The 138,312-nt window shown below is 39.4% G+C and overlaps 1 protein-coding gene across 2 annotated transcripts; it reads left to right on the forward strand.

Annotated features, from left to right (window-relative positions):
* The first annotated feature begins 53,862 nt into the window (after window positions 1-53,862).
* LOC106541401 (sodium channel protein type 2 subunit alpha) lies at window positions 53,863-120,312 on the forward strand. Of its 2 annotated transcripts, none has more exons than XM_087709530.1 (26): window positions 53,863-54,183; window positions 55,335-55,453; window positions 56,346-56,435; window positions 58,062-58,190; window positions 60,450-60,541; window positions 63,074-63,307; window positions 65,287-65,350; window positions 67,174-67,315; window positions 69,588-69,794; window positions 74,104-74,385; window positions 76,398-76,727; window positions 79,308-79,440; window positions 82,951-83,189; window positions 83,801-83,974; window positions 86,957-87,313; window positions 90,195-90,644; window positions 101,898-102,015; window positions 105,636-105,790; window positions 108,369-108,542; window positions 109,715-109,837; window positions 110,989-111,258; window positions 111,949-112,002; window positions 113,459-113,596; window positions 114,429-114,533; window positions 114,708-114,978; window positions 115,315-120,312. In XM_087709530.1, exons 1-26 carry the CDS (start codon window positions 53,911-53,913, stop codon window positions 116,484-116,486), a joined length of 5,895 nt encoding a protein of 1,964 aa, XP_087565656.1. In that variant the 5' UTR covers window positions 53,863-53,910; the 3' UTR covers window positions 116,487-120,312. The 2 variants fall into 2 exon arrangements, with proteins under 2 accessions (XP_087565656.1, XP_087565665.1); XM_087709539.1 differs by having other exon boundaries at window positions 76,398-76,694; window positions 113,459-113,600; window positions 114,433-114,533.
* Window positions 120,313-138,312: the final 18,000 nt, after the last annotated feature.

Below are 138,312 nucleotides of genomic sequence, written 5' to 3' on the forward strand. Positions count from 1 at the left end.
TTAACAAATGTTATATAAAAGGATTATAAAAACATCATGGTCATATGGTAACTCACTTAATGGCCACCATGACTTGCCATCATAACTCCAAGCTCAATTAAGTTGATGCTATAGCAGTGGAAGAATTGTATGTAACTCAATTGCAGAGTTTAGTTGGCTTTTCAGGACTTAGGCTTCATTGCATAATTTTCTGTAATAGACCAGAGATCTTTTCAAAATGACTAAATCTCATGGTATTTGAATGGTCTCCTCCAGAAATCCCATGCATTAAAGCTACATTGGTAAAATCTTGTGTGATATTTGGTAATCCTGCAAGATTACATCCTTTTTTACGACTTTACTTTGTGAATTAGGATTGTACCGGGGTGGTATTTACTTAACTTCCCTACCGGTTCGCAAATGTGAGCACTTATACGCCACCTCCGTGCATGCGCTAAGCCTTCCGCACATGCACTTTTCGCTTTAAAAAGGGCCTAAATGGGATGCCGTAGAGCTGAGGTAGGTGGGTCAGGCCACCTGCGATTTCCGCTCCTGGTTCAGACGAACAGGTCCGAACCAATAGAATACCACCTCTGGATAGTACCTACCTAAATAAACAGGTGTGACATTAGCGATGATTGATACAGGGATAGACCATCTGAGAATTCCTAGAGATGCTGGCTAGAATGGGAAGCCAAAACATTTCTGGAAAAATGCAATGGCAAATGACTTCCATTACTGAGAAAACTGCATACATGCAAGAATCAAGAGTCAAGCTGAATTCAAGCACATTGTTAAATTTTGAGGGTATGTTGCTGAAATTCTCTCATCTGTGCACCTCCTGAACAAAGTTCTCACTTGAGTGCAGACAATAACAAGGTAAGATTATTCACGTAGTATCATCAAACAATTTTCCAACTATTTGAGAGAGATATTTGTTATCAGTCAGAAATTGTAGAGTGGTTTTTGAAAGAAAAAAAAAGAATTCTCAGCACTTACTCCATTGCTTTATTACTGTACAAGAAAGAGCTTGGCATCCACAATTTAATTTTTGGTTGTCGCATAATAAAAGCACCGGAGCGGGGCCAAGCAAAAGTGGCAATGGGAATGTTCTTATCTCATTTAGTATCTCTCAACCTTCTATCCAGATATGGATCTCAAAATATGCATCTCTCCCAGTGGTGGGATTCAAAGAATTTAACAACCAGTTCTCTGTCCTAATGATTGGCTGGGTAGGCGTGGGCAGGGCCAGAGGGTGTGTGTCACGCCCCACTCCACTCCATAATTAGGAAAGAAGACTAAGAGACTCCATGAGTTGGAAATCCAAAGTACTTTTACTAATTACAAATGGTAAGCGAGCAGTAGTGAAGCAAAATCTGAATAATATGGCGCGAAAGCAATTGATATATAGCAAAGCCCGTTCCCCCCCCTTAGGATCAAAGCTCCAGTCCAATCATAAGTCCTTCAAATGTCAGGTGTGAGATAACTTCAAAAAGACAGGCCAAGATGGAATGTGAAGGCCGTTGATGCAGGCGGGAAACACGTACGCATGCGCAATCCCAACGACTGGTACATCCTAGAACATTCCTCCAGCAGTCCTCCAGCACATCAATTAAAACCCTCCCACATACACGCCCCCCCCTTCCCGTTTCATGGCAGCTGAAGCAGCAGCAAAGCAGAAGCTGACAGTGTGACAGGCTGCACTTAGCCTCCTGCATCCCCCTGGGAGCAAAAACATGCCCCAGGGGGAGCACCACCACCACCGAGCTCCATTTTGGGCCTAGTAGGCCTCCCTGCACTTATCTGTGAGCCTAAATGGGGTGTGTGGGGATCCTGGAAGGGGCGGGGACGACCAGCAGTCTATCAACCACTTCGCCCAAACCACCCCAAACTGGCTGAATCCCACCACTGATCTCTCCCCCCTCACCATTACAATCTAAGAAACTAGGGAGGGTCCCTTCTGAGATGCTTGCCCTGCCTTCATTGTTTCTGCAGACACAATTGTCCCAAATACCATTCCCACATTACAGTACCATCCAATTTGCAATTTCTCAATGCAGTGTTTTTTATTTCCTAATATCTATGAATCTTGAAATAAAACAAACCTTAATTCTGCACATTCATAATTTGTGTGAAAGAGAATGTCCTTGTTTCCCCCCTCCCTCGTGAACTGCAATGTAGTGTCTTTATCAACTTTTTGCATCAAAAGATATATGTAGAATAAAAGCATAGATTGGAAAATGTTTATGCATTTTACAATCTCACCAGACATTTACTTCAACTGCATTTCTAGGTTAAAAAGAATCCAAGACCATGCTTGACCTCATAACCATATCCTCTTGTTATATAGGTTTACATAAGATACTTATAAAATCGCTATCAAATATCTAGTTGATAGATTATATCTGTTAGCCCACAGCCCACCTTAACAATCATGGATCTAACAACTTTTTAGTTCGGCTGTGGTACAAAAGCATGTATGTGAGGTAAGGATCATCTCGATATCATATGTTTACATAAGATCCACATGAAACCTATTAAATCACAAATTGAATGTGTCTGCATACAATAAGCCATCACAGTCATAATTGTTCAAAATATGGCTCTGAGGTTTGATCCTCTTAATTTCACAGGTTTTTTTTCTATAGGGTTCCTATCTAATCATATCACAGCAATTTTGTCTGCATTCCATTGTAACCTAATATTTTTGGTTCCAGCTTGGTGCAAAAATGGGGCTCCAAGTTTGATTTTACATGGTTTGTAGACAGCATGTACATTGTCACTGAATAAGTTTGTGTGTAATGAACCATTGCAAGTTTTTGATCCTATTGTGACACAAAAGCTTAGATCCAAAGCATTAATCTATATGATTTTTACTCAAGATCCAGGTGAAATCACTGTCAAAACATAGATTCCTTTTGCCTATAACCAGCCATCAAAATAATGAGATTTCTGGATCAAGTTCTAGAGATTTCTGACTTCACTATAGTGCAAATAACATGGGTAGACCATAGGGATCTGGGCCCTACATTCACCTATTTTTGAATCTCAAAAAACGATGGTAGTTTATCATGTGTTGATGAATAAAATTGGTGGTTTATGTTTTCCTCTGAATTTCATGCCAAGGGACTTCTATATCAGCACATTTTTGCTTCAAGGAATTGTGATGGCTTCTTCCAAGATGATAACTTCGAAATGTGAATTGTACAGAATTTACATTGTCAAAACCCTTTGGACCTATGATTATTATTGTTCATTGTTTACATATATGTATGATTTGACTGTGATTTCATATGCATCACATATAAAAAGTAAATGAAGAGGATCTAACCCCAGATCCACATTTTTTGCATCATAGTGGATCCAAAAACAGAACTATAATTGCTTTGTTGACAATTGTTACAACATAACTGTCAAATCGCTAAATGTCTACGGAGATTCCCAGATATCCAGGTCATGGTTGTCCCAAAGGTGCTTTTCTTTCAAGAGGCAACTGGACTTTCTGGATTTTTTTTGAAGACATTTTGCTTTTCATCCAAGTACTGAAGAAGCCTCTTGGATGAGAAGCAAAACGTCTTCATCGCAAAACCAGAAAGTCCAGTTGCTTTTTGAAAAAAGTACCTTTAGGATAACTGTGAAATGATCTACTTTGCTATCAGTTTTATATATTTATATATGTGTGTGTGTGTGTGTGTGTGTGTGTGTGTGTGTGTGTGTTACTATGTAACAACAGCAAATCAACAGGATCCATGTCTTGGAGCTATGGTTTTAAGGCATAGCTGGGAAAACTGCCGTTATTAAGATACACTCCATGCTGCCTGATACGATTTATTATTCCATGGTGATTTCGTGGTGATCCCACGAAATAACAACATAAAATCAAGAGGAGCCAAGTTTTGGGGGGAAATTATTTGTTTCCACTCTCCTTCTTGTACAGACTTACTTAATTACCAGTGATTTTCTCCCTTTCACAACGGAGGCTAATTTCTAACAGGCCATACCTTCAACTACCAAAGCCGCCTATTGATGTTAAGCCTAGCCCCTTGTCGCTTCTCATCCTCCCACGTTTAAACAAAACCCCACTTAGCAAAACAGAAGAGGTTAGACTGCCATTTGTCAGAAATGGTGTAGGTCAGGGGTCCCCCAACTTGGCAACTTTTAAGACTTGCCAAGACAGAATTCTGGAAGTTGAACTCCACAAGTCTTAAAGTTGCCATGTTTGAAGATCTCTGGTGTAGGTAGGGTCTCCTGTTTGAGGGGGTGGACTAGATGACCTATAAGGACCCTTCAGACTCTGTTAATCTGTTATGAGTTAAACCTGAGACCTCAAATCAGAACACCGCCCCCCCCCCCCAGGCTCTTCGGGAAAAACGAACATGGTGTCGTTTATTTTGCCTGGCTGGAAAGTTGGCGCTGCAGCCGCCTCCGTAGCAACCGAAAGCGGTGCTCTTTTTTTCTTTAAAGTAACGTTAGGAAGCCCGCTCAGGAACGATGCGGGATGCGCGCGCAGGGTTTGCATCGCCTCTCGCCTGGCGGCACACAGAACACCCTCCGGTTTGCATAGCACCTGCCGCCCGCGTGCCCCGCCCCTCTCCTGGGAGCAAAATGATCCGCCGCTCGGGCTTCGAGCTCAGAAGCTGATTGAGCGGCGGAACAGCGCCGCCCAACGGTCGGCGGCGCAATACAAGGCGCGGCCAACGCCCAACGAAGCGGCAAAGTGGGGAGGCTGCCTCCGGCGGGTTAGCTTTCCTCTGAGGGGACGGATTGTGGCTTCTGCTATCGGCGTTCTGGAGGAAGATCGAAAGGGAGGCGTGTCCAAGCGCGTCGTGTCATTTCCCTCCCCTCTTTCGGATCTTTCTCTTCTTTCTAGGGGGTGCCTTTGTCTCTGTATATAGATTCACCACACCAATGAGACCCTTCGATTTATGACTATGGAGATTCTCAGTCATCCAGGCCATGGCTGAGAGGTGCTCCCCCCCCCCAAAGAGGCAACTGGACGTTCTGGTTTTTCTTTGAAGACCTTTCACTTCTCTTCTGAGCAACTTTATCGGCTCCGAGTGGATGGTGGGGAATGGAAGGATTTATGTTCCTTGCACACAGCTGGTCATTTGCATTCTGTTTAGAGAGCCATAGGAGGTTTACCTGTCCCCTGGGGGGAGGGTGTCACCCGAGTAGTGCCTGCATCTCAAACTGAAGCTCAAATGGTCTGCAATTTTTCTAGAAACCCGTACATACTACAGCACCATTCGAAGGGGGTTCATCCCAAAGTGCATAGCTAAATGTCTATGGAGGTTCCCAGTCATCCAGGTCATGGTTGTCGTCCCAAAGATGCTCTATCCAGTCAGAGCTGAAGAAGCTTCTTGGATGAGAAGCGAAATGTCTTCAAAGAAAAACAAGAAAATTGCCTCTTGAAAAAGTATCTTTGGGTCTTTGGTTTACGGGTCTTGGTGTTGTTTTAACCCAAAGAAAAACAAGAAAATTGCCTCTTGAAAAAGTATCTTTGGGTCTTTGGTTTACGGGTCTTGGTGTTGTTTTAACCCATGTGTAGTGAGAAAGGAACTCTTCCTCAATTTATATTCACCAACCACTCAGTTGCTCCTTCCCCACCTCACCGCTTTGGCTTCCGCTTTAATCTGTTAGGATTAAAGTGACTTTGGTGTAGTGTTAAGGGACTAGACCCCCCCCCTCGTTTAAAGCACTAGAACAGTGGTCCCCAACCCCCGGTCCGCGGACCGGTGCCGGGCCGTGGAGTACCTGGCACCGGGCCGCGCAGCGGCCGGGGGCCATGATCGCTGCAGCGGCCGGGGGCCATGATCGCTGCAGCGGCCGGGGGCTTAAGGGAAAGTTGCTAGGCCTACGGGACAACATTGTCCAATCAGTAAGTAAAGTGGGATGAAGGAGAGGTGTCGGTTCAGTTCCTTTCCAGTTGCGCGAGGAAGCTTCGGTAGGCGGGCGGATGGGATGGATAAGCCAACCAAAGAAGGACAAGGGCAGGGGTAGCCAATGGACGTTAGCTTTTGGGGCGGGAGCTGTATTCTGGCTGGTCGGCGAGGGAGGGGAGGTAAGCTAAAGGGGCGTGAATTAAGGCCGGGCGTTCGGTTGCTGAGCAGTGCACGCAAATTGGTGGCTGGGGTGGCCGGGCGCGTGCCTGGGACGGTGTGCGGAGCGGGGCCACCGGACTGAGCCTCTCTCAGAGGCGGTTGGTGGGCGTGTGCCGTCGCGAGGTTTCGCCGCGAGGAATGTGAGAAGCCCAGGTGGTTGTTTCCTCCCCCCCTCTTCCCCGCGAGCTCTCGCTGGCGCCGGGCTTTCCCCTCACTCGTCTGCGGCCGCCGTTTTTGTCTCCCGCCGTGGGAAAGGAGCGCTGCCTAAGGGGGCCGTGTGGACGTGTGAAACATTTGAAATGCCCTTTTCTGTTTAGATTTCAAACTTTGAAATAGAGAAGTGTGCATGAAGGAAGAGAGACAGACAAGCACTCTTAATGCATATTGTATATTCTCTCTCTGCGTGTGTATTATATACTCTTAATATGCACTCTTAGTGTATATTGATTATGAAATATTTGCTGCTGCATGTGGTGAATGCATTTCATAACTGTTGCCATTTGGTTATTGTGTAAATTATTAGGGAGACCACTAGCTCAGAGACTTAAACTTCAATTTGTACAATTGTATTCTTTAAAAGTTTAGCTACACTTTGTTGGCATACTTTGTTGTATTCTTCGCTATGTACGGTAGTAAGTGATTATAAGCTTTAGCAGTCTGTAATCTATTCTGTATATAAGATGCTATACAATGATGAAGGATTTCAGGATCTTTTTATGTTAAACATAACTTTTTAAAATGTGGGCTAAAAAAGCCATGATTGATTGTCACACAGTAAATTACAGCCAATTAGGATGTGTGCTTGATAAACACATAATGAACATTATGGTTTCTACCCTGGCTCCAGGGAAGAGACGCCCCCCCACCCCTGCGCGCGCTCAGCGGGCCACGGTAAAATTATCAAAGGCTGACTGGTCCGCGGCGATAAAAAGGTTGGGGACCACTGCACTAGAAGAAAGAAAAGTCTACACTTTTTAAATAAACTTAACTATCATGAAGATCAGATGGGGAAAAGTCAATTGCTGCTCTGCTCCCTCTGACATTTCTGTGTGCTCTAGTGGGATCTTATTTGAAAGATACAGAAATCTAGGTGTGAGGTCTCAAATCCCGAGAGAGAGAGAGATCTCTAAGCATCTATTGATATCAATGGCAAAATGTTTTTCTTAATTATTATGTTTTCAAGAAGATTGCAGCATGGGAGAGAATCATAAAATCATAGAGCTGGAAGGTACCTTGGAGGTCTTCTTGTCCAACTCCCTGCCCATGCCGGGATAACTTCCTGGACAAATGGTTGTCCCGTCTTTTTTTGCTAATCATTACACATGTGGTACATTCCTCCCATAATCCTCACTCCCACCCATGGAAGTTAAAGGTGGATTGTCCACCAAGGTAAATTGTAACACATTTTTAAAACAAGGTGCCAGATGGAGAAGAATTGATGAATATAGGTAGTCCTCAACTTACTACTACAATTGAGCCCAACTTTTCAGTTGCTAAGTGAGACATTTGTTAAGGGAATTTTGTCCCACTTTACCACCTTTCTTGTCACGTTTGTTAAGTGAGTCACAGCACTTAAGTTAGTAAAGCAGTTGTTAAGTGAATCTGGATTCACCACTGACGGTCGCAATAGGTGATTTTGTGACATGACCCCTAGAACACTCTAATTGTCATGAGTCAGTTGTCAAATGTCCGAATTTTGCTCACATGACCACAGGGATGCTAATATGGTCATGTGAAAAATTTCATTAAGTTACTTTTCAGTGCCGTTGAACGTCACTAAAAGAACTGTTGTAAATCAAAGACCATCTGTATCATCCCTATCTTACCATAGCTTACCTACAATGTAAAGAGATGGTGTGGTGGGCTGGAGAATCTTCCATTGGTACTAATAGGTTGCCTACTAATACAAGAAACCTCACAGAGATCTTGTAGCCAAAGTCTAATACTTTGTCCCATTATGACAATCAATCTTTGTGCCTGACAGTCACCTGGCAAATTTGCTTGGAAAACACGCATCACATATTGTGCTGAACTGGTCTAACAAACAAACTGATTTCATGACCAAATCCATTCAGAGTTCTCACTTCAAGCACAAATGACCAGACTCAAAATGATCACATTTTAGAAATGTTCTGTATCCAGCTAATTTGAGAAGTCCATAGGAAAGGTGGAAGGAGAAGGGAAAAAATATTACCAGCAGCAAAGTGTATGGATTTGATTGCAACAGCAGTGAATCAGTGGTGGGATTCAATTTTTTTTTACCACAGGTATGGCTTGGTAGGCGAGGCATGTTTTAGTAGTCGTAGCAGGGAAAGGATACTGTAAAATATCCATTCCCTCCCCACTCCAGGGGAAGGTTATAGTATATTTATCTTTGTATTTTGTAAGCTATGAAGAGTAAGTTAGACTCAGGTGGCCTATAGTTCATATAAATAAACTATAACAAAATTTTTGAATTTCCAGGCCCCAGAAGTTAGAAATGATGGAGATTTTGGAAATGCAGTTCTATGGCACTTTCCACCAATGGCCAGCCTTAAACACTTTCATTAAACAGACTCTCTAGAAAGAGTGCAGAGAAGAGCAATGAAGATGATTAGGGGACTGGAGACTAAATATATATGATGAAGAGTGCAGGAACTGGGCATGTCTAGCCTAACAAAGAGAAAGACTAGAGGTGGTATCATAGCACCTGTGGCAATTTTTGAGGGGCTGCCACAGAAAAGAGGAGGTTGACTTAGTCTCCAAAGTAGCTGAGGGCAAAGAAGTTACGGATGGAAGCTTATCAAAGAGGGAACCAGCCTAGAATTGAGGAATTTCATCACAGTGAGATCAATCAGTGAAATGGCTTGCCCCAGAAGTTATGGGTGCTTCATCATTGGAGGTATTTAAGAGATTGGACAGCCATTTGTCCAGAATAATAGATTTTCTTGCATGAGCAAGGGGTTGGGTAGAAGACCTCCAATGTCCCTTGTTATTATGTATAGGTAGTTCTCGACTTACCACAGTTCAGTTAATGACCGATCAAAGTTACAATGGCACCATTGGTTAGTTTCCATTTATTTTACTACTGGTTTGCTCGTGCATGCGCATGCGCAGAAGCGTCTGGGTGGGTGGGCAGAGCCTCCCACCACTGCCATTACTGGTTGGCCTGATCTGGGGCGAACCAGCAGAAACCCACCTCTGAATGGGACTGAAAAATCATTCTGATTTTTCTGATCATTTTTCAGACTTACGACCGTTGCAGCATTCCCATGGTCACATGATTTACATTTGGATACTTGACAACTGATTCACATTTATGACTGTTGCAGTGTCCTGGGATCACGTGATAACCTTCTGCAAGTTTCTGACAAGCAAAGTCAATGGGGAAGCCAGATTCACTTAACAACGGTGTTACTAATTTAACAACTGCAGTAATTCCCTTAACAAATTTGGTAAGAAAAGTCGTAAAATGGAACAAGATGCACTTAACACATTTCTCACTTAACTTAAATTTTGGGCTCAATTGTGGTCTAAATTGAGGACTACCTGTATTCCGATCCATAACTGAAGAACTCTTGTTAGGGAATTTTACCTGATATCTAACCATAAAAGTTTAAAAGTAGATAAAAGTTTAGACCTTCTACTGTTTTGGCAGTAAAAAAGCTGCTAAAACACAAGATAATGTGAGAAGCATCAGGCCACAGGTCTCTCTCTCTCTCTCCCCCTTTGTGGCAGTGGAAGAGTGGATCATGTGATTTCATTGGGGGTGTTTTTGAAAGCCTCACAGATGTACTTTTCTGGAACTATGGTACAGCTTCTGGGAAGTCCAGATTGTGAAAACGTTTTTATGCAGTGGCTTAAAACGGATGTAACCTAAGCTGTTCTAACCAAATAATCAAAATGAACCACATGATCTATATTAACACAACGGGGGGGGGGGCGAAAAGGGTGGATTTAGGATTCCAGGTGTCGAAAGCCCTGCAACTGGATTACAGTTAATTCTGTACATCGTACTTTAAGTGAACATATTAGAGGAGCGCCGGCGCCACAGGTTTTGGAATGAAGTCCCGCTGAGGTCCGCATGTATAAAACGCTTCCTTCAGCCTCCAAGTGATTGCGATGGCCGGGATGTGTGTTGCCTTGCTAATAATCAGGTTCCAATCGTACAATCCGCCTTCCTTTACTCAGCGGCTACTACTTCCATTGTCAAGAGGTCTGGGGCCTTTTGCCTTAGCCGCATCCCAGCTCTTTTCTCAAGAGGAAAAAACTCCCATTTCCAATTTTCACAATTCTCCTGGATTACTTCAAGCGACAGACTCCCTCCGTTTCTCTCTCTCTCTCTCTCGGCGCCTCCTGTTCCCGGAGATGCCCACCGCCCGCCCCTCCCTTTGCCGAGGTCTCCCCTGCATACTTGCGTCCATCTCTCTCTGTCTCGGGCGCGCATTTAGTACCCGCCCCGTAGAGCGGAGTCTGGAACGGGCGGGCGCAGCAAGCGCTCGACGCCAGCTTTCTCTAAGCAGAGCAACGCCCTTTCGGCAGCCGCCCTTCCCTCCGGCACTCGCCCTCGTCTGCCCAAGGGTTGCTTTGGTCCCCAGAGCCCGGGCGGAGCCCGCTCTCCGTTCACGTGGGCAAGAAAGGAAAGGGCGCCGCCGCTCCTGCCACCGCCAGGGAGACCGGCGCTGTTGTTTTCAAACCTTGGAGAGCCCGGGGCTCTGGGTCTATCTCCCCCACCCCACCCCATCTCCCCAGCTGCAGCAGGTACTTGCTGGCAAGCTCACTTTTTCCAAGCTGGAGTTTCTCATCGCGCTGAGAAAAGTACCTGAGAGGGAGGAAAGGAAGGGAGGAAAGTAAGGTGGACCAAAAAAAAAGAAAGAAAGAGGGAGAAAGAAAGAAATAAAGAAAGACAAGCGGCGGGGAGGAGGCTTCCTTTGTAGCCGTGCTGAAAACTCCATCTTCGGGGCATGGGAGCAAGTAAGTGCCTTCCTCATCCTCTCCCTCTCCCTTCCCGGTTTCCCTTCCCTTACGCTTCCCCTCTCTTTTTGGCTGGGGGACAGAGAAAGCTGCTCCCGGGGCGATGCTGGAGGAAGAGAGAGAAGTCACCCTAGCGCCTTTCATCGGCTCCAGCGTTAGTAGAACATCCCCAGTGTAACAGTAACAGAATTGAAGGGGACCTTAGAAGTCATCTAGTCCAACCCTCTGCTCGCACAGGAGACCTATATTAGGGATTCGAACCGCCACGCCTGTCCCGGTTTTTTGTCTGCTTTAAAAAAACAACAACACCATGGCTCTTTTTCCAACAGGGGTTGAGGAGCTCCTCTTCCCCACTTTTCTTAAGATGTCCTTGTTTTCTCTATAGGAGAGAGGGGGGAGGGGGGAGGGAGGGAGGGAGGGAGGGAGGGGGTATAGGTGGAGCTACTCCCTTCTCATACCCTTCCTGGGTTGGTTGCTAAGCGCGGATGAACATGTTTTTTGAGAGACCCTTGGTAGGGCAGACAGAGGAATGCCCCACCCTACCCCACCCCTTTCACCTTTCCTTTTAAAAGTTCTTGTCTTCTATTTACATCTCTGAAATTATCCACTGAGGTGTTTACACTACTTCAATCCTGTATAAACAGCAACATTTTGTTCCCCTTTACTCTTCCCCCCTCTCTTTGCATCAACAACCAACTTGAAGGAGACCTGTGGAGAGGCAGAAAGTTTTCCCCGCTTTAATGATATCTTATTTCTTTTGGTTGATGATGTCTTGTTTCTTGTCGTTGATCCTGACAATGGTTGAGATTTTGGATCTGTCCTCTAAACAAATGGATAAAACTATTGGCCAGGATAAGGAAACTACTTCAGGCAACAAATGTTGGGAGGGGATGTTCGGCGGGTCTTAATGGCGCCTTTTATTTTCTTGGATGGTGGACCAGGATGTGGCAGACAGACAGAGAGTCTGCAAGAAGCTTCTTGCGTTGATAAGAAAAATAAGAGTAGCTGCCAGTTCTGAAGGCTTCTCTCCATAAAACTGGAGACAGGCACCATCTTGTCTTTTTTTGGCAGGAGAATTTCCTGGAGTGGCCCTATTGGTGGACCAATATGGCTGGACTGCATTGTATTGGACAGATAAAAGTCTCATTTTACATGGCTCATTGTGTGTTCTTTTGTGTTTCAAGTGCATTTTACTCCTGAATTTGCATGTTGTATGACGAAATGCAGGTTCTGAGGGTAAGGATTTTTGAATGCAGTACTCTGAGCGTAGCAACATATACAGATCATGGAACTGAAGTCTGCCTAAATAAGCTCCTGACTAGAAACCCTCTAGGTGCATGGAAAAAGCAAGACTGCTGTTATGTAGGAAGAATATCTAGAAAAAAGTGATTAGAATTCAGGTTTTACGGGAATTCTTTGTATTCTCAACTAGAATTTTGAAATCTATGAGACAAGAACCTGCTGCAGAATTCACATTTTTAATTTTGTTTTGAATAGCGTTTTAAGACAGCAGAAGCCCTTCCACATGCAGATTGTTTAGTAGTTATTTCCTATGTCATTTCCACAACATAATTTAGAACCAGAAAGATGACTCATAACACAAAATGGCCAGGATCAGTAGGAAGGTATCTTTGGGAAGTAGGAAGAAAAATATAGCTTTAGCTATAGTGTTCTGTTTGGAGGCTTTCCAGAGGTATCTGGTTAATAATCAGACTGCTTGAATAGCTTAGGTTAGAATCTAGTTGGAGCCACCTTTATCCAGGTTTTGCAACTTTTTTACATTAAGATGTATTAAAAACATAGCTTATTTGCCTGTATCTGTGTAAACCTCATGTTGTTGTTCAGTTGCTAAGTCGTGCCTGACTCTTTGCGACACCATGGAACACAGCACAGTAGCCCCCATCCCCATCCTCCATTGTCTCCTGAAGTCTGCCCAAACCCATGTCCCATTGTGTCAAGGATACTGTCTACTATCTCATCTTCTTCTCCTTTTGCCTTTAATCTTTCTCAACATCAGGGCCTTTTCCAGTGAGCCCTCTCTTCTCATTTAGTGGCCACAGTATTTGAGCTTTAGCTTCAGTCAGGGTTGATTTCCTTTAGGATTGACTTCTTGCAGTGTAAAGTTCATAGGTTGTATAAATTATACTTTATGAAACTTTATGTCCCAATGGAAGCCAGACTGAACAACTCTGTCCATGCTGACAGGTCCTGTTGAGTTCTGATTGGAGATTAGAGAAACTCACTGGTACAAATCTTAAGGACTATGAGTTCATAATTGCTCATAACGTTCCCCCCAATATAATTGTAACACAAATTGATAAGTCCCCAATGTGATTTTGTCTATTTTATTTTATTTATTTTATGTATTTTAGTTTCAGAACTTTTTAATGTTAGTAGTAAATAATAGTGATTTTTATAATACATATTTTAGGATAGTATTGGCCAACAACTCTATTTGCTGGCATTTCTTTTTGGGATACTACAGACAAGGAGTCTCCTTTTCAGGGGTGAAATCAACTTACTTTCGCTAATGGTTCGCAAATGTGAGCGCACAGGCCCTTACGTGCATGCGCAGAGCATCAAAAAGGGGTGTAATGATCTCCAGATGGGTGGGCGGAGCCTCCTACCACTACCGCTACTGGTTCTCTTGAACCAGATAGAATTGGCTGAATAGCGCCATTGCTCCTATTGTTTTCCTTTGGTATTCCTATGGGGGAAGGATTGTTACTTTGGATTTCTAGGATGAATGATGTTCTATCCATTATGATTTGTGGTAAACTGATTCTCAGAACAAAGTAAATCCATAATTTCTCCTGGCGCAAACTTGGAAGTTCTCCAGTTCTCTGATCCAACCTAACCCAAAGAAGTTCTTCATCAAGCCCACAAACTTTTAGGGAGGTTCTTCCAGTTTCTCTTTAGCCAGAGCCTAAAAAGGAAATTTTCTAATCAGCATTTGCTTAGGAACAAGAATTTTGCCCCATTCATGCAAGAGTTTAAAATAGACTTCTCTGGCCATCATTGTGATGTTAGCAAAAATAAATAAAAAACCCCGCTACTGATTTCATTGAAACATTTACTGGTTTATTGATTGATTGTGTTTGTAGGCCACCCCAGACTGCTACGACTCTGGGAAGTTTATATAATACAACAATAAAAATTGGTTTAAAAAATCAATGGGAAAATCCAGGAAACAAAAATAAATCCTCCTCTAAAAGACAAAACATTGCCCAAGGGTCCATCACCCACTTTGATCCAGGGTCTGAGGACAGAGTCAGCTTTCAGGGGATCATTTAAACAGGGCGAGGATGAGGATTGTATATATCTTGTGAGTGATGCTGTTCCAGAGGACAGGTGCCATGACAAAGAAAGGCCACTTCCTTGGTTCCATCAAAATAATTTTTTTAATGGAACCTAGACCACATTGTTTGGAGTGGATAAAACGATAGACTTTCAACATCATTGGAAATCATGGCTTTAACTGTGTTAAACCAAGATTCAATTAAAATAGGGGCTTTTAAGTAGAGTCACTATTTGTATTTGTATTTTATTAAATTTATATGCCGCCCTTTTCCCTGGGGGGACTCAGGGCGGCTCACAACTTAAGGGGGGAGGGGGGGAAAACAAGCTTTGGACATATAGAACAATACAAATTTTTTAAAAAACACAACATTCATACCATTCGGGCGGGTTACAGTCTTAGTCCCAGGCCTGATGGGATAGCCAGGTTTTGAGGGCTGTGCGGAAGGTCTGGAGGGTGGTGAGGGTACGAATCTCCATGGGGAGATCGTTCCATAGGGTCGGAGCTGCCACCGAGAAGGCTCTCCTCCGCGTGGTTGCCAGTCGGCATTGGCCGGCAGATGGAACTCAGAGGAGGCCTAAACGATGAGATCTAATGGGTCGCGTGGAGGTAATCGGCAGTAGGCGGTCTCTCAAGTACCCAGATCCACTACCATGAAGGGCTTTATGGGTGACAAGTAGCACCTTGAAGCGTACCCGGAGATCGACAGGTAGCCAGTGCAGCTCGCGGAGGATAGGTGTTATGTGGGTGAAGCGGGGTGCACCCACGATCGCTCGCGCGGCCGCATTCTGGACTAGCTGAAGTCGCCGAATACTCTTCAAGGGCAGCCCCATGTAGAGCACATTGCAGTACTCCAGCCTAGAGGTCACAAGGGCACGAGTGACTGTTGTGAGAGCCTCCCGGTTCAGGTAGGGGCGCAACTGGTGCACCAGGCGAACCTGGGCAAATGCCCCCCTGGTCACAGCTGACAAATGGTGTTCGAAGGTCAGCTGTGGATCCAGGAGGACTCCCAAGTTGCGGACCCTGTCTGAGGGGTGTAATATTTGACCCCCCAGCCTGAGAGATGGAATATTTGCCGAATTGGTGGGAGGGAAACACAACAGCCACTCGGTCTTATCTGGGTTGAGCACAAGTTTGTTAGCCCTCATCCAGTCCCACTACAGAGGAGACAACTCATTCTTCCTGTCTCAGTGCGGAGTTTGTTATCTTTAAAAAAAAAAAATCACCTTCTCAGTGCTTCTTACCTGATCTAAATAGACATGTTGAAAGTTTCATGATGTTGAAGTTGTTGTTCCTGTTAAGTTATAGTATTCTCCCACTGAGCATTAACAGCAGTTCTTCAATCTTTAGCACAGAATAACAGGTTTATGAACAAAAGAGATGAACAAAATACTTGATACCATCTTTGAGTCTTACTTGAGTTATCTGTGTTGTATTAACGCAGGAATACTAAATGCATATAAACCAGAAGAAAACATGCTTCTGCAATTCTGAGAGAAGATACTATATGTTATGGAACTTCTAAAATAATCCTTTTCAGGGAAGAGAAGAACTGAACTGTTATAGTCATGAGAGTTTAAAATCCTGTTTTTAACATACAGCTGGACTAACGTTTTATTGCCCATGATACATTCCAGGTCATAGCATTCCAGAAAAATATAATGATGAACCATGCATCAGTTGGAGGACTTTCGACCTACCTAATATCATTATCATTTTTTAACTGTTGTGAGAAAAAATAATATTTTTTAGAAGATGTTTTCTGGACTTTTGTTCCTTTGTTGCTCACCACTGAGTTTCGCAGACTAATTAATTACCACCATTTATTTCAACTGGCTCATTCTTCCTTTCCCACCATCCCTCCAGAAATAGGTGAAGGTATTGATCAGTGGTTGACCATTTCAGTTTGCAAATTTATATACCCATACAATAATCACGAGAACACTATTGCTTCAATCAGTTGTATCCACAGTGGCAAAATAGTTCACACGGATTTTAACAGTAATGCTGGGCAACAAAGAAACAAGGATCATTTTCTACAATAGCCCTTGCAGTTATAGAAACTTGGAGCAATCACAATAACAGATCTAAATCCAAAATCAACCAAAACATCTCATCCTATATCATCATAATAAAGAAGCATTTCACTAACAGCAGGTGGTTCCTCCTTTAGAACAAGGATACATTCAAACTATTTCTCTCCAATATGTTACAGATTTGTCATATTAATAATTAACAAGAAGGTAGACTCTATGCACAATACAAGCAATTGCTTTCAATTATTGTGAACATAAAAATGCTACTTTTGCTTTTCTCTTAATCATGAATAAATAAATTCAGAGGGGCACTTTGCAAAGCATGTTGGCATGAACAAGCATTTCTCTTCAAAATATTGTTGCATTTCCTAGAAGGCTCAGGGTAATCTGCTTTAAAGACTTTCCTAAGTTGTCTGGCTGCATTGAGAAGACTCTTACTTGGACTGTCAGCAAAACAGCTGTGCACACATATGCTTGTGAAACAACCTAGGAAAGTTGCCGTGCAGATGAACCTTCTAGAAACCATGGCTGCCTCAATATTTGGGATCAATGATGGGGGAAATGATGCTTAATATCAGTGACCTATGTCCTTTGCACAGTGCTCCTTTTAATGCTTGCACAACCTTGCTTAAAAATACTTGGTTTATACAGGACAGCCTACTTTATTACTTTAAAATTGAGTAATAAATTAGAGCATCCCTTATACTAAACAAAAGTATGTGGGGGAAAAATTGTTTCAGCTATTCCTATAACTATATGGTATATAGGGTGGTAGCAGAAGTAGGTTAATAGAAGAATATGCTACAATAGAATGGTCCCTACAAATCCCATTTTTCTCTTAGGTCAGCATTTCCAAAAGTTGGTTCTTTCTACATATCATGGGAATCCTAGAATTTCCAGCCAGTTTAGGCACTAATTGGAGGAAAATTGTTCCATGTTTGATGCCATTCAGAACTATGGGCATTGAGAGGAGTCAATGACTTGATCTCTTGCCAATGCAAGCAGAGAGTTTGGAATTGCATGTTTGTTTTCTCAGAGATTATCTTGCATAGGCAACCTGATTCCTTCCAGATGTAATCCAAAACACTTGTGGATCCTAGTTTAGATTGCATTCAAATAATAATACATATAAGATCCTGAAATTAGTAAGTACGTATTTGCATAAATATGAAAATAATGATTTACATTATTATATAATTTACATTATTATAATAAGCAAGTACTTATTTGAATAATACTTCCATCAGTAATGTCTTTTATTATCTATTCTTGATAATATAGCATTATGGATGGTCAAACAGTCAGCCAAGCTGTTCTATTTCTATTTTGCAGATCTTTATATTTCTGCTTTTGTGATTTACTCCAGCTCTTTCTCTTTTGTTCTCTCCAAGTATTGCAATATCCACTATCCAGACTTTTGTTTGTCTTTCTTATCAACAATTGTTAAGTCTGGGGACTTGTGTGGCAGATGTCTGTTTGAATTCTAAAGATACAAAGCACTTTGGCTTCTTCATTTTCTATTCTTTGTCTATTTTATTATTAATGGCTGTATACTATGTTTCCCTGAAAATAAGACAGGGTCTTATTTTCTTTTGACCCCAAAATAAGCACTTGGCCTTATTTTTGGGGAGGTCTTACTATTTTTGAGGTGCAGGAGGTGACTGCTCCTATGTTGCAATATTTTCGAGGAGGGCTTATTTTGGGGGGGGTATTTTAGTGTGTGTGCTCAAAAGCCTGATTGGGCTTATTATCCAGGGAGTTCTTATTTTCAGAGTAACAGGGTAGTCACCTATTAGACTGGATTTGGTATATTTATCCATTGGTCAAGTCCTTCTTGAGGATCTGGGCTAGGCAGATGTTGAATGGTGTTAAAGGTATCATCACAAAATATAAGAAAAACCGATGACACCAAGGTGGCAGGAAGAGCCACAACTCCAAAAGATAGGCTCAAGATACAGAAGGTGTTTACAGACTTGAACACTGGGCCCTATCTAACAAGATGAAATACAATGGTGAGAAAACTAAGATTCTCCATTTAGGAAAGAAAAAAAAAGAAATGCACAGGTGGTACCTGGCACAATAATAGTCTCTGTGAAAAAGATATTGGCATTCTAGTGGACAATCACTTAAATATGACTCAACAGTGTGCTGCAGTTGCCAAAAAAAAAAGCCAGCTCAGACCTAAGCTGCATTAACAGGAATAAAATCAAGATCACATGAAGTGCTAGTATCACTTTATGATGCCTTGGTAAGACTATAATTTTGTAGTCCAGTTTTTGTTGCCACGATATAAAAATAGATGTTGAAATTCTGGAAAGTGTACATAAAAGAGCATCAAAGATTATTAGGAATCTAGAGGTTAAAACATATAAAGAACAGTTGCAGGAACTGAGTATGTCTAGTTTAATGGGGGGCAGAATATTGCAGTGTTCGAATCTCTAAGATCTGCCACCAAGAAGAGGAAGTCAGCTTATATTCCTAAACACCTGAAGGCAGATCAAGAAGCCATTTTTATTGAAAGTTGTTAAGGCTAGGCTAGGGTGTTTCATGACAGGTGCTTGTCTGTTTGAATTCCCAACACACTTTAGTTTCCTCATTTTATTATTGAGTCTATTTTGTGGTTCCACCTGTTATTATTATCTTTTATTATTTATACTGAAAAGACTCCATTAATAAATTTTACAGAAAAAAATGCTGTTATTGAGCCTTCACATCATGAAAGCTATAGGATAGAAACAGCTCTGTATTTTTTTTGTAAAGAATTTTTTTTGAATAAACACAGACAGACAAAACACACAAAAAACCCACAAAACAATCTTCCATTACAAATTGTAGAAAGTGTGTCAATTGGTTACAAAAACTTCCGTGCATCCCTTCCACAGTGATCACCTACAATTCATATAAAATATATGAATTGATATAAAATATATATCATATATTTTAAATCAAGTATATTTATATATATATATATACTACTATCATCATACCTCAACCTTCATTTGACTATAATTGTTTTTACGTCCTTTTATATAAAATATTCCAAATTTAAAGCAAAACCACATAATGGCATTCCATTAGCTCTTCCCAATATCATCCAGTAACATTACATCTGTATAGCATGTTCTATAAAAATTGGTTATATTTAATAACAGAGTTTCTGAACCTCCTTTCTTAGTCACCATTTGCAATTTATATCAAATTTCCTCTTATCAAACACACACATATACACACACACACACACATATATATGCATTATTATCATTTCCAATTAATTTTTTAACTGTATCCATTATCACTTCATTTTATACATAATGCTCTAAATTTAACTAAATAACAAAGAGACAAGAAAATTGTTGATACTGACAGTGAACTGAGCGTGGTTGGAAATGGAAAAAGTAGAATATGGAAAGGGGAGATAGATGGACTGGAGCTCTATCCCAGATCTCAAAGTATAGAAGAAGAAAAGAGAGAAGAATTGATGGAACTAAGGAGAGAAATTTTGTCAGAAGCACTAGTGATAACCAAAGATAAGCTGATCGAAAAAGCAGATGGAGGGTTTCTAGCGTATACAAGATATTCAATAAGCAATAAGTTGTGACGAGAAGTCCATACAAAACTTACTAAGGAAATAACCAGAATACTAATATCACAAATGGCAAGAGACATAAGACTGCACTATTATTGGAAAGACACAGGTTGATGTAATGAAATCTTATAATAAAAAATTAAGTCAAATTTAGAAACAGCTCGGTATTGATATTTTGGTAAAGGATAGCTTTAGGGGATGTGATGGCTTAGTGGCTAAGATGCTGAGCTTGTCAATCAGACAGGCCGGCAGTTTGGCAGTTTGAATCCCTAGCACCATGTAATGGAGTGAGCTCCACTTTTCCCAGCTTCTGCCAACCTAGCAGTTCGAAAGCATGTAAAAATGCAAGTAGAAAAATAGGAACCACCTTTGGTGGGAAAGTAACAGTGTTCCATGCACCTTTGGCGTTGAGTCATGCCAGCCACATGACCATGGTGACGTCTTCAGACAGCGGCTTTGAAACGGAGATGAGTACCAGCCCCTAGAGTGGAGATATATATGTACCTTTACCTTTAATTGACAATTTACTTTCTATCTTTAAAGTTTTTATGCTTTCAGGAGAGGCCTTGTTCCAGAAACAGTGCCACCTTGAAGAGAATATGTACTAGGATAATTGCTAAGCTATATGGAAAAAATACATTTTCTAATGTCTATAAGCCATAAGAGAATTCTCATGGAAATAATTTGAATATGTTTTAAACTACTGTAGAGAGTATTTGATTTTCATAGCCGTATGATTTGCATTAATGAACAATTTAGAGCCCTTTTTTGTGCAATTGAGATTCCATCTCCTGTTTCCCCCCCCCTTGTTCTAAAACTCCACTTATCTCTGACAAGAGGGAGCTTCTTTAAAAGAGCTTTTCCTGGTACAGTAATATTAATATCGGCTCAGGTTATAGGTAGTTTTGAATTGAGCCCAGAAAATGATATCCCACAATATACATCACATAATATAACCAAAGCCACAATGTGTTAATTTAGGAGTACAGAAGTGCATTAGAGGTCCAACTAGGATGAATCAAAAAACAAATAAATGTTATTGGGTCCATAGAACTTGAGAATAAATCCTAGGGGCCACACTAACTAATGGTAAATGTATTTTTCTAGTTGCTGCTAATGTCTGGAAGACAGCATTGAATTAACATGCATTTCTAGAGTAATTGCTCCCATATGGTGTGGCAGCTCTTTCCAGAAAAAGTAAAATTATAATCCTAGCAACATGTTGCTACCTTTTCTCCTCCTTTTCTTCTCATTCAGCTATTTCATTTTGGAAGAGAGTATGGGTTCTTTTTTTTTTTCCTGTTGGGGAAGAAAGAATCAAGAATTGAGCTGAACTGTGTATCTAAATAATGCTGCTTATATGGTTGACTTGGTTTGCAGAGGAATATGAAATAATGGAGAACGAAAATGGCTGATGTATACAATCTGAAATCCCATAAAAGGGTGATGTGTGTGGGTAGAGATCATGCCACATAACCCATATGACTATGCTCCACTGAAATCAGAGTAAATACAGATAAACTATAACCGAAGTAAAGAATGTGTGTGTTTTATTAAGGTTTCTAATTATAGTAATAAAATCTAATGAAGAAAGAAAAGGAAGAGGAAAAAATATGAAAAAGAGAAAAAAGTAGAAAAAAAGTAAGAATATGTTAAAGAGAAATAAATATATTGAAAAGTGACTTCCAGCCTTCATCACAACCTTCTTCACTCACTCTTAGTTTACAATTAATGATATCTTCTTCCCATATCCCATCTCTTCTCAATAGACAAATCCATAAAGCATAATCTTTTTAGTAAGCAGAAAGTCCATTGGGGTTACTAAAAAATAATAACATAACTCATTTTATGTTTTATAAATTCCAGTTAGTTCATCAATCTACATTAATTGTGTATATTTATTTTACTAAAATATTTAATTCCCTCTACTGTCCTTTTTTAAAAGAAATTCATATTTATTGTGTTTTGCAAATATACAAACAAATCTGTTTCCCACAAGAAGGATTCCTTATAATTAATTTCAAAATCTTATTCCAAATTTAGCTGGACCTTTAGTCTATTTATAATTTTATAAATTCAAAGTTGTTACTTTGTAATTGGGGCCATATCTTCATGATGACCTAGGATACTGGGCCAGACCAAACAATAAACCAATAAAAATGTTTTTTTTAAATAATTTATTAGTTCCCACACTAATTTTCTGATTCATTTTCAACTTCTTTATTGCCATCTTTTCATTGTGTTTTTTGTCTCAGCTTCTTGACGGATTAAAATATGTATGTCTGCAGTTGAATACCATACATTAATGACATTCTGAGGTAAAATTATAATATTCGATCAGGCTTTTTTTTCTGCAAGCCATCTGCAATGTAACTGTGAAATTAGACTTTTCCAAAACAAAAATATCTACTAGTTTAAAAATGCCTTTGTGTCCAGTATGATATGAATAGTATAGTCCACAATATTTATAAATGGTCTTAAAAAAGAGAGGCCCAAAGCCCTTCACGGGTTAAAGATCTTAATGCCAATACATTTAAATGGACCACCTGTGGCATTTCCCTTACTGGTGATTTGTATATGGAATGTGCTCTTCTATAATTGCTGTATAACACAGTTTATATGTCTTCAATTTAGTAATGCAGAGTCATTCCATTTCCCATATTTATTAAACACCCTAGACATAAAGTAGGATTTTACAGGATACCATTTGTGGGTGGCCTTTAGTACAAAATTATAGCATTTGGGCATAACTTTCAGAATATATGAGCAAGCAGGAACCTTAATACACAATATCACTGGAGCACACTTGTGCCCAGAGGTCCAGAACATGCCATGCTCAGTGTCACTAAAAGTTCCCAAAGATTCATGTGATCAAAGAACATAGCCTCCTTTCTATATCATGACCAATTTGAGTTTCAATAACCTCAGCTAATCAGAGCTCTTCAGGTATTAATTACATTGAATTAAAAAAAATTGAATAATTGATAAAAATAAAGACTCCCTCAAGTCAAGCCTAAACTACTTAGTGACCCTATGAACACAGGTAGCCCTTGACTTATGACTACAATTGAGCCCAGAATTATGGTGGCAGACATTAAGTGAGCTGTCCATGTGCTTGCCTCATTTAATGACTACAAACCCTTCTCTTCCCATTGTGGGTTGTTGAGTGACTGTGTAGTCATTAAGCAGAGCAGACCTAGGTGGTGACCCCAGGGACCCAATGGGGTGGGATGGGGGAACGTAGGCAGGTGGGAGTAGTTGCAATGTCCCTGCAATCGGTCATAAAGGAGACTGGATTGCCAAGTGCCCAAACTTTGTTCATGTAACCAATGGCACACTGAAATGGCTATAACGTCAGGTGCACATCCATTTGTTGAGCATGGTTGTAATTTTGAACAGGCTCTGAAGAAATGGTCATAAGTTGAGAACTACTTATATATCCAAGTAGTTTTCTAGGCAATAATATGGGAGTCATTTGCTGCTGCCTTCTGGGGTATTGCCACGCTTTCCAATTCAACTTACAGCTGTGAGTTTTCTAGCGAGTCCATCCAAGTCTGACTCTACTGTACTTAGCTCTTTCAAGATCAGCTAGGTTCAGTTAATTGCATATGATGTTTATTACAGGCCTATAATTAGTTGTTAGTCAAGTTATTTTAGTAAAGGTGTTATAATTTATTTTCTTAAACAGAAGAGATGATACCCATTCTACAAAAAGATGCTTAAAATTTCCTTTAAGTATAGGGCCAGTCACTGACTAATCCAGGGCATTCTCTACCTGGTTAATGTGCCATCCCATCTGATTCAGCATGTGGGGCAGCCTGCAGGTTCTGTTTGGCAAAGGGTTTGGCAGGACCAGTGGTGGTATTCTACCAGTTCAGACTGGTTTGCCCAAACCAGTTGCAGAAATCTTAGGTGGCTCTGGCCACCCATCCCGGCTCTACGGCATCCCATTTAGGCCCTTTTTTAAAGGCAAAGCACATGCACGGAAAGCGGAGTGCATGCACAGATGTGGTCACATTTACGAACTGGTAGGGAAGGTAAGTGATTATCACCCCTGGGCAGGACCCAGGAGAAGAGCCTTTTCTGCTATAGTCCCCACCCTCAGGACATTTTCCCCACTCCGTGCCACCAAAGTGAGTTTGGCCCCAACTTGACTGGCTCCCTAGAAAGGTCTTAAAACTTGGTTCTAACATCAGGCCTTGTGATCTGATGGAAGCGTGGAGCTCATTTAAATGGCTGTATTTAAGTTTAGAATGAACTCTTATCTTTTTGTTAGTTTTGCTATTTAATTGTTATAACTATTTTTAATGGTTTTAATTATATCGGTTGTTTGGCTTTGTTGGTGTTGGTTTTTAATGGTGCGCATCACTCAGAATCACAAGCATGATATGGACCGCTATGTAAATGTAATAACTAAATTAAATAAACAAAGCATAACAGATATCACCTCAACAAATGGTGAGATATTGAAAAGCAGAATCATTTGGCTATCCTTGGTTAGACTGTAAGATACTTCATATGCTTTCCTTTGCCTGTAATGACAGATAAAACATGAAAACTGGCATTTAAGAATTGAGAATTTGGACTAAATATGTTACTAATTATTTGTATGTTAGATTTCAATTTTCAATTGGCATGCTATACAATGGGGATGGAAAAATATGATTAAAGAAACTGATTCCAGCAGACCATTTTATTATGGGGCCATTTCAAATTGACAGCAATAATAATTTTGATGCATAATTTATTTGTTTCTTCATTTGATATTAGATCAGATATAGTTCTGTTTTTTTTTAGTTTGTTGCTGTTAAATGTTTTAAGATATTCAAAGATTATTAGGTTTGAAAGCTAAATTTCCTTATTTCCCAAAGTTTATTTCATTCTAAATAAAGCAATTCTTCATAGCAACAAGACACATTGCAATATTTCTTTTGGTAGCCTACCGTAAACCATGGTGGTTAATTTTACTAAACAGCTAATTATTTAGCTAATAATTTGCAACATTCCAACATTCCAGTTCTTAAATGTGCAATAAATTGTATGGAATGTTTTTACAATGGCTCTTTTTTAATTCTAAAGCTCCTAACCATATAGGCAGGAATGATTTCTGGATAAAATTCTGATCATCTATTAGCCATGAGGATTATGGCTTGCAGGAGTTTGTGAGAGGGAATGTCTAAGAAGTTCTTTATCCCTGTTAGGATATGCCATGAAATGTTTTTTTTTTTTTTAAGAGTATTCATGATATTTAAAACTCAGGAAGGTTCATTAAAACAAATAATTGTATGCTAACGTTTTCACTTTGTGCTCCTGTGTCTTGTATCAAGTATATTATATTTTTTAGTGCTTGGCTTTTTATACATATTTTCTCAATTATTCCTACTTTTCTCCCTGTGTTATGTTGGCACTGAAATTGTTGAAATGTTTGCAAGAAGAGGTTTCTTGCTGCACTTTCCATAAACAGGCATAATTCAATTATTTAATTTGTTTGTGCATTGGACACAGAAATATTCAATTTGGACGTGATGTAACCATAGCTTGCAACATCGAAACTGCTTAGTCATAAGCAGCTATTATTTGCAAATAATTGTTTTAAACGTTTGCTGTCTTAATTCATTGCTAGTGACTATCTTCATCTACACAAGGAATATGCAGCAAACAGATCACACACACACACAAACACACACACACACACACACACACACACTTGCCCACTTAATTTTCAGTCTCCAAAATCACACTGCTCAAATTTGGCAGCAATAAAATAGCTTGAATTGTCATCCTGTTTTGGAAGGAAATGTATGAAAACAAATGCTACACCTTAAGTAGACTTAATCCACATTTTTTTAAAAAAAAAAAAAAACAATCCCCCCAGAACAAAAATAGTAAAGCAGAACAAGTTACAGTTGTCATCCCTTTGATACTAACTGTGGACTTTGACAACCAGAGTAACATTTTTTAAGCAGCTTCTTTTTGGGCAAAGATTAGCCACTCAGTCTACCTTCCACGTTAAAAGATTAAATTCTGAAATAGTATTTTGCAGATTGTTTAATATAAGGGGTTAATTAGTGAATTGGTGTTTCTGCATGATGAAAAGGAGTTCTGTTGTCATAAGATGGGAGTTAGCATTGCGGTCTTTGATGTGTCTGAGTTCTTATGGACATTGATTTACAATTTTAAGGTTTTCTTTGATCAGGCTAGACGCCTAGAAATGCTATCTAAAACATTTCCCACAGGTTCTGTTCTGTATTCTTTTTTAGGATATAAACTTGTGAGACTTACTTTGGTTTGTTACAAAGATAAAGGGCAACTGTTTTACACAATACATTATAGATATATATTTTGCAAAGTAAGTGAGCACAACTGGAATATTGTCCTTTTTGATAATAATACACAATTTGTTTACATCACTGTGTGTGCCTTTTGTGGCGTATGTGTAATCCTAACATATTGACACACACAAGGAAAGTAATCTGGTATGTTCCTCATGTGCTGAAGTACAACTCTTATAATCTCATTATTGACATTGGAGTAGAAGAAAAAGTGATCCTTACATTAAAAAAAAGTCTTTTTAATGGAGAAAAGAGTTTAGGTTCTCAATTTATTACTGGAGGTTGTCTCATAATTTTGTCTCATGATAGGAGGATAGAAGGGGAGTAAAAATGTATTCACACTTTTGATAATTGGTATTGGGGAAGATTTTCTTTTTCATAAAGTTTTTTTTTATTTTTCATTTTCATAACATATAAACACATGTATACTATTACATAGCCAACATCGTATTGTATTATTAAATGTTTACATCAATTCATCTTACCATCAACTCCCCAAAACAAAAAGAAAAAAAAACAGTTATTGGCTCTTTTGCTCTCCATACACTATATTTGTGCATTCACTTTCTTCTCCCTCTCTCATTCCCCTCCCTACCTCCTTTCTTCTTTCTGCCCTCCTTCCCTTCTCTACTTCCCCTTACTCTCTCCTACTCCTCTCTCCCCTTTCCACTCCTCATTTCTCTCCTCCTCTTTCCCCCTCCTACCCCCTCTCCTATCCCTTTCTCCTTCCCTTACCTCTCTCCTTTTCTATTGGGGAAGATTTTTGAGAATACCTTGGGAACCAAACAAGATGGATCACTGAACAAATCAACCCAGATGATTTTTCTCTTGAGGCACAAATGACCATGTTCAAATGATCATATTTATGACACATTATGTACAGACTTAGCCCTCTGGAGATGACTCAAATGCTGGGAAAAGGTGGAAGGAAAAATGAAGAGGGTGATCAGCAACAGGATGGATGGAGTCAATTAGGTAGCAAAAGGTCCAATGTTGGAAGGCCTGAAGAGGGACAGCTGCTCATAGAGAAAATTTATCTACCGTATTTTTCAGACTATAAGACACACCCGTGTATAAGGCGCACCAAGTTTTCAAAGAGGTAAGTAAGAAAAAAAAATTGTCTTCCCTGGCCCCCAGAAATACTCTGCAGGCTTCAGCAGGGCTGGGGTAAGGCAAAAATGCCCCCGTTTTTCAGCAAAAAGGGGGCAGTCTTCCTTTCCCCAGCCCTGCTGAAGCCTGCAGAGTGCTTCTGGAGGGGTGAGGAAGGCAAAAACACTCCCATTTTGATGAAAACAGCCTGTTTTTCCACCCATTTTTCACAAAAATGGAATGTGGGGGTGGGGCTTCAGGAGGCCAAAAATGGCTGTATTCAGTGTATAAGATGCACCAACATTTCCACTCTCTCTTGGGGGGTGGGGGAAAGGTGTGTTTATACTCTGAAAAATATGGTATATGGTCTCCAAGCGTCAGTACTGACTTAATGGGCACATAATCATCAATCAAACTATCAATCACAATTGCTTACATTGTATGGTAATTACCGTACTTCCAATTATGGGCAATAGCACATTGGCAATGATAACTAATTAATGTATTTTGGAATTGTACACAGGAATTAGAAATGTATGCTTGGTCACTACTCTGTGTGTGTGTGCGAGCTATGAGAAGGTATATAACCCTAAATGCTATTGTTATAATTTAAGGATTATAGTATCTATATATAATGACAATTGCAAAAAAATAAATCTAGTGGAGCAGTTCCTCAATTTACTGTCCATCGGATGAATTAGACTTCAACTCCCATAATCCCTCACCAATAGCCTGTCTTAGTTTGTGGCTTTTCAGCTTTTCTTAGTTTTTTTTTTTTAATGCATGTTAGGACAGTATTCATCTTGGCTCCTTGAGAAATATTGGAGTGATATAACTCCTTTAAAAATGGCTGTAGATTTTAATCCCTTCAATTTATACTGTAGTTTCTGATATTTCCCTCATGATTTGATTTATTTTTATTTTTTCAAGGAACAGCTGTCCAAAAGACCTAAGCTAGTGGTCAGAACAGCAAAACACTACTTGGCTTTCTGATTTCAAAAGCCTAGTTTATACTCCTAAGTGCTTCCCTTTCCAGTATTGAGTTAAAGTCAGAAGAAGAAATATGTATGTGTTCTGCATCCCATTAATTTATTAACCTCATATCATTAGAGAGTTCTTGGTGAACACTCCCCCATTTTTCCCACTCCTCCTCAAAGGAGTCACTTTGATTTCAGAGACTACAATGAACTGTTATTGGAGTTTCCGATAATGGGGATCTTATTTGCGATCTGGTTGGTTTCACATGATTTGTCTTTGGTAATTCATGCAGAGCCCTGCCAAGCAGTGTGTTCTTGTCTAAATATTCTTGAACCAACTTCTTCATAATCTATTCCAGGGTTTGCTGGATTTTGACGCGAAGCTGACCAACTTCTCTTTTTTTCCCTTCTTTTTGGAGTTGGATCAACTTTTGTTCTTCTCTGGTCTTCTTTTACAGACTGAGCCCATCCTCCATGATTTCTGACAGATAACAAAAAGGCCTCTGAGGTAACATCTCTAAGCTTCTTACACATTTTTTGATGTAATTGGTGTAATCCCAAAAAATTCAGCCCTCTCATGGTAACCCAGTTCTCCCTAAGAATGTCTACATTAGCATGGGTTGCAAATTTCTCCTGGTGTCACTTATTTCCCTTAGGTTTGTTTGATCACTTTCTCTCTTTGGGAGTGGGAGGGAGAAGACAGGGGGGAGGAAATGGAATCAAGAAGCTATGCCCCTCTCCCTGCCATCTATTACTATCGTCTCCAAACATTGGGATTCTCAGTTGACAGCTATTTTGCACCATGCAATGCTTTTCAATTTAAATTTCAATTGTAGGATGGAATCATCAGTGATAATGCTACTTCTTATGAACTAATGCTGCTTCCTGAATCTTCGAAACTGAGCCTTAGGAGGAGACAGCAAAGGAGATGGGTGGTTAGCCCTGAGGGGGAATAAAGAATGAAGGGTATCATGCAGAAGATTTAATTTAGATTCCTGCATCAGTCCAGGGGTTGGGCTCAAGGGTATAGTTTTGAATGTATGTCATTTTGATTTTTTTGAGTCCCTCAAAATAATCAGATTGTTAAATGGTGTTATTGGAGGAACCCTTTACTTAGAAAATAAGCCAATATTTGGCCATTTTGGAATCATGTTGTCTCGCATGTAATTTAGTTGCCTATCTTAAACATGATGCCTAAAAGAAATGTTCAAATTTCTGTGTTGCTTAGACCAGTAGTGTCATTGACTGAAGGAAGTAGATGGAAAGGGAAGTGCCTCAGACTAATGGGATATCCTACACTGATTAGCGATTTGCTAAATTATTCATGCCTTCTGCATAAAGGAATTGTTCCTTCACCTGCTGATTCACTCAAGCCAGGGAGAAAGCACTTTAGTGAGGCAGTATGGATTATAAATCTCTGTTTCTAATTGAGCCTTGCTCAACAAGATAACCCTAGAAGTACTAGAGTCCCTATGTTGGCTGGGATTTGTAGTCCAGTACATCTGAAAGCCTCAAGTATGGGGAAGATTGCTATATTGTGATAGGATTGGAAATTGGAGACATCTAATTTCTGTGCCAAGTGGTCTATTTTCTTTCCTGCTGCTTGTATTAAGTTAGGAGATGCCTACAAACACTCAGAGACTGGTTGGTTTTTTAAAAAGATTAGTAAACATATTGCAACTTAGAATTTGGATAGCTGGGAACTCATTGTCAGATACAGATTGTCAGGTTAGGGTCACACAAAGAATTTTTTTGTTATTAGGAAGCTAACAGAATATCATACAGACATTTCATAAAAAATAGAAGTCTTGAAATATCTTATTCTGCAGATCAAAAAAGTATTAAAGAATATTTAGGCATGCAAAATCAAGTATGATGTATACAGCTGTTTTACAGGTATATATTCAGTGGATATAAAAAGTCTACACACCCCTGTTAAAATGCCAGGTTTTGGAGATATAAAAAAAATCAGGTAAGATAAAATCACTTTTTTTTCACAAAATCACAAAAATATCACAATGTTTCCACCTTTTACTCATAAGCTGTACAATTCAATTGAAAAACAAACAATCTGGGGGAGGGGGGATAACAATAAAAACATATAATAATGTGGTTACACAAAGATGTACACCCTTAAAGTGTGCACACTTTGTTAACACCCCTTTTGATTTTATGTCAGTCTTTTGAAATAGGAGCTTATCAGCATGACACATCTTCCCTTGGGAAACTTTGCCAACTCTTCCTTGCAAAAATGCTCCAAATTTGTCAGATTGTGAGGGCATCTCCTGTGCCAAGCCCTCTTCAGGTCACCCCACTGATTTTCAATACGATTCAGGCCTTGGATCTCTAGCTGAGCCATCCCAAAACTTTGATCTCCTGGTAAAGCCATTGTTTTGTTGATTTGGAGGTATGCTTTGGATCATTATGTTGAAAGGTGAAATTCCTGCTCATCTTCAGCATTTTAGCAGAGGCCTGAATCAAGGGTGAAATCCAGCAGGTTCTGACAGGTTCTGGAGAACCAGTAGCGGAAATTTTGAGTAGTTTGAAGAACTGGTAAATATCACCTCGGGCTGGCCCCAGAGTGGGGAGGGAATGGAGATTTTGCAGTATCCTTCCCCTAGGAGTAGGGAGGGAATGGGGATTTTTCAGAATCCTTCCTCTAGAGTGGGGAGGGAATTGGGGATTTTGCAGAATCCTTCCTCTAGGAGTGGGGAGGGAATGGGGATTTTGCAGTATCCTTCCTCTAGGAGTGGGGAGGGAATGGGGATTTTGCAGATTTCTTCCCCTGAAGTGGGGAGGAAATGGAGATTTTGCAGTATCCTTCCCCTGCCATATGTACCAAGCTATGCCCACAGAACCGGTAGTAAACAAAATTGAATTTCACCAATGGCCTGAATGTTTTGTGCCAAAATTGGCTGATATTTGGAACTGTTCCTAATTCCCTCCATTTTGACTAAAGCCCCCGTTCCAGCTGAAGAAAAGCAGCCCCTGGGCACAATATTGCCACCACCATGCTTCACTGTGGGTATTGTGCACTTTGGTGACTGACAGTGTTGTTTTTGCACCAAACATACTTTTGGAATTATGGTCAAAAAGTTGAAACTTGATCTCATGAAACAAGGTAGGCTTTTGCAAACTGTAGCTGGGCTTGAATGTTTTTCTTTGTAAGAAAAGGCTTCCATCTTACCACCCTACCCCACTGCCCAGGCATGTTAGATTGTTGTCATATGTAGCACACAACCAGTGCTTGCCAGAAATTCTTGTAGCATCTTTAATATTGCTATGGGCCTCTTGTACCAGTTTTCTTTTTTTCATCAATTTTGGAAGGACATCCAGTTCTTGGTAATGTCACTACTGTGTCATATTTGCTCCACTTGTTGATAACTGTCGTCACTGTGCTCCATGGTATATCCAATCCCTTGGAAATTTCTTCTCTTGACCGACACCTTCCAATAATGAGACCCCTTTGACACTCTGTAAGCTTTTTGTAGTCCATGGCTTTTGCTATAAGACACGGGTGTCAAACTCACGGTGTCACGTTGCCATCAAGTGATGCTTCGTGACATTTTTTTCCCTTTGCGGAGTTGGAGTGGGCATGGTTTGTGCGTGATGCAACCGGCCTGCAGGCCACCAGTTTGACAACTCTGCTATAAGAGATAACTGAGTAAATGTCAGAAAAGTCCTACTAGAACAGCTGAACTTTATATGGGCTTGATCAGAGTTAGTTTAATTGATAACAGGTGTATACTGACTATTTAACATCACTTTGAATGTTATTATTTCTGAGCACAGCCATATCCTTACTTATAAGAAGATAGCTTATGAAGGTAACTTATGAAGCGTGTAAATATTCTAGAATTGTATTGTTATTTTCTCCCTAAAAGATTTCAGTTTGATTTTCAATTGGATTGTATAGCTTATGTGTTATATTAAGGATGGAAAAGTTCTGAAGTTATTTATCTTGGTCTGATTTTTTTTTAATATATATCTCAAAAATTGACATACACAGAGGTATATAGAACTTATATATCCATTGTATTATGCATGTGTACATACAAATACATTTGCCTGAGATCTTTGGACCAGAATGAGTAAAGTCCCCATTTTAGGAGTAATGGTGTGTATATGTGTGTGTGTGTGTGTGTGTGTGTGTGTGTGTGTGTGTATACATACATACACACACACACACACACACATATATAGCCATTTACTTGTTAATATGCGTTGATTTAGTGTGTGTTGATTTTTTTCATTTTTTTAATACATGCTACTCAGAATCATATTGTCTGAGTTGGCATTTCTACAAATGCTATAAAAATTCAATATCTCTAAAATATTGGTAAAATGCATCAATGTGTGGTATTTGAGTATTTGAGTATTTATTAATACTTATAGGCCGCCCTTTTCCCTGAGGGGACTCAGGGCGGCTTACATAAAATGAAGGGAGGGGGTATACAGACAATAGACACAAACAATACATAGAAGTAAAATAGTAAGCAACATTCATTCATCATTCGGGTGGGGTAACACAGTCTATAGCCACCTCATCAAGATTTGTGTTTAAAATCTGCTTATCGTGGTAACTCCTGTTTATATTGGATTGCTGATGTGCTAAATAATTATTTTAAAATGTGCAATGTTTTCTGAAGAGCAAAACCCTTGAATTCTATATGACTTAGTTCTCAGTAAAGTGTATGAGCCTAGAATTTATGGCTAAGTGCTGGAAGACAATCGTAGCAATGTCTGGCTGAGTATCCATGCAAAATAATTGCGGCTGGATGTAGTTTCCACAGATTGGGGGCATTTTGAAGAAAACGTTGAAAACACTCACCACACCAGTTTGTTTTAAAAAGGACCTATACTTTGCTAATTCAAAGATAGGTGCCCTATCTTCTATTTGTTTTGTAATGCAAATCTTATAAGCCTCCACCATTGCCATAACAGTGTTTCTCATTTTCTCAATTATCAGGGCTGACAGGGCTGACTAACTCTGCTCTGGATGCATTAGGTAGCAATTCAGGAGGGTCATCAGTATGTACATGCTCGAAGACCACTGTAGTGTGAGTTTGTGCTATCTGTTTTGTTAGATATGAATTCAGATGTACATTAACTTTATATCTGTACTTCAAGTATACACTCAATAATAAGTGAATAGAAGCCTGGCTGTATGCATACATTTGATGATTCTCTATCTAATCTAGAGATTAAATATATTTACCAGCATGTTTATTTTGATTTTATATTGTTCTTTTTCCACAACATGTTGAATTTTGGGGTACGTAGGCCTGGTATCTTTTCCTGGAATCACATGGTAATTTTGCTTCCTATGCTTTTCATTATCTATATGAATTTATTGCTTTGATATGATAACCTGTCATAAACCAGGTTAGGTAAATCAAAATCCCTGGGGAAAATGCTGGGGGTTGTTGCCTGATTGGAGTGATGTTGTCCATTGTTCTGGATACATCAGTCAGTGAAGGCCCAAATAACATTTATGGCATAAATTATTACCATAGTATGTAAATTGTGCCTGTTCCTTGAGAGAAATTGCTTGCCCACAGTTCTGCATGCTGTATTATGTTCCTGTAGATGATTAAAGTAGATCGTGTGATTGGCTGCCTTTGAAGCTTCTTGGAAACTTCACTTAAGCCAGAACACAGCTGCTAAGCTCCTAATGGGGAGAGGTAAAAAGGAGCACATATTGCTAGTATTAAAGCAGTTGATTGTGAATCCATTTCTGTAGATTGATGTTACGGGTTTTTTTAAAGCCAAAATGACTTGGGATGCATAAAGCTGCCGTAACATTTAGCATCTCTGCAGACAACTCTCTTTTCCCCCCTCTCTTACTTCCAAAAGTGGGCAATGACCGATGAGAGGGGAATCTTCAGTTTTGTAGCACGTATATGGAATTGGACCTCCTCAGGATAAATACACCTGGGAGCCATTCTGCTGAGTTTTCACAATTAATTTAGATCCTGTTAAATGTCATCATAAGGTTAGTACTCTGTATAGCTAATACTTGGTGTTTCAACATTAGTAGCAAAATAACTTGAAAGAAATTGTTCTATTAGGAACAGCAGTTCAGACTAACTACTGGTATAAGAATGAACTATGCGCATTGACATGTTGCTGATCTCATTTCTGGCTCTAAAATGGCTGCCAGAAAATATTACATCTCACGTGATCTTTAGCAGTGAATGGAGTTCTATTTTTTTTTACAAAAATGTCTGCCCGGGGCAACGTTTATATTTCTTCCACTTTCAGCAAGTTACAAACACAACAACAAGTGCTTTTCTTTTTTAAATAACTTCTCTTTTAGCAGGTTGCCGAAGATACTTTGATTCATCTGTGGAAGCTGATGTCTATCTTCTGGTAAAAAGTAGAGAAGATAGCCCTGTATTATGTTCCTCAGGCACAAATGCTGCGTGATGAAGTTTAACCCTGAGGAGGTAAAGCTTTCATTCTTTTAGAATTGATAAAAAGCAGTTATCCACATGAATGTGGGTATGATCACCAATATCTACATTTTAAGTTAAAGAACCTATGTGCCAAATAAGGAGTAGTGTTGTGATTCCTGAAATTCCTATATGTATTTTTCCCACCAGGGGAGAATAGGCTATTTTGTGTTGGATAATCATGTTTTTACATTTGTTGCTTTTGATCCAGAAGAAGACTCAGCCGATAGGCTGGGAATTGGGAGGCAGCGAATAGACTGTGTTGGAGCCAGCCAGAGGTGGTATTCTCCGAACTACTAAAAATTTCCACTACTTCTTCCAGAACCGGTCAAAACTGGCTGAATACCATCTGTGGTCCATCCTAATTAGGTAGTAGGAAATATACCTGGGTTTTATGCCCTTCAGCTCAAGGACTTCTCAGAAGATTGATAAGGAATCTTCAGAGGGCAATCTGAATTATTTTCTATTCTGTATTTTCCCAGCCAATGCTGTCACTTGTCCTTTAATTCACAAAATGAACCCCAGCTTAAGGAAGAGGGGAAGGCAAGGGAAGGAAGAAATTCAAACATCAGCAGAAGCTACATAGCATCCTAGACAGTTCTTCAAGAGAGGGAAGATGGGAGAAGCAATATTCTTTATTCATATTTCTTTAGAATTGATAATTTGGAAACTCACCATCTGTTAAAATAAGGATGAAGCTACCAATTGATAAACTCAGAGTCCAAAGTAAGAACTATTTACAGCAGATTTCAGGAAAAGGTCAGAATTGGCTTGAAATTAACATCACTGCTGCATTACCCAGCGTGTTATAAATATTAATTTTAGTTGTCTTTAAAGATATTTTGTATTATATTAATGGGGTAAAACCTTAGCCAGCAGGATTCTCCTGAACTCTGGCCCATTCTGTGTTTGTTTTCTTTATTCAGCAAAATAGAACATTGTTCCCAAAATATTCTTTTTTTATAATTTTGTACTTTCATGTATTTAGCGTGTGATGGTTTATGTTTCAGACTATAAGATACGCTGGAGTATAAGATGCACCATGATTTTGAAGAGGTAAATTAAAAAAAATGTTTTTGTACTCTGCAGGCCTACCAAACCCTCTGCACATTTCATTTTTTTGCAAAAGAAAGGGGGGCATGCAGAGCTTTGGTGGGCTTGTAGAGTGCTCCTGGGTCCTCTGGCCCATTTTCTGCTCGTTTTTACCCTCCCCAGCCCCCAGGAGCACTTTGCAAGCCTCCCAAACCCTCTACACATCCATTTTTGCAAAGGGGGTAGGGTTTCAGTAGGACAAAAATGCTGTATTCAGTGTATAAGACACACCCAGATTTTCACCCTCTTTTAGGGGAGGAAGGTGCGTCTTATACTCCAAAAATATGGTACTTTGTTTTTTGTTTATTATTGGATTGGTGCTTGAGACAAACTTTAGAAGACAGGCTGCAAAAGGGAAGAATAATCATTCACCGCTAAAACCACTTTCCTGTAAATGTGATTAGCCCTGCTCTTTAATAGTTTAACATCAGGACATTGCCAATAGACATTTGAGTAAGACAGTTCGGAAAGTGGTGGAATGCTTTTGAAACAACCCACTGGCAAAACTAAGAAATGATGAGCTTGTTTGAAAAAATATAGTCAGTTCTTTAGTCCATACCATTCTGCTGGCAGAGTAATATTGTGAACATTTAAAACTATTCGGCTGTTGAGAGCTGAGATGGCGCAGTGGTTAGAGAGCAGTATTGCAGGCTACTTCAGCTGCAGTTCGTCAGTTCAATTCTCACCGGTTCAAAGTTGATTCAGCCTTCCATCCTTCTGAGGTCAGTAAATGAGGACTCAGATTGTTGGGGGCAATATGCTGACTATGCAAGCCACTTAGAGAGGGCTGTAAAAGCACTATGAAGCTGTATATAAGTCTAAGTGCTATTGCTATTTTTCCTATTTATTGTTAGCAATCCTGTGGCTTATTTTGAACAAATTAAGTTGATTATGTTAAAAAGAAGTGAACAACAAATTCTCAGTATAGAGGCTTTGAGGCTATATCTAATCTGTTGGTGCTTTCTTAAAACTCTTACTAAAAAGAACAGTTTTTAGAATGATCTCAGCCAAATGCAAAGGACTTTTTTATATTTAAGAACTTATTTGCTGGTGTGAAATAATAAAAAGGGTAAACATGACAGCTTATAAACTGTTACAAGTGAGAGAAATCTATATCAATGTACAATTTTGTAGTAGAGAAATATTTCAGTAATCCCTTTCCAGGATTACTAATACTCTAATACTCTACTCTACTCCTTGGCAGCTTTTGGAACAGTTGAAAGGATGCTTCATGGTTTTATGAAAGTCCTGAAAATGTTTTTATTGCCCTGATTTCCAACTGGGATCTGTATTCAGTAATTGCTCCATGTAAGGGATTTCACTATAACAATTTAGAATATGTATAGAATGTGTTACTTATAGTATAAGCCTGCATATTGTTTTGGATTTATTTAGCCTTTTCAGATAAACCCAAACGTATCCTTGATGCTCTTCCTCTTGTAAAATTCTGCCTGGTTTATAAAAATATTATAGAAAAAGCAGTAGAGCTTGGGGAAAGTCACTAACATAGCAGGGGATGATGGAATTGGAGTACTGTAGGATTTTTAACCTTTTATCATTTGCAAGCAGCTTCCAGAATACAGGTAGTCTTCAACTTACGGACCACAAATGAGCCTAAATTTCTGTGGTTAAGTGAAACATTGGTTGAGTTTTGCCTCATTTTACAACATTTCTTTCCATCACTTGTCAAAAACCATTTAAATCCAGCCAAATATTAATATAGTGCTTATCTATACATTTGCACCTCGGGTTTCCTCTAAGAAAATTCAGATTGCATATGTAGTTGTCCTATCATGAAAGGACATATCTAGATCAGGACCAAGCACACTCATTTTAGCTAAATAAAGATTTGCATTCATCTGTTTCTACTCCACATCTCAATCCCTTGGAATCAGGAAACCTTGGCCTCCTGATTTAGCCCATAGAGCAAGGGTGTCAAACTGGCAGCCCGCAGGCCAGATGCCTCACACACAGGCCACACCCATCCCAGCTCCGCGAATGGGAAAAACATCATGTGACACGGCGAGTTTGATACCTGTGCCATAGAGTATCAACTTCAGTTCAAACTCCCCCATAAAAATTCTCTCCCTAGAGAGGATGAGAGAAACCAGAAGTGTGGATACTGAAAACAATTTCATTCCTTGCATTTTTAATGGAACCTTCTGGAAATGTGTCAGAAAATTGTCTTATGAAAAAGTGAAGGGGAAGAGAAGTTTTTATTTTAGCATTTAGTTTAAAGATATATTGTTATGGCAAACCGTTTACCAAATTCCGATGAAATTAAAATTAATTTCCGTAATTAAAAATAAAACAATGTATTATTCCTTTTCTTAGAAAAACACAATTTTAAGTATAGGTAAACATATCAGTCAGCAAATAAGAAAAGGACCCAAATTAAAATTCAGTTTCCATAACTTATTCTGATGGTAGAACATTTAAATGGTTTTGTCATAAGTATTATTACAAGCAAATAGAGACAAGTGCAAGCAGAAATGCAGACAGGAAATGATGATATACAGTAAAGTAAGGAAGAAGTCATCAATAACTGCACACTGATATGTGTACATATGATGTGAACACATATGATGTGTACGTATGTGAGGAAGATTCTTCAGTACTAACATGCTTCCCCACAAATAACTCTTATTTTCTTTTGACCCTTGAAATAAGTACTTGGCCTTATTTTCAGGGAGGTCTTATTATTTTTGAGATGCAGGAGGCATCGAGCGTAGTCACCTCATGGCTGCTGCTGTCTGCAACATTTTTGGGGGAGGGCTTATTTTAGTGCATGCGCTCAAAAGCCCAATTGGGCTTACTATCCAGGGAGGTCTTATTTTCAGGGAAACAGAGTAGTATTCTTTTCTTTGTCCTTGGGCAATGAAAAAATTCTTGAACTGTGATAATTACCATATATATCTTCATAGATAAATGAATAATTTTAATCTAAAAAAAATACACCCCCAGAATTGGCTATGACTTGTCCACAGAGTGGCTTATCTGTGTGTACATGTAGTAATAATTTTTAAAGTACCTGTATTTCCCATAGATGTTCATGGAAAATCTCATGGTGGATAAGCTGCCATTCAAGTTTGTAATCAAAATATCATGAAAAATGTGCCATCTACAGATAAGCCACTTTTGAAAATGGAATTATGCAGAAATTTCAAGGTTTGCCTTATATGCTGATGGTGCATTTTTCATGATATTTTGGTTAAAAATTCAAAAGATGGCTTATCCACAAGTATATACAGTAGGCAGTAGGAAGCATAGCAATAAGAATCTGAATAGTGCAAAATAGGCAGCTATTAAAATCCCAAGATCAATCACAATTGTTCAATATTAGCTTGATGCCTCCAACAGTACATACATTAAAACTGTGATATATGACAATACCATTTGTTTACAATCTTGTCGATATATTAGTCTCTCTCATATTTCACATCAGTAAAGAAAATTGTGTTGCCAGGTATAGACAAGATTTCCTCTTATCTCAAAAAAATAAACTGCAATACTCATAAATCAGCACTATGAAATTCAGAAGAAATTAAATTTCAGTATATAAATGCAGTATTCTGTTGTCACCTACTACTGCTACTTTTGCTTTCTTGCTTGGATTTACACATTACAACAGTGCACTTATAATTAATTCGATAGTACAATATTACCTTATAAAACCTACTTTATTAACAATCCATGCTAATTTAGAAACTTTTAAAGCCCCTAAAGCATATTGGATGCTTTTCTCTCTTAAAAAAATAGTGCTGGAAGTGGAAATGGTATGGGAAAAGGCAATAGAGAAGATTAAGGGACTATATTGAACTTCCCTACACAGAGAAAAATCACAGCATTTGATATTTTTAGTTTATGCAAGTGAAAGGGCAGATAATAGAGCTAAAGTTTAGCATCACATGAAAAAGTTTTTGAGGAATTAAAAATGAGATAGAGATTGGGGAAAGAAATGTGAAGTCTCAACGGAAAGGACAAAAGGCCCAATTCCATTTTTTATAAATTTCTTTCTTGTTTTTCCATCTTTTATTTTGTTCCTGCTTGTTTTGTGTATTACAATACATTAAAATTTCTAATTAAAAAATAATGGAATGCAGAGGTTTTTTCCTCCCTTCTAATAATGGGGATCATATATCAAAACTAAATGTGAGAATATTCAGGATGAGTACTAACAGGCACACAATGAATAGTTACTATGAAATATGCTTCCCTGAGATATGATGTAATGATGGTCACAAATTTGTATGGTTTTATAAAAGTCCTAGACAGATTTGTGGAAGACTAAGCTGGGACTGGCCGTTAACCTTGATGGCTGTATAGAAGTAAAACCCTTGAATTGTGCTTCATTCTGTGCAGCTTTCTTGGTAACACGACTTCTTGAATCATAAGTAGTGTATTTAAACACCAGATGTTGAGAAGCAACATAAATCAATTACTTTCCTTATAAAATTTCTGATGCTTCTACTGTAATTGGCCACTAAGTGACATAGAATGATGGACTAGATAGGTCTTTTGCCTTGATCCATAAACAATGTTCAGATACATGGATGTGGATTCCTGAGTCAAAGACATGTTTCGCACTGAATTCAGGTAGAAGTAGAAGGTTCATTCTTTCTGCAGGAAAACGGTAATGTTTGAAATCCCAAGGGGTGCTTTTTTCAAAAGGTGACTTTCTTAGTTTTTACTTGAAGCCGTTTCGCTTCTTATCCAAGAAGTTTCTTCAGTTCTGACAGGAAGAAGAACCGGAGAAGCTTCTTGGATGAGAAGTGAAACGTCTTCAAGGAAAATCAAAGAAAGCCCAGTTGCCTTTGGAAAAAGCACCTTTGGGGCAACCATGACTGGATGACTAAGAATCTCCATAGATGTGATGTTAGAAAGGTTATGCACTTACAAAAATTGTGCACCACTCAGTGGAGCCCATTAAAACTTAGTACATACATGAACTATATTATCTAATATTAATAATTAACTGTAGAGATTTTTTTGAACAACTTTCACTTACTCACTTAATTCTTGTAATATTATTTTAATTTCTACTCTTTTTCAATTCCACCTCCACTTTTACTTTTGCGTGTATATATAACCTGATTTGGCCAGATAATTACAGCGTCAGACTAGGAGTAGGAAAATCTGGATTGTAGCTTAATAGAGCAGCTGGTTTGTAGGTGAGACACTGTCTCTCAGCCCCAGTGGCCAAATAGTTCCAAAAATACCACCTAGAAAAATGTATGGAGTTGGAGTATAGGAGGGTTTCTCCTAAAGTCCATTTCTATGGTTTTGAGTGTATTTACTTCAAGATTGTTCTGGTTGCACCACAAGGCTAGCTGTTCAACTTCCCGTCTGTATGCAGATTTGTCCTTGTCTCAAATGAGACTAGTCACCCTTGTATCATCTGCAAACTTCAGTACTTTAACAGAGGGAATGATGTTCCTTATGCACAATTCCATCCCCAGAGCCAGAGAATTGAAATCACCTGGCATTTGCATCCTTGTTTTTACAAACCCAGAGGTGAGATCAAGAAGCTCAGACAAGGACACAGTTATATAAGCTTGGAAAATGATGTAACAGCAGCATCCCTAACTTGTCCCTCGCTGTAGAGAACCATGGAGATGGCCGTGAAAGAAACATTTTGAAGCCTCTAAAGAAACGGCAAAAACATTCCTTTAGCCCTAGGAAAGGAGATAGTGTTAAGGAGAGACTCAGGCTGACTCAACAAAGTATGAGGGAGGGAAAGTAAAACACATCCAGAATTGCAAAATTCTGTCACTATAGCCTATCACAGTGATGGCTAACCTTTTTGTCGTTGTGCGCCAAAAGTGTATGCGCGCAGGACCACGCACACCCGCACCATAATGCAATGAATGCATGACACCCCCCACATGCCCTGCTCATGTACACGCACTCCCCCTGCCCCATGCACGTGCAACACCCCCCCCACGCCCCGTTTTGGGCCTAGTAGGTCTAGTAAGCACGTGTGCCACAGGTTCGCCATCACAGGCCTATCTCAATAATATATGGTTATAATCAGTTCCTTGATCTGGTCTACTTCATTGGGCTGACACACTCTGGCCAACAGCACATGTAGAGTTTCATGCTTTCTTGGCAGTGTTTTTTAGTAATTTGCCATTGCCTCCTTCCTAGAGCTCAGACAAAATGGCTGGCTTACCCCTCAGGCTTTGTGTCCGAGATGGGACATGGTCTAGTGTTTCTACCGTCATACTTTAACCACTACACCAAATTGGCTCTGTCTCATATATTTCTGCAGATCTGGTATGTGCATAGTACAATCTTGGAAATACCGCATAGTATTGGTTTAAATTATTAATTGGTCATATATTTTAAAATTAATTTTTGTTAAATAAAACATTGTGGCCACCTTTTCAGTGCAGAGCTTTGTGAAGGTGACTAACAGAGCAGGATATTCTTACTCTCTCTCATTTGCAGAATATACATTTACATGTTTAAGCGTGCTATAGGCTGCACTATAAATAATTGCTTGAGGCTTTGATGCAAAGTCTTTGCACATTATTAAAATGATTTAAAACAGCTGTGGTCAAGGGCCAAGAATTATTTGTGCACTGTAATTGTTTTCTTATTTGGAAGAAAGCTCTCTGCCCATGTGGTAAAAAATAATCTCTCTTCCAATATTTTGCTCTTTATGTTTCTGCTCCTCTTTGCTTAAAACAAAAGAAAGAAGGAATAAATATTATAATGATTTAAAATTTGAGGCCACATACTGTATATAAAGATAGATGTATCTAGACATTAAAATAAGACATTAAAAGTGGGAAATAATGCAGTAAAATGTTCTGTAAAATGTGTTGCAGATAATCCTTTGAGTTATGAGAGCAATTGGGACTGGAATTCCTAAATTATGACTCCCAGAGTTCCTGAGTTATGACAGCAATTCGGATTGGAGCCACTAAGCAATGTGGTTGTAAATCTTGATATCATGTGACTTAATCGCTTAGTGACAGCAATCCTGGCACTCTCCATTGCTATCATTAATTGAATTTCACTAGTCATTAGCCAAGGTTCTATCCTAATCCGAGCCATTCTCAATTTGGCCCCTCCTTTTTTCTTCCAAGGTAAGGGCCCACTTTCCCTTCAGCTCCTTCCAACCACTGTTCCCTCCCATCTCTGGCCTTTTGTCCTTTCTGCATCCTGGCTTATGGGGTGACAAGCAGCCCCAGAACCAGGCCTTTGTGGCATGGCATGATTGTGGGGCTCCTAAAATACTCTGAACTGCAACACAATCACCTCAGAAGCCACTCCCAGCCCTGCCCCAATTGGGTGCAGCCATAGCCACAACCCCTAGAAGCCACAGCTGACCTGGCCCAGAGGTACATCATGAAGCTTCAGCTGCCCTGGAAGCTTCCAATCTTTTCCTGGTCCAGCACAGCAGCGTAAACCCTGCAAGGGAGCTGCCCTTGTCACCCTGCACTCAGAGGCTCCTGCCACCCTGTGCTACACTGCACCAAGGTGACCTTTGCCAACTTCTTGTTCCCACTACTAATGAGACATGTCTATCCTTGACCCTTATGATGCAGCTGCTGACTACACAAGGCCTTCTCCTCTCGGTCTCTTGAAGAAACTGCCAGGTGTGACCTCGGGGAAAAAGCTTCACACAGTCGGCAGCTGCTTTGAGAAGTACCAAGTTCTCATCAATAGCAGGAGCAAGAAGATGACAAAGGATATCTGTGCGGGCTGTGGAGTGCAGGGCAGTGGAGGTCAAATGGCAAGAGATGGGGAGAGGCATGTGAGGGAGTTGAAGCTCCCCCGTAGTTGTAAATCAGGGCAGGCTGCCAAGCGTCTAAATTTTGATCACGTGATCCCAGGAATGCTGCAATAGCTATAATTTTGAGGACCAGACATAAGTACCATTTGTTTAGCATTGCCGTAGCTTTGAAAAGTGGCTAAACGAATAATCGTAATTCAAGGTCAATATTAATTTAATTACATGATTTAGTAATGAGCCACCTTCTCTCCATAGGACTGTTTGCTCTGCTGCCCCCTAATTTGCCCTGGAAACCATTACATTCAATCAGCACTTAATTTGTAAAATGAAAAGAGTCCAGATATGTTTAGAATATAAAGTATGTATTTTAGGCCTAGGAAATGTGATGCCAGTAGACATACCTTGCCTGCAGACAACTTCTTTGGCATCTGCCGGATTTTCTGTTCCACTTTAAATTCTTTAAAAGATTACCATTTATTTTTTAGAATTAATAGAACATGGCATTTTACAGTCTAAAGTACCGGTCTCTAGGTTCATCCTATTTACAAAGATGCCTTGGGAGTCCAAATAAGCATTAGAGGAATTCATTAAAAATGTATCTATAAGATGGTAAATACTGTGTTTCTAAATGCATCTACCTCTGTAGAGGATTAAAAAAAAAGAAAATTAAACTTAGGTGGCAGAGAGTATCTTAGAATTTGGCTATGGGCTGGGAAGTGGGTTCAAAGATTTGGTGAATGAAGAACTAAGCCATGATATTCTAAAATTAGTATTCTGTAGTATAATATCACTACAGATAGCTATTATTTTTGTTTACCAACTAACTTTTCATTTATGACAGTGATGAAAATGTATGTTTGTGACCAGCCCTCACACTTACGACTTTCACAGGTCTGTAAAGGAAATAAAAGCTGAAGGAAGATTCTAAGCACAGTTCCGGTTTCATTTAGTAACCATTGTGCTTGATCATCGAGTTACCAGTCCCAATTGTGGTAGCTAAACAAGGACTGCCAATAGTGAAAATATTTATGGAATATGATAAGGAGGGCAAATAATTTAAAACTCAACTCAGTGCTGTATAAACACCATCATATCCATCAAATAAAAATGAGTTTAATATTGATCCAATAAAGTACATTTTAATTTAATGTTTTTACTGATTCGTAAAATTCTGTTAACCAATTTCTTTAAGTAATCTGAATTGATTGTTAATCATTGGGCTTCTAGAGAATTTTTAAAAAAAGTTTTTCATCCTCAAAGGTCATTATTTAAGTACTGTTAAATAAAGTAGTGAAAACGAAACATTTGGTTAAAAATCTGGTATTGTTTCTTGTAACTGTATTGATTAAAAATATTAATGGCCGTAATAATTCAGAACTTAACCTTACACCGAACCAGCAAACACATTTGATATTAGTGCATAAAAGGAATTGCAATTTGTCTATGTTTTTCTATGATGCATGTGCCTGGAGGTATCATTTTCAGTGAAGAGCATGATTTGAAGATAAAATGAATTAAACTAAAATATACTTTAATTTTAGCCTGTACATTTTATTTAACTGGGGAGGATATATAGAAATGCATTAGCCTGAATCAGCTTTCTCCAACCATATGAACTATTTTAAGTAGGAATATTTGTGAAGGATAGGAGCCTATCTGATAAGTATTCTGGAGCAGCTGGAATTTGAATATTGATGCTATTTATCTGTGAATCCCCTCTTTTATTGTCAGAAAAAATCATGTGGCACCAATAATAGCCCTGCGTTAATTTTCATTCAGCCTTAAATGAAATAAAAGTGCTCTAGAAAGAAAATTGTTGGTGTTAGCAGAAAATGTGGGTTATTGCAGAAAGTTTTTTCTCTTTCTCTCTTCCTCTCTTCTCATCAAGAATTTACTGACCAACTTTTCAGATCAGAAATTACTGATTCTAAGTGGATACACACTTGTTCATTAAATGTCTTCTTCTATCACATCAGGAAACTACAATAACCCTTCTAATTGTATCCATACAGTAACATTATTAGAAAGGCTGGACAGAGATAGGATCTGACCCAGATTTAATCAAGCAAGTTTGCTTTATTAAATTGACTTGAACCTGACTTTTCCTAGTCCTTTATCCTAATTGCAATAACATACTGACTGTCACCACAAGATTTTTCCATATGTTGTTACTGTGTGTTAGAGAACATATTCAGAGAAGGCTGTTTGATCAAGACAGTATGTAAAATATCTGTGTTGAAGACCCCATTAAGAACTTGATGTGCTCAATCTATGAGACAAAACTGTAAGAAAGCAATGCCTTTTGTACATTGTTAAATTGTCAAATCAAGGTCAAAAATATTGTATTCTTTGATATTCTTTTTAAAAGAAATTCATTGCTGCATTATGCTTTAGTGTTGGGAGAAACGTTATATACAAAAAGACAGAATGAGATAAAGAAAAATGATGAAAGTGTTTCCTTAGAAGGATTTTAGTCCATTATAATTTAAAGTAGGATTACAGATGGGGAAAAGTAAGGTATGAAACTAATGTCAGTGAGTAAATATCTTGTGATTTGTTAAATAATCCATGAATTTAAAGTTTTGAAAATACTTGTATTAGTAATTCAGATAAACTGAATGAAGATAAACTAAAATGAGAAGGAAATCTCAGTAGTACATACACTAAATGTATTCAAACATGCTTTTGATTTCAATAATAACAGTGAGGCATTCTGAAGAATTTTGTGTGTTTGGCACTATTTTCACATTTTATTTATCACTGTACTGCAGTAAATATATCACAGGTGCCTGGCACCTAAAGGCAGAAAAATTAAAGAGAGAAATCTAATAATAAATAATATAAAGATCATGGCAACATCATGAAAGGGCTATTTTTCCTAGAACGTGTAATAAAACTCTTACAATTGTACAAAAGCTTGCTCTTGTTCTAGATCCTGAATTTTTGCTCCTCTCGGCCTTAAGCTTCAACATTTGTCTGTTGTTTTTATATCAAGAGAGCTGCATCTAAGCCACCTGCTACAAGTAAACACATTAGTCGTTCCCTCACCTGCTTGGGCCCCCTTTATGTAAACTAAGGGTGCCTCTTGAGATGGGGGAAACGCCAGCTGCTGGTTGACTTGCCACCTGTAGAAATCAGCTAGGGAAAACCTCTCTTTGGGAACTGTTGATCTAATTGCTGCTATTTTCTATGTGTAGAGAGAGCGTAGGACACAGCCACAAAACCATCAGCCACTGGAAGGAGAGTCCTACTAAGCGATTCAATATCATCTCTGTTATTTACCTACCAACAGACAGGTAACCAAAAGCATCATTCCAGCCCTAACTGTGGACTGAGAACACTTTGCCTTGTGACTTGGAGCTGAATATCCCTTCAGCATGTTCAGACTTTGTTCTCATCGTTGCATTTCCAAACTCTGAGAAATTCAAACAGCTTTGGGCTTTCTCATTAGTAAAATCATGAATGTGTGAGTTTTGTCTGTTTTGCTGCATATCAGAGTTTAGGTTAATCACTATACTGAATACTCCTGTTAGTCAAGCTGGTTCCCTCCTCCCTCTGCAGCCGCACAACCTTTGTGTTGAGCTCTGGCGGCTGCTTGGACAGGTCCCTGCAGTTTTCCTGGCAATATTTTTCAAAAGTGGATTGCCTTTGCTTCCTTTCCAGGACTGGGAGAGAGTGACTGGTCCAAAAACCACACAGCTGGCCTCATGCCCAAGGTAGTAGAATTTACACACTCTCTAGGTTTCTAGCCTGGTGCCTTAATCACAGTACCAAACCAGCTCTGTACTTGGAATACAAAGTAGGAAATAGCAACCAGTTTCAATTTTTCATTCTGAAACCTACTTTTAAAAAAATAATTGTTCAAAAAATATAAACCATTTCACATGCCTCGTCCTAATTGCATGTTGCTTCATTGCAAGGCTTTGATGCATTTCCCTAGCCTTTTGAGAAAACCACATGTAATTTGTACAAGGCAGCACATTGCCTTGTGTAGTGTCACCAGCAGCCAGAGGGAAAAGTCAAGGAAGGTCAGCCGGAGGTGGCAGGGCAGCTGGATGAATGAAGGACAAGACCAACAGAGACACAGAAAGAAGAGAAATGCAGCAGGACACCCAAAAGATAAAGAGGGAAGGGGGGAGAAATAGGTGGGGGGAGTTGAAAAGAAGCCAGTCCCTTGTCTTACAGAGGCTCAGAGCTAAGAGGGACCAAGGTGGGAATGATACAGATGAGTCCTTGGCGAATGACCAGTGATATTGCTTAACAATAGCAATAGAGAGGCCTGGAATTGTCATTGCTAAATGATGCAGTCACATGTCAAGCTATGCGACCACATCACATAGTGGCCGGAAATTCTGGTCCCAGTCAGTATAGTTAGTCAAGGTCTACGTGTGTATTGGCAGCATAGTTGTAGGAGTCTTTTATTACATCCCAAAATATGCACAGATTGCCTTGCATTTTGACCCTCCAAAAATGCTTTGCAATTTTCGGAAACATTGCTGCAGATAGGATTTGAGATTAGCCCTAAATTTGTTTACAGAACAAACAATGTATATTGGAGAGGGAGACCCTCTGAGAATTAAACACAATGAAATTTCCTTTTCATGTATGCAGATTAGTGTACATTCAAAGTGTTGTGGCCTGCCAGTGGAGCTGGTGGCAGACTGAGATATTGAGGAGGTTGGGGAGGAACATGGCCAGTCCTGAAGTCTGGGGAAGGCTCTGATGAGTGCTCTGCATTGGAGTCAGAGATTGGGCCCGGGCCATCAGACAGTTATCAGCTGCCTTCAGAGTCGGATATCAGTGGAGCAGAAGAACAGCTGGAACCTGTTCCCAGTGTGCACATGTGCAGAGCCAGGAGAAGGGAACAGTTAAGGGCCGACTTGGGAGTGAAGGCACCGGTGAACATTGAATGGCCCTTACCATAGGGAATAAAGGAAAGCAAAAGGGTTTGCAAGAGACAATTTGTTCATTTAATTTATGTGAAGATTTATTCGTGACTCTCAGAGACTCCTTGCCAAGTATTTTCTTGTACATGTTGCGTTTGGAAGATATCAGCCTGGCAACTCTCCAATCCTGATAAGGTCTGTAGCAACTCACCCTTGAAAGACTGTTCACTGGGACTTTGCTGGATGTGAATGAGAGAAATTCACATTAGTTTAATAAAAAGTGGTTTTGTCAGATAAGGAGTCTGCTTCGTGATTTTGTGAAGCCTAGGTCAGAGCATAAAGTGACAATAAAGTTAGACTAAGTCTTAACAATATGGCCCATTAACAATATGAAGCCTTTTTCCTAGAATGCTGTGGCCACTTAGACTCCAGTAAGTAAACTCGCTGGTTTTTTTTTCACTGTGTTAAAAAAGAGGAAAAAGTACAATCACATTTCTTGCTTCTAACTGATATGTTCACTCTAGTAGTTCATTGCTGATAATAATTGCATTTATTTCACTGTAGCCAAAAAGCGTGTGTCAGGTGTTATTGAGTGAAACGCCACGTGACTGCACAATTTGCAGTCAGTTCTGGCTGCTGTTGTTCAGCAAATCACCACACTCGTGACATCACATGACTATGACTTGCAACTTCTTGCTGGCTTCCCCGTTGATGTTGCTTGTTGGAAATAGCTGTGTAGGGCGCTAATGGAAATTATGAGACCCCAGGATATTGCAACTGCTGTAAATGCACACTAGTTGCCAAGCACCCAAATTGCAGTCTGTAACAATTGTAATTACGAGAATTGGTTGTTAAAGTTCCTTTGGCAAAGCCCTCATAACTTCAGAAGGTCACCAATAAGTGGTTAGTAAGCAAGGACTATCTGTAAAGTTTTATAGGAGTAGGGTTGGGGGGGAGATATCTTCCCACCATACTAATGATATCCCAGAGTACTTTCTATATGTCATTATTTTTGGGGGGTGAAGGAATAAACAGTGCGGGCAGGGGGAAAATATCTTGATTTTTCATAATTTCTTAATGTTTGCTTCTTTGTAGCACTTGCCTAAAAGCTGAAATAAAATGATGAAATAAAAAAGCAAAGGAGACGTGCGATGGACATTTGTGTTAGGCTGAAGGGCAGATTGGAAGCTTCTACTGTGATCAAGACAGGCAGCAAGATTGAAATTGCAAGGGAAGCCAGCCAGAACTTTTGAATTTTAGTGCCAGATAGAGCACTTGTCATTAATTGAGTGGCAATGGCTCATTTCAAGCAGTGTTTTCCAAACAAAACAAAATGAGGCTTAGGCTCCACAAAGGAAGGCTGAAGGAACTAAAAACAGTGTATGACATAGAGATAGAATCATGAGCTGGAAGTGGCCATGGAAGTCTTCTAGTCTAATCTCTTGTCCAAGGCAGGAGTTCTTCTGGTCAAAACGTCGTACAACATCTTCTTGAAAACCTCCAGTGATGGAACAACTTTGGGAGGCAAGCTGTTCCATTGATTAATCATTCTCACTGTCAGGAAATTTCTCCTTAGTTCTAGGTTGGATCTCCTTCTGATAAACTTCCATCCACTACTTCTTTTTCTGCTCTCAGGTACTAGGGAGAATCAATGGACACCCTCTTCCCTGTGACAGTCCAGTATTGGAAGATTGCTATCATGTCACCCCTAAACCTTCTCTTTGTTAGGGTAGGCATGCCTATTTCCATGAACTACTCATTGTGTGATTTAGTTTCCAATCCTTCATCACCTTTGTTGCTCTTCTCTACATTCTTTCTAGAGTCTCAGGATTTTTTCCCCTATTGTGGCCACCAGAACTGGACACATTGTTTAAAGTGGTATTATCACTTCTCCTCTTCTTGATGCTATCCCTCTGTTGATGCAGCTTAGGACTGCATTGGCTTTTTTAGCAGTTGTGACACACTGCTGGGTCATAATTGAGTAGTACTCTACTAGTAAGACACCTAGCTTTCACCCATCTTCATGTGTGTGTGAGTTTGTGTGTGTGTAATGTGTGTGTGTATAGTGTGTGTGTGTATATATACATATACACATACATACATACATACATACATACATACATACATACATACATACATACATACATACATTACTTACTCTGGAAACAAATACTGTGGGGATAAGGCAGCCCTAACACCCTTTGGGGGGAGGTGTTCTGTTAAGATACAGCCTATTGGGCCTTAAAATGGATTCTACCGTACTTCCATAAAATGGCTTCTACTGTACAGTGCTGTAGAGTTGTCATGGTAGCGGGTTCACAGTACTCCACAAAGCCCCTCTGATAAGGGGAAAAATCCAACATTAGAAATTGCAGTGACCTTCATGGAAGGAGGGTTAGGATAAATAAATACCCCGGGCAGCGCCGGGTTATCGGCTAGTTTGTTATAAAAATGATACGATGTAATGGAGAAAACCAGCTGCCTTCATACAAACTCATGTATCAGCACATCTGGAGAACACAATTTTCTTGTCAAGCTTTGATTCTATTTTTGGTTATTCTTCTTCTCAACAGATAGTAAGGCAAAACTATAGTTTTCTTAAAATATATATGTATATATGTAATTGCTGTAAAGTAATTTAGATGCTAGGAAAGGTATGAAAGAGACATTCAACTTGTTGAAAAGGATGTGCACCACTACTGTACAACTGTAATGGAAGTCCTCTGGGGTTTTTAGGTTTTTTTTTTAACCTTGCCTTTATAATTTTTTATAACTCAAAGTATTGAACATTCCTCCTTCTTCCTGCTGTTTTTTCTATGACAACCACAACCCTGTGACCAGAAGTAGGTTCCTACTGGTTTGGACCGGTTCGGACGAGTAGGTAGTAACTTGGCCGCCCATGCACCCAAACCAGTTCTATTGTCAGTGGTGCCATCTTGATTTTAGGTTCTGCGCATGCATAGAACATTCTCTATTGCAGAAATACGTTTTCCTTTTTCTAACATTCTGGGCATGCCCAGAACTTTTTTGGTGTAAATGTGCATGCATGCAGAGTACGCGTTTGGTATGAGCGAAGCAAGCATGCATGCTCAATTTTTTTTTTTTTTGCAACGAACCGGCAGTAATGCCGGTAGCAACCCACCCCTGCCTGTGACCTGAGTTGAACTGAAAGAAAGTCCCAAAGTCATCTAGTTGGCTTTCACGCTTAAGGCAGAATTAGAACTCAGGCTCCTGGTTTCTAGCCTCGTGCCTTAACCAGAAGATCAAACTGGATCTCTATTTTAATCAAATTGTGGCCTACATTGATCTCAGACTGATCTTCCCTTCTTTCTTTGTTTTTCTCTTCGTGAAGAGGTTTTGAGAGTAAAATACTGAATAGTGCTTTGGAATAATTATTGTTATGGACTTGGCATCTATAAAACACAGTAAACATAAAAATGGTTTATGTAAAGCAAGTAAGAGTTTGCTTAATGTGTGCCGAATTTACATGGACTGATTAAAATAAATATTTATTTTAGGTGGATGGTGTTTCCATATTCCTTTTTCTTTTAAGTCAGTGCCTAGGTAAAAATAGATGCATTAGGGAAGGTACACGTGGAACACAATTGTGATTCTAAGTTAATCCCTCTGTGTTCAGAAGAACCTTCTCCGTACTGTGTGTACACATAAGTGTGGTGTACATTAACTCTTCAATGGTTCGGGGCGGAATTAAACAAGACATTATTTACAATGTAGAAATTATTAAAACAGCTTCTTAAAATAAGTAACAAGGGCTTGGAGAAGGGCGCCATCCAATCCTTTTCTCGAATTGGACCAACTCTGCTGCACCTGCTATTTGCATTGGACTTCCTTTCGCACAAATGCTTGATTTGCATTCAGCAAAGTGCAGTGTGATGTTTTGTGTTGTGTGGCTCTTTCATCATCTTTTCAGTCTTTGGTTCCTGTCGTTGTCAGGAATAATGATCATCACCGTAAGTGCTCATCCTGCTTAAAACTCAAGCTACGTTTGGGATCTAAGCGGTTACAGCTTGCCAAATGCATTCTTCTTCCCTTACAGCTGAGATGGAACATTTTGCACTGGCCAGGATGGTGGGGACAGAGTGACATCACATACTGTATGTCACGATATGATTGTACCAGCGATGAGAATTGCCTGCTCTGCATTATTTGCATCATGGCACACAATTCGTACAGGTTTCATGGATTACATCCTTTACAAATAACATATCGGTGCATGCTATGTCCCCGTGGCTTCTGCGGTCAGAGATCCTTCAGCCTGATAAATGATTTTTGTAAAAACATTACCTGGGGGAGCTCTCAAAGCCTACATCAGGGGTGTCAAACTCACGTTGTCACGGAGACATCACATGATGTATCAGGACTTTTTCTCCCTTTGCTAAACCAGGTGTGGGCATGGCCAGTATATGACACGTCCAGCCCATGGGCCAGGAGTTGGACAGCACAGGCCTACAAGGACCTCAAGGAACGGGAAGCGGAGCATGGGGTGCCTTTGGGTAGGGGGGGCTGCCTTAGGAGGCCTGGACCTGAGCCTGGGCTAGGCCTCCCAATGTTTCCTCCACCACTCAGGTACCCCATATTCCACATAATGATAAGCACAGTTGCTTAATGACCACATTGGGGAGGGCAGGGTTAAGGATTGTTAAACAAGGTGAACATGTGGTTGTTACCATTATGGTCATAAGTCAAGATCTATCTATAGCTGTGCCCTTTTTTTCTTTTCTTTTTAGTAGAAAGTACAGCAGCTTATATAAAGTCCATTTACAATCCCAAAGCCACTCTTTCAGCCTGATAAATATTTTGTACTGCTAAACAATAGATGAAGGAGGTGTGTGTGTGGGGGGGTATAATGTCTTTATTGATTATCCGTGGAATTTCTTGCTGTGCAACTTTGGAACAAGAAAAAGATTCCTGCATATTATGATTCTGCATGCAAATGCTTAATAGTAAGCTGACGTACAATTTTCTGATATTATTCAAATGTTTTAAACCTTTAGAATCTATTATGCCTAAATGGCATTTTTAAATAATAGAAAACGTCAGTTCTGGATTTTTAATGTAGATGATTAAAGATTCCATATCCCATTGATTCTCGCTGAACTTCAGAACCTTAATCCTAACTTTATTTGGAAAATCCCCCCCCCCCAAAAAATAATAATAAAGGGTTCATATTTGCCTAGTTGGGAAGCTATGGATTATTTTCCTGTTGCAGTTTGGAAGAGTTTCACACAGAGACCCACAAAAGCTCTTGCTGTTGTTGCTTGCTGCTGCTGCTTCTTTTTTAACTCTTTATGATTTTCCTCCTTCTCACAGGTCATTCTTTCGTAGGAATTAAAAAGTAATTAAAATTTGCAGAATGAAAAAATGGCACACGCACTGCTTGCACAACCAGGGCCCGATTGCTTCTTCCGATTCACTCAGGAGTCACTTGCAGCAATTGAGCAAAGGATCACTGAGGAAAAAGCCAAACAAAAAGTAGAGCAAGAGCAAAAGGAGGAGGACCACGATGAAAGCAAGCCGAAGCCAAATACTGACTTGGAAGCAGGGAAGTCGTTGCCTTTTATTTATGGAGACATTCCTTCTCGCTTCGTGTCTCAGCCCTTGGAAGACCTGGACCCTTATTATGCAAATAAAAAAGTAAGTGTTTATAAAAAGAGTAAAACCAAAATGTGGGTCATAGTAAATGAGTATATATGTGCTACGTAATGTGGATGAAAGAAGTCATCTGTATAAACTTGATTAGCAGTGTTTGGCTAGTGCAGGGGCGTCAAACTCAAGGTCCATGGGCCAGATAGGGCCGGTGGGGTGATTATATCTGGCCCATGGGGCTTCCCTGGAAACAGTGAACGACAGGCCTGCAGTGCTTCTGCCAGTGGAAACGGAGCTCGGGAAGGCTGCCCTCCCTAGCTCCATTTTCACTGGCAGAGGGTTGCAGGAGGCTGTCGAAGCCAGAAACTGAGCTTGGAAGACCATTTTCGCTGGCAGAGCACTCGGGCCACCACAGGTGCCCCTGAAACGAGTGATGAGCTAGCCACATGCACACCCTGCCCTCCCCCCCGAGGTCAAACACAACCCTGATGCGGTCTGGAAATCTTCCCGGTTCATTTACAACAAATGCTGCCTTTTAACTGATTCATTGCTTCTGAGTTTCATTAATCCTGTGGTCATTAAGATTTTGCAAACTGATGATTTTACAGGTTTAAGCTGTTGTAATTTGAAGGTTTTGTAGTTTTAATGCTGTACTGAAACCCCAGTATAATTGTTTGTTAAAAGAAAAGCTGGTAACACATTCTATAAGTAAATAAATACCAGAACAGGAATATTATACTGAATTGTGCTTAGTGTCAAATGAAATTCAAAAGTTTTGAAAACTCCTCTTGCACAATTATGAAGGGAAGGAATAGCACCATAATGGCAAACCTATGGCACATACGCCAGAGGAGGCATGCAAAGCCCTCTTTGTCGGCATGTGCGCCATCAGCAGCTGCTTTTCTGGTTTCCATTGTGCACATGTGTGCCGGCCAGCTGATCTTCGCGTGTGCCGGAGCCCCGGAAACCCAAAGACCAGTTGGTCCTTGAGTTTCTGGGACTCTGGGGTGTGCACACAATTCCGGTTTGGGCACTTGGTGCCAAAAAGGTTCGCCATCACTGAAATAGAACATGGCGACTCCTCATAACAGAAAACCATGATTAACTGGAATGTTTGAACTGCAACTTGATGTATAAACTAAAGAAATAAAATCAATATGATTACAACATTGCATTTATATGTTTTGTTCTCTCATCAGACATTTATAGTATTGAATAAAGGGAAGACTATCTTCAGATTCAGTGCCACACCTGCCTTATACATGCTGAGTCCTTTCAGTACTCTTAGAAGAATTTCTATAAAAATTTTAGTTCATTCATATCCTTTTACAACAGAAGTAATGTAAAACTTTCTCTTATTAAACTGCCTTTTAAACAGCAGCATCAGTTTCTTTTGTCAGAGAGATGTACATGTTCTCCCTTAATTTTAATTACCTTGATGACATTATATTCTTACTTAAATAGATAAAATCTTCTCTTTGTATGTATCATTTGACTTGGAATAATCTTCCTTCCTTCTTTTTGTCGGTCTCCTCTCTCTTTCCTTTCTCTTCTCTTTTTCCTTTTTTCTTCTTTTCTCTTCTCTTCTGTTCAGCTTATTATCGCCACCCTGAGTATCTGATAAAGTAAGCAACAGCTCATGAAAGCTTATGCTTTTTAACACAATTCACCAGTTGTAAAATATGTTACCAGATTCCTTTTGATTTTCTACCAGTAGAAAAAAAATTTGGATTTATCTTGTAAGTAACTTTTATGTTGGCATAGCATTTTTAAGTGGAATTTATAAATATATTTTCAAATAAATTCATCGATTCATACAATGAATATTTATAAGCTAGTATCCTAAAAAAACCATGGATACATTGGTGACACAGTGCAGTATTGCAGTCTAATTCTGCCCACAATCTGGAGTTTGATCCCTGACGGGGCTCAAGGATGACTCAGCCTTCCATCCTTCTGAGGTCGGTAAAATGAGGACCCAGATTGTTGAGGACAATATGCTGACACTGCAAACAGCTCAAAAGTGTGCTGTAAAGCACTATGGAGCAAAATATAAGTCTACATGCTATTGCTATTTAGAGAATAAACTTATGCCTGTTTATTTCATTCAATTAAGTAGACTTAACTTTTGAGTAGACATATATTGAAATGAATTGGTAGATGTAAGTATTTGTCTAGAATTTGTCACATATTCCTTGACATAATCCAACATTATTCAGCATCTTTATTATGTTTACTATTCTCACAAACTGTGTATTCATGACTTTGAAAGACCCTCCTAAGTGGTCATGGATGGTAGAGTAAGTACACAATTTGTTTGTTTTCCTACTCCTGTATAGATAACCTTGTGAAAATACTGTATCTAGGCAGTGATGTAGATTTACAACAAGAAGAAAACATATATTGAGTTTTTATGGATTGCTTTTGGTTCCACCACCACCCCTCCAAAAAACACACCAAGTGGTAGTATTGGAACCAGCTCATACTGACTTGCAAGTACCAATTGTTAATTTTCTGGAATTTTGTGAGCTAGTTGAAAACAGAGCTCAGCTACAATGTCTGGTACTCTGATCAGCTGTTTGGCAACTCACAGCAGTAACTGAGCCAGAAGAGCCTGGGATACATTTTTCAGAACATGAGTACATACATACCATGTACAATTTTTATTTAGACTACTAAGTGATAACCTGGCGTTGGCCGGGTATGTATTTATCCCAATCCTTTATTAGAGGGCGCCCCCTTGTGCAGTTCTGTGAAGCCATTACCATGGCAACTCCACTGCGCTGTACAGTAAAAGCCATTTTAAGGCACAACAGGCTGTATCTTAACAGAATCTGTATCCAAAATGCACAGTATCACTGACAAAAGTACTGTAACTTGACACTGTAGATATAATGCAGTCCTTTTAATTTCAGCAGCCCAGGCATTCCAGATTTATGCTGGAACACACAGACACAGACACATGGACACACCCCAAGTGTGTTAGGGGTGTCTTACCCCCATAGTATTTTTTTCCAGAGAGTAAGTCATCTGTTCAAGGCGTTCCAGAGTTATGCTGGAACACACACATACAGCCATTTTTATACATATAGATTAATGCAACTTAATGGGAGATGATGGCTCAGCAGTTAAAGATGCTGAGCTTGGCAGCTGGGGAGCTCCCATTACTTGTCCCAGCTCCCGCCCACCTAGCAGTTTGAAAACATGCAAAGGTGATTAGACTAATTTGTACCCCTTTGGTGGGAAGATAACAGCATGAGTCGGGGTGGCACAGTGGTTAGAGTGCAGTACATATTCAAGGAAAAAAGAAAGTTTCACAAACCAAATCTCATGGAATTTATGGGGAAGAAATATGGGAGAACTACTTGCCCAAAATAGAACATGTAATATGCTTCCATAAAACAATAAGGGCTTTGATATCTTTTTATTGCTAGTCTATCACTTCAGTAATATACTAATATATGTTCCTTCTGTTAATATATCTTCCTTCTTACACTGCAAATAAGAAAAAAAACTTGGTACATTGGTACTCTTTATAACTTTTAGCAGAATTTGAAAACAGTCCTCTAGCATTGTGTCTAAAGTTATGTTAAATTGTTATATCTAAAAGCTTTTAATGAGATGTATATCTATAGTAGTGTTTTATGCTCAGTATAAAAATAAGGTGAAAAATCCAGTAGTATAATCTTTCTGATAAAGAGAATGTTCCTGCCCTTAGATCCAAGATGTAGGAGCAGAAATTGAGAATGAAAGTGAGGGGCGGGGAGAGGCAGAGGAGTGGAAAGGAAAATTATTGTTTTAAGTGCAGAAATCTCTGCCATATTGGAAGGCACCAAATAAAAGGAAAAGGCGTCAATAATAAAACAAGCAGGAAATACTAAATCCTGCAGGAATGACCAGTTTGCTTGGATTTTTCTCCCCTTCAGATACACATTCACTGGAATATATACATTTGAATCCCTCATAAAAATCTTTGCAAGAGGTTTCTGTATAGATAAGTTTACTTTCCTTCGAGATCCTTGGAATTGGCTTGATTTTCTTGTAATTTCATTTGCGTAAGTATTCAGCCTTTTTTTTTTACATAGGTGATGTATGTATTTTTAAAGAAACCAGTATCACTAATATTGCACTTGCATGACAATTTTGACATACATTAATTGTATTGTTTATGAATTGCAAATAGCTTTCTCTTAGTGGAATGGGCATAATAGGCAAGATAAATTTCCCCTCATGTGCTCCTCCCCTAACCACTGTTCTAGGATAGGTATAGGAATCCCAGAAGGTAGAAAGAATCAGTAGGAAATTCTCACTTATGAACAAAATGGAAAAACTGTCACCGGATACTACAACTAAGTCATACTAATCTCATGTTTACTTCAGTTGTGATTAGTTTTTCTTATTCATAATTAGCTCCCTTTACCAGTAAAGTAGTTTCTGTCAGCAAAATGGCTTGTCCTGAAATCCAATCCATGCTTCTTCAGAATATATTCTGGAAGTGTAGGAGTAGGTAGAATGTAAAGGAAGAATTGCTGTATCTAATCCAATTCCCCCCCCCCTTTTTCTTAAATGTCAGAATTTCATTTGTTAAAGCAATAATGGAATAATATGGTGCAACTGATTCAGATTGTCTGAAATACAGACATATACATATACATGCACATAGACATACAAATACACATACTCCCTTGTGGCCCTAAATTGTTCATCTATATAAAAAGATTAGATTAGATTAACAGAGTTGGAAGGGATCTTGTAGGTCATTTAGTCCAACTGCCCGTCCAAGCAGCAGACCCTGCACCAGCGATGGTGAACCTTTTTTTGCTCACGTGCCATAAGGGGGGAGCGCAGGGGGATTGTACGTGGGCGTGCTGCACCCATAATGCAATGTGTGATGCCCCCAAGTGTGCATGCACGCATGAGTGGTGCTCCCCCCCATTTTTGCATGCTTTTTTCACCCTCCCCAGGCTCCAGAGGCTTTATAGGAGCATGTGGAGGGCGAAAAACAGCCTCCCCTGCCCCCCCCCCGAGGCCCTTCAGAGGCTTCAGGGACCTTCAGGATGCTTTCCTGAAGTCTCCAGAGGACTAAAAATGACCCTATGAGCAAACCAGAAATGACTTCTGGTTTGCTTGTAAGGCTGTTTTTATTCCTCCGGAGGCTTCAGGAAAGCATCCTGAAGGTCCCTGAAGCCTCCAGAGGGCTTAAACCTATCCTACGAGAAAACCGGAAGTCCATTCCGGTTTGCCCATAGGGCCATTGTTTTGCGATCCGGAGGCTTCAGGGAAGCTCCTGAAGCTTCCGGAGGGCCTCAGGGGGGTGCACTCTTTTCACCCTTCCCAGGCTCCTATAAAGCCTCTGGGGCCTGAGGAGGGTGAAAAATGGCTTTAAAGAAGGCCGAACTCAGCTGCCCAGCATGCACATGCCAGCTGATAGGGCAACGCCTCGCATCCCTGACAAATGGCTCCACGTGCCACCTGTGGCACACATGCCATAGGTTCACCATCCTGGCCCTACACCATTTGCGACAAATGGCAGTCCAGCCTCTTCTTGAAAGCTTCCAGTGATGAAGCTCCCACAACCTCTGAAGGCAAGCTGTTCCATTGGTTGCTCTCACTGTCAGAAAATTTCTCCTTATTTCCAGGTTGAATCTCTCTTTGTTCAGTTTCCATCCATTATTCTTTGTCTGGCCTTCAGGTGCTTTGGAAAATAGCTTGATCCCTTCCTCTCTGTGGCAGTTCCTCAAATATTGGAACACTGCTATCCCACTGGTCCTTCTCTTCACTAAACTAGCCATGCCCAGGTGCTGCAACTGTTCTTCATATGTTTTAGCCTCCAGGCCTCTAATCATCCTGGTTGCTCTTTTCTGCACTTAAGTAATACATAAATTTACTAGGCTTTCAACAAAGCACTGACAGTTCTGTACTGTATATGGTGGTGCATTTTATAGGGCTGAATGCAGCTCCATTGTAAGGAGGTATTTTATTCCATCATAATACATCCACACAGGCATGGAAATACAAACATCTAAGTTTCAGTCTGTTAACAAAACCATACATACATGGTAAAGCATCTTTAATCATTGATATCAAATGTGCTAACAAATTTTTCATTGACAGTAATTACAAACTTACAAGCATTTACTTGGTGTTATTCCCAGTGGGCACAGTGGGAGTTATTTTCCACTCTACGTGCTGAATACAAAATCACTAAAACTAAATTATAATTTCATTACCAAAAGGATTTAGCTCAAATAAATCCTCAGGTAAGTATCATGAAGTCTACCTCAATTCTGAATAACTGTGGTTTAATTCTACAGGTATATAACAGAATTTGTAAAACTAGGCAATGTGTCAGCTCTTCGAACTTTCAGAGTATTGAGAGCTTTGAAAACTATTTCTGTAATCCCAGGTAAGATGTAAGTGGTGTAAGGTGTTAGGTCCCTTGTATCTGTCCAACTGTTCCTTTTTATCCTGTCCTTGTGTTTGTGTGTGAACTCCCCTATTACAGATATGTGACAGAATTTGTGGACCTGGGTAATGTCTCAGCGTTGAGAACATTCAGAGTTCTCCGGGCATTGAAAACAATATCAGTCATCCCAGGTGAGAGCTAGGTTAAACCCAGAGGCTGATTTTAATTTGTCAAAACTGCAGTCGTATCTGTTTGGCCCATTTAATTGCTAATCTAGATTATTTGTCTAGAAACAATTCCTTTTTTTCTTGCTGTGGTGAAGACATCAGCCTTGGAGTTTAACACATTTCTGCATGAGATAGAACTGAAAATTATGTTATGTTGCACATGAAAATGGTTACCGTATTTTTCTGAGTATAAGACGCACTGGAGTATAAGACGCACCAAGTTTTTGAAGAGGCATTTTTTTTAAAAAAAATGGGTAGGTGGATAGAAAGAGACAGAGGGAGAGAAAGAGAGAGAAATAAGTAGGTAGATAGGGAAAGAGAGAGAGTAGATAAGTAGGTAGGTAGATAAAGGGAGAGAGAGAGAGAGAAATACAGTAGGTAGGTAGGGAGAGACAGTGTGTGTAGGCAGTAGGTAGAGGGATAGAGAGAGAGAGAAATAGAGAGAGAAATACAGTAAGGTAGGGAGAGAGAGAGAGAGTAGGTAGGTAGGTAGATGTTTCCAGGTATATTCATCATTGTGCTGGAGAAGGAAATCACTGACAACCTGCAGCACCTAAAACTTTGTTTCTGCTAGCACAGCATTTGATCAATGTAATTCTCATCTATCAGTTAAAGAGCTTTCCAAAAGGGAAAAAAATGTTTCTGCAAACCTCCTCAAAAATGGCTTGTTTTTCGTGAAAACGGCCCCATTTTTTTTCCAAATAAAGGGCATGAATAGCCTTGGGGGGGGCTTGCACAGTGCTCATGGGGGGGGTCATAAATGAGCAAAAAAAAGGCCCCATTTTTTGTCAAAAAAATTACATGCATAGCCTTATGGAGGCTTATAGAGTGCTGCTGGGGGCTGGGTGGGCATAAAACGGCCCGTTTGTTGTTCATTTCTGCCCTCCCCAGCCCCCGGGAGCTCTTTGAAAGCCTTTATAAGGCTATGCATGCAATTTTGGCAAGGCAGTTTTTGTGAAGGGGCGAGGCTTCAGGAGGCAAAAAATGTATTCGATGTATAAGACGCACTCAGATTTTCAGCCTCTTTTTTGAGGAAAAAAGATGCGTCTTATACTCTGAAAAATACGGTAATCTTCTTTCATACAACAATATGAAAAATGGTTGCACTTTTCATATTCAGGTAGACTTTGCTTATTGAAATAATTTGGGAATGAGGACATTCGTATTTAGAAAATTAGAGTGCTAGTAAACCTTCTAATATGCTAATAAAGGAACTGCATGGATATTGCATGAATATAGCTTAAGAAGCATTACCTTCCAAATCACTTTTGGGCTTGAAAGGAGATGCTTCTTGTTAAGTCATGCTTGAAAAAATGTACTATTGGTAAAAAAAATTCCTTACATCAAATCAAGGGTAGGCAACAAGATAACCCTGGGCACCAGCATGCCACAACACCTCCTTTGCTACTGTGTTAACAAGTCCTTTTATATAGGTATATAAGACCATTGTGAAGCAAAACTTCTAATGTTCTATGGAATTATAAGAGCACTTCAAGTCCACCACTGGGCTCACAGAGAACAGACTGGGGAGAAGGGCTAATTTGACATCTGATAAATGGGTGTTGAGTGGCTCAGTGCTAAGATGCTGAGCTTGTCAATCAGAAAGGTCAGCAATTCAGAATTTGAATCCCTAGCGCCACATAACAAGAGTGAGCTCCCATTACTTGTCCCAGCTTCTGCCAACCTAGCAGTTCGAAAGCATGTAAAAATGCAAGTAGCAAAAACCTTTGGTGGGAAGGCAACAGCGTTCCGTGCGCCTTCATGTTTAGTCATGCCAGCCACATGACAACGGAGACATCTTTGGACAGCGCTGGCTATTCGGCTTTGAAACGGAAATGAGCATCACCCCCTAGAGTTGGGAACAACTAGTACATATATGCGAGAGGAACCTTTATCTTTACCTAAATAGGTATCTTCTCATGTGAAATGTTTGTAATTAATCCATTATTTTAAAATTAAAGGTATCACACACACACACACACACACACACACACACACACACCCCACAGCACACCACCAGTTGCCTATCCCTTGTATTAGCTGTTTGCAAAGTAAGAATAACTAAAGTTGCTGGCTTCCAGTTGCATAGGTGTTTAGGTGATGACGCTTTTTATATTCCTTTATAGTTGCCTTTTTTTTAATGTTTCATGTCTCAAGAGTTTAAAGGCTTTCTCTTTTAACAAAAAAGGTAATGATTTTGAAAAATAGGAACTGCTTGCATGAAACATTTTAATTCATCTCAGTTGCCAACACCTAGAGCTCGAACCAACGCTAATTTGGGATTATGCCTTTCTCTTTATTTTAGGCCTGAAGACAATTGTAGGTGCCCTCATTCAGTCTGTGAAGAAGCTTTCAGATGTTATGATCTTGACTCTGTTTTGTCTGAGTGTGTTTGCACTAATAGGATTGCAGTTGTTTATGGGTCACTTGAGGCATAAATGCTTGTATTGGCCGAATAACACTTCTCCTGAAGACCCACGCTTTAAGGAATACTACAATGGAACTGAGCTCTTGTGGTCTAAATATATGGAAAATAAAGGTAATGTTTAAATAACAACAGAAGCAGCAATAATAGTAATCCACTAGAGCAGGCGTCACCAACCTTTCGGACTTCAGGGACCACTAAATTCATAATTTTTAATCCCATGGACCACTGATATGGTTTTTTTAAAGATAAATAGTATTCAGTGCAATATAAAAAATGCATATATTTTTTTCTGCTGACTGCCAAAATTTTCTCGTGCACCACTGGTTGGTGACCACTGCACTAGAGTACTTGGATATGAATCTAAGCTTTGCCATAAATCCAATCGATGTATTTGGCCAGTTCTACATTCAGAAAATATTTGTGGAATCAAAAATATTGCTGTGAATCAACTCACATCACACTTACCATCATTCAGTTGTTCCACAGGGTGGCACTCTTATTTTCCAATATTTAGTTCATTTGTGGTCTTTTTGATTAAAGTGAAAACATCATTTCTTGACACTGCCTGGCAATAGGGCTGATAAAGTAATAATAATTAATCTAAAAAAAAAAATTCTGGAATAATTTTATTAAGTGGCTTCTCTGGATTAATTACCATATAAATTTAATTCATTTAGTATAGATCATCGAAAATGAATTGCTTAAATGAAGGGAAATCAGTGCTGTTGGTAAAAACACCATTTCAAATAAGAGTTGCAATATAGAACTGCAATAAATAACCAATAACTCATGTTTTGTATTTGAATCTAAATGCTCAGTCACAGATGTAGATTAATTAATTAGCAGTTTTCTGTTGCAAAGTCAAAAGAAAAAGTAAAGCTCTTTGAAAATGCTAGGAGTGCTCTATTTGGAGAAAAATGACAATTTCCCGTCAATCAAGTTGTCCACTTTCCCAATAGTGATGTTAGTTTAATTAGTTAATTCATATTCACACACTGGCAGTACTTCACCTTGAAAATCAGATTTTAGTCATTTACGGAATCACATGGATTCCTAAGTAAAGATATTAAATAATAATAAAAAAGAATTGCTTGGATTCAGGAAATATAATGATATAATCAAGGTAGTCAACTTCCTTGAATTCCACACACACACACACACAGACCAGTAATAATATCCTATTATCTTCATTACCGCTTCGGTAGCGGGAGCATGCACATGCGCAGAAGGCCCATGATAACGTCTGAGCGGGTGGGTGGAGCCTCACACTGCCCCCATTACTGGTTCGGCCGAATTGGTGCGAACTGGCAGAATAGCAACACACACACACACACACAACCATGTAACCTGCATTCCTAACTGCTTTGTCTTCTCCCATACAAGTTTAGTCACAAGACCAGTTATATTTAACAAGTTGCTATTAAAGATAGAACAGATTGTGCACTGTTAACTTATCACTATGTTAGTCTATCTTATTTCCCCATCTACATGCCTCCCAGATGTGTTTGGACTGCTTTATGTTGGGCAAGAGAGTTGTAGAGGCTACACACATCACAAACACAAGTAAGACATAGTCATTTTGCTCATAACACAAATTTGAAATTAGTTTCTTGGATGAAAAACCAGGACTGTTTAATGGTTTTACTTATATGAGTATTGTATAATACACATATTATAGCAAGCCTTTGCTTTTTTCAATACAGGAACACATAAATCTGAAGTACTCAATGAAACTTTCTTTAGAAAAATTCAAATTTTAGTTTTAAAAGTTTAGAACTGAAAAAAACATGTCATAAAGATTTTTGTTTAATTTTTTATTCCATATAATTAACAATAACGGTATAGAGCATCAACAGAATTTCTGGATTTTCCACAGTCAGGAGAACAAAACTGCGAAATATTGTGCATGGAATACCAATTTCTACCAAAAGTAGAAATCTCTATTGTGTCTCTTGATTACTTTCCAACGTATCGGGATGTTTTATTGGATTGTGGCTCTTAGTGTGAAAATGTCTTCTGCAACAAACAGAAAACTCTGACTATGATATGAATGAAAATATCATAAGGTTGGTTTTTTTTTTCCTTACCAGATCACTTTTACTACTTGGAAGGTGCAAAGGATGCCTTGCTCTGCGGTAATAGCTCAGATGCTGGGTAAGTATAGTTTAGAAGACAAATCCAATATTAGTAATCTAACTAAATCTGCTAGTCCAGTGATGCCTAACCTTTCTGTCGTTGTGTGCTGAAAGTGCGCGAGTGTGCACGTATCCATAATGCAATGCATGTGCACCCCCTGCGCTCCACTTGCCCCCCCCTGCAAGTGCATGTGACATACAGACCCCGCCGTGCTCCCCCTGGATGCGCAACCTCCACACATGCGCCACACACACCGCACATGCATGCACGACCTCCACACGTGCACCCTGCTCCCCACACATGCATGCCTGTCTCCTGCATGTGCCCTGAAAACCAGCTGGCTGGGGCAAAGGCTTGTCTGCCCGCAGAGAGGGCTCTATGTGCCACTTGTGGCACATGTGCCATAGGTTCACCATTACGGTGCTAGTCCATTAACTACTTTCCATTGAATGCTAACATATTTGAACAAAAGCTATGGAAGAGGTTTGGAGATGCTTTCTGGCATCATGGAACGTTATACAGAAAGCTGAAGCTTAAGGGAAGAAATGGGAGAAATCTAGTATTTCTTCTTTGCTTTATAATATGGCAAGAATATTCAAGCCACTAAAATACTTTGTCTTAAAAGCCCAGTTTAGTCCTAAATCCTAAATAAAACTTTGGTTTAGTACAAAGACTTGGTTTCTTTAATTGGATAACAAAATATAACTTATTCTTGAAAGTCATAATAAGTTAATGGGAACTTTTTCACACACTCATTAATTGAGAATTAGTTTAGTTAGATCTAGAAATTTATTTGTTTTCTTTAAGAAGATAAGTAGGAGGAATAGCACCCAAAAATGGAAATCCAAAGGGGACTGAACCGCAGATATTCACTCCGATGGGACTCAGTGTGATGGACTCTTAAGTAATACAATGTCCTTAAATTTCTAAGGACAGTCTGGTTCTGATTCAGGTCAGCCTTGAATATGTACACAGGTTTTTGTTATCCACAGAATCTTCAAATCTTCATAAATCCACAGAGTAATTTGTATTTTGATTTTTAATGGACCTGATATATTTCTACACGTTTCAGTTTTTATGTCTTAGCTATTTTAGTTTAAAACAAGCATTTTAAAGTGCATTTGAAGTTTCTGTTCATGATTGATGCATTTGATTTGTTTTGTTTTGATTTGATTTGATTTTTTTTAATTTTATTTTTTTATTTTATTTTAATATTTGTATGCCGCCCTTCTCCGGGAGGACTCAGGGCAGCGAACAATTCAAAGGGGGAAAAAAGGGGGAACATAAAAGACAAAATACAAATAATAAAAGTCGACAACAGTCGCACAACCATACATGTCGAGAGGGGAGGGAACTCATCACCCCCAGGCCTGCCGGCAAAGCCAGGTTTTGACGGCTTTTCGGAAGGCCTGGAGAGAGGTGAGGGTCCGAATCCCTGCGGGGAGTTCATTCCAGAGGGCCCTAGCTGCCACAGAGAAGGCCCTCCCCCTGGTAATAGCCAGGTGGCATTGGCTGGTAGATGGCACCCGGAGGAGGCCAACCCTGTGAGATCTAATGGGTCTGTGGGAGGTAATTGGCAGCGGGCGGTCTCTCAAGTACCCAGATTTGAGGAAGTATGACATTTAAGAGGCAATTTCACATCTTAATCCTGGATATGGGATTATTTAAAATTCATCAGAATATTTAAATAAGCTACTATAAAGTTTTTATTCTCAACTGTTCCATAAACCTCAGTATTTTGAGGTACAAGAGTGCAGTTATTCCTTTGTTTTTGCTTTGAGACATTGCACGTGCTTAATTAGAAAGTGTAAAAATGTTCATACATTCATTTTGATTTGTAGGCAATGTCCAGAAGGATACATTTGTGTACCATACGGTAGAAACCCAGACTATGGCTATACAAGCTTTGATAGCTTTAGTTGGGCTTTCTTGTCACTCTTTCGGCTGATGACTCAGGATTACTGGGAGAACCTTTATCAACAGGTGAGAAAAATAACACTTTTAATTTTGAGAAAGGACCAAAAATTATTTATACAAGTGACTGAAAAATAAACCACCCTTTCCTATTGTGAATATGTTTTGGATGAAGAATTGCTATGAACCATTGGTTAAAGCAGTGGTTCTCAACCTGTGGGTCGCGACCCCTTTGGGGGTCGAACAACCCTTTTACAGGGGTCACCTAAGACCATCCACCTCCACCGGCGTCACCCATGCTCAGGAGCGCGTCCTGAAGCGGCAGGTGCATGAAGAGCACCGGGTGGTGAAGCAGCCTCCTCCCAGCTCCGTGCGCAACCCAGACATCACCCCGCCCGGTCTCCACGCCACACTGAAGGGGGAGAGAGACGGGTTCTTTGGAGGGACGGATCAGCCTCGGCTACAACAGATGTTCGAAGCAAGCGTGGTCTGCGATGCTGCTTCAGCCCCTGCACAGGGGCTCTAAGGCACTCAGAGAGCAGGAGACTGGCGGGGCAGTTGGGCCACCTGCTTCAGCCGGCGGGATGGGCTCTCGCCCAGGCAGGCACTTGCTGGGATTCAAGCCACCTTGAGCATGAACACCCCTGCCGCCGGTCCTGTCCTGCGGGCTAAACTGAGCTCAGAGGCTTTTTGGGCTCCGGGAAGGGCTGGCAGGAGAGGCCGGAGGGGAGGACTGGCCCTGCCCACCCATTCCTTCCATCCCGAGGAATTCCACGCGGGACGGAAGCACAGTTCAATGTAGCTAAGCCTCCATTTAAAATCCCATTTAAAGGGCAACTTCTTAATCTGTGGAAAGAAAAGAAAGAAAGAAAGAAAGAAAGAAAGAAAGAAAGAAAGAAAGAAAGAAAGAAAGAAAGAAAGAAAGAAGAAAAGAAAGAAAGAAGAAAAGGGAGGGAGGAATGGAAAAAGAAAGAAAGATAGAAAGAAAGACAGAAAGAAAGAAGAAAAGGGAGGAATGGAAAGAAAGAAAGAAAGAAAGAAAGAAAGAAAGAAAGAAAGAAAGAAAGAAAAGGGAGGGGGGAATGGAAAGAAAGAAAGAAAGAAAGAAAAAGGAGGGGAATGGAAAGAAAGAAAAGAAAAGAGAGGGAGGAATGGAAAGAAAGAAAGAAAGAAAGAAAGAAAGAAAGAAAGAAAAAGGAAAACTGGGTGAGTGGGGGAAACGGAATGTAAAAAAAGTAAAATTAACAAAGTGAAACTCATGTAAACCACGAACTACTGCTGGAGGCAGGCAGGGAGGTCGTTTTATCCTGGAAAATCCCAGCCTGGCTGATTGTCTCCCAAACCAAGATTGGCAGATTAATCACTATACTTTAATTATGTTCAATTTGTAATAATGAAAATACATCCTGCATATCAGATATTTACATTACAATTCATAACAGTAGCAAAATTACAGTTATGAAGTAGCAACGAATAGAATTTTATGGTTGGTGGTCACCACAACATGAGGAACTGTATTTAAAGGGTTGCGGCATTGGGAAGGTTGAGAACCACTGGGTTAGAGAAACAACTAAATTTCACATTGAAAAGCCTGATATCGTTTAATGCAGCTTCCCAGTTTCCTCCTACCCATTTTTAAACAAATAATATATGGTGGTAGAGTGGAATACAACATTTATTAAATCCAGAAAAGATATTTATACTGCTAAATAATAGATCCAAGACTTGTTTGTTCATTCTGTATATTTAAAAGACAACATCAGTGGAAGATACATAAATATAGAGAGATATCCTGTTTCCCTGAAAATAAGACCTCCCCGGATAATAAGGCCAATTGGGCTTTTGAGTGCATGCACTAAAATAAGCCCTCCCCTGAAAATACCCCCCCTAAAATACTTACTGTAAATGCATGCACAGCCGGTCCCTGACCATTTCCTGGGAGGAAGGGGGGAACATGCCTCACACGCCCCACATGCACTTGCCATCCATGTGGAATGGCCTCACGGAGGCCACTATCACAAACCTTAGCTATCGCATCCCTTTTCTTAGTGGCAGCTGCAAAGAGAGTGGCAGGCCCAGCGATGCTAGGGCTGGTAAGAGTGTGCCAGAAACAGAGACAGAACTTCTGGCATTCTCTGGATCATATGATCTGCAGGCCAAGGTTAAGGGGCCTCCTGCATCTCAAAAATAAGACCTCCCCAAAAATAAGGCCAAGCGCTTATTTTGGTGGTCAAAAAAAGATAAGACTCTTGTCTTATTTTCGGGAAAACACAGTAGATATACATTTAACTTTTAACATTCACTTGTTTACTAACCTAGTAACTCCTACTTGGTTTCCCAGACATTGCGGGCTGCTGGCAAAGGGTACATGTTCTTTTTCGTCGTGGTGATTTTCCTGGGCTCTTTCTACCTTATCAACCTGATCTTGGCAGTAGTAGCGATGGCCTATGATGAGCAAAATCAAGCTACTATTGAGGAAGCTCTCCGAAAAGAGACAGAGTATCAGCAAATGCTTGAGCGTCTGAAAAGGCAACAAGAGGAAGCTCAGGTACTGTGTCTAAAATCTTCAAGAAAATAAATATAGATAAGTAGGAACTGCACAAAACATTTTCCTTTTAGAAGGACTTTGTGAGACTCCCCTGCGGCACGGTTTTTAGTCTCAAGGTGTTCAAAAAATCTATTGCATGTTCAAGGTTCACGTAGTCCTCAACTTACAACAGGGCATTTACTGACCTTCCAAAGTTACAACAGCATTGAAAAAAGTGACTTAAGACCGTTTTTCATATTCTACAATTTTCATATTGTAGCATCCCCATGGTCATCTGATCAAAATTCAGATATTTGGACATTGGTTCATACTTGCGACTGTTCCTACATCCCAAGGTCACCTTTTGGCAAGCAAAATCAATGGAGAATCCAGACTCACTTGGCAACTGTGTTACTAATTCATCAACTGCAGTGATTCACTTAACAACAATGGCAAGAAAGATTGAAAAATGGGGGGAAATTCACAACACATGTCTCACTTAACAACAGAAAATTTGAGCTCAATTGTGGTCATAGGTCGAGGACTACCTGTATATTTTTGAATACCAGTGCCTGATGTGATATGTTTTATAAAAATACAGTTCTATCTGGATTCATTATGTCTTGCCTTTATCAACCATATAGAAAATATATACATCGTATGACATCTGTCAAATAACAGAATAGAATAGAATAACAGAATTGGAAGGGACCTTGGAAGTCTTCTAGTCCAACCCTCTGCTTAGGCAGGAAACTCTAGTACACCACTTCAGACAAATGGTTATCCAACATCTTTTCAATAACCTCTGGTGTTGGGGCATTCACAACTTCTGGAAGCAAGCCATTCCACTGATTAATTGTTCTAACTCACAGGAAATTTCTCTTTAGTTCTAAGTTGCTCCTCTCCTTGATTAGTTTCCATCCATTGCTTCTTGTTCTACCCTCAGGTGCCTTGGATAATAGTTTGACTCCCTCTTCTTTGTGGCAACCCCTGAGATATTGGAACACTGCTATCATGTCTCCCCTAGTCCTTCTTTTCATTAAAGTAGACATACCCAGTTCCTGCAACCATTCTTCATATGTTTTAGTCTCCAGTCCCCTAATCATCTTTATTTATTTATATATATATATATATATATATATATATATATATATATATATATATATATATATATATATATATATATATATATATATATATATATATATATATAGTTTTATTTTTTATTACATAGACAACATCACATAACAATAGAAAAAAAAACAATGGGAAAAGGAGAGAAAAAAAGGGGGGGGAAACCCATCATCACATATAATATATCATTGGATCACAGGTGCATCCCTACTACGTTTATACATCCCGTATCTCTCTGTTGTATATTTAATAAACACCACAATAACCTAGGGTTTAAAAAAGGGGGGGAGGGGGAAGACAAAAAAGACAAAAAAAACCCATCATCACATGCAGCATGTCGTTTGGTTACAGTTGTTTTAACCTCTACATCTTCAAATAATATTTACCGTCTCAAATATTTCATCTAATATAACTAAAGGCCTTATTTTCATTCTACAATATATATTTGGTTAACATTAGCATTATTTTCCCCCAGAGAGTATACTTCTATTTATTGTTAACCTTGCATTTCATACCTTCAAACAGAGATCTTATTCCTTCATTGTTCAACAAAGCATCGCTGCCTATATATACCAGTTTTCATTTGTTCCCCTATTAGAATTGCTTTATCAGTCCCCTAATCATCTTTGTTGCTCTTCTCTGCACTCTTTCTAGAGTGTCAACATCTTTTCTACATCATGGCGACCAAAACTGAATGCAGTGTTCCAAGTGTGGCCTTACTAAGGCATTATGAAGTGGTATTAACTGTTTTGTCCCCCAGTCCTGCTTGTAGTACAGATGCAACACCAACAAAGATGACAGGAAATTAAGGGCATTACTTAGTGTTATTGCCCCTAATAAGAATGGGATTGAGTACCCAGAGCTTTAGAACAGATGGGTGCTCATGTTGATGGAAAGAACACTATTACAATATTACATGCAGAACATGAAATACAGTACCTTGGCTTATTTAATGGCACGCATAGAGTTAACACACAATACACAGGCTAGATTCTAATTCTCATTATTATATATCAGCTAAATATTTACAGGAAGTTCTCGACTTACGACCACAACGGATCCCCAAAACTGTGTGTCTAAGTGAAACATTGGTTAAGTAAGCTTTGCTCCGTTTTATGACTTTTCTTGCCTTAATTGTTAAGTGGCTCACTGCAGGTGTTAAGTTAGTAACACAGTTGTTAAGTGAATCTGGCTTTCCCATTGACTTTGCTTGCCAGAAGGTTGCAAAAGGGGATTACATGACTCCAGGACACCGCAACCCTCATAAATGTGAGTCCGTTGCCAAGTGTCTGAATTTTGATCGATGGCCACGGGGTACTGCAATGGTTGTAAGTGTGAAACATGGTCATAAGTAACTTTTTTCAATGCTGTTGTAACTTTGAATGGTCACTAAATGAACTGTTTTAAGTCAAGGATTACCTTAACATACTTATACATTTCAAGGGGTTCATGAACTTCAATTGGGAAAAATTGTAATTGTATTTTAACTGAAACTTAGCTTGTATTGATTAAATGGCTTAATAATGAAGCACATATTTTGTATTCCATATTAGCTGATCACCCGGTGTTGCCCAGGTATTTATTTATAGGGGGGAAATGTCCAGACCAAACGTAATTTCTAATGTTGGATTTTCCCCCTTACCAGAGGGAGCCCCCTTGTGGAGTACTGTGAAGCCATTACCATGGCAACTCCACTGCACTGTATAGTAAGTCAGAATGGTTGTACGGCACAACAGGCTATATCTTAACAGAACACACACCCTGAGGGGTGTTAGGGGTGCCTTACCCCCACAGTATATTTCTTTAGAGAGCAAGTTGTCTGTGTACCAAATTTGGTTGAAATTGCTCGAGGTGTTCCATAGTTATACTGGAACATGCGTGCACACACACAGACACACACACACACAGCCATTTTTATATACTATATTTTTCGGAGTATAAGACACACCTTCCCCCCCCCCCAAAGAGGGTGAAAATTTGGGTGTGTCTTATACACTGAATGTAGCCCCACCCACCCACCCACCTATCCCCATCCTTTGGCCTCTGCCTCCCAGCAATTTACCTCCATGCAGCAAACAGGGAAAATGGGGCTTGCGGAGGCTGCAATAGGCTATAGCAATCCTGCAGCCTGAAACAGCTGATGATTGGGACTCCCATGCTGAAATTAAAACTTGTTGTTTGCTGCACAGACACAAATTGCTGGGAGGCAGAGGCAGATTTTTTTTTCTTGTGCTGATCAGGCTGTTTGCTGCAAGGAGGTAAATTAATAACCATAAATGCCTATAGAATGTTCACATTTTTTAAAGACTGCTTTATTATTGTTCTAGACAACTTAACAAAATGAAGAAGCTTTTTAGAATAAATACTTGATCTGATCTTCTTTTAAATAGCAGAGAATAATGTATACTTCCAGAAAGCCACATCAATTTTAACAGCTTCTGTACAAGTATAGTCTGAAATGTAACAGTATCCTGTTGTCTAATTAGACCCTGACTTAGTCATGTTTGGAGTAGATCTATTTAAATAATTGGGAGGAGTTAGTGTGATTACATTTAAGAAAACTTTCTGGCATTAATATACTGCCATAATGTACATTTCTCCAATTCTTTGCTATTTCTATGGCTCAGGCACACATGCACAGAAATACACCACAAACAGTGTATATCATCTGTACTGTTTGCTGTTTGTTGCAAGGAGGCAAATTGCTGGGAGGCAGTGGCAGATTGCTGTTTTTAAAATATTTTGGTACCTGTAGTTGGGGATAATGATTTCCTTTGTAACATAGTATCTATTTATGTATTTGACTTCACACATTTTTCTAAGAAGGTATCCATAAGTGTCACAAGACCCTCAAAGAGATCTATGAAACAAAAAGACTAAGAGCCGCTATTTTGGTGTATGTCCATTTGCTAATATTTTGATACATACATGTTGTTGGGTTTTTTGCCCACTTGTATAGTATAGTATAAGTTTATTTATAGGCCGCCCTTTTCCCTGAGGGGACTCAGGGCGGCTTACAACTTATGTAGGAAGGGATACATACAATGACGTATAGAACAATACATAATTAAAAAAAATAGAGCAACATTTGTATCATTGTATTATTCTACTTACTACTTTGGCAGTAGTAAGCATCATGCTAAATAATTAAATTGGGGGAAGAGCACTTAACACAGGTGATTCCTTCATACGACAGGCACTGATGGCAGCAGCAGCTTACAAAGATTTCAGGGACGATGGCACTCTTGGAAGACTTTCCGAAACATCTTCAGAATTATCAAGTTCCAAAAGTGCTAAAGAAAGAAGAAACCGAAGGAAAAAAAGACGGCAAAGAGAATTGTCTGTCGGCGAACCTGGAGGGAACAACAAAATGTTTCCAAAATCAGAATCGGATAGTAGCATCCGAAGGAAAGGATTTCGATTTTCCTTGGAAGGGAATAGACTCGCATATGAAAGCAGGGTCATTTCTCCATACCAGGTCAGATATCTTGTGGATGTATCTATTGAAATTGTTGCAGATGAGGGCCTGAAAGACACTTGGTGGTCTTCATGCAAGGAAAGACATATATGAACATATTGTTTCCTTCTGGGCTTCAGGTTCTTGTCATTACTTGCAGTAGCACAAGGAACTTAAAAACAATGGTATCTTTTTGTTATTAGAAAGCCAAATAGTTAGAAAAGAGGTACAGATAATAGGATGAAATTTGGGGAAAGAGGAATAAGATAGTAGAGCAGTGGTCCCCACCCTTTCTGGCAACAGGGATCATGGAAGACAATTTTTCCACGGACTGGGGCGGTGCTGGTAATAGTTTCACACGCTACTTAGATTGCGTGGATGCGCAGATGAGATTTCACTCACTTGTGTGCCTGGTTCCTAAAAGGCCGTGGACCAGCTTGGGGATTGGGGATCCCCAATACTGAGTATCTGAATAGCAAAATAATTTATTTAAGTGTACCGTATGGACATTTTCATTACTTATTAATAAGAACTTGATAGCACAAGGATTCTACCAGTTACACGTGATCATCTCAGTGGAACCACTAATTATAGTTGAATTTTCCTTTAATAATATATATAGAGAGAGCTTTATTGATAGGCCTTTCATGCAGTAAATTGGATGTGTTTGGAAGTACCTTTTAGCATTTATTGAAATTTGGGATGGGGGGGAGAATAGTGCCCAAGGACATTGCTCTTGATATGTGTCAAGCTATTGGCCCATGTTGATTTTGATTACTTCTTAAATGTTCTTTTAGTTTAAAAAAAAAATAGAGCAGCCATTGTATTTCAAAACACTATTAATCACATTCCTAAGAAAGCCCATAAGCCTGACACAGCCATATAGGTGTTTCTAGAAAATGAAAATAGTGGTTGTTCTCAATTTGGAAGTATGACTTTCTTCGCAAACAAAGGATAAGTTGAGATTATACACTGTATCCTTGGAAGTAAAAGGGGGTGGTAGAAAACAATGTTTGAAAGTTTTGAATTTCTTTCTCATGTTTTCTACTCAGGACTTGGGAATCTTTTTATAATGGCTTGCGGTTCCACTTCCCCATTTCTGAGTCAAACCTGCATTCTTTTATGCATGCCTGATTCCCATGAAATCAGTTTAGAAGTTTGATCACATCATACTTAAGATCAACTGTGCTTTTCAATAAGATCAATTGTACTTTTCCTCTCAAAGTAATTGGCTACCTTGTTTCCCTGAAAATAAGACCTCCCTGGATAATAAGCCCAATCGGTCTTTTAAGCACATGTGCTAAAATAAGCCCTCCCCAAAAATAAGCCCTCCCCAAAATATTGTAACATAGCAGCAGCCATGAAGTTACCATGCTCACCACCTCCTGCACCTCAAAAATAATAAGACCTCCCCAAAAGTAAGGCCAAGCACTTATTTCGGGGTCAAAAAAAATACCATATTTTTTGGAGTATAAGACGTATCTTTTTCTGTCTTATACACTGAATACAGCATTTTATGCCTCCTGAAACCCCGCCCCCTTCACCAAAACAGATGTGCATAGCTTATGGAGGCTTTCAGAGAGCTCCTGGGAGCTGGGGAAGGCAGAAATTAGCAAAAAATTGCCCCCTTTTTGCTCAATTTTGCCCTCCACCCCACCCCTCTGGAGCACTCTATAAGCCTCCTAAAGGCTATCATGCCCTTTTTTTTTTGACAAAAAAAACGGTCTCATTTTGGCAAAAAAACCAAGCCATTTTTTGCTCCCCCCCCCCCGGAGCACTCTACAAGCCTCTTAAAGACCCTTTTTAAAAAAAAAACAGGCCCGTTTTCGCAAAAAATGGGCTGTTTGGGGGGGTTTGCAGAATGCAAAAAGCTTTGTTTTAATTTGCCTCTTCAAAACCTTGGTGCGTCTTATACTCTGAAAAATACGGTAAGACCCTGTCTTATTATCAGGAAAACACGGTAGCATCATCCAACTGAGATTCGTATACGATTTACAAGTTTTCGCTTGATGGTTTCATTTCTGTCTCCTTAGTCAATACTGTTCCCCACAAGGCGCAATAGCAGGGCCAGCTTCTCCAGCTTCAAAAGCCCAACCGTCGAAGGAGGCTCCGATGCTGATAGTGAGCACAGCACCTTTGAAGAAAACGGAAGCCGGAACGGTTCCTATTTTGTTGTACGCAGCCATAGCGAACGTCGCAGCAGCAACATTAGTCAGACCATGTTTCCAATGAATGGGAAGATGCAGAGCAGTGTGGACTGCAATGGGGTGGTTTCCTTGGTAGGAGGACCACCTGTGCTCCTGTCGCCTACAGGACAGCTTCTCCCAGAGGTGATAATAGATAAAGCAACTACCGATGACAGTGTAAGGAAGATTTGAGTAGCCTAGGCATGATGGAATCCAAATCCCGAATGCCTCTGCATCTTGGAAATGCTTTCGATGTTGCCCCTCTCCAGGGTTATAACACTGGGCTACCCAAAAATAAATGGTCTGACTTCTGCTGCATGTATTTGCAAGCACCATACACACAGTGCAATTTAAAAGAAAACAAGATTAAAATTAATTTAAATACAAAGGGGTTTATTGCCATGCTTATCTTTAATTTATGCTGAGCAAATAATACCTTCTCCTTCATTGCTCCTTTATCTTTGATTTGCTCCTGTTCATCCTTGCCTAAAAAATCCATTATGTACTTTGTTTCTAGAAGTGTCCCCATGGACTTTAGAGCCTCTCCAAAAACAGCTGTTTAACGTGATTTCTTTAATGTACAAAAAGGGTGAAATTCCACTCCAACTTTATTTGTTTGTAGTAAACTTTTCTTGATCTTACCTCTTTATCTGGGTCTCCTACTTTTGGGGATGCAACGCTGGCCACACAATGTGGTAGGACGCAGTGGTTAGAATGCAATATTGCAGGTGAGCTTTGCCCGCAGTCTGGAGTTCGATCCTGACAGGCTCAAGGTTGACTCAGCCTTTCATCCTTCTGAGGTTTGTAAAATGACCCAGACAATGTGCTGACTCTGTAAACCGCTTAGAGAGGGCTGTATAAAGCACTATGAAGCAGTATATAAGTTTAAGTGCTATTGCTATTTCTATTGCTACTCAATCCCCCTCCCCCCCAATTGTGCACCTCTATTTAACTCTCTTTCATTGCCAGAGTTCTTCTATCTCTTTAATTCTTCTATCTTCTGTCTCTTTAATTCTCCCACTGGTATCTCTCATTGCCTTTCCTTAACAAGAATGCACTTTTGTCACCATAGAGAGTAAGGTATTCTATGCTCTGGCTACAAGGCCAACATTCTTCCATGCTCTGTGGCACTTCAGCCTAGTAAGACCAATTCCTGAGACAGCAGGTCTCTTAGACACTGTTTTTTGCACACACACACAAAAAGGCACAAAGGGCACCAGTAAATCTTACTGCCTACACTAAGCTTGCATATTGGAATGCTCATGGATATTTTTTTTGTGGATGTGCATCTCTACATAGATAGACATAAATTTTAAATTTGTGTGGAGCTGCACAAATTAAAACTCGGGTAATATGATTGGGTAGGGATATGGTGGCTAAGACGCTGAGCTTGTCGATAAGAAGGTTGGCAGTACAGCAGACGGAGTGAGCTCCCGTTACTTGTCCCAGCTTCTGCCAACCTAGCAGTTTGAAAGCATGTAAAAATGCAAGTAGAAAAATAGAGACCACTTTGGTGGGAAGGTAACAGCGTTCTGTGCACTTTGGGTGTTTAGTCATGGTGGCCATATGACCACGGAGACATCTTCAGACAGTGCTGGCTCTTCGGCTTAGAAACAGATTGTTATTGATTTTTTAAACAATTGTTCACAATGGATTGAAGGCCTGGAGGAGCACTGGCTCAAAAACATAATGCTGTTTGCTGAAATGACTTTTGTTGCATGACCTAATTTTTCTTTCTGGATTCCCAAGTGAAAGGTGTCAGGTTATCTGAACATAAAATGAATTATTCTAACCTCGAGTAAGAATTTTCATGCTTTGATTTACATATATCGTGTTTGTGTCTTGGAAATAAGATATAATCTAATATTCACAATCATTTCAATTGTAAGTGTTACAGTTCTACAGAAAATAAGACTCGTATTCACCAGAACATAGAAGACAATGGGACTAAGGCAATGAGATAGCAATGGCATAGTGTTGAGTGAGGCCACTCAATTGGGCAATATTTTAACTTTTTTCATTTTCTTTACTTAATATTTGTCTATGTGCCATCAGCATTTCTAGAAACCAAAACCTACCTTACATTATAGGTTTTTTTATATATACTCCATTTCAAAATAGCAGGAAACTATGCCAACAGATTCTACTTGAACCAAAGAAGATCTGCAAAACTAAATTTTAAAAAATGTGCTGCACGAGGCTATAGATCAGGGTTGTCAAACTCACAGTCCATGGGCCAGATGGGTCATGCGCTGACCACACCCATGCCCGGTTTAGCGAAGCAGGAAGTCCCAATACGTCACATGACACTGCTGTGATGACACAAGTTTGACACCCCTGCTATAGATTGATCCCTGGTAAAATCTGGGTCAAGAACCTAATCCGTAATCCTGATCCAAGCACGACTTTGGGAAACTTGAAATGTAGTTTCAATTATTATAGAAGAGAGATATTCAAAATAACATACACAATTTGCACATGAGCCCTCAAGAACTCCTGAGATGCAAGCCTGCTCATGGGACATTTCTAAGCTAAAAGGCTAAAATGGCCTGTTGTAGAGGTGCAGGGTTAGTTAGTTATATATAACAAGCATAAAATACATTCTATGGTTGACTTATGTTTAATCTTAAGAAGTACAGAAAGATTCAGGTGCATGTGCAGTACCATGAACTTCCTGAAGTTAGTTGTGTTGGGTTATATTACTAGTATACATCTCCATAATCATGTTGATAATTTAGTCTTCTTACTTCACTGTAGCCTACTACTTCTGAGATGGAAAACAAAAAGAGGCGATCCAGTTCTTTTCAGATATCGATGGATTTGCTAGAAGACCCCACCATAAGGGAAAGAGCAATGAGCATAGCAAGCATTATCACAAACACAATGGAAGGTGGGTCTCTGTGTATAGCTGTGTGCCTAGCCTAGTAAATCGGCTACCGTGTTTCCCCGAAAATAAGACAGAGCCTTATTTTCTTTTGACCAGCCCCCAAATGTTGCTTGGGCCTTCTTAACGGGAGGGGGGAGCTTATTTGTTTGGGGTTGCCGGGTGGCTGCTGTCTTGTGAGCGGGTGCCCGAAGAGCGGGGCACAGTCTCAGGGGCAAATGGCTGTGTTGCGCTGTCGCCGCCATGAGGTGACCACGTTCATGAGCAGCTGCCCGGCAACCCCCCTTTTTAGCCGGGCAGAGTGCCACTCACTGACGCAGTAATATCCCAAAGGCGCTAAGCTGCGTGGTGCTCTGTCCGCTGGAAAGAGAGGTTGTGCGAGCACCTGTTCTGCCTCCAGATCGCATGCCTCCCAGCCTCACCATGCCTAGCTGTCCCTGCAAGGCCGTGCCAGGGCGCTGCCACTGCTGTGGCCCCACTGCTGCTGGCGCTGCAGCCCTGCTGCCACCACCTCCGCCATGCTCCAACCATAACTGCCTTCCAAACTCTGGAGATCTGCTGTCGAGTCTTCCAGCAGCGGCCGCTCTGGGACTATGCTCTATGGTTGTGGTGGTGCCCTGGCCCAGCCCTGCAGGGAGAGCTGGGCATGGTGAGGCTGGGAGGCATGCGAGCTGGAGGCAGAACAAGTTCTCGCACAACCTCTCTTTCCAGCCAGGCAGAGCGCCACGCGACTTAGCGCCTTTGGGATATTACTGGGTTGCTGAGTGGTGCTCTGTCCAGCTGGAAAGGGGCGTTGCCGGGTGGGTGCTCATTAGAGCAGCTCCCGGGCAACCCCCCGCTCCAGCTGGGCACAGCGCCACCCACCAACCTAGCGGTATCCCAAAGGCTTCAATGTGTGCGCCTTTGCCTCCCCGGCTCTTATGGCTTGCGCCTTGGGTTATTGCTAGGTTGGTGAGTGGTGCTCTTCCTGGCTGGAGCGGGGGGGGGGATTGTCTAGGGGATTATTATTGGGGGAGGGCGTATATTTTTGCCCACAGGAAAAATATGGCATCGCCTTATCAGGACATGTCGTAATTTGAGGGAAACATGGTATTAAACTTTGGTTTACTTTCCTGTTATGTATATTAGCTTTATAAAACTAATGAGACACTAATCAAGTTTTTTTTTTTAAAATCCTGTGCTTTATTAGGCTTTGCAGAGTTTCGGAATCAATAGACAAAATGTAATTCAGGATGTGCATAACACCTGTAAAACATTAAAAAACACTCCATTTTCTTGAAGAGTGGGTCTTTGTGGGTCTGCTGATATGCCATCATTGCAAAAAGTGTATCTGGCTTTAGGTGTTCCTGGCTGGTGCTACAGATTTAGGTGGAAGCAATTAAGAATTGCTGATTTGGACCATTCACGATCCAAAGCTAATTGGAGTGTTAAACTCGATTTATTAGAAGGCCGAAATAGGGTTGTGTTTGATCTCGGGGGGCGGGGGGTATGGCCAGCTTGACATCACTAGTATCAGGGGAGCCTGCGGTGGCTCGAGCGCTCTGCCAGTGAAAATGGGCTCCCAAGCTCCATTTTTGGCTGTGATGGCCTCTGGCAACCCTCTCCTAGCGAAAATGCACATGGCTCTCCTGAGCTCCATTTCGGCTGGCAAAGACACTGCAGGCCGGTCCTTCACTGTTTCAAGGGTGGCCCTGCAGGCCAGATCTAAGCACCCAAGGAGCAGATCTGGCCTGCAGGCCTTGAGTTTGACACTCCTGATCTAATGTGTCAAACAATTCACTTGGGTGGGCCTGAAATCCCTCTCATGCATCCTTCAGTGTGTTTTAGGAGAATCAATCAAACTATCTCATGTTTCTCAAGGTAGCTTTTTTTTTCTTAATAGTATATGTGAACTTTGTTTGCTTGTTTGGTTATAATATGCTGCCCACAAATAAAGTGACTCTGGGCAGTTTACAAAATGATAAGCCGTTAAAACTGGTAGTGTCCAGCGCCAGGGAAATCAGGAGATTTCAGGCAGTTCAAATGAATATAAAGATTTATTGCAAGTTCAAGCTTTCTACAAGAATATGAGCTATTAATGGAAAGTAGAGGGAGTTAAGAAAGGCATTCAAGATGGGGCTGGCCTTAAATCTCTTGTAGGCACGCAGGAACTCATGACTGATGACGTGTTTGACCCCTCTCTCCAGCTCAGTCATCTCCTACAGGCAAGACTTAAATTAGAACGAAAATCAAGAAGATGGATAGATTGAGAGTGAAGTCCTCCCTCTTAAGTATACTGATATTGGAAAAAAAGTAGTACACTGGATGTGTTTATAGAAGATTTTTTTCAAGTACTAGAATAAACCGTGACAAAGCCTTAATTAACACCTAATTTTAATTTAGGTATCTTGTTATAGTAAGGAAGAAACAGAGGGTGGAACAAATTCTACACACCACTTTGTTTGAATGGAAGTTACAATTAGATCAATACACAGTTCTCCATATGCATCTGAGAGCCCTACCTCATTGTCCTCTGATATGGCTGCAGCTGAGCAATGAGGTACAGGTCATAGAGTCTCCAAGTGGGACATGATGGTGCTATCATGTTCCCAGTCATCATGCTTGAGATAGATGGTGCAGAGTGGTTTTTTTATATACAGTTTTGGGATGTGCCTGTTCCTGTTGAAAGAGGCTCCACTCACAAGTGACTGACACAGAATCATGCCCTGATCATGTCCTGGGTTGGACTACTGTAATGAGTTCTACATGGGGCTATTGTTGAAGAGTATCTGGAAATTTCAGCTGGTGCAAAATATGGTGGCTTGATGTGCGGCCCTAGAATGGCACATGGCACATCTTTGCTCTGTAAGTTTCATTGGTACCAGTTTGCTTACAGTACAATTCATGATGTTGATTTTGAAGCCCTTCATGGCATGGGGCCAGGTTAATTAAAGGACCACCTTCACCCGGTTACATCTGCCATCTGTGAAAGAGGTTTATTTAGTGTGACCCAAGAGATGGCCTTTTCTGCTGTGATGCCCGTTCTGTGAAACACCACCCCCACCCCCTCACCTCTGAGGTGAGATTGGCCCCTTCCTTGATATCCTTCCATATGTCCCTCAAAACATGGCTACTTAAGGATCTCAAGGAAATGATGGTCTAAAAAAATGGTTGCAGCATTTTTTTTGTCTATTTAATAAATACTAATATTGCCTGATGTATTTTTAATTGTAATTGTTTTAATATCTTGATGGTACAGTAGTTTGTTTTTTTAAATGGTGCACTTCTTACAGTTGCTTTTCTGTGTGATGGAAATAAATACATAAAATATCCACCACTTCATTTTCTGTCTTACCAATTGTTACAATATCTGTGAAATAGGTTTGCCCTTTTAAGTAGCAGTATTTGAAATGTGCTATGACGGAAAATTCATAGAAATGAACCTGCAAATCAGATTTTAATGACGTTCTTTTCTAATGAATGTAAATCATGAAATCAGTATAAGGTGGTTTTTTTAAATGTTTTCAATTCCTTCAGAACTTGAAGAATCAAGACAGAAATGTCCACCATGCTGGTATAAGTTTGCCCACAAGTACTTGATTTGGAATTGTTCTGATAGGTGGTTACAAATAAAGAAAATTATTCATTTAATTGTGATGGATCCATTTGTTGATCTTGGAATTACTATCTGCATTATTTTAAATACACTCTTCATGAGCATGGAACATTATCCAATTGACGACTCCTTCAGTAGCATTCTTAAAAATGGAAATCTGGTAAGTCAAATAATGATAAATATAAATTATCTTATAATTCATAAAACTGCTAAATTCTAAGGAAGCTTTCCAAACATGATCTCTCTAAACTTTTTGAAAATATAAATCTGAGCCAGACATCAGTGCCTCTTTAGCAGGAATCATCAATAGAGCAAATATTGTTTTTTCCACTACAATAATGAAATCCTTCCTGAGATTAAATTTCGAGTCTATTTTATGGAATATGTGTTTCCCATTGCCCATTCCTTTTTTTTCACAATTATAGTTACAACCTTAGGACTGTGGAGGGAGTGCTGTTCTAATTGAAAATTGTGGAAGTTACACATCTAGGAGGCTACTTTTGTATGATTGAAAGTTGTTAATGTTATCTTCAACAAACCTTTCCATGGTTCATACCCTGTGCTTTGATGTAAGTTCTCCTGTACTTCAGCTCTTTTAAAATTATGTCAAGCCATGGCTTTCCTCAGTTGGAGCTGGAGCACAAATGAGATTTAAACATTTTTTCCCCCACTGTATTTCAAGTATTGTTTCTTGACCTGTATGCCTACAAACAACAAAATAATACATGATGTTTTTATGGGAATGAATAACTTGTTGCATTCTACATTTAGGTTTTCACTGGAATCTTCACTGCAGAGATGGTCCTCAAAATAGTTGCTATGGATCCTTATTATTATTTCCAAGAAGGCTGGAATATTTTTGATAGCATCATTGTCACCTTGAGTTTAATGGAGCTGGGCCTTCAAAATGTGGAGGGATTGTCAGTCTTAAGATCTTTCAGACTGGTAAATATCTGACCTGCAGAGGGATATTTTTCCCCCAGCATAGCTGCAATTTTTCTTAGGATAAAGATACCTGCAGATTAGCTAACTTAAGCAGGAAGACCTAATATCTTTGGAATTGACAGACTCCATTTATCCTATTTGGAGATTGTTATAATAGAGCAGAAGTTTTATATTAGAAAAGCCAAACTAGGATTTTAGAACCTACCAAGATCTTCATTAGAGTTTTTGCAAACACTTGGATGGAATATACATATATAAAATTATTTTCTTATAGGGAAACAGGCTTATTTGATGCAGTGTCATTATATAGTCTGCTGGGTTCTGATTAGGCAGGCCTGTCAAACTGGCAGCCCGCTGGCTGGATGTGTCACATGTAAGCCACGCCTCCCCCCAACTCCTCAAAGGCAAAAAAATATTGCAATCCATCACATGACATGATACCCATGTGATTAGGGGAGAATGAAAACTCCCTGTTTAGGATGTGCATTTTGGATGAAGCAACCCCCTTCCCCCTAAAAATCCCCTTCATCTGGAATAAGTTGAAAATATTGGAGGGATCTACAGTATACTCAGAAGAAAGCATTTTAGCCACTCTTACTAGAATAGAAAACCTATGTGGAATATGCAGGTACTCACTTACTTTCTCCACTGGTTTGCAAATGTGAGTGCACGTGCTCACTCTTGCACATGCACCATCCACGCATGCGCTTGGTCTTCTGTGCATGCGCTTTGGCTTGAAAAGGTGTATAAATAGGATGGCATAGAGCCAAGGCAGGTGGACAGGCCCAACCACGATTTCCACTACCAGTTCAGGCGAACCGGTCGGCTGAATACCACTTCTGAGAATATGTAATGTAGAGAGAGAGATCACTATTCTGTTTCCAGCATTAATAGCATCTAGCTACATGGGCTCTAACAATAGAGAACATAAGTAACCTCTGTGGTAGGCAGGTGTTTGGTATAGGAAAGGCAGATTAAAAGGAAGCAGAATGAGAAGCTTTGTATTTCCCAGAAAGAGTTCCCTGAAGAAATGCCTAGGCCATTCTGGAATTGATTACAGCCTGGATTTCACAAGCATTCAGACGGATTAGCAGCAAGCCCCTTCAGTTACAAGGCTGCCAAGTGTATGGCTTACTTCCCTATACACAAACACACACTATATATTTTCTCCTCATCCTTGAGAAGGAAAGAAAACATAGTTCATTATCTCCATAGCATTCATAAAATACCTCCAAAACAAAGTTGCAAAAATTGCTGCATTCACATTACAGGACAATGGTTTATGTTGCTAGGGGAAGCACAGAAGTAAGGGCAGAAGCCAGACAGAGGAGCAGGGACATTGAAGGAACTCTTCCTATCTGTTTTCCTGCTCTATTGACAGCAGCAGCAGCTATTGGAAGGAATGGCAACTTTCTGAAATAGCTACTACTGTGTTTCCCTGAAAATAAGACAGGGTCTTATTTTCTTTTGGCTCCCGAAATAAGTGCTTGGCCTTATTTTCAGGGAGGTCCTATTATTTTTGAGCTGCAGGAGGCGGTGAGCAGGTTCACCTCATGGCTACTGCTGTGTTGCAATATTTTCACACAGGGCTTATTTTCGGGGAAGGGCTTATTCTAGTGCATACACTCAAAAGCCCGATTTGACTTATTATCCGGGAGGTCTTATTTTCAGGGAAACGGTAGAAACCAATGAAATAAAAAACAGTTTGGATTGTTGGCATGTTCTGTTGTCTCCTTCAGCCAAAGCAGAAATTGTCACAGAGGCAGCAAGATCCATGGCCAAATGGGAGCCTGTGTGGGGCAGTCCTGCAAATCACTGACCTGCCTCAGAGTCCTCCTGCAAGGGAGTAATGTGTTTCCAAGAGGAACACTTGATAGATCATCTCGATCTGGCTTCAGCCTTGATTCAGCAGCAGGCTGACTCTACAATGGCGGTTCTATGTAAGGGCACAAACTCTACAAAAAGATTTAGCAATAGCAATAGCAGTTAGACTTATATACCACTTCATAGGGCTTTCAGCCCTCTCTAAGCGGTTTACAGAGTCAGCATATCGCCCCCAACAACAATCCGGGTCCTCATTTCACCCACCTCGGAAGGATGGAAGGCTGAGTCAACCTTGAGCCAGTGAGATTAGAACCGCTGAACTGCAGATAACAGTCCGCTGAAGTGGCCTGCAGTACTGCACCCTAACCACTGCGCCACCTCGGCTTTAACAATCATTTTGATGCCGTGGTGAGGAAGGTCTTTGGATGAAACCTTAGTTTTCCCTCCAAAAATTGCTACCGGTAAAGAGAGAATATTGGATGATTTGGGTGGGTTTTTTTTTAAAGCATTAATATATTTTCTCAGTTTCCCCTTCGGGGAAAAGGGCAGCATATAAATGCAATAAATTCAATTCAGTTCAATTCGTGCTAGCAATCAGATGCACATCAACAATTTTTTAAAAAGCGAGTCTAGGAAAACTGGAACATGTATTTGGTTTGGCAATTGTTACTTAAAGAAGTCTGTGTTTTCAGAACTGTAACTAAAGCCCATTGTTCAGTATGTAACACATGTAAGTAGAGTAGGGCACACCGTCCTCACCCACTCCCACTGTGGAATATTTTCTTTATTTTGTGTTTATTTCAACTACAGGTTTTGGTAAAATGGGGTTCACTTTTATGGTGACATAGAAGCAGAGTTCTGATTTGTTATTTTTTGAAAGTGGATTGGAGAATTTTAAAGTATTCTGAGAGTCAATTAACAATAAGAACGACAAAACCAACAAAATCCCACTGCTGACAATTGACAGATTTGCAATCTGAGAGGGTTTGCGATGTCATAAAAGGGTATCAGAGGAATGAAAAAAATTCATAGGCTACACATTTACAGCTAATAGTGGATCTGATGGTTCTCTGCATTTTAGCCAGCCTGTACCAATTCCTCATTTATATAAATTATATACATTTTTCTTACATATGAATTCTTCATTACTGTTTTCAGCTTCGAGTGTTCAAACTGGCAAAGTCTTGGCCAACTCTAAACATGCTAATAAAGATCATTGGGAACTCAGTTGGAGCTTTAGGAAACTTGACCTTGGTACTCGCTATCATTGTCTTCATATTTGCTGTGGTTGGTATGCAGCTGTTTGGTAAAAACTATGACATGTGTAAATGCAAAATTTCAGAAGACTGTACACTTCCACGCTGGCACATGAATGACTTTTTCCACTCATTCTTGATTGTGTTCCGAGTTCTTTGTGGAGAATGGATAGAAACCATGTGGGACTGTATGGAGGTTTCAGGTCAACCCCTTTGCCTGACAGTTTTTATGATGGTGATGGTGATTGGAAACCTTGTGGTAAGTAACTATGGAGATTCTCACTTATTCAGCTCATGGTTGTCCGAAATGTGCTTTTCAAAAGGCAACTGGACTTCCTTTGTTTTGTTTTTTTCTTTGAAGACGTTTTGCTTCTTAGCCAAGAAGCTTCTTCAGAGCTGATAAAAACAGTCTTCAAGGAAAAAACAAAAAAAGTCCAGTTGCCTTTTGAAAAGCACCTGGTGATAAGTATTTGTAGACACTGTTGTATACAGCTGTTATGGGATTGTTTCTACTGTGTTGTCTGATACTATACAACTCTTATTGTTGATGAGGTCAGCTAATTACCGTATTTTTTGGAGTATAAAGACGCACCAAGATTTTGACGAGGCAAATTAAAAAAAAAAGTTTTTGCACTCTGCAGACCTCCCAAAAATGGCTCCTTTTTTGTGAAAACAGGCCCAGTGCTCCTGGGGGTGGGGGCGAAAACGAGCAAAAACAGTCCATTTTTCACAAAAGGGGCCCATTTTTTTCAAAAAATGGCATGCATAGTCTTTAGGAGGCTTATAGAGGCACTTCAGATAGTCACTCACGCCCTCATAACCTCAAGACTGGACTACTGTAATGCGCTTTACATGGGGCTGCCCTTGAAAAGTGTTCGAAGACTTCAGCTAGTCCAGAATGCAGCCGCGCGAGCGATTGTGGGTGCACCTAGGTACACCCACGTTACACCTATCCTCCACGAGCTGCACTGGCTGCCCATTGGTCTCCGGACTCGCTTCAAGGTGCTAGTTGTTACTTATAAAGCCCTACATGGCATCGGACCTGGGTACCTGAGAGACCACCTCCTGCCAATTACCTCCCAAAGACCAATTCGATCGCACAGGCTTGGCCTTCTCCGGGTTCCATCTGCCAGCCAATGCTGGCTGGCAACCCCCCGAGGGAGAGCCTTCTCTGTTGCTGCTCCGGCCCTCTGGAACGAGCTCCCCGTGGAGATCCGGACCCTTACTACCCTCCCGGCCTTCCGTAAAGCTACTAAGTCCTGGTTGTTCCGGCAGGCTGGGGGCTGTTAAAGCTCCCAGCCCCGTCTTAATTGTGACTGTTGTGGATTTTAAAATTGTTTGAATTGTCTTATTTATTCCCTCCCCTGTTTATTGTGAGCCGCCCGGAGTCCTTCGGGAGTGAGCGGCATACAAAACCAATAAACTCAACTCAAGTCCTGGGGGCTGGGGGGTGCAAAATTGAACAAAAAAATGGCCTGTTTTCCACTCATTTCTGCCCTCCCCAGCCCCCAGGAGCACTGTAAAAGCCTCCTAAAGGCTATGCACGGCCATTTTGGTGAAGAGGGCAGGGTTTCTGGAGGCAAAAAAATGCTGAATTCAGTGTATAAGACGCACCCAGATTTTCAGCTTCTTTTTTGAGGGAAAAAGGTGTGTCTTATACTCCGAAAAATACAGTAGTTTTGTTGAGAAAACTACTGTCACACATTCCCACCAAAATTTAGAATCCATGAGAGCTACTAAGAATACCCTTTTCAAATGTCTTTTGAATAATCAGAAAGTTACAGGGAATTTCAAAGATCCTTCTACAGGTAGTCTTTCCTACATCTTTCCACAATTGAGCCCAAAATTCATGTTGCTAAGTGAGAAATTTGTTAAGTGAGTTTCGCCCCATTTTACAACTTTTCTTGCTGCATTTCTTAAATGAATCTCTGCAGTTGTTAAATTAGTAACATAGTTGTTAAGTGAATCTGGTTTCCCCATTAGCTTTACTTGTCAAAAGATCGCAAGAGGGGATTACATGATCCCAGGACATTGCAACGGTCATAAATTGAATCAGTTATCAAGCATCTGAATGCAAATCAAGTGACTGAGGGGATGCTGCAAAGGTCGTAAGGGTGAAAAATCACTTTTTTTTAGTGCTGTTGTAACTTCTGCAATTTTAGATAGCTGTCACAGTCTTAAAGTGCTGTGATGGGCACAGGATCGATTCTGGCATAATGCTAAACTTAAAAGTCTATGCATCTCAAATTCAAATATTGTACCTTCGATTTCCTCTATTGTAATTGCAAAAATATGGTGGGCAGTCTTCTTTTTGTTTCAAGTAATTAAATTGCACATTTACAGGCTTCATAAACAAAGCAAGAATATTCTATTACTTGCCTAAAATATTACTACTATGCTATGTTTTAACTATCCATAGTTTGCAGTACAGACATAATTTGAATTTGAATTTACTTTATTTGTATGCTGCCCTTTTCCCTGAAAGGGACTCAGGGCGGCTGAGGGACTCAGGGCGGTAGTATAGACATAAATTTAATTATTGTGGTTAATTTCAACAGGAAGGGAAACTTGTGATCTCAGAGAAGAAAGTGTGCAAATGTTTTAGAAAATACATTGGCTCAAAAAGTCACCTGTGGATAGAGAGAGAGAAAGATTCCCAACGTATCTCGCTTGGACTGTATTAGCAGACCTGTATTCTAGTTATATGTTTGTGTTGCTTCAGTTCTTTTCATCACACAGATTCTCCTTGCTTTTTTTTTCTAGAAGTTAATTTGTTATTTTCCAACCATTATACCATCCTGTTCTATCTTCAAAAACAGTGCTGATCTGGTGTTACCAACCAGCTAATTTACATCCTATTATAGAATTTTTTTTTAATGGATTGATCTACTATGACCTATTCTGGTTAAAGACTCCCCTCCCTCCCCCCCACTCACAAATCCTGCAAGCAAATTTGATTTCATGTCTGCCAAAGTTGAAAACCTAGTATCAGCAATTGTTTTTTTTTTGTTTTTTTTACTATGATCAGAAACTAAAAGGTGAATGCATGCAATTGGTAGAAAGTCAAAACAATAAGTCAAAATGATTAACTAGAGAGGGGGGGAAATCTAATTAATTTATTTCCATACTCCATCCTCCAGCTTCTAAACCTCTTCCTGGCATTATTATTGAGTTCTTTCAGTTCAGACAGCCTTGCTGCTCCAGAGCAGGAAACTGAAGCAAATAATCTACAGATTGCTATATCAAGAATTCAGAGGGGAATAAATTACATAAAGAGGAAGATATGTGAATTTGTGCAAATTGTTTTTTTGCAAAGATGCAAGGCCACTTCTGGATTAAGTGCAGCTGATCAACAAAACGATAAGAAAGATCAGTGCATTCCCAACCATACCATAGTGGAGATCAACCAAACTTTTGGCTATCAGAGGCCTAGAATGACTACCAGCTGCGTGGACAACACTGATCACATGTCATTCATAAACAACCCAAATCTTACTGTGACTGTACCGATAGCAGTGGGAGAGTCTGATTTTGAACATTTCAACACAGAGGAACTTACCAGCATATCCGAAGTTGAAGAAACCAAAGAAGTAAGACATTATTTTATACAGTAATACTGTTTTATATGTTTGAGTTGTTTTTCGGTGTATACCATAGTGCCATTAGTTTTCTATGACTTAAATCTGTTAAAGGATTCTTAATTTTTCAATAAAGTGAAATCTCTTTTTTATTGGACTAATTGGGAGAGGTGCTGTTCATGTACGGCCAGTAGAATTGAAAAAGCGTTGCAGCAATTTACTTCATTTGTTTAATGATATGAGTACACAAATGGCATAAATAACTGGAGAAATTTTGTCTAGTGGTTATGAATTCTGTTGTGTCAAAAGCTGGTACGTTAGGGTTTCATTGAAATTACTGTTTTTATCTACATAATAATATTGACTTGTGATCATTAAACAGTGATAACCTAATTATCTTGTGATCATGTAGTACAAGACTATGCATGGTATGTGTCCTTTCATTCACAAAATGGCACCTAACATGTATCTGCATATTGTTAAGTGCACATGACAGATAAAATATAATGTATCTGCAAAGAGTTGAATGAAGTACAGATTTCACACAGTCTGAAAATTAGGGCGGAGATGCTGTGTGGAGCATTCTTCAGAATTGAAGAATTCTGTCAACATGCTGTTCTTGAATCTATAAACTTCAAATCAATGTCTGGATTAGGTTCATCAAGGTGACTCATTTTGGTAGGTTCAAGATGTCCCTCTAAAGGGGAAAAAAAGGAAATATGACAGGCCCCAAAAGGAAAACTCACAGGAAAACTCAGACTTCTAGTGGCACTTGGCTTAGAAGATTACTTTAGTTCAGAAATTTTTTAGTTTGATAAGGCAAGTAATTCTCCCAGGATAATTCAAACAATCTGAAACTAGCTGTGTATTCAAAAGATTTATCATGTCTGAAATTAAAATATATTGCAGTTAAATCATTAAAAAAGAGTCAAGTACAATTTTTAATAGGCAAAAAGTATGTGTGGAAAAGATTTTGGCTTTCTATAGTATAGGGAGACCACAATATCTGAAGTCTGACTTCTCATAATGGATTTTCATAGAAACCGCAGTAACATTTAAACTTTTTTTTTCAGCCCAAATACTAGGACAATGATGGCGAACCTTATTTTCCTTGGGTGCCAAAAGTGCTGACATCCATAATCCAATGCCCCCCTACAGGTCCCGCCCCCTGCTCATGATAGCCTCCTGGAACAAAAAACGGGGCACAGGAGGAGGAGGCCCGCATCCCACTACCACCTACGCATGCAACCTCCCCACTCCCACTATATAATTACAATTCACCTGAAAATCAGCTGGCCAGCAGGAGGCATGCACGCATGCACAGTGGAGCTGATCTGGGCGATGGCTCACGTGCCTGCAGAGATGGCTCCATGTGGAGCCTGTGGCACACGTGCCATAGGTTCGGCATCACGGATCTAAGAAATATATCTTTAACAAAATGCTGAAATGGGCTATGACTTGACTTAATAAATGGATGAATATAAAATGCTGTTGTGTTTGAAGTAGGAACTAGTCAACATTTTGAAAATAGTTAGACGCATGGCCCCGTTGAGGTTAGTGTTAACCGAAGTAACACTAATTACAATAACAATCAGGTAATAATATTTTATTTATTTAGATTTATATTCCTTCAGGAACTCAAACTGATCTGCCTACCGTATTTTTCAGAGTATAAAACTCACCAAGGTTTTGAAGAGGCAAATTAAAAAAAAAGTAGGTAGGTAGATAGAGGGATAGAGAGGGAGAGAAAGAAAGAGAGAGAAATACAGTAGGTAGGTAGGAGAGAGAATAGGTAGGTAGGTAGATAAAGGGATAGAGAGAGAGAAATAGAGAGAGATAGAGAGATGGAGAAATACAGTAGGTAGGGAGGGAGAGAGAGTGTGTGTAGGTAGATAGGTAGAGGAATAGAGAGAAATAGAAAGACAGTAGCTAGTTAGGGAGAGAGAGTAGGTAGGTAGGTGGGTAGATAGAGGGGGAGAGAGAGAGGGTAGATAGGTAGGTAGGTAGAGGGATAGCGAGAGAGAAATAGAGAGAAATACAGTAGATAGGTAGGGAGAGGGAGAGAGTAGGTAGGTAGGTAGATAGAGGGATAGAGAGAGAGAGAGAGAGAGAGAGAGAGGTGTATTTATCCATGTGCCGAAGAAGGAAATCGCTGACAATCTGCAGCACCTTAAGACTTTGTTTCTGCTGGCACAGCACTTGATCAATGTAATTCTCATCAATCAGTTAATGAGCTTTCCTAAAGGAAAAAAAAAGTTTTTGCTGTCTGCAAACCTCCTCAAAAACAGCCAAAAAAATTGCATGCATAGCCTTATGGAGGCTTATAGAGTGCTGCTGGGGGGGACAAAAAAGGGCCAGTTTTTCACTTATTTCTGCCCTTCCCAGCCCCCAGAAGCTCTCTGAAAGCCTCCATAAGGGTGTGCTATTTTGGTGAAGGGGGCGGGGTTTCGGGAGGCAAAAAATGATGTATTCAGTGTATAAGACGCACCCAGATTTTCAGCGTTTTTGAGGAAAAGAGGTTCGTGTTATACTCTGAAAAATACAGTAGGTATCTTTTCTCCCTCACAATGGTCTTGTGGAATAGAGACTAATCATATGTCACCCTGTGAGCTTCCATGGTTAAGGATGGATTTGAACTTAGATCTTCCCAAACTAATGGGGAGATTGTATTATGGAAGTAGGATTTTGCCCTAGTGTGGAAAGGCGGGCAGCTAATAAATTTTACAAATAAATAAATAAATACCAGGTGTCTTTTCCTCCATAAGTAGGCCTTCCTCGTTCTCCCAAGAATTTTGAGCACGGGATGTTATTATTCACCTTCACTTCTCTATTTGTGCACATAAATAGTATCCTGTCCTCCAAGTAGAGAAGCATCTTCATTGTTTATCAGTTGTTGGCAAACCCTGAATGCTGCAGGAGATGAGGCTAGTTGAGGTTGGAGCCAAAAAACGCCATTTCCCTTTTCTCCCTCTTTCTGCCAACCCCTTTCTTTTTATCTAACCATCTAGCAAACTGTTAAAGGAGGGCCACTTTATTCTTGCCAAAAGCCTGTTAATGAACAGAATTTATTTTCAATTTAGGTCAAGTGCCACTTGATGTTCTAGTACTATACATTATCTTCTCCTGCTGAACTAGTTTCAGTCACAAAGGGCACTTGATACCAACATGATTATGAGAGTAAGGGGCAGAGAATAAGGTACAAGAGAACAGTGGATGAACAATTTTATTTTATTTTATTTTTTGCTCCAAATTGAAAAGCTTTCGACAAACACAGACAAACTTTTCTTAAGACTTTGTTAGATTAATGGAAACAATTCAGCTTCAGATCAAATTTTATTCACATTATTGCTTTTGCTTATTGTGATTAAGATTGTGAATATCATCTTTGTATAATATATGGTTCAATATCCAACTTTAGAGATGCACAGGAAAAGAAGGGAATTGAAGGTTACTGCGAGTTATCCTACATGTCTAATATAATGAACGTATTTTATTTATGTATTCATTATTATTTTGATAAATAACTCAAGGCAACTAACATACCTCACACTCACTTCTATTTTTCCCAGTTCTGTTTATTAAGCAGTTAAAATCCCACAGCATCCATGTGAGTTTGCTGGAGTGTCCCAAAGTTGCATAACTGACTTTCTCTTTCCTTATCCTACAAGAGTTTTTCAAAAGGAAAATTTCCACCCTGTACAAAAGTGTAATGCACAGATTCATCTATTTGGAATTGACTTGTTCTGGACTGACATACGTTTTCCTGGATTTGCTCTGTGGAGGTTTCCACAGCTGCCAGTATTCCTTTTTGTTGATAATTGTATCAAAGTCTTTAATAAACATAGTAAAACTTTTTAATATTTAAATTTTACAAAACACATGAACGTTGACACAAGCTAATCAAGTACAGAAACAGCAAATAAAGAAGAAGAAAAGCAAAAGTGCAGAAAGAAAGAATTTTAAAAAATAGAATTTTTCAATTTGCTTTATAGCAAATATGAATATGTTTAAAAATTCTCTATTGCTATATGATTATAAAAAAGTAATAAACATAGTAAAAATGAATGTAAACTAAAATAGAAGAAAGAAAGTCCAAACGGTGCAGAATAAAGAAGAGAAAAAAGGCAACAAATACAATAATGAAGTGTTTCCAACCAAGAATAAGCTAGCATGCTAACTTTTCACCGTCTTTTAAAGTTACAAAAAAAACCAAAAACCCTATCATCTTCCTATAGCCTAACTTTTGTAAGCAAACCCAATCTAGAAATCGTCACCTTTTCAATTCCAATTCAGCAAAAAATCCATTAGGGACTTTTGCCAGAAAATCAAATAAATAGTTTATCCCTGGTCAAATAGTCCAACTTCGTATTCTTTCTTTTTCCCTCTGCAAATCTTGACTTTTAAATAATTCCTATGGCATTTCAGGATTTGATATTTCATCACTCTTTGGATTTAAAAGGAGTCATCAAAGGTTTTACCAGCCTACATTGTAAATCCCATTGTAGGAAGTTAGCACCCACCCCTCTCCTAGAAGAATGAAATATTCTAGGAAATATTAAAAAGGCAGATTATGTTTCCCTGGATGAGAAAAGGAGAAACATGTTTTAAAGACAAAGCAACTCCTTGCCCCCTCCTTCAGCTCCAGGGTGATGGGATTAAGACATGGCCCTTAGGACATGACAGGATTAGCCCTCTACCCATCTCACCACATGGCACCTGGGAAGATTACAGCATCCAGCAAGGCTCAACCAAGCCTGGGACACAGACAGTCTACAAAGTTAGGTAAGACCCCTGCCCCCTGGGAGTCTGACAATGTATCCAATGGGATATATTTCTTACACAGGAACAGGAAGCTCAACAGTGTATAAATCTCTCTCTCTCTCTCACCCATGTGTTTTTTTCCCCGGGACTTCAAGCCATGTGGTCCTGTCTACCATTAAAACCATCTTTCCAAATAGCCACCATTATATTCAGTGTCTTTTTCCCACTTGGAACTGAACTCAGATGGACATTTCTTCCAACACCGTGAAGAGGCACTGTCCAGGATTTCTTGTCAGAGCTATTTCATGCCCAGATTTTCTTGATTTGCCTTTGGTCTTCCTATTTTAATAATCTCGATTTTATTCTCTTCCATTCCCTGACTCTATAATGTCTGGGGGAGGGGGTGGCTCTGTATCTTCCAAAGGTTTATCCAATTAAAATTGTATCCTTACAGAAATATTAGTTATTAATATTTCAGTCCATATTTCACAAACTTCCTTACAGATAAGATAAAATTATAATTGGCTTAGCCACTTTAGCCTGGTCTTTTAGTTCCCTCTAGTGTCCATTTGCAGGCTTCATCGAGCCTCAATTTCTAATTTGGGTTTTAGTTCCATTTCAATCATTTTCCCTAAGTATATTGAATAAATTATATACTTATATTTCAAATCGTACAGCAAAAATAATCAAGATTCCAAATCTCTCTAGTCTCCCACTCCATCTAAAACTTTATTAAATCCTCTTTTTCTTTTTGCTTTTTGCCATTACTTCTGCTTTTTTGTATATAATTTTAAATTCTTTAATCTCTGTTTAAAATTTCTTAAATCCAAATAAGGTAAAACTTACCAGGTTTCAAATTAAGCTCCCTGCTTTGAAGATCTCTAATATTCATAAAATGGTTAAATTGAACAATTCCAAATTGAAAGTTCTGCTGACTTAGTGTCCTTATGAAAGGCTCCACTGCTGAAAGGAGCAAAGATGTTGTCTCCCTCAGCTCCTGGTGCTCAAACCTGTGGGAGATATATTTTTTATGATCCCCTAGAAAGAAGCTGCCATTCAGAGCACTCATGGTGATCTCTCTATCTCTTCCCCAGAGAGATTGGAAGGCCTCATCTACAGGCTCATCTTTAGTTATTCACAGTAATTGTCATCTCTCCTTATTCGCCCAGGTGTCTTCAGTCAGGCATGGCTCATACCAGAAGCCACAGCAAGCAATATTCCTAATGTGTACTTTAAAAAAATTGAGTGTTTATTCACTTGCTATGTTTGTCCTACTTTTCACAGATTTTTTTCTTTGAATATTGTAGTAGAAGCATTTGAAGCCATGTTCATCACATTTACTGAAACAGAAACCAATTATTTGTGTCTTCAATCCTGTTTCCTATCATTCTTACTTCTCACAGGACTTAAATCAAGCAGGATCAATCAAGAATGCACCTCTAGTGCTTTTAAACAAGGCAGATCATCCTGTGTCACCTCTTTTGAACAGGTTGTCTTAGCAAATCTACATGTTCCATGTTGAATAACACTTGACTGGCATGCATGCTAATAATCGGTTTACAATATCTGCCATTTCCATCCATTGCAAATGAATAGAAACATGTATGAATTGATCTAGTATTTGAGTCATGTGACTTGCATTACAGCATGATCAATGATCAATATTCACCATGTCTGACTATTGTTACATAGCATCTTAATGCATGGTCTATGGTCTTTTCTATAGGAAGTGAACTACTGAACATAACATAATTGAATATTACAATCTTAAAATTCTAATGTGATATTTAATTTTCTATTACCGGTATATTCACTGGAGCTTTTTTTTTAAGTTGAAGATTTTTTTTGCTTAGCCTTAGAGTAGAAAACAATAAATTGCATACAGATTATGATGGTACGAATTAAAGTTTTTGTCCATAAACCACTCAAGGTTTGCTAAGATGTGCTAAGATGTCTGCTTTATTAATTTGGAACTTTAAGGATTGTTTTGCCTTGGACTCTGATTTAATTCTACATGATACTTGGAATGCTGACATTTATAACATGATTGCTACATGTATAAGTGACTGTCCTGCTGCCTTTTGAGGAAACAATTAGGTCTTTTGATAAGTATAAAACAATACTAACAATACTAACAATGACTAACTATAACTACAACTATTACTATAGGTATTAAGAGGAAAACCCATCCTGAAAAGTATCTGAGGTAATTCCATCTTCAATCATAACCTAGAAAAAAAAGTCAAATTCTCTAATTTTTATTAGAATTCTGGGTTCATAACTCAGAATCTTTAGGTGGCCTGCTCAGGCATAGCCTCTCACAGCATCCCAGCTTCATCTACCAATGTTATGGCATTACAGAGGTATCACTCAAGCACTTGTATTATTTCTATCATCCTTGATGCCCTCCCTTTCACTTTCCCCATGCTTTCCTTTCTCCAGTCCTGGCTTGCCTCACTCTCTCTCTCACCACCCCGCCCCACTCCCCAATCCTCTGCCTTTCTTGACACTTCCCTTAGCTGCCCAACTACAGCAAGGAACTTGTGTAAAAGGTGGAGAACACGTTTTCACAGTTCTTGTTGAACCATTAAATTCTTCCTTCTCTTCTAACTCTATCTCTCCTTGCTGGCCTGATGAACTCCATTTCATAGTATTTTTGAAATTGGATTTCCTGATTCCTGTGAGTTCAGGAAACAGACACAGTTCCACACTATTATTATTATTCCCCAAACATAGAACAGGCTTGGCTTCTGGCTTTTTCCACTGAGCAGGGAGATTATTACAACTGATGATCTTCTGGGATTGATATAAGATGGCATAGTCAATCACAAATCTATGTCTGATCCAGGGATGGAAAGCTCCAGGATATATGTGCAGGGTACCACACTCAATTTAAAGGGAAAAAGGCAGGGCCTAGTGAGAAGCTGACTCGTGAATGATGAGGAGGAAAAATAGTATAATGGGGAAAGAAGAGCTGGGATGAGGAAAGGTTGAAAAGAGGGTGAAATAAGAACTTTATCGCTCTGAAATGGCACCATTCAGACCCATTCTCAAATGTTTTGCTGAAAAACAGAAAAGTGACTAAGGTTGAAGGAAAAAGAGGAAGATGGGAGTAACTATTTATTAAACAACAATTAAAAACAATCTGAGTTTATCTAGCATGATAGAAAATCTAGCTACTTAAAAGTTTTCTGTTACCTTTGTTTTATAATCCAGTTCAGAATGAATATGTCCACTCCAGTCATTGTTGTAACATTTGGTGTAAGAAAAATGTCCATATTAGAATGATGGAAGCAAAAACATTACCGCTCAGCCCACAATAATAAAGAAAGTGATATATGATTATTTTAACATAGACACAATGCTTATAACCTCTTGTTGTGAGTGCTTTGCAATTCTTATATTGCATCATCAAATCATTTGTGTAACAGGCAAGGAACTGAATATAAGTGTCTTGTATTCAGAGCAGTTTATCTGCTCTTTAGTCGTCTGAATGGCAGAGTTTCCATTTCCTCAGAAAGTAGCATAAGATTAAATAATATGCAGAGGAGGGATTGTTATAATAGCAATAGCACTTAGACTTATATATTGCTTCATAGTGCTTTTACAGCCCCCTCTAAGCGGTTTACAGAATCAGCCTATTGCCCCCAACAATCTGGGTCTTCACCTCACCCACCTCGGAAGGATGGAAGGCTGAGTCAACCTTGAGCCTGGTGAGATTTGAACTGCCAAATTTCAGGCAGCTGGCAGGCAGCAGAAGTAGTCTGAAATACCGCACTCTAACCATTGCGCCACCTTGTTTCTAATGAATCATTTGGGGGGGGGACTATTGACCAAGTTGGCCTCCCCATTGTCTCCACACTTCTACATATAAGCACCCTTTTTGGAATCGACAATGCCATAGAAACTTACCTCAGTTCAGACAACCAGCTGATAGGCTTTCTCCAAGTGTTGACTCTGGTAGCATTCTTCCCCAGCCAAGATGAGAGAAAATGTTCCTATGACAACTTTTGTTCTGGCACGATCTACCTGCAGAGATCCGGACCCTTACTACTCTCCTGGCCTTCCGTAAAGCCGTCAAGACCTGGCTGTTCCGGCAGGCCTGTGGCTGTTGATTGATATCCAGCCCCGCTTAGATGGAATGGGTGACATGAATTTTAATACTGTATTTTTATTTTTTTTATCTCTATTTTTTAAAATTAAATGTTTCTTGTCTATTGTGAGCCGCCTAGAGTCCCTTTGGGAGTGGGCGGCATACAAATTCTAATAAACTTGAAACTTGAAACTGGCCATCAGTGATTAGGACAAGTATTGGCAAAAATGACAGCGAACATTCGAATGCAGCCTTGTGCCATAGGTGTTCAAACTCCAGTGGTTCTCATTAGGAGAGCATAGACTGTATATTTGAATATCTAGTCTGTAGTTTGTTTCTCACCCAGGTAATTATAGGAAGACAATTTCAAGGAAGAGCATGTAGCTGGATGATGCAGTTACTTTCTCTTCCTTGTGAAATGTCAGTGCGTGGGTTGGATAATGCAGCCCAGTGAAGCTGTGGCAGATAAACAGTCATGTGTTATAAATAAATATTTTGTTTTCATTCACAGTATACTTGTGGGCTTCCTTTTTAAAAAAAAAGAAGAAGAAGGGGGAACTGAATGAAAAACAAAATAGATGTATAAATGCATGTATTTTTATTTTAAAGAATAAAATAAAAATATATTTTATTCTGTATCTTTTATTTTGTATTTTTCCAATTGAAAAAGGGAAAATTGGATTGCAGCAATATTGGTCTGAATGATCCTATATTGTTTTAAATATGCTTTCATTGTTCATTATATTCATCCAGCTGTGTTGCGTTGAACTCATTTCAGATGTTATACTATATGGTGATAACATTACAACAGATTGGAAAATACCATTACCAAAACTAATTTGCTTTATTTTGGAAACTCATATATGTCGATTGTTTATCCAGTTTGTATCAGTTCCGTCCTTGCCCAGAACGCTACATTAAATCACATTTACATTTGTGATGATGTTTTCAAGATTGGTAGATATCAAATCAATATAGTCACAATCTGATTTTTTCCCCCAGGAACAATCTGGATATCTTTATCTATATGTGTACCAAAATAACAAATAGTTTTAAAATGTGCTGAAATGACACATTTGTGCTTCAACAAGAAAGAATCCAAAACAAGGCTATTGGAATGCAATTTATTTGTTATCTTTCACTGTAGTGATTTCAGTATTGCCTTGGCCATGTTGAAAAAAATGATTTATCACCTGTGACACTTGTTCAGTATTTTAGCACCATTTTTCCTAGTTCGGCTGAATTTCAGTTAAACAAAATGTTTCCATGATAAGAAGTGGCAAACTGACCTTACAATATGTAAATGCACCTACAGCAGACAGGATGGTGGTGATAAAAATATGCCATTTTTATCACCAACTTTGCTCAGGTAGCTGCTCCATGTCATATATTAATCTGAAATGTCCATTAGTTATTATGAGTAGCTTGAGCCTTCAGCAGATAACAGGAGATATACTGTATATGAGGAAGAGCTGAATGTAAATCCAAATCATTGACTGAGATATAACTGTTCTTTTAAAGGGATTGTGACTGACAGAATGGAACATTTATTGATGACTATAACACAACTCTCCAGATTGATGCCAACACTTTTTTAAAAGCAGTGAAGGCATGGGGGAGGATCTATCTTTGTGTCTAGTTGTTTTGGCATACAGTGACGTACAGGAGTATCCTGAGGGGGATCAGTTGAAGCAGGTTATGTCCAGGATGTGAGGGGGTCTGTAGATATTTTCCCAGCCATCTTTCTGGTTCGTGCAATATAAAGATCCTCAATGGAAGGCTGGTTGCGATTGTTTTTTCTGCAGTCCTAACTATTTGTTGAAGTCTGTACCAGAGGTGGGTTCCTACCTATTCGATCCGATTTGGCCAGCAAAATTTTTCAGGCACCGAACCGGTATAATGGCGGTCGGAATCCACCCCTGGTCTGTACCTGTCCTGCTTGGTTGCTGTGCCAAACCAGAGAGTCATTGAGGTACAAATGACAGAGTCAATAATTCCTCTGAGTCGACACAGGAAGAATGTTCTTCGTTGTCCCTTTTAATGATGGTTCTAACGTTAGGTATTCATTTCGAGTCTATAGAACCAAGAAATTTGAAGGACTCTACTGTTGATATTGTGTTGCCTATTATTGTAAGATGGGGGTGTCAAACCCACGGCTCACAGGCTGGATGTGTCACATGCTTGCCATGCCCGGTTTAGTGAAGGGGGAAAGTCGCGATATGTCACGTGATGACATCATGATGACGCAAATTTGGCACCCCTGTTGTAAGAGGTGGTAGAACAGGAGAGAGTAGGTCCTCTTCAACTTTGAAATCATCTTATCCCTGAAAAGTATCACAATTGCATGCTTAACTTCCATTCAGAATAAATATTGTTTTATTTTAAAATGCCTTGTGGAATCTTATTTGCAGAAAACAAGTCTATGCAGCTCTACTGAAGGTAGCACAATTATTTTCGCATCTGTGGGAGACAAAGAATCTGATGCTGCAGCAAAAGGCCCACCACAACCAAAACCTTGTTTTACTGATGGTATGTATCAAAGGGACCAACTTTATTGTGATGATCGAGCGTATTCATTGTGAATTTATTTTGGGAAATTTGCAAATGATTGCCATTTTCAGCCCTTGCTTTCAACCAAAATGTACTTTGTTAATCTGTATATGATACCACCAGTAATTTTTATCTGAATCTGCAGTTTGTAATTATCTTTGTACTGCTGTGGACCTTGATTTATTTTTGCTGATAGTTACTGAAAGATTATGTGTCAGTCATTTATTATGGAATCAATTTCTTGGCCTCTGAAGAAGGAAAAAAGCAAGTTTATGAAGGACTCAGACTTTAGTCCACTTGTGATGTAACTGGTGGTAACTTTTGGAATTAGAAAATGAGAATTCAGTTGCAGACAGTTTTTTACTTGCCAGGATATGGATAGTAAATTTGCTGTTTGGAGACTGCAAAGGAAGAACTTTACTGTAGATTCATTTTCTTTGTATTATTAAGCAGATGGCAAAAAAGATTGGGGAGATGTTTTAGTCAATGGAAAAAAAAGTAGAGAAAGTATGAAAAGTTGCCCTAGAAATATATTTAGTTACTGTTGGTTTAACCTGGATAAGGAAGAAATAACCAACCTCTTGAAGAGGTAGTAGTAACAATGATAGTGTAAGTGGAGAGGCATGTTTCTAGACGCTACAGGTGCAAGAAAAGTATGTGAACCCCTTGGGATTATGTGGAGTTTTGCATGAATTGGTCATAAAATGTGCTCTGAACTTCATCTAAGTCACAACAATAGAAAAACACAGTCTGCTGAAAATAATACTACACAAACATTAGATGTTGCCATGGTTTAATTGCACATAACATGTAAACATTCACAGTGCAGGGAGGAAAAAGTATGTTGAACCGTTGGACTTAATAACTGGTTGAACCTCCTTTGGCAGCAATAACCTCAACCAAATGTTTCCTGTATTTGCAAATCAGACCTGCACAACGATCTGGAGTAATTTTGGACCACTCCTCTTCACAAAACTGTTTCAGTGTAGCAATATTCTTGGGATGTCTGGTGTGAATCGCTCTCTTAAGGTCATGCCACAGCATTTCAATCAGGTTGAGGTCAGGACTCTGACTGGGCCACTCCAGAAGATGTATTCTGTGCTGTTGAAGCCATTTTTTGTTGAATTGCTTGTATGCTTTGGGTCATTGTCCTGTTGCATCATCCATTCTCTGCGGAGCTTCAGTTGGTCGTACGTTTTCCTGCAAAATGTCTTGATAAACCCTGGAATTCATTGTCCCATCAATGACAACAATCCGTCCAGGCCCTGAGGCACCAAAGCAGCCCCAAACCATAATGCTCCCTCCGCCATGTTTTACAGTGGTGATGAGGTTTTGATGTTGGTGTGCTGTGCCTTTTTTTCTCCACACATAGTGTTGTATGTTTTCCCAAACAACTCAATTTTGGTTTCATCTGTCCACAGTATATTTTGCCAGTAGTGCTGTGGAACATCCAGGTGCTCTTTTGCAAACTTCAAACGTGCTGCAATATTTTTTTTGGGACAGCAATGGGTTCCTCCGTGGTGTCCTCCCATGTACTCCATTCTTGTTTAATGTTTTCCTTATTGCAAATGTGTCATCAAAAATGTTAGCATGTCCCAGAGATTTCTGTAGATCTTTAGCTGACACTCTAGGATTCTTCTTTACCTCATGAAGCATTCTGCGCTGTGCTCTTGCAGTCATTTTTACAGGACGACCACACCTAGGGAGAGTAGCAACAGTGCTAAACTTTCTCCATTTGTAGACAGTCTGTCTTACCGTGGACACATGAACATCAAGGCTTTTGGAGATACTTTTGTAACCCTTTCCAGCTTCATGCAAGTCAACAATTCTTGATCTTAGGTCTTCTGAGAGTTCTTTTCTGCGAGGCATGGTTCACATCAGACAGTGCTTCTTGAAACCAGTAAACCCAAAACAGGTGTGCGTTTTTAAAGGGCAGGACAGCTGTCAGCAACACATCCAATATCATTACACTGATTGGAGTCAAGGTTGGCTCACCCCTGGCTCCAATTAGCTCTTGGAGAAGTCATTAGGCTAGGGGCTCATATACTTTTTCCTCCCTGCACTGTGAATGTTTACATATTATGTTCAATTAAACCATGGCAATATCTAATGTTTGTGTAGTATTATTTTCAGCAGACTGTGTTTTTCTATTGTTGTGACTTGGATGAAGTTCAGAGCACATTTTATGACCAATTCATGCAAAGCTCCACGTAATCCCAAGGGGTTCACATACTTTTTCTTGCAACTGTAAAAGCAAAATTGCCAAGGGTGGAGCTTAAATTGCTTAATGCAGTTTTAAGAAGCTGTAATAATAAATATTGCTGCAGCAGAGTCAAGTGTTCTATTTATAACTGCAAAGCTTACATCTTATATTTTACTGCATATATCTTTTTTCTTTCTCACATAGTAATGAACTTCTTGTTGCTCATTTCTTAATTGTGGACATGGGAGGCAACTGTACCATGATTTAGTTGTTACTCTCTGGTATTGGTCTTCTGGCGTTTTGCCAGCCTCGGTCTTCACACAATTATTTCTGAAAATACATGCCATTTATCCTTCAGAATTTGCAATCTATAATGCAGTTAGAGTATTGGAATAATGCAGTATGCCTGCAAATGGAAAAGTAAAACATATTCCAGGCTACAAAGCTAACAAGTAGATTTCTCTCTCTCTGTCTCTCTCTGTCTGTCTGTCTGTCTCTCCCTCTCTCTCTCTCTCTCACACACACACACACACACACACACACTTTTCTAGCTCTCCAAATTCAATGCCATGTATATTGGTGATATATTAATTGATTATCTATCATGCATGCTGAATTTAGTACTAGTGATTTATAAAATTTAACAGGATATGTGAATCTGAGATAAATGAGTCTAACGCTAATTTAAAGATGAACAGCAGAAAATTTCTTTTTATTGTATCCTTCCCTCAAAGATGAGCCAAGTTATCAAGGGCATTATATTGTTTCTTCCATCTTTTTATTCATATATTGAGTGTTGACAAGCTGTATCTACGACTTTGGAATGTGCATAATATGTAAGAAAAGACTCCAGAAATTAATGAGCAGAAATAGTGTATTAACAAAACAAATCCCATTGGTATCTTTGACTCCTTCTTATACCTAATGAAAATTTATTGCAAACCATTGGGATTCAGACAAAACATCTGCAGACATGTTACTTTTGTCAAAATGATGAAACTAGCACTCTACTGTTGTGAAACTAATTTTGCCCTTTTGCGTATATGCAGCTATAGAAGGCACATACATAAAGGGCAGAACTTGTATCATCACAATAGGACTCTGTTTCAACATTTGACATACATACTCGGGACACTTCTGGGTTAATGACAGTGTGGAAGGTGGCCCAGGAACCTGCAGTAGAAATGGAATCTGAAATATCTTCTTCCCTTCCGTTTGCTAAGACCTTTCTTGAATTTACATTTTGTCAGTTAATAAAAACTCACACTTTCCATGTGCAAAACCCAGTTATGGAAACAAAGTGCAGGGGTTTCTATAAAAAGTTTGTGTTATCATAGATAACGGTGCTTTTTTTAGGACTGTTAAGTTTGTTTAATGCAGATATTCTGGTTTCTAGGCTGTGTACAGAAATTCAAATGTTGTCAGATCGATATAGAGTCTGGGAAAGGCAAATGTTGGTGGAACCTTCGCAAAACTTGCTTTAAGATAGTGGAACACAATTGGTTTGAAACCTTCATTGTCTTCATGATTCTTCTCAGCAGTGGTGCTTTGGTAAGTTGAATCTATTCCATATCCATCTGGAAACAAAACAGTTTAGGATAATCAAGTTATCTAGGATAACTGTTGCTTGTGCTACAACATATAAATATAAATCTAATAAACAAACAAAACAAGATTCCACATTACGTGCCATGCAAGTTCTATTGCTTGCGAAATTAAGTAAGTAGACTAATTGGAGGGGCAGCCCTGATATTTATACAAATGAAATTGAGTAACTAAGGAGGAAAATGTTTATGGTGAAACCCTGGTTATGGGGAAAACGTGTCTGGTATTATCAGTGGTCACTTCAGCATCCAATGTATATGATAAGGAGACATATGAAATCATGTGGTAGCTATACGTTTCTATAGTTCTTCTCTTCTAGCTTTATTATTTCTCATTTATTTTTGCTTTGCTTCATTTAGTAATCCGAATAATTATTTGTTAATAATAGTTGGCTGAGGTTAACTGTTTTCACCACAATTTTCTATCTTTTCTGTAGCATCTTCATAAGCTTTCAAAATGTCTCACTAAATCTCTAAGCTCCTAGTTCTCTGTCATGATGTTGTTGAATAGATTATAAAGGATATGATAGATAGAACCAGCCTCAATTCAAACAGATTTTATCTGGAAGTTCATTAAAATACTAATAAATATTTGAAACATTGATAAATTCAAGGGAACTGGCTCTTAACACTGTTCAATTCTGAGACTATGAAATGGTTGTTAAAGTCCTGTACTGTGGTACTTTGAACATAACATGTCAGTTATGATTAGTTTGACATTTATGAGGCTTTTGCAGTGTTTCATATGTATGAGATAAGAATGCTATATATGGGCTCAAAATCTACACAACCACCAGATGGCGATGAAGAGCTTCAGAAAACGTTGGTTCTTTACCTACTGTATCCCATCTCTTTGGATGTCTGTAGCATATGTATAAAAGCCATTCATACAAGGTGGTCCATTAAGTGCATATGATGGGCTGATCCAGGTAGAGCTCATGAATGAGCTTTACCTGGAGTGCCAAGCTAAGAGTCCTTAAGACAACAGCTCTAGTTCTTTGCTACTCTTGTATAAATCAGCACGTGCTGGGAAAGTAGAAGTTGCTCTGAATGAAGCTAGCAGAATTATTACCAGATGTCTTAAAACCTATCCCTAAGAGCTACAACTTAGCCAGCATTGCCCTACCTGCTGTTCCACACTTTAAAAAAAAATAGAAAGGAACCTGTTTGCCACTTATTGTTAATGATAGGTAGGGGAGAATGAGAGGACGAGTTATAACATTAGAGGAGATAGAAGGAAAAAGACCAGGCTGGATAGACAGATAGAGAAAGTAAATGGGAACAAAGGTGGGAAGACCCCAAAGCAACAGGGGCAAATAGATTTGTCCTGATGACTTTGAAATACAGGAAGTATTTTATAACAGGGCTAGTAGTAGTAGTAGTAGTAGTAGTAGTAGTAGTAGTAGTAGTAGTAGTAGTAGTAACAACAACAACAACAGAGTTGGAAGGGACTTTGGAGGTCTTCTAGTGCAACCTAATGCTCAGACAGGAAACCCTATATTTCAGATTCATGCCCAATCTCTTCTTAAAAACTTCCAGTGCTGGAGAATTCACAACTTCCTGTAGGACTACCTGTATATTTTTGAATACCAGTGGCTGTTGTGATATGTTTTATAAAAATACAGTTCTATCTGGATTCATTATGTCTTGCCTTTATCAACCATATAGAAAGTATATGCATCGTATGACATCTGTCAAATAGCAGAATAGAATAGAATAACAGAGTTGGAAGGGACCTTGGAAGTCTTCTAGTCCAACCTTCTGCTTAGGCAGGAAACTCTACTACACCACTTCAGACAAATGGTTATCCAACATCTGGAGGTGGCGCAGTGGTTAAATGCAGCATTGCAGGCTACTTCAGCTGACTGCAGTTCTGCAGTTCGGCTGTTCAAATCTCATCGGCTCAGGGTTGACTCAGCCTTCCATCCTTCCAAGGTGGGTAAAATGAGGACCCGGATTGTTGTTGGGGGCAATATGCTGACTCTGTAAACTGCTTAGAGAGGGCTGAAAGCCCTATGAAGCGGTATATAAGTCTAACTGCTATTGCTATTGCTATCTTTTTAATAACCTCCGGTGTTGGAGCATTCACAACCTCTGGAAGCAAGCTGTTCCACTGATTTATTGTTCTAAATAGTCAGGAAATTTCTTCTTAGTTCTAGGTTGCTTCTGTCCTTGATTAGTTTCCATCCATTGCTTCTTCTCCTGCCTGCAGGTGCTTTGGTATAAAACCCACCAAATAAGTGTGGTGGTTCATAAGTAGGGCCTATGAAGTAATACTAAACATTGTGTTGTTTAACAAAGCAGCAAAAAGAATCCTGACAGAATAACAAAATACAACTATCCAAAATATAATTGGGATAGCAATCAATGCAAAACAAATCTTTGAAATGTGGAGTACAATATGGGTGGGAGGATATTTTCTTTTCTATTTTTCTTCCTTCCTCCCTCCCTTCTCATTTTTCCCCTTTTCTGTCTTTAATCTTTTACCGTTACGACTTTACTTGTAGTAGTATTTTAATTCATAGGCTTTCGAAGACATATACATTGAGCAGCGCAAGACTATCAAGACCGTCCTAGAATACGCAGACAAGGTCTTCACCTACATCTTCATTTTAGAAATGCTTCTGAAGTGGGTGGCTTATGGCTTTCAAGCCTATTTCACCAATGCCTGGTGCTGGCTGGATTTCGTGATTGTAGATGTAAGTTCTGATTCCATTTACTTACCTTAATGCCTGAACCTAACAATGCTGCAGGTAGTTGTATGTGACACCAGAACAATCACAGGGGCATCCATTAGTCTCCATAATCTAAATTTTTAAATAATGTTTTATTTTAAAAGAGAAATTCTTAAAAACTTGTGAGATTGTCAGGTTTGGCACGAGTGTTGTATTCTCACATAGCCTTTTCTGTCTTGGGAGGGTGGGGAATGCTTTGAGTCAGTGCTGGCTTCTGGTGATTGCCTGAACAAATCCCTGCCAGGACCGAGAAAATGAATAAACTTAAGTTTGGGTGTCATTGTTAATTTTATTATTATATTGACTTTTTTGGTTTTGTATATAAACTTTTCATACTGCCTGGCAACTGGAAATAAAGCAGACTCTTTATTGCAGGGGCATCAAACTCAAGGCCCGGGCGCCAAATCTGGCTCGTGGGGTACTTAGATCTGGCCTGCAGGGCCGCCTAGGAAACAGTGGACCAGCTTGCGGTGCTTCTGCCAGCAAAAACAGAGATTGGGAGAACTGTACTTGGGTCCTGCCGAGCTCGGTTTTCACTGGCAGAGGGTTGCAGGAGGCCGTTGCAGCCAAAAACGGAACTCAGGAGCCCGTTTTCTCTGGTAGAGCGCTTGAAAGGCCACAGGTGGCCCCGACACAAGTGATGCCAACTCTGGCCATACCCACTCTGCTCCCCAAAGGTCAAACACAACCCTGATGCGGCCCTCAATGAAATTGGGTTTGACACCCCTGCTTTAGAGACGTGTCCAGTCGTATCTGACTCTAGAGCACGGTGCTCATCTCCATGTCTTAGCCAAGGGAGCCAGCATTGTCCAAAGACATTGTCCGTGGTCATATAGACAATACGGCTATATGCCGAAGGCGCACATTAATGAATAAAAACAGGCTAGTCTAGAACAGTTAATACAATAACTTTGCTTTAAAATAATACCTTTCTATTGGTATGCTGCCTTGAATTCCACCAGGGTGAAAAGAGACTCTAAAAATATAGGTTAAATATCTAAACCATTCAATTCAGACACTTTAATCTGGTAATCCGTCTGATCATTTAAGTCTTTTTTGTTAATTATGTTTTTAAACAGGATACCTTTTTCCCCCCAACAATTCTTCAGTGACATGATTTTCATCTTTTTGAACAGGTTTCCTTAGTCAGTTTAATTGCCAATGCCTTGGACTATTCTGAACTTGGTCCTATTAAATCGCTTCGCACCCTGAGAGCTTTGAGACCTTTAAGGGCCTTATCCCGCTTTGAAGGAATGAGGGTAAGTAAGACCAAAGTTATCGGCAACAGCTGTTCCATAGATGCCGATTCGTTGGGGATTTCGGTAGAATAATTTGTTGGGTGAAGTTATCCGCTGTTTGGCTTTTCCACTATTAGAACCATTCCCTGTAACAAGGATAAAGATTTGCAGAGAAGATTAACATAGCCACAGTCATTCTGGCGAATAGTTTTTACAGCCAAGTGCATTGTTCTTTTAATGCTATCCTTAAAACCGTTTGTGAGACACATTATGCAGAATTGCAGCATAAGGCGACATAAATTAATCCCAGAACAGATTGTGTCGCTTTGTTTATTGCCAAACAAGCTGTAATTTAAAAGGCAAAAAAGTGCATAAAAACGAGTACTTCATAGACTTCTTCAAATTCAAAATAAGATGTAGATCTTAATCCTCAAGATAGGTTGGGGAAAAAAATACCTTAAAATAAATTAGATTTAAATCTGTTTCATTTGCATCCCATCCCATCCCTCTGACACTCATGTTCATTTTCCTTTCCAGCTTGTCTTCATAGGTACGGTATTACTATACCTTCCCTTCACCACATCTTCATTATCTTATTCAGAAGATGATGTTGCTGTTTTTAAGCTAAAATCATAGGTACCTGGTATAAGCCATAGTAACAAAAAAATTGAAAATCCTGTCTCACAATGCAAATCCCACCATTCCCTTCTATATGAATCAGAATGTCAGGATGATTATTTCATTATTCCACCGTCGCTCCTCCCAATGCATTTGGCTCTGATGCAAAACTTGCCTCTTGCACTGCAAAACTTGCATACTTTCTTGACAAATCAGTCCAAAGATGTCAAGTAGAATCATTATAAATTGTCAATCTAGAGTTCTTCTTTTTTTAAAAAAATCTACCCTATAAACTAGTTGTGGAAACATAATATTTAAGATTCTTCTGTTCTTTATTCCTGATATTTCCTTTTGTGCCACTGAAAGAGAAGAACAATTCTTACTAGCTGCTGCTTTTAGGTGGGCCCCATCAGCATGTTTTGTTATGTGAATGTTCCCTGGTGAATTGTCTATGATTATATATTTAGACATCAGGCAATTTAATCTTTCAGGTGCCATAAGACTGTTGGATGTAGACCTACAACCTTTTGCATAATTTTTGTTTTGTTCTCCAGGTGGTGGTGAATGCCTTGGTAGGAGCCATACCCTCAATTATGAATGTGCTTCTTGTTTGTCTTATATTCTGGCTAATTTTCAGCATCATGGGTGTAAATCTGTTCGCTGGTACATTCTTTGAATGTGTAAATAAAACAGATGGAGTAAGGATTTCACATTTGATCGTCCCATTGAAAAATGTCTGTGAGACTTTAGACTATGCCAGATGGAGAAATGTTAAAGTCAACTTTGACAATGTTGGTGCTGGGTATCTCTCTCTTCTTCAAGTTGTAAGTAACTACCATATCAGTATGAATAATAACTTCCCATCTATACTATGTAGTCTATGGTTTCATTGGGAAAATGGAAACAAGTGAAGCCATTAGCCAAACCTTATCAATCCACATCCCTATTTTCAAGCAAGCAATATTTAGCATGTAGGAACAACGTATCAACAGAGCAGCATATCAACATTTTCTTTGGTAGAGTTCTTGCTGTATCATCAGCATTTTTGTCAAATGAAAGCCATTGGACTGATCCAGATCAGTGCATTCAGTGACTTGTGTAAAATAGCCACGACTCACTGTTTCAGTTCTTCAGTTCTAACATATTTATGCTTTGCTTCAGTGTCATTCTTCTTCAAGAAGGAAACTTGTGAAAATGAGTATCGGTTGTTAAAAATAAGGATAGTGAAGAACTATATGTAAAGTCCATCCAGGCAATGCTAAGTGCATTCACAATAGTGCATCACTATTGCTGGCCATCTTATTGTAGGTATCATATGCTAAATTATAAAACTGCAGAACATTTACTTGGCCATTAAAATTAGTTCAGGGTCATTTGTAGACTAGCACAGTTCATTATTCAGAAGCTTTTCATTTCATTCCAAATAGAGGTTTACATTTTGAAGTCTAGGTTCCGTAGTTCTGTTAATGGAACAGCATCTGCCATATATCAACGCTGACACTTTTTTTTTATAGGCTACCTTTAAAGGATGGATGGAAATAATGTATGCTGCTGTTGATTCAACAGGAGTAAGTATAGGATGACAAATCTACATGTGTTCATAATAAGTAGATCTTGCTTTGCCTTCAGATCATATAAGGGAACATTACTGAATGAACGTTACTGCTTTCAGTTAGATTCATTCAGTGGCCAAATGCTGTGGATATCTTTCTTGTCCATCACAGTTTTGGTCTCTAGATATATGAAGATCATCTGGAGCAGTGGTCCCCAACCTTTTTATCGCCGCGGACCAGTCAGCCTTTGATAATTTTACCGTGGCCCGCTGAGCGCGCGCAGGGGGGGGGCATTGTTCGCGACGACACATTGATTGTTTATATATCACGTGCGTACCAGCGCGGGGCTCTCTTCCCTGGAGCCTTTGCGCACGGCCCAGGAGCCTTTGCGCTGCAGTGATCATGGCCCCCGGCCGCTGCAGCGATCATGGCCCCCGGCCGCTGCGCGGCCCGGTGCCAGGTACTCCACAGCCCGGCACCGGTCCACGGACCGGGGGTTGGGGACCACTGATCTGGAGTATAGAAGGCTTATTCATTAGGATCAAACAACAGAAATTTGACTTTTAATTTTGCCTTCTTGACTTTACTTTTTTCTTTGCTTTTCTCTTTTGATAAGAATAATAGGACCTTCAGAGTGATTATTTGTGAGATATCTAAACCTGGATAAAAGAATATTACTTTTCTCCATTTTTTTTTCTTCTCCATGTTGGGGAGAGCCCCACGAATAGCCAAGAATACTGAGACAAGATTAACTTCCATTACTCCTTGCCAGGAGAGCATTGAGTAATTGTCGCTCATCTCCCTCATTTCTCTTGGCAGTTGTAACAACATTAAAAAAAAAAGCATATGGTACATGTGCTGAAATTTTCCTCACCAACAGAGCAGCCATTTTATTTTCTTCAGAACTGTTTGGGACTTAGTTTGACCATCTTCCAACTCATCTAAAATGAATTCTCAGTCTTCTTCCCTCCAGTATTTATGTTGGAGAGAATAACATTAAGGAAGCTAATACCAGATTCTTCCATTATTGCACCAGTGCATCCCACACTGCTTTTCCTCACAGACTTCCTGGGAAATTAATGAAGAAAATGGATTTCCAGTTTTAACCATATATTTTGTATAGAGAGACAGTTTGGTCTGGCAAGTAAGGCACCAGCCTAGAAATCCAGAAACCAGAAGTTCTAGTCCTGCCTTACACATGAAAGCTGGTTGGGTGACTTTGGGTCAGTCATTCTACCTTAGCCCATGACTGTGAGTGGTCAGTCAATTCCAGTGGATCAAGACTCTGTTTATCCAAAAAAAGTGGACCCTGCATGTTTGAGAAAATGCTAGGAAGGAAAAAAATGATACATTTTGTACATTATTTCATTGTTCCTTTATGGTGATAGTCAGCAAACATTTAGCATACAAATTCTTCATCAGTCCCGAAAACTCATTGGATAATATTTTTCCATGCCTCCTTATTTTATAGATAGAAGAGCAACCCCAATATGAGCATAACCTGTATATGTATCTTTACTTTGTTGGCTTCATTATATTTGGTTCATTCTTCACTTTGAATCTGTTCATTGGCGTCATCATTGATAATTTCAACCAGCAGAAAAAGAAGATAAGTATTCATTAACGCCTGTTAACGTTTTTATTGGCTGTCTTTTTATAATGGATGATTTTAATGGTTTTTTTAAATGTTGCAAGCTTCCTACAGCCATTGGATACAAGATGGGTGGCAAATAAATTTCATAAATAAATAAAATTAAACAATTGAGTTTTCACTTCAATATACTAATTGTTATAATTAAATAGGTCAAATGTCATTTTACTGAATGAGTTTTATTAGTTCTCACCTTTTGCAACCTTCTGACAAGCTAGGTCAATGGGAAAACCAGATTCACTTAATAACCATGTTACTAACTTAACCACTGCAATGATTTGCTTAACAACCGTGGCAATAAATGTCATAAAATGGGGCAAAACCCACTTAACAAATATCTCACTTAGCAACAGAAGTATTGGGCTCAATTATGGTTGTAAGTCGAGGACTACCTGTACATTGAATTATCTGTGCCATTTCAATTCCATTACGTCAGTTTGGAAACATTTTTTTGGAACTCATTGCTATCCCTTATTATTCTACATATCCTGACTAATATAATATTAAAATACATTTCACATCTTCTATCTTATCTTCAGAACATTTTATGAAAACATAATAACCATTGGTTGCAATAGAAATTCTTGAAAAATTCTACTGTTCCACATTCCTTTACTTTGAGAATCTTTCATATTTTTGTTTTAGCTGGTTAGTAGAATTTTATGGGAAGAAATTATCTGTGACCACTCGATTTATTGAGAAAAAAACTTATTTCTTCAAAACCTCTTTTTTAAACTACCATGTACAACTTTGTCCTTGTGAGATAAATGGTTTTGTTTTACTTCTTTACTTAGGAGGTCAAGATATTTTTATGACAGAAGAACAGAAAAAATATTATAATGCCATGAAAAAATTGGGATCAAAAAAACCACAGAAACCTATACCCAGGCCATCAGTAAGAATGCTTGTTATTTATTTAACTGCGTAAAACAAATAGAAGTAAAATAGTTTGTTTTAGTGAAATTAAAAATGTATCCTTTTATCAATAACTGAAAAAATAACTCAGTAAAACCATTTCCGATCCTTCAGGGAAATAACAACAAATTGTTTTTTTTTCCTCCTTTTTTAGAATAAAATACAAGGCTTTGTTTTTGATTTTGTAACCAAACAAGCCTTTGACATCGGCATCATGATTCTTATCTGCCTTAACATGATTACCATGATGGTGGAAACAGCTGACCAGGATACTTCTGTAGAAGATATTTTATATTGGATTAATTTGATTTTCATTGTCCTTTTTACTGCGGAGTGTCTCCTGAAATTGATTGCTCTCCGTTACTATTATTTCACTATTGGCTGGAATATATTTGATTTTGTGGTTGTCATATTCTCCATTGTAGGTAAGAAACTTTTGAAGTAAAATCAGATTAAATTGTGTTATGCATTTTTTTTTTTTTACTTTTTGATAGCTCGCCCATCTTTACTTAAAAAAAAGATGGATTCTTGTGCACAGGATACATTGACTTCGTGTTCTATTCCTGTTTTCTCAGTCATATCACTTAGAAAAGGGGGATAGAGCCAATTTCGGATAAAAGAAACCACAAGGATGTTATTTCATTCTGATTTAAAATTACAATAATATTTACTCCTGATTTAAAGTTGCAATAATACACAATAAACGTATGAAAATATAACTCTACAATTTTAACTTGTATAGTTGTTGTTTTTTTGTTTAGGTATGTGCCTGTCAAAGATCATTGAGAAATTCTTTGTATCCCCCACTTTGTTCCGAGTGGTCCGACTTGCCCGGATAGGTCGAATCCTGCGTCTAATCAAGGGGGCAAAGGGGATCCGCACTCTGCTTTTTGCCTTGATGATGTCTCTCCCTGCCTTGTTCAACATTGGTCTCCTCCTTTTCCTGGTCATGTTCATCTATGCCATATTTGGAATGTCCCAATTTGCCTATGTTAAAAGGGAAGCTGGGATTGATGACATGTTCAATTTTGAAACTTTTGCAAACAGTATGATCTGCCTTTTCCAAATTACCACTTCCGGTGGTTGGAATTATCTGCTGTATCCCAGTCTTAACAAGGAGCCAGACTGTGACCCTAAAAAAGTTCATCCGGGAAGCTCAGTCTTAGGAGACTGTGGCAATCCTTCGGTTGGGATTTTCTTCTTTGTCAGCTACATTATCATCTCATTTTTAGTTGTAGTCAACATGTACATTGCTGTCATTTTGGAGAACTTCAGTGTGGCTACCGAAGAAAGTGCTGAACCACTAGGGGAAGATGACTTTGAGATGTTCTACGAGGTCTGGGAAAAGTTTGATCCAGGTGCAACACAGTTTATAGAGCTCAGCAAGCTCTTTGATTTTGCTGCCTCGCTAGAGCCCCCTCTGCTAATACCAAAACCAAACAAAGTTCAGCTAATTGCAATGGACCTGCCCATTGTGAGTGGTGACAGGATTCACTGCCTGGATATCTTATTCGCCTTTACAAAGCGTGTCTTGGGGGAAAGCGATGAAATGGACTCCCTCCGAGTGCAAATGGAAGACCGGTTTATGGCTGCTAACCCCTCAAAAGTCTCCTATGAACCAATAACAACCACCCTGAAACGGAAACTTGAGGAGCAATCGGCGAGGGTTATTCAGAGAGCCTTTAGGCATTATCGTCTGAGGAAACCAGTGTGCAATACTGACGTGCAATACTTAAACAGGAATATTTTTCCTTGCAAAGCAGAAATGGAGTTTGATAAATTTAGTTTGAGCTTAACTCTGGAAAAGACAGAAAGAAGCTCCTCCACAACTTCACCTCCTTCCTATGATAGTGTAACAAAACCAGACAAATATGAACAAGAAAAGTCAGAAAAAGAAGAAAAAGGTAAAGATGACAAGGATTATAGAAAGTAACCCTGAAGTAGGCCTATCATTGTATCTATACCAAATTGTTTACAACATCAGAAAGGTAATACTGATACCACACACACTGAAAGCTTATGCCAAACTGACCATTTCTACTATATGATATCAGCATAATATATTCATGCATCCAAGGTACTTGTAATTTTATCGTTGACTGCATAGTATGGTAACAGACTTATGAGGACAAGAACAATTCTTCTTACCAGCTTGCACAGATGAAGAGGACTCACAAAATTACTATAGGCTGTAAGACTGCATTAGCACTTGTGTGTGTGTGTGTGCGTGTGTGCGTGAGTTCACGACAACAACCAAAAATTATTCCCTTGCTGCAGTAATTGTATCCAATTGCCATTTACGTCATGTTTGACAAAATTGTTAGTGCAGTTGTATTTCTGTTTACAAATCGTGATTATGTCCAGCAACAGAATTGATTTTTCACAGATTTATATATAGATATACATACATATATATTTAACTTTATTACTTATAATAGTGATATGATCATTGGGGAACTTGACCATTGTAGGCTTAAAACTCTTGTCAGACATTTGTAGGCTTGTCCAAAGTTTATCTGCAAGGTCCTTCAGACCTGCAAGTCTCACCTTGGGGGAAAAATATTGTCCAGCTAAGTTTACTAAAAACTGAGCCTACCAGAAAAGAAATGATGGGAATCAAAATAAGAGACTTGACTTCCAGTTGAAAGTCAGTGAAAAGCTTAAGAGAATTGTAAGCAACTAGAAGTTCAGACCTTGAACTCATGTGATTGGAAGGAGCCAAAAGTGGGCAAGATAGAAGCCCAACTGGATAGTGAAGCATAAGGACAGTGAATGGTTGGCCACCTGGAGTGGAGGCACATACTTCCCCTGGAAAGAATAGGGTGTTTCCACAGCTTGTGATTCTTTCAGGTAGCAGAATTTCAGATCTCTGGGGAGAACATATTTGGCATTATCCATGAAGATAGATAATGTTTCTTTGGCTATTCAGCTTTCTTTTGTGCAGGCTGAGAGGGGTGGTTGGGCACAATAGCATATGTGTGTTGCTTCCTGCCATAGGTAGCGAACTACCAATCTTCATTATTAGCTGTTGCCGATTCCAGCCTTTATTTGCGGTTTATCACTGCTCAGGCCACTGGCTGTTTGAATTTGACTAAACTCCACTCACCTTTAAAGAGGCAGGTAGGTGCTTTAAGAATATAGGCTGATGTCTGGCATAACTCAAGTTACTCAATGGAAATTTGTGGGATTTCCTTTCCCAAAAGAATCTGAATTAGCTGCTACATGGACTCCCATCAATTCTGACTATTTTTTATTTTTATAGTTTCTCACGTTTGGGCAATTCTTTGCCCTCAACTTCCACAGGTTTTGGTTTTCAGTTTGTATGTACACATACAAGTGTTACTATTGTAGAAGAGGAATGTTTTTCTGAGGTGATACTTTCTTAGGAGAAAAATTCTTGAATCCTGTGAGATACGGTACATAAGAATGCAAAAGCCGAAAGGATTTTACATTCTCATGTGTATTCCCCTGTAACTACTTCTACAGGGGAAAAGAGAACTATTAAAAATAATCAAAAATAAATACTCTAACAGATTTACATATTCTAAAATACAGTACTATAGCATACTGAATTTGATGGTAAGACTAGCTCTTACCATTTGTTCATGGATTCACTGATTTGATTAATTAATTAATTAATTCATTCATTCATTCATTCAACATTCTAAAATAATATGACAACTACAGTAGGGTCTAGCATCTTAAAATGGTGTTTTATGAGCTATACCAAGTCTCTAGCACATCAGGTATCCCTTGAATTTATTTGGCCAGTTAGTGTACTGGTATTTTCACACATGTATAGATAACAGATTTGCATGAAGGCATGCTCTACTACCTAACTCATGCATGATGGAAAAGTAAGCAACTAACAAGGAGTCATAACTTGTCCAAATTTCAGGGTTGCATAATTGTTAATTTTTTTTAACTTATTCATGCTGTATAATACAAGATAAAGTTTCTATACAGTTTATATATGTTAGGTAAACCGAATCAAATAACATGGCAACTTTTCTTCTCCTTTTATTGTAAATGTTCGTACCTGAATCAGTATATTTCACAATTTGTTTGCTAAACAGGATTGTTTGTTTATGTGAGTCATAATTGTTTTTACTGTTGTTGTTTTTTAATTTATGTTTAAGCCATCCAGAGCCTCCTGGAGAGGGTAGCTATAGTAATCTAATAAATTAAGTGAAATAAGCCAAAATAATTATACATTTGGCTTATTTAAATATGCCATTTCTTTTCCTTCCAAACTAGCTCTAGAATTATTGGATATGATCTTTGAGCGTAGCCTAGCTCTCAAAAGATTATTGAATCATCATCATATCTATTTGAAAGAGAATTGTTCAACACATCTAGAGCTGCAAAGGTTCTACATTAGCTTCTTAAATATATTTAAATATTTTATTTAAATGCCCACTCTATAAATAGTGTGCTTACGTTGTGTCTAGAAAAAGTGCAGATGTCAGGTGCTGCCTTAGGAAAGGTATCCCACATAACTTTCTCATCAAGAGAAAGGAAGACTTTCTTCCCATTAAGCTTTTGAAAAATGAGCAAGATTTTTAGAAATTACTGTTTTAACCTCTGTGCAGTTCTGGTAAATTGTACAGTTGTTGAATGCTCATTTACTGTAGTTGAGTGAAGATTTTCTTTTTAAAAAAAGATCAGTTGATAGCTTTTCCTATACTCTTTTTACTTTCAGATAAGAGCTTTTTCACCTTATATACCTTATAGGGGAAACAGAGAAATCCTAAATTAATTGAATAACGTGCTTGGAAATGGGGCTAATGTGTATAATTTAGTAACAGTCCACAATTTATTCTGGTTAAAGTGATTTGGATTTTATTGGCAGATAAATCTATATCTATTGGTGCAGAATGCCTTTGTTGCCTCGGATACATCTTTTTTTGTAGCTGTCAGACGGGAAATCATGTGTCTGAAGTTGAAAGAAACTAGTTGAAATATTATTCTATTTATATTTGATGCTGCATACCACTGTACAATTTTTATTAACTGATTATTCTATGACACGAAACATTACTGTACTAACAAGATGTACTATGAACATGGTAATTGGTTTAAAATATAAATGTATAAAACTTTTTATAAAAGCATATTTTATATTATTTTTTTAAATCACTTTGATTTATCAGCTTGCAGTTGATATGCTTGCTTTAATGATTTGAACCGGTATTTTATAATACAGTTTAACACACCAGTGGGGGTGGGGAACAATCAGGTTGTTATTGCTATGTTTGTTTCTGTGCCTCCTAGCAGTTTCAGTTAGAAAAGCTGAACAAATCTGAGTGTGAAGTCATTGCAGATGTATGGAGACAGTATGTGATTTGCCTGTGAAAGCAGTGAGCTCTGGGTCAGTGGTATTAATGAATGTTTGGTTCTCATAGTACTTGCACCAACACTTGGGTCTTGAATTTCACTACTGCTACATCTGTTGCAGTATTCATTTTGATCTGTGCTGCGTTAGATACAATATAACATAACTCTGATTTGGTCCCCAGAGGCTGATTCGAATGTCCTCTTTCTTTAAGAACAAAATAGCAAAATGAAAATCAATGTATCTGGGTATCTTTTGTTTTGTCTGTTTCTTACAGAGGGAAGAAGTGAACCTATTCTTTTACTTTGGCTATCGACTAGTAATATATATTGATGAATTGCATGTAGAAGAATATTTTAGCATAAATAACCATAAACCATATTACTAACAAGCCAAAAGAATAAAGCTGATCATTTTTATCATGGATCGATTAACTTTGTGCTTCTTTTTAACTTTGAAATGTCATTAAAGTAAAATATTTTTTTCAGAATAGGGGGAAGAGGGTGTTAAATAGTGAAACAAACCAAAATAAGATCCAATTTTTTACCCAATTGGGCCCAGCTACATCAGTAGATATCAAAGATTCTTAAGCATCAGCAGGATATAATTAATAGAGAATGTGTAGCTTGGAGCTGAATTGTGAGGTCAACAGTACCAGTTTGAAGAGAAATAGTACAAGAGCAATGCAGAGACTATTGCTCTTATATACTGGTAAATCCAACTGGATTTCGTGGTTTACTAGGCGATTATGACAATTTTCACCCTGCTAGTACAAACCTTTTCACTTGTAATGTCTGTAGTAGCATGGAAGAAATAATTACAATTTCTCAAGCTATAACCTAGAAACCATCTTAATCCAGAGATTAAGCCAAATTTTAAAGTCATAAAGGCAAGATAATGTAGGAACACTCCAGATCTACTATTCTTTTTAAGGGAGGACCAACCGGTCCCCTCCCTGCTTCATTTCTGGTAAGCAATAAATATATTCTTATTTTCTTAACAGGTTGAGGCTTGTTTCCTTTGGAAGGTTTAATTTTTTCATATGTTTATATGATGTATTTGCAATCTTGTAGCATCAAAGTGATCTTTATAAATTCTCTAATATTCTCAGGAAAAATCTTTTGTCATTTTTTTCCATTAATACAGAAGTATGTTTTTCTGAATTCAGCTATTGTCCTACAGTATTTGTCCTGATATTATTGCATATTTTCACTCTGATCTATTATATGAGGTTTTTTATCTAGATCTTTTAGAGTGTTATGATCTCATGTATAATTTCTGGAATTTGTATGTACAATTAATGTTTTTAATTATTAATTTGCCAGCAAATAATCCATTTAATTTATTTAATTTGCCTACCTTTCCCTGGATTTTCTAGATAAATCATAATGCTGAGTTTTCTACTGCCCTATTCCCAAGTATGGCCCCATCCTCACTAGCCAACTATGTCTGTTCCAGTCATTCTGTGGTAGTCTGCTAATTATTATCCATGCTCTTGGCTAAGGAAATAAACTGCAATCCACGAGGCAGAAGCAAAATAAAACTATATACAGTATTTTGGGATAAAATTATGAAGCTGGCATATTTGGACACTAAACAATTATAATGGCTCCCAGTAACTAAAATATATTTCAGAAGACAGGAGTGACAAATGTGTCCTACTTTTTAATCCAGTCAAGGAGAATATTCTTGTAAATGTCACAAATAATGGTGAATGCAATTTTCGGCAAGGTCTTTATTCCAAGATGTAAAATAGAATGCAGCCTTACAGCAATCACACAAGTTAACAGTGACTCATGGAAGGCAATTGATTTGATAGCTATGCTGCCAGCTCATCAAGCTAAAGATCTCTTAAAGGATTTTTAAGGACAAAATTTGGAATCCTTTCTTCTTCCTTATATTGTTTACTTTTTTCTTAACATCCCCAGCATCATTGAGAACACCATTTCATTATTTAGATGTATTTTTCCTTTTCATCTTGAGATATGGCACTTTTTCACATAGATCAACATGTATTCCTGCCCTTCCAAGGGACATCTAAAGGATATGGCCTTTTTCACAGCAATTCTCCAAATGAACAGCAGTAGCCGTAGTTTGTGAGGTGATCAAACAGCTAAAGCCCTCTTTCAACCTGCTTTGTTCCCACACGAGCATCATAGACTTTCTCTCAAGCATTTCCTGACTGTAGTTGTACTAGGTAACTGTATGGGCTCAACCTTTCATTATAGATTAGATCAGGGATCCCCAACCCCCGGTACATGGACCAGCACCGGTTTGTGGCATGCCAGAAACGGTTCCACCACAAAAGCGCGTAGGACAAAATCGCGCTCGACAAAAGCGCGCTGTGACGTCATCACAGCGCGACGAAAAAGATCGAAAAAATGTAAAAATAAAGCTAAAACCTTCCCCTAACCCCCCCAAACCTAACCCTAAACCTAACCCTAACCCTAACTCTTAACCTAACCCTAAACCTAACCGTAAACCTAACCGTTAAAGTAACGAAAAACGTAACGCTAACCCTTATCCTAACGCTAACGCTAACGCTAACGCTCTAAAGCTAACCCTAACCCTTACCCTTACCCTAACCCTAACCCTAACCCTAACCCTTACCTTTATGTGAATCGGCTTGCTTTAATTTAATTTTTATTAATTTTTATTTGAATTTTTCGATCTTTTTCGTCGCGCTGTGATGACGTCAAAGGCGCGATTTTGTCGATCGCGCTTTTGCCGTCCGCGCTTTTGACGGGTCACGGCCAGAAACTGGTCCACGCAAACAAGTGAAGCCCCATCTGCAGCATGCAGGCAGCATGCAAACCCACGCCCCCTCTGGTCCACAGAAAAACCTTTCTCCACGTAACCTGTCCCTTGTGCCCCAAATGGTTGGAGGTCGCTGGATTAGATGTCTATTCCCAGACATTTGAAAGGGCCAAATTATTTGAGTCATGTCATATATGGTACCCAAATGCTGCTTCAGGTAAGCAACTTTTTACTCACTCTGGTTAAGTCACAATGCTCCTAAGAAATAGTTACTTATCTGTAGCTGCTGTTCCTTGAGTTGTCATCCATGAATTCACACAATCTGCCCTCTTACTTTGCTTGAAGTCCTGTGTTCCTTCAGATCCTTTCTGTCAAGAAGTGGAGGTTCTTATTCAGCCAGTCACAGGATATATGGGAGAGATGGTGTTTCTGCCAAGTAATTCCTGTTCTAAAAATTGCAAATGAGTCTCTGCCCCCATGTGTGGTTTCAAAGATGATCACTTCAAGAATTAGTTGTTTTTTTAAAAAAAGAACAAATTTTAAAGAAGCTAGTCACCTGGTTTATGCAATGAAATTTCATTTTAACGTATGCCAATTAGTGAACATTCAAAGTGTCAGTTGTTCTATGTTCTATGTCTATGTCCCATCTATGTATAACAGGGGTGTCAAACTTGATTTCATTGAGGGCTGCGTCAGGGTTGTGTTTGACCTCAGGGGGCTGGGGTGGGTGTGGCCAGGATGGGCGTGGCTAGCTTGACATCACTCATATTGGTGGCGCCTGTGGTGGCATGAGTTCTCTCCAGTGAAAACAGGCTCCCAAGCTCCATTTTTGGCTGCGACGGCCTCTTGCAACCCTCTGCCAGCAGAAATAGAGCATGCAGCTCTCCCGAGCTCCGTTTTCACTATCAGAGGCACCGCAGGGCAGCCCTTCGTTGTTTCCAGGGTGGGCCACCGGCCCAGATCTAAGCACCACACAGGCTGGATCTGGCCCCCGGGCCTTGAGTTTGACACCCCTGGTATATAGCATTAAATCCTAATTGGTTCAGAATTTCACTAAATAAACCATATTAGAGTAAGAATGAGCCATCCATAGTTTAAAACCATTTTTCTATTGCATACCCAATATGCACCTTATGATCATTTTTATACTATTCACATCATGAATCCCTATGCACGAAGAATCCTTGAGGAATGTCATGCCATTTCCTCTGGTTCAATACCTCATCTAGTCACCCTCATCAATGTTACAACCAGACCCGCTGGGTATGATAGCAAGTCCTTTTTTTTCTGCTAAAGAAAAAAGCATATTTGTTGGGAAAAATGGTTGGGACATTTGGAGACATGTTCAGATTCAGATAGTGGCAGAAACACCACAAAAAAGCCTTGCCATGTCTAAAATTCGCTGAAGTATCAGTAGTACTTTTTTTAGTGCAGAACTCGTTGATTTGGCAAAGCAAATCAGATAAAGTAGAAGTAGGTGAAGTGTTTCCCAAAAGTCCACAATCCTTGCTGCATCTGAAAAATATTCCAAATCCATACACTGTGGACTTCATATCACAATGTCTGTTTTCATGTAAACCGAAGCAACTTGCATTATGACTTAGCCTAACATTCTGAAATATCACTTGAAACATGAAACCATTCACATCAAATGCACATACACTAATACCGTACAGGTATAGTCAAAATTTTGCAGGCAGGAAAGAAATATCTCAGCTTACCATGATAGCAAACAAATGGGAAGGAATTTTATGAAAGCATGAAGATGTTGTCCTTGTACTTCAATAGTATCATTGTCGACATGTTTTTATTGAATTATAAAGTATTATAAAATTCAAAATACAAAGTAAATAGAAAAGCAGTGGGGAAGGAAAGGAGGAGTGAGGAAAGATAAGAAAAAGAAAAGAAAGCATTGACTTCCAACTCTGTAAAATAAGGCATTAACATCAAATAACAGCTTTTTTGCTTTTTCTTCATAATATGAACAATTTCTATAAAGATCTATCAGTCTAATAGGTAAAACCCAAAATCAAGTTTTCATTCTTTTCCACATCAAGCACGATTAATATTAGTATTAATCGTATCCTTAACTCTATTGATCTTTGCCATTATAAGCAAAAAAAAAACCTCTTCTCTTTCATAGAATGAATTTGTGTGTAATATTAGAGTTCCTATTGAGGCTTATTTAACAAACAGGTACATGACCATGTTTATATCTAATTAATCGATTAATGTGCCACACAACATTGCACTCATCAATTCTAAGATTGGTTTTGTACCTTTACACACAAGATCATTTACTTGGTCTTCTTTGGACTTAATCTTAGTCCTGTTTATTCACTGTACTCAACTTTAATTACTAAAATTCTCAGATAATTTGCATTTTCAGAGTATCACCAACGTAACACAGGTTATAGATGTTCCTTCTTCCAGCTATAAAACCATACTTACCTTCTTCCAATCTAACTTTAGTCACCTACTGATTCAACAAAGAAAGAGTGTATAGCCTTGTCTTGTTCCTTTGCCAATATGAAGCCAGATTGTTTTGCCCTGTTTCATCTGGACTATGCCCTAAGTGCAGGTTTCATATAAGAACAATGAGCTATTCTGGGATTCCAATAGATACTCCTAAAGATATTTCATAGCATTACATAGTCAGCACAGTCCATTTGATTTCTATGTACTCCATCTGGTTGTTTCAAGGCAAAGAATGGACAGGTAGAAACTGATAAGCCATTATTCTGCTTCATTTCTGTTTCCTTGGCCATACAGTCCAACTACATTTCCCACTTTGGCTTTCCATTTTCCATCATAGGCAGCTTGCCTGTTCTGTTGATTTCAGACTAAAATTGACCATAACATTTGTTCATCTTTTCTTCTTCTGCACCAATGGTTAGAGCATAAACGTGGATAAGTGTCATATTGAATGGTTGTCCATGAAATCCGATATTATTTGTTGAAAGACTGCATAACCTGTACCCAGGTTCTGTGTTAGCTGTATCTTTCGAATGAAGACAACATTAGTCCTTGTTTTTATCCTGTGTAGTAAGCAGTACAATCTTTTGAATGAAAGTGTCAAATTCTAATCCATTTCAGTTCATTATTCCCTAAGATGTAAAATTACAGCCAATTATCTTTCAGGGTGTCAACCATTCCCATATTCATGCTTTTCATGTTTATGTTCTCACTGTAATTATGTCAAAACTTTGAATTGTTCTGTATGGCAACAGCAGCAACTGGATGTCCCAAAGATTTTGCCTAGCTGCATCATAAATACAAATAGTATTTTGAAATACCTTCTGTTCTTTCTCAGTAGCAAGTTGAATGCCTTCCAACTTGAAGGGCTGTCATCCTGCACTGTGTCATCAATCATTTTATTTTGCCCAGCTATGATTTTCTGGTAAAATATCAGTTTCTCCTGAGCAGTATGAATTGATGCCTTTACCATTGTCCCTAAAGTGATCTTCCTCTTCTGGCATCTTCCTGTATTATTCCTGCTCAATATAGATAATTGCTTGCTTTAACTGGGCACTGGACCTTCACAGCTTTTGTGAGCTTGCTGGGACTCTAGATTAGATTTAGATTTTTAGATTTAGATCTAAATCTCTTCCATACTCTTGACATATTCTCCCAGCTTTTGTCACTCATCCCATCCAGGAACACACAAACACACATGCCATGATGAGGCAGCATAGCAGGGATTGAGAGGATGGGAATGAATCACACATATGCATATGTATGATATCAAATATATACACATGCAGACACACAGCCTGTTTTGTGTGTAATAAAGGTGTACCACATTTCAAAGGCTTGAGTGTAACTCCTTGACATTTTAAAGCAGCCACAATTTTTGCCACAAGGTCTGCAGAGGAGTCAGACAGACAGAGGGGGAAAGATAGAAAAGGACAGAAAGAAGGAAAAGAAGGAAAGAAAAAAGAATAAATTTGGTCTCACAATCAATATTGGAAATATTACGGTTCGGACATTAGTATACACTGTTTATAAAATATTTAAAAAGTAAACCTAATTGATTTCAAACATAAGGAGAATTCAATGAACTTAGGAAGTTTTGTATTTTTAGCCCAGGTGCATGATTTGTTCAGCAACCTGAACTCAAAGCTCTAATAAAATAAAATCGGTTTCAGCTTGTATCAATCTCTTTTAATGGTTCAAATATATTACTTATCCCAGGACGTATAACTCTCATTAATTTCACTATATCAGGGGCAAAACCTGCTGACTCCTGTCTCTTGCTTAACATCCAAATCTGATCCCTCCCCCCAAACAGTACGTGGTCTTGAAGAAAATCTGCATACAGTATAGGGCGGTGACGAGGGAGATGGTTTGCTCCCCCCCCCCCAAAAAAAAATATTGCAAAATTCTTCTTTGGGGGCTTAATTCAAGATTTTTCCTCTTTTTTAAGGGGGGGGGTGTTAATTCATTTATGCGACCCGCTTCTTTATGCCAAGAAAGCGAAATCGCATAAAGAGCTCTGCGCTTTATTCGCTGGCGTGGAAAGCACGCGTTTTTTTTCCTTCCATGCATCGATGCAAGAACCGACCGCAATGTGCTAAAATGGCAGCAGTTTGGGGTGGGGAGCTTAATATTGCCAGGAGAGGGAAGATATTGCCAGATTAAAAATAGCCGAATACCTCCCTAAAAGCCAACCACCAAGGACCTGGGCTTGCTTTTTGCTTTTTTTTTTCTTTTCTTTTAGCGGGGTGTGTTCTTGCAGGATGACTCATTTGCTTTCCTTGGGAGAATGAATCCAAAACGAAGTACCTGGCTCGGAAATACTTGGGGAATTGGGGTGGGAGGGAGAGAAGGGGGAAAAAAATTCCCCTCAGGAAAGGCTGCAAGGCGGGAAGGCGAGCATGGCTGGAGACTTCTGTGCTGCGCTCCGCTTTGGCCTCACCCCCGCCTTTTCTCTCCCAGCGCTTGAGGAGACGCGGCGGCGCATAGTCTCCCTCCCACCCACACCCACACCGAGCTTTTAAAGGGTGGGAGGGGGTGGAAATGACACTGCAGTGCCGCTGAAGTCGAAGCATTTGCGGCACTCTTGCCGGCCGGGCGGGGCAGCGCGGCGGAGGGAGGGTGGGGGAAAGGGAATGGTGGCGTGCCACTTCTCGCGTGGTTCTTGCTGCAGGAGACACGAATTAACTCAAGGAGCGGGAAGACGCCCCGTCTCACACGCAATGAGAGCCGCAGAAAGACCGGCTCCTTTCCCCTCTCCCTCCCGCCCTTTAACTCGGTCCTTCACAGTTGATAACTGCGAGCTGGATCTGCGCAGATCGAGGAGCCGGTAGTAGAAGAAAGCTTGTGTGCTCATTTCCCCTTCAGCGGGAATGTTTCTGTGTACATTAAACACATTTGGAAGGGATCTTATAGGTCATCTAGTCCAACCCTTCCCCCCCTGAAGCAGGAGACCCTTCACACCATTTCTGACAAATGACAGTCCAGTCTCTTCTTGAAAGCCTCCAGTGATGAAGCTCCCACAACTTCTGAAGGCAAGTTGTTCCATTGATTGATTGATCTCACTGTCAGAAAATTTCTCCTTATTTCCAGGTTGAACCTCTACTTGGTCAGTTTCCATCCATTATTCCTTGTCTGGCCTTCAGGTGCCTTGAAAAATAGCTTGACCCCTTCCTCTCTGTGGCAACCCCTCAAATATTAAAACACTGCTATCATGTCTCCCCTGGTCCTTCTCTTCACTAGACTAGCCATGCCCAATTCCTGCAATTGTTCTTCATATACTTTAGTCTCCAGTCCCCTAATCATCCTGGTTGCTCTTATCTGCACTTTTTCTAGGGTCTCAACATCTTTTTTCTAGCATATGGACCAAAACTGGATGCAATACTCTAGATGTGGTCTTACTAGGGCTTTGTAGAGTGGTATTACATATGGGTCCTGTACATAGGCATTCCATTTTAATAGCCACCCTGACTTAAAAAAAAATAGATTACTACAGTATACAGATAATCCTTGATTTACAACAGTTCGCTTAGTGACTGTTTGAAGTCACAAGAGCACTGAAAAAGCAACATGTGACCATTTGTCACACTCGTGACCCTGTTGCAAGCATCCCCCGCCCTCGAATGTGATTTACATTCAAATGCTTGACAATTGGTTCATGTCCCAAGGATCATGCGATTCCCATTTGCGACCTTCTGACAAGCAAAGCCCATGAGGAAGACGGATTTGTTTAACAACTGTATTACTAACCTGACAACTACATTTTATCGCTTAACAAACGTGACAAGAAAAGTTGTAAAATGGGGCAAAACTCACTTTTAACCAAAGTCTCGCTTAGCAATATAAATTTGGGGCTCAATTGTGGTCTTCCGTTGAGGACTGATTACCTGTAAATGTTTTGATGTACATCTTAGAAAAATACATTTTTGAATGAGAGTGGGTAAGCTTTGTGTGGAAAGTTTTAATCAACAAACCATAGATATTCCAAATTTGCAAACTCAAATCCAGTAGCAATATTTTGCTTTTATTAATGGCTTTCTGAATGTGCCACAATTATTATTCTCCCTCCAAGGTAGGCTACAGCAACAAATATTTTACAAGCACAGAGGTGTTCTGCGGCTATTTTTGGATTTTTCCAGCCAAGGATTTACCTGGCCCTACATTTCTTAATACATGCTGATCGAGGATCAAGCACCACTGAACACAACTGAATTTGCTTCCAAGGTTTTTATTTATTTATTTCAAATAATTCTGCCTCACCTCCAGGTAAAATTTGAGGCAGATAAGAGAGAAGAGACATAAAATTCAATTCTATATATAGAATTAGCTTCTGAAAATAACAAAACATCCATATGGGTTTTTTAATTCTTTATTTTAATAGATCTTAAATCTGTTTTTCCCCCTTTTGGAGGGATGGCATATGAACCATACTAATATCAAACTATGATAAAAAGTTCAAATGTAAGAGATAAGGATAGTTTTTATATCCCTCGTTTCTCTTTTTATGTGTTCATATTCCTTTCCTTCAGCTTTTGACTCCTGTACTTGGAGAGGCCCATGCAGTTTTCTTGGCAAGGTTCTTCAGAAGTGGTTTGTCATTCCTTCTTCCTAGGACTGAGAGAGAAGAGACTGGCAAACCTATGGCAAGCATGTCACAGATGGCATGCGGAGCCATTTCTGAGGCCACGCAATGGGTTGCCCTGTCAGCTACAGTGCATATGCGCGGCTGATTTTCAGCCATTTTTCACCCTCCAGAGGCTTCCCTGAAGCCTCTGGTGGGCGAAAAACCACCCAATGCACAAACCCTAACCCTAATCCTGAAGCCTCTGGAGGGCAAAAAGCCTCTTGAAGCCTCCGGAAGAAGAAAAACGAATTTCCGGTTTGCATGTTGGGCCATTTTTCGCCCTCCCCAGGCTAAAGAGGCTTTCTAGGAGCTAGGGAGGGCACAAAAAATTGACCTATCAGGCCCACTGGAAGTCAGAAAACGGACCATTTCCGGAATCTGGAGGACCTCTGTGGGGCAGGGGAGGCTGTTTTTGCCCTCCCCAGACGCCAATAAAGTCGTGCATGCATGTGTGGGGCAGCGGGGGGGGGTCACATGTGCATGCACAGGGAGCATGGTGCAGGGGGCATTAAATTATGGGGGTGGGCACACGAGCATGCATGGTAGCATGTGTGTGCGCGCTTTTGGCACTCAAGGTGAAATAGATTCGCGATCACTAAACTAAATGGCTTTAGATCTAAGGTGGGACTAGAACTCCCAGTCCCCTGGTTTCTAACATACTAAAAACCATGAACTCATGGTTCATTTTGACTATGGTTTGTTGAATAAATTGCAATGGCTGTGCTCACACAATTTTGAAGTATGTTCCCTGAGCAGATACTTTTTTAATCAGTACATCAAACTGGAGTTGGAGTTGAGATTCTAATACCAATGTGTAAAGTTTGTGCAAGCCATAGTGAAGAGGCAATGGTAAACTACAACTTGCTATGAGACAGGAATTTATTAGTTCTGATTAGGGAATAGAAATTGCAGTGGTATGGGATATATTATACTTGAGCTGATCCAGTGAAAAATGTGCAAAAGAATAACCACAAATATCTCTTTGAAATGATTCACAGTTTTAAAAAAAATCAAATGCTTTAATCAAAACCTATTCAGGGTAAATGAGGTAGCACCATTCCAACTGTGAGGGCTGAACATGGCAATGGGTGGGTGAGTGGGAATAAAGGCTGCCTAGGGGGAAAGACCCATAGAAGCATGATATGTGCTTCACATATAAAACTTCTAGTTAGCTATCTTCATCTAGTTGAGATGGGGGAAGAGCAAATGTTAAATTTCCCCTTATCTGTGCTTTCTCCAATTGGCAGTGTCTTATCTACTAAAGAGTATCCTCACTGAGGTATTCTGAGTACCAGACAATATTATGCTAAGTGGACTGTGTGCCTTGTAGAAGGAAGCTGAAATCATAGAGACTGTTCAGTAGTAGTTGAATTGGACTTAAATTCTGTATTAAGCCCATAAGTACCTGGTTTCACTGAAAATGAGCCCTCCCCCAAAAATAAGCCCTCCCTGAAAATATTGTAACACAGCAGCAGCCATGAGGTGACCACACTTGCCGCCTCCTGTACCTCAAAAATAATAAGACCTCTCTGAAAATAAGGTCAAGCACTTATTCCAGGGGTCAAAAGAAAATAAGACCCCATCTTATTTTTGGAGAAACACAGTAGCTGATTTGGTTTCGGTTTTGTTTGTTGCATGCGCCCTAGCCATTGTGCTTTGTAAACCACAATTCATGTCTTTGAGTGTGGTGTGAACACAACCACGTGAGCTTTATTCACTTAACCATGCCTAAGCACACTGTGGGAAGCCAGCTGAAGAGCCAGCCACTCCAGCTTTCATACATAGCCCTTAAAGAAGAAGATAATCCTCCTAAAAAATTGATAGGGGTCGCAATATCAGTAAATCAAGAAGAGACAGGCAGTAGAGATGGGCTAAGAAAAGGTTTGCTGGGATCCTGAAGAAAGCAACACCACATCTATCCAGGATTTTGAAGATAAAAGATTATCATGGTAGGTAAGTTGCTGAATTTCTGATAGTAGATGGATATATTTGTGTTTGATTATGCACCAATGTAAACCAAAGGTGCAGAGAACCTCATGTTAAAATTCATATTGATATTTCCAGTTTAAGGCCCCAATTTTGTGCAATGTTGTAACATACATTAGAAAACTAAGTATTGTCTTTATGTAAGGGAAAATAAAGGAGCCATCCTTTGGGCATGGAAAAAGGAGGCTGACTCTTTTCTGCTGTTCCCTGCCTGGCCCTATGAAAATCAGTCGTTCCAGATAGCCTTTTGCTTAGACAAAAAGTTCCCTTTACCATCAAAGACTGTTTCTTATGTCAGAAATTTAATAAAGAGAATTTACAATAGAATTTTGCCTGGAAAACCAGCTGCCTATGATTTAATATATAAAATACAATCATGGGTTGCTTGGCCCAAAAGGAGCTTGCCTAACAATGATATAATGCAGGGGCTTTCACCAGGAATGGGTGAAATCAATGGTCCTGATGGTTAAGATGTTACCTTATTAATCCATTAAGTATTTACTTCCAGTTTGAGAATTAAAACAATTACTGGCTACTTGCTAAAGTAGGCAAAGAGATTCTCCATTATCAATTGGATCATTGCCCTGCTTCCCATAAATGCCAAATAAATTGGAGTGCTTATTGTCACCTCCCTTTCCAATAAATGATGGCAAAATTAAAACAACAATTTGGGGAGATACCAAAAAAGGGAAGCTGATGCAGTATAGAGATTCCTGTTGGTCCATTTGCTTTTAAGATAAAGGCAAAAGAGACTGCCCAACACAGTAGAACAAGCTCAAAGGAGCACATACTTAAATTCATTTCAATATCTCTAATCCTGAGCTCAACTAAATCAAAATCAACTGGAGAGAGAGAGAGAGAGAGAGAAAGAGTAGGTTTTTCTCTTTTATGTTCTTTTGGGGAGGTGGGGGGGGGGAACAGTCTCTTTTTCAAAGTCATAAAACTCACTACCTTGCATTTGCTAATACAGGTCTGATCAAATTCTGTAAATTTCAGATGCAACATATTACATATTACAGGTCAGGTATTGGATAAAATGATCCCTTGGATCTGGCCCAAATTAACTCTTAAACTGGGTTATAATGCAAATGGTTTAGTGAGTAAGCCACAATTGGTTCAACTCATATGCCAATAAATCAGTAATAAATAGAAAATGGTTTCTATTTATGCTAAACTATAAATTTATGCCAAGCCATCATCATATGTGGTTGACATAATAGGCATGTTAGTGTAATTTATTCAATTGAACCAAGTTTAAACCAAATATGGCTGTTGCAGATGTTTGAGATCTTACATAATATGAAGCCATAAACTCATGTGCTGAGCTGAAATTAAACAAATTTTCACAGCAGCTTCAAATTTGCACGATTCTGTTAATGTAACTTTACAATAAAGTTAGGGCTAGTACTTGTGGGTGTGTTTTTTGTCTGGACTACTTCACAAGTTTGATACTAATCTTGCAAATCTGAAAGTGTATCTCGCACACCTTCACAGTCCCAAAATCTAGGAAGAGATCTGAGATGTTTGCCATGCCCCCATACCTATTGGGGACTCAGCTACTTCTTATTCAGCTACTGCTTTGACTCTTCCCCCTATCTCCCATAGCCGTCGCCACATACCATTACATCTCCAGTTACAATGCATCTATGATCAAATTTCCCAACCAACCAAAAGTACTGCAACTTTCCTCACCATTTATACCATTGCATCATTGCCATTCCTCTCTCGCTATGGTCCTTATAGGCGGGGGGGGGGGAGAACCTCAACAACAGAAAGGTTGCCATCTCTTGAAGGACACTCCATGTCTCCTGTTGCCATGTAAATCCCCGGGCACCTGCCCTCCTGAACCAGATTCTGGCAACCCTTCCCTCTATGCAAAATCACTCGGTGTGCAGAAGATTGACACACAGTACAGGATATTTTGAATGAAAAGAGTTGTGGTCTCTTACCAATTTGGGCCAATGATTCTGGTGGAGGTACAGCTTAACTGCACTTTTCAAAGTGGAGTCTAGAGTTGTTCTTCATCTGTGATGATTTGAGATTATTCAGCATCATTAAATATACATGAAGCTAAGTGCTAGGAAGTTGCAAATTACTGCATGACACAATGGCTGAAACATTTCCAGGGACACCTCGCATTTAAAAAAAATAAAACCAAAGCGCCAGCAGACTGACCTTCTCTGCAATACTATATTTTGATTTTCTATTTTGCTGTCTTTAAATGAAAATGGCTCAGATTTCAGCCTTGTTTTTCAGAATTTCCCACAAATGAATGCTTTCACATCCTCTGTTACTCTGCACCCAATAAAAGAAATGGTGTGTGCTGAAGTCTCATGGTATGTTGGTATAATATGATATTTCTAAGCACATGCTTAGCACAGGAAACTGATCACTGCACAAGCCGTGATCAGAAGTCCTTTCACACAAAAAATGCCCTCACCCCCGATTTCTCTCAGCTTTCTTTTTTCAGCAGCATAGTTTGTGAGAAAGCTTTGGAATTGTTGCCATTCCTAAAAATGGTTTAATCAAAAGGTGCATCATCTTAATTTTTATTTTAGACTTTTGAGTCAATGTTGACTGTAGCAACAGCCCGGAGAAAAGTCTACACTTTTCATGGCAACATTTCAAAATCTTGACTTCGACTGCTCCTTCCTAAGGCTGAGAGGCAGTGACAGCCCAAGCCCATTCAGCTGACTTTGTGCCCAAGACAGGGCTAGAACTCAAGTCTCCTGGTTTCTAGCCTGGTATCTTAAACCATTAAACCAAACTGGTTCTCTGCATCTTAATTTAAAGGTAAATGTTCCCCTCGCACATATATACTAGTCGTTCCTGACTCTAGGGAGCAGTGCTCATCTCCATTTCAAAGCTGAAGTGCCAATGCTGTCCAAAGACATCTCCATGGTCATGTGGTTGGCATGACTCAACGCCGAAGGCGCACAGAATCCTGTTTCCTTCCCACCAAAGGTGGCTCCTATTTTTCTGCTTGCATTTTTACATGCTTTCGAACTGCTAGGTTGGAAGAAGCTGGGACAAGTAACAGGTGCTCACTCCGTTACGCGGCGCTAGGGATTTGAACTGCCAACCTTTCTGATCAACAAGCTCAGCATCTTAGCCATTGAGCCACCGCATCCCCACATCTTAATTTAACTCCTGCCTATTCCTGGTGTGTTCCCTTTCCAGCTAGCTCCATATCGTTGCTTCTAGAAAGGAGGAAATTAACTACTAGTTCATTTGCTCAATCTTGCATAGTGTCCCTGTTTCTGTTACTGCAAAAGGGGGGAAAAATCATTATTCTGATATTTAGCTTCCTTCCTTGTTGCCTCTAAGGAAAATAGAAAACAGGAAATGCATTGCATTCCCTTTGATCAACAACAATGTTGTCAGGGTAAAAAGAATTTCTTGTTGGATCTGCAACAAAGTGAACAGATGAGCAGGGAAATATTTGACTCTGGCTTCCCCAAGCTATCTTCTCTGCCCAGTCTGCCGATTATGTTTTAATAATGATCTTGTTTAAAATAGATCCAATTCTAGGCATGGAGTTTTATAAAGAACTGGTATTAAGAGGTTGATAACCCAGTTGAGCTTATAGTCCAAAAGAGATGCATAGAAATAACTGAGGAATTAAGAAAATGGGGGTGAGGAGGGGGCAGCAAGCAGTCATCAAAAATATATGTGATTATTTCAATTTTACATCCTATCTACAGTTACAGTATAGGGTGATGCCCTTGGATTTAAGGATTGCAAGCATCTTCAAGATCCAAATAAATCATTTATTACCAGGCAAACTTGGAGTTTTCTGATGCAATATTTGAATTAGTTAAATTAAACCAAAACTTTTATTGGAGTTTCTAGTGTTTACAACAAGATGTTAAGTATATATTGTAACATTTGTGGAGATGTGACAACCATAAGAAGAGCTGCCCTGTAGAAGGTCGATAGGGGACGCCATCATCACTGCTCTACATATTGCACTGAGCCACCTTGAGAAATCTGGGAATAATGTCAGAATGCTTTTTATAGACTGTAGCTCGGCCTTTAGCACCATCTCACCAGGAATTTTCATTGAAAAGTTGACTGACCTGAATTTCCCTCCCCTCACTTGTGAATGGATCAAAGACTTCCTGACATCGTCCACAAACAGTAAGGGTTGGGTCCTTTACATCTTCCACGCAGAAGCTCAGCACAGACTCCCCTCAGGGCTGTGCGTGCTCAGCCCCTACCTGTACTCGCTGTATACATATGACTGCATATCCTCTGATCCATCCAACATCATAATAAAGTTTGCAGACGACACAATGGTGCTGGGTCTCATAACTGGAGGGGATGAATCAGCAAACAGGGAAGAAGTCCAGAAGGTATCCGCATGGTGCTCAAGAAACAACTTACATCTAAATACTAGTAAGACAAAGGAGATGGTGCTAGATTTCTGGAAGCACAGAGAGCAACTTGCCCCACTGTATATCGAGGGGGGCTGTGTGGAGAGGGTTTCCTCTTTTAAATTCTTGGGAGTTCTTATTAGTAAAGATCTCACCTGGAAAAACAACATGTCTCTGGTGATTGGAAAGGCCCAACAGAGACTTCATTTCCTTAGAATCCTGCGAAAAAATCAGGTGGAACCACGGCTGATGACCTCTTTCTATCGTTCCACCATAGAAAGTGTCCTCGCATATTGTATTACAGTATGGTATGCTGGTTTAACAGCTGCGGACAGGAAGGCACAAGAAACCATTGGTTGCCCTCTGATACCACTGGATGACATCGCCAGATCTCGCTGCTTTAGGAGAGTAAGGAAGATACTCAGAGATGATTCACACCCTAGTCAGTGTCTTTTTGCACTTCTACCATCAGGCAGAAGGCATCAAAGTATAGCCAGCTGAACAAACAAGTTTAAAGATAGTTTCTATCCTTGGGCTGTGAGACTTTTAAATACAACGACAATCACTCCATGCACACGCTAGTTTTTTTCTTTTTCTTTCTTTTTTCGTTTCTGTTATAATTTTGCACCAGAGAGGTTAAAACCAATTTCGTTGTATTTAAGTACAATGACAATAAAGATTATACTTAGAAGATGAGCAGGTAGATTTAGTCAGAGTTGTTCCAGAAGGCAGGCAAGAAACAAAAATTCAGAGTAGGTTTTACCTGGATATCAGGAAAGAATTCCTGTTGGTCAAGAGTTGTTCAGCAAAGGCATAGACTGTCTTGGGAAGCGGTGGACTTTCCTTCTCTGGTAATCAGAAGCAAAAGCTGGATGGGGACATTGTAGTGATGGTTACCTACACAGGAGAAGAGGCTGCACTAGATGATTTTGCTCTGTGATGTAGATTGGGTGATTTTTCAAGGTCCCTGTCAAATCCCAACATCCTAGGATGCTAAGATAACACAATCTTATCCAACTGAGATTGCCCAGCTATTCTTAGACTCGGCTAAGACTTGAACCCATGCTCTTTCTACTGAGGCCTTTCCTCAGTTGAGCTACGCTTTGGGCTTGGTTAAGTTTCTAAGCATAAACAAGCCTAACCAAACTTTTACAAATGAATGTTCTGGGTAGAGGATTATGAAGCCATTCGTTGGTTTGCTTCTTCTTGTTGTCTTTTGATCTAAAGTTGGTAAAGATGTTCCTGTCCTCTGCTAGGCCTCAAAACACGGGATAAATATTGACAGCAGCATCCATTATTTATATCTCTAAAGGGTGCCAACAACAACAAAAGGACTGGAGCATATATTGCATTTTCCCTACTTTTCTTTTTCCATTGCCTCAGCATCTTCAGCCTTTCTATATCTTTATTCCTAACCCATAAGGAGAGCCTTGGATGGAAACCTCTTGACTCAATGAGTGTGCCTGGAAGATCATATACCTAATGTAGCACAACCGGAGACAGTTGTGCAAGAGAGTATACCCTACTCGTGTTAAAAATCTGGTGATCTTCCTACTTTTGCCTCAAAAACTTTGCAGAAAATCAGAACTATATCTGTTTGGCAAAATTAGCATATATTCAAAAATGCAGTAGTTTATAGACTGATTGAGCGGGGGGCATGTTTGGAGACCATGGCGCCTTGGGAGGTGCTTGAAAGTCATTGTCTCACATGGGCTGACACTGCCACAGGAGGAAAAGCCAGAGGTCTGCCGAAGGTCTCTGAAGTAGATAGTTGCCTTCAGAAAGGCCAGATGGGCTGCAGATCACCTTCCCTGCCAAGCATTTGCCCATCCTTTTTCTTGCATCTTTCACTATGATTTGTACAGGGCCTGACAGCTGTTTAGTGCAATTGGTGCCAAGGGCAGCATCTCAAAAAAAAAACAACCTAATTGAAGTTAAATTATACAATATTAAATTGAAAGGAAAAGAGGAGGCATACGGCTTTCAGGTTAGTTTTGGATACGGAATGCAGTCCTGTCTCATTAATTCAGGTTACTGAAGTAATTAAAAAGTGAAACAAGAAATCAACCCTCCTTTTTTTTGCAATTTAGTCTTGACTATGGGACAATAAACAGTTTGCATAAATAATAACTTCGGTCATAAGCTGTGGTACCTTAAAATAAGTAGAACAATACACTGTGACACAAGACCGTCATTCCCTTTGTTT

The sequence above is a fragment of the Thamnophis sirtalis genome, unplaced genomic scaffold, assembly GCF_051295495.1.
Source record: "Thamnophis sirtalis isolate CommonGarterSnake01/CBP01778 unplaced genomic scaffold, rThaSir2_p1.2 scaffold_1, whole genome shotgun sequence".
Taxonomy (NCBI): Eukaryota; Metazoa; Chordata; class Lepidosauria; order Squamata; family Natricidae; genus Thamnophis; species Thamnophis sirtalis.

Bases quoted from the DNA above. Each gene is read 5' to 3' on its own strand.
- LOC106541401 (XM_087709530.1), top strand. From the start codon at position 53,911: ATGGCACACGCACTGCTTGCACAACCAGGGCCCGATTGCTTCTTCCGA. The intron at 65,351-67,173 runs GTAAGTATAGTT...TTTGATTTGTAG, and splicing joins GGTAATAGCTCAGATGCTGG to GCAATGTCCAGAAGGATACA. The intron at 79,441-82,950 runs GTGGGTCTCTGT...CAATTCCTTCAG, and splicing joins TATCACAAACACAATGGAAG to AACTTGAAGAATCAAGACAG.